Here is a 144,179-nt window from a genome sequence, read left to right on the forward strand (position 1 = left end):
CATTATTTTTAGCTTGAAATTAATTTTTGAAATTATTATGTTAAAAATGACATTTTTCCAGAAAATTACAAGAAGTTGTGACTTCCTATAAATGCTCCATTGTTTAACATGTTGCATAGCGGGTGAACAAATTTGAAGATTGTGGGCATGAAGTAAAATGTACACGGATGGTGGATCACCTATCCACTTTCATTTTGAAGGAAACAAGTGTGCAGTCAATGCTGGTCAAACCCAGCCACTTCAGCAAGATTTCCATATTTTGTGAAGAGAATAATTTCTATTTTGAGAATTTTTGCATAAATGAAGGAACTGATTCAATTTCGACCTTCTTGGATGTAATTAATAGAATTCTGTTATAATATGGAGGAGGAATAACTTCTTTTGTTATAGGATTCATGATAAATAACCTATGGAAGAAGACTATGTTTTAGAGCTAGATGGTGAACATATGAAAGTACAGTTTGTGCATTTCTAATCTCTAGATTTAATACAGACTTCATTATCAAGTTTATGCTTCCAGATCCAATAGTCATACTCTCCTGAATCGTTTTTCAATGTGCTTGTGAAGTGTTGAAGGGCCCTCATCACTACGCTGCTACACTCTATTTTCAAGTTTCCTTACTAGTTGCATATTCAAATTTGAAAGATAGAAGTTATTTTATGAGCTGTAGTAAAGGTTGTGTTATTAAAGTTATCAATTGAAAAGGACTTGCATTCGTTGTGAAAAGAACCTTGTAAAAGGATTCAACCAATTATGATCTTGAAAATTGATATATATGCTTGTTGTCATACAATTTCCATATTTGCTTATTGGCTTTGACTTTGAAGATAGTTCTGGTTTGATTTCCAAGTGATTCAAATTGTAATTGTTAAATTCAATTTTCAGTTTGATAAGTGATTCTTGTAAAAAGATTCAACTGTTATTGGTTTGCAACATTACTCATCTTATTCACTGTTTGATTTAGTTAGTTATTGAAATTACTTTGGATTGTTATGATTGGGAAAAGTTCTATTGAGCAATATTCTTGTAAGGGAATGATAGGATTTTAACCAGTCATTAATACTTTGTTTTTGTTATTTAGGCAATTAGAATTTCATAATATTTGTTTTATCTAGATTAATGCTTGAGCGATTGAAAAGACAATGAAGGACCTCATGTAAGAGAGCATTGTTAATTTCATTTCACTAGGCTATCATTAGAACCTTAGATCCTTCTAGATCTATATAATTTAGGTGAGCACCTCTAAGTGTACTTTCCTGGGTTGATAAAGAAATTAAGAGCTTAACTTACCTTAGTAAGTAAAGACCAAACACTACCATTCTTGTATTTAATGTTCAAATGGAATTTTTATGGATATGCATACCATTTCTGATGGCGTGCCTGCATTAAACTGAAGAGGTGGGTGATTTGTGTGGATGATCATCTCCTTCCCCAAAATGTAATGTTTCCATTATCAATAGGCTTGCATAATGGAATACATCTCCTTATCATAGGTGGGGTATTTATAAATAGCATCAAAGAGTATCTCATTGTGATAGGCCACCATATGCCCTTGTTGGGTGAGAACTACACCAATAACATAGTCAGAGGCATCTGTCTCAATCTCAAATGGTTGTTGCGGGTCTGAAAATGCGAGGATTGGTGTAGAGCAAAGGTGATGTTTCAGCTCCATAAATGTCTTTTGTTATGAGCCAGACAAAAAAAAACATTTCTTTTGCTCCACCCTTGGTAACTTGGCTTAAGGACCAAGTGATATGAGAGAAACCCAACATGAATATGCAATATCAATTAGCAAGGCCCAAGAAGTCGTGAAGCTCTGTGAGACTTGTTGGGGCCAACCAATTCTGAATGACTTGGATCTTAGCCAGATCCACATGCATGCTTCCTCATCAATTTTGTAGCCTGAATATTTGACTTGGTCCATGTCAAAGGAGCATTTCTATATTTTGACACAGAGCTTGTGTTGCTGCAGGTTTTAAACGACCTGCCAGAAAGTGCTCTTCCCTAATCTTGTTGAAAATTAGGATATCATCCAGATATAGAACCACAAATTATTTGGTGAAAGGTGGCAAGATGTCATCCATCAACCTCATAAAAGTTGTGGGGGAATTTTTTAACCCAAAGGGAATGACCAACCACTCAAAGAGACCCTTCTTGTACTTGAAGGTGGTCTTCCATACATTTGTGGGTTCTATTGGAACTTGGTGATCACCAGACTTCAAATTAATCTAGTTGAAGTACTTAGCCCCCTTGAGTTGGTTAAGAAGGTCATCAATCCATGGGATTGGGTATTTGTTCCTGATGGTGATTTTGTTTAGTGCTTGATAATCAATGCAGAGTCTCTAGGTCCCATATTTCTTCTGTGCGAGTACGATTGGGCTCGCAAAAGGTGAGGAACTTGGTCAAATGTGCCTGTTCTATAACAACTCTTGGATCTATAGCTTGACTTCCTCATTTTTGAGAAGAGAGTAGCAATATATTGAACAATTAGGTAGAGGTGCTCCGTGAGTCAAACTGATCGAATGCTTGACCTTAGAGTGGAAAGATATGCTTGTGAGTGAGGAGAAGATTTCCGTGTACTCTTCCATCACCTTCTCAACTTACTTATGTTGCATGGAGGAACCCTTTTTGAGGGCCATGAATGTAGCCACGATCTTCACCTTACTTTGAGAGCGAACCAAGAAGAAAACAAATTTTCCGGTCTGGAAGATGATCTTACTACATTGCTTAGAAGAGATCAAAGAAATGGTGGTAGGCAGGGCTACCTCTGGTATCTTATATAGTTTTCTGCCCAAAGTGATAATAACAATACGAGGTTTAGACTCATACACAACATGATGCTTCCACAAGTATGGTTGGCCTAATAAAACATCACAAAGTTCAAGGGGAGAAACATCACAGAGTACCTCATCCGTGAAAGGCTTGATGTTGTAGGGAAGACAACACTGTTGGCTGACACAAAGATCTCACCATGGTGGAGCCACCTCGTGGTGTATGGTTGCAGGTGTGGTGTTGTCGGTAGACCCAACAGCTTAACGATCTCTACTTAGATGAGGTTCTTTTGACTCCCACTATCAACAATGAACTACAACGGAGAACCCTTGAACCACATTTGTGAATGGTGGTAGGCAGGGCTACCTCTGGTATCTTGTATAGTTTTCTGCCCAAAGTGATAATAATAATACGAGGTTTAGACTCATACACAACATGATGCTTCCACAAGTATGGTTGGCCTAATAAAACATCACAAAGTTCAAGGGGAGAAACATCACACAATACCTCATCCGTGAAAGGCTTGATGTTGTAAGGAAGACAACACTATTGGATGACACAAAGATCTCGCCATGGTGGAGCCACCTCACGGTGTATGGTTGTAGGTGTGGTGTTGTTGGTAGACCCAACCGCTTAAGGATCTCTACTTAGATGAGGTTCCTTTGACTCCCACTATCAACAATGAACTACAACAGAGAACCCTTCAACCATATCTGTGAATGGAAGAGGCGCTCAACCTCCTCTAGATCTTCGAGCTCAGTCTTCTTGACCTTGGTGGTGGCAATGATGGCACTAGGTTTTGCATCAATGATGTGTTCGCCTTGTCAGGTTTTTGCTCAGAGTCAGAACATGCATATGACTCTAAAAATTTCAGCTCGACCACTAATGACTGCTCTGCGCGACATTCATTTGTGTTGTGAGTGGGGATCTTATGGAACTCACACCACTTTCTCATGTCTTTCTTCATCTTCCCATTTGTCTTTGATGGTGGATTTAATGGGTTGATAGGAAATGGAGTAGATTAGTAATGTTGTGCTAATTCCCCATTCAGAATAAAACCCAAGATGCTTATCATTTGCTTATCAAGTGCTTAAGGATTCAATACTTTTGCTTAATTAACTGATTCCCATGAGAGTTTCTTATGTAAATGTTATAAACAATTTAACATAAAACATATGTTGAACAACAACAATATAATAACAAATAACATCAAAATACAACGCACAAAAAGCACATGATAAAGGAGTTCACCCCTCCTGGGCTACGTCTCCTTGGTCCAGCTTCCAATGGCTTGGGCCTCTCTATTATGCTCAAAATTACAGAAAAAGTGTGTTTACAATGCTCAGATGTCTCTGAAACATGTCTCAATGAGTTTAGAATACTCAAAAATGGCTATCTAGCCTCTTTTTGCATCCCATTTGGATAAGAACTGAAGAAGTTATGACTTCTCCCAGTTCTCCCACTATTTGTTCCACAAAATGCTCCAAAACCGACAGAAAGCCACATTTTCGCTCCAAAATCTGCTAACCGAGCTAGATTTTTGCCACTCCGTGAGCCATAACCTGTTGACTAGATCGCGAATCGCAATAGGCGATGTCTGCCAGTAATAAACTGCGGGCTTGTTCTTTGTGCGATTACGATATGTGATTGTAGTTTATCGCATCGCAATCCGAGCCGATATCGCATCACAACCTGGGTCGATATCACATCATAATGTCTCGGGGTTGATTCTTATTGCCATTGCGATTGTGATATGCGATCGCATCGCATCGCTACTCCCAACCTTGCCAGGGCCGATTACCTTAACTCCTCCTTGCCTGCGATTGCGATATGTGAGGGACAATGGCGGCCTGCCACTTGGTGCCTCCTCATTCATTGAAGGGTTTTGCCATGTCATCTAATCCTGCCATGTAGACAAGTCAAACTTGAACTTTGACTTGTTCTAACTTCTGCATACGAACTCGGATTTGAGTGTCATTCACACCATTGGATTTAGAATGACGAGCTCTTCGATCTGAAGCTAAACTTATCAAGATTCTGACACTTCTATTTTTGAGCATAATTTTGAGTACATGATCATGGGTTGTCCTAGGTCATTCCACCTTGGCTTTGTCCTTTGTTCTACGTTTTTGAGGTGCCCTTTCCTTGCTTCAAGTTTGCAGATCCAAAGTCTCACTTCTTTTGTTTAAATTTATGCTCAATCTTGACAACATATCGGTATCCCACTCTAAGTGAGGAGATGTCCAGGAACCCCATTTCTTTTTGGATGTATTTGTGGAGACAACCATGTTGATTGAGCACCAAGTGTAACACAAAGTCCTTGATACCCATCTTCATGCGTAGGGTATGAAATATATTCATGAATTCTAGCACTTCTTGGTCCCTTTTTGGTCGTAGTGTGGTCCATTTTATGTTTTTGTCTTCATAGCTCCCAATAGGGTAATATTGTTCCTTAACGACATCTTGGAAAGAGTCCCAAGAGGGTGCGGCTGAAAATAGTGAGGACTCCTCCTCATCCCTCTACTCACAGTGAGTTTCCCACCTATCCTTGACATGGGGGGTGGCCTTAAGGAGTGCAAAAGTAATATTTTCTCTATCGAAAAAATTATGGACTAAAAATATCCTTCTATTGGATTTCAGAGATCTGTGGTTTGTGCTTTTTGAATTTTTAACCGGAGAATCCACAGTATTGGTGTAAAAATTCCAATACTGTGGATTCTCCGGTTAAAAATTCAAAAATATCCTTCTAGTAGATTTAACCATCTATTTAGAGCATATACGTCTATCTTACCTTCAAATATAGGAATATCAAAGTTAACTTGTACCTTAAATGGGTGGCACCTATGAAGTGACTGCTAGATGAAAATGCTTTTCCCACTGACATTCGTCGAAGGATCTAGGAAAAATTATCCATCATCTCGTTCCTTTGTCGCTCGAGGGCTTCTTCGAGCAACAATTTGAAAGGATTTCTTGCTCCCTCGTCTTTATTTTTTTTCACCATGGGAGGTTGTCAAGGTTGGCAATGCTAGTATTGCAAAGACTCAACCAATTCTAGTCCCAACTCCTTACACCCCGACCTATTGGAGAAATGCACAAAATAACAAAGAAAGAGAAGACCACTCTGATACCACTGATCCAGATTTACAAAGGAACGAAATGAAATACAAATGTAAATAAAAACATAGAGATACATCTAAACAGAATTATAATTAATAAATAACAAATGTTCGAAACTGTTTACATGCAGAATGAAAACAAACTAGCTTGGGCAATGGTAGCTTATCTTTGAGAAGATATGTGATTGCTACATGACTTCTGAACTTTGTTACAACGAAGCTCAAAGGTGTTTTTATCATTAAGAAACAATGAAACCCTAAACATCCAAAAACCTAACCCTAGGAGATGAAGCACCAAAAGGTATGGGCCTCGATGGGGTTAGTTGGAACGTCACCTTCCCGAGGTCATAACTTTGGCATACAATCTCCATTTGGTGCGCACAATAGCCCATTTGAAACGTCTATTAGAGGAGAACAAATTTCAACTGCAAATATTGAATTATTTTTTTGTGTTTGTCTGTTTCCCCCAAAAAATGTCGTTTAGGGCCTCAAAACAGTTCCAGAAGTTCAACACCCGAAAAAACTACCAAAAATATAAAACTTCCGAAATAGGAAACTATGCCGGAAATTAGGAAACTAATAGAAAACAATGTTGGGGGTCCAAGTGGAATAGGTGGGTGGCCACCAATATCCACGTGGATCAAATGTCACATCGAGTTTATTTGACTTTATTTTTGAAATTATTATGTCTCATGAATAACTTGAGAGCTCCTGAGGCGTTATTGCTCATGAAATTGAAATTTAGAAGTGAAGAGAAGCCCTTGAAAGGCAATCTCAAAATTGTATTATTCATCGATAGATGTCTTGTGTCAAATCAATCTGGTGCTTCACAAAGAATGAGAGGTAAGTCACCTGTAGTTGACCCTTTGGTTGAAATTAGGAGACAAAATGTAATTTGAGAAAATTTACAAAGAAGCTTAGACAAATCTCATTCTTATTCCGAAATTGAATTAAGTAGCATATCAAGAACACTTAACCATGAAAAGGTCACCATGACTACTTCAGCTAGTAGTAGCACAACCTCTACTTCCCAAGCTTCTTCTCCTGCTTTAATTGCAAACATGTATAATAATTTTAATATCATTCAATAAATTACTAATCCTACCAAAGTAACTAAGAAATATGGTTTGTTTTTATTCAAAGAAGATGCAAATGCCACCCCATGGCACATACCATCTCCTTTTAATTTGACTCCAACAACAAACCCCCTTCCAAAATTTAAAGATCACTTACCCAAATTTTATGGTAATGGAACTATTTTTAGAAATGACCATTTAATGGCTTTTAAAATGCTTGTCATAATACTAAGGAAAATGACAATGATACTTGTATGGGGTTATTTGTAAATTCCTTAGAAGGGAAAGTCATTGCTAAATTTTTTGAGTTACCACCTAAAATTTCCTCAAAGTGAGCCGAATTTTGTTATTAGTTCAAATCAACTTATGGACAACCGCAAAGTCCAATAGATTTGTTAAGAATAATGATCTTGTTTATAACAAGGGTGGAACAATCAAGTCCTTTAATTTATGTTTCACCAAACTATATAATCAAATTCCTGAGGTTATCAACCCTAAAAAATATGTCTTAATGCTTTATTATAATGCATTACCTTCTTCTTCTCTACATAGGTTGGAAGAAAAAATTGCTGACAGTTTAGGTTCAACTCAAAAAACTTGCTAGGAATATGAAGAACAATTTTCAAGCATTGGTCTTCCTATTGAACATTTAAATAGGCAGACTAACATATCCACAATTTTGCAGTTTGTTTAAGGCATTAGTAATAGGATGATAGCATTTGAAAGAAAGGGCATTGTTTCAACCTTTGTACAGACGTCCATGCAAGAACCTTTGAGAAATGAGCCTAGTTGCAAGCGTTTCCAGTGGGGAAAGGGTTAGCAAAGGGCCTTAGAGGAGTTGAAAAAGAAGATCAATCAAACATTAGTTCTGACATTACTGAACTTGCAACAACCCTTTGAAGTGGAGACAAATGCAAGTGGGTATGATATGGGAGTGGTATTGATGTAGGGAGGAAGGCCTGTATGCTGCCATTTTGAAGTATTTGATGGGGAAATTCTTAACTACCCTACCTATGACAAGGAGCTCTATGCCCTGGTACAAGTTGTTAAGAAGTGGAAACACTATTAGGTGGGAAAGGAGACAAAAATACACATTGATCACTGACCACTACTGTACTTTCAAGCCCTAAGTAAGATACAACAAACCAAGCATTACAAGTGGAAGAGGTTTTATAACAACGTCATTCAGTAACTAAGTATAAGAAGGGCAACACAAACAAGTTGGTCAACATTCTTTCAAAGTCACCAACATCAAATATCATTTTATGGAACTCTTATGAAGATGGATCCTTTCACCTGTGATGCTTATAAAGAGGCATATACAAAATATGAGGACTTCTAGGAGGTGTTTTAATAGTTAAAAAGTTAGATTCATGTATACGATGGTGACAACACAAATGTCTACCATCTCCATAATGCTTTACTCAGCATGTTAGATAGGTTATGTGTTCATAAAGGTGAGAATATATAACTTATCAAAGAGGTTCACACCTCCAAGGCTGTAGGGCATTTTGGTGCAGGGAGGACACTGGCCAACTTGCAAAGGTATGTATATTGTCCTAGGATGTAAGAAGAGGTATTTAAGTTCATAAGAAGATACATGCTTTGTTGTACCAAAAAGCATAGTAATAGGAAACAGGGTCTAAAGTATCTCTTACCTATACCCACTCATCCTTGGGAAATAATTTCCATGGACTTTGTGTAGGCTTTCCAACAACCATGAAGGGACATTACTGCCTATTTGTGATAGTTGATAAGTTCAGCATGAAATGTGTTCTAATTCCTAGTAAAAATACCATCAACGGGAAAGAAGTAGGCAACTTGTTCATTATACAAGTTTGGGTTTACCTGAGAATCCCAAGGAGCATCGTTCCAAAGAAAGACATAATATTTCTTAGTACATTTTGGACTACATTGTGGGAGAAGATGGAGACAAATTTGAAGAGGCCTATAGCATTCCATCCACAAACATATGGATAAATAGAAGCAATGAATATGAATTTGGTGTAACTTTTGAGTGATTACAATCAGAAGCATCTGAAGACTTGGAATGAAAATATAGTATATATATATAACACTCTTATAATATAACAATCCACAATTTTACTGCTAAGTCCACATTTAAAATTTGTTTTGGATGTTTTCCACCTCCACCTTTCGTTATTGCTCATATGAGAAAGTTATGTCTCTGAGAAGTTGACTTATTGAAACTGACCATCATGATTCAAGAGCATTCCACATCAATCTTCATTACTCATGGAAAAGGGGTTAGACACATGGTCACTATGAAGAAGACTCTAGAAGTTTTAGTTGTAACTCATATTGGGGGTTGAATGAGTCAAATTTAACCCTATGTTGGCTATCGGGCTATGTTATAACTCGGCTAATAGGAGGAAAATGGGTTCCATTCTGTTTGAGTGCATTTTATTCTATAGACGGGCATAGTAGTTGAGAGTGGATAAAGAGAGAGAGAAAATAGAGATGATTTGTGTTCTATAGCAAACTGCAAGCCACGAGTCTGAATCCTTTCTACGTGCATCATTTTCTAGTCTAGACAGAGAGAGAAAAGTAGCCACACCTTCTACTTGGGTTTTCTCTCAAAAGGGTTTCCCAGGTCATATCTTGTGTTATTGTGGTTTGGGTGATTGTTCTATTTGTTCTATAGTTTCCACATATTTATATTGTGCATACATATGTAGTAAACAATAACTTAATAATTCCAAAATCCAAGAAAAAATCAATCCTCATAGTATTAATTTCAGAGATCATTAAATTTTCTTTATCAAATCTGTTGTGACGAACTATTTAGTGGAATATCCATGATATTTTATGAATCATTAAACTTTGTATTATTGTTGCAATTAGGTAACACACCCCATAGTGATATGCTACATATTATTGGTTAATGTTATTTGTATTGAATATTTTGTTATTATGCACGAGGAATAAGGTTGTCAATGATATGAGCACATAATTCGTCCATGCCCATTTCTAACCACATAATTGATTTGATGGTGATCCAAGTGGAGCATGAGGGAAAATTCCAAGTCTAGTTAGTGCACATATTGGATAGGAAGGTCTAATGAACCAACCATGGTTCTGAAGATGCTATGTATGAGAATAAGGATGCCATGCAAAAGGCGTATTTGTAGCTTTTTGAGGATTTAATTATACATATATATATAAGGCATTACAAACAATGCATAAATATGGGGGAGGGGAACGTAAAACCCCTAGGTTGTACATGTCCTTATGTTTTACATACTAGTGAACGAGTATGGTTTTTGGGTTGGAGTGCCTATGTATTGGGTTTGGAGTCCTTGTGTGATTTTAGGCCATAAATCATGTATGTTAAAAGGATAGTGAGTTTAGCAATGTAAATTATAATCACACTCATATATTTATAAAATACAACATTGTTACAAACAAGCTATACAAGAGAGCATGGGAGGTTAGAAATGAGAGGGAAAGGGGGCTAATAGAGTAAGGGAGGTTCCTCAATTAAGGGGCCTTAAGTCAGATAATATAATATTATATTCCTTGGTCCTTATTCATTATTACCATATTAATTTACCCTAATATCCTATGTGATGGGATGGGTTTGCAAGTGGTTGGGGGTAGTAGTTCATTATGTGCCACTTGTCAAAGAGGAAGACATGAATATTTAAGCTAAGAGCTCAATGGAAAAACCTTCAATTGACATTTCATTCTTACAATTGTGATTGAATACTTTGGTTTCTATGCTAAGTGCGAGTTGAGGAGCCATTGTGATCCTGTTACCTTGTGAATCCTAACTGGATTTGGGTGGACAATTCTTCATGGGTTTATGTGGGGAAGGCTAAGTTCCTAGGGGGAGAATCACTGGGAATATGTTTCCATTGTGTGAGGCATGAATGTTCCTAGAGACTCCATCATAGGTTCTTGAGTTCCTGAAGGCACAAAGCTCTTAGAATTCCTAGACAACTTGTGTTAAAGCCTTGGGAAGGCGAGTGGTATGCATGAGTTACTGTGAAGCAGAGAAGGGGATACACTTTCTTCTATTATTCAGGTTGATGAGGAATGAGAGTTTGTATGTTTGAATTGTTTCTAGAGTTTGATACCTTAGCCATGTTACCATTGTGCTAAATGCGAGACGTAGATAACTTAGATAGCCATTGCCCTAGTTGAGTCATAGCCCCAACTGAGGGGTAACTTGATGTTGAGAGAGCTAGAATAGTAGTGTCTATGGTTGTGTGGAATATCTAAGGTTTGTAGATAGTTGGTGCTTTTATAAAAGATAATTGTTCTTATTATGTGTTTTTGATGTTGTGTAAAATGTGTTATTTATAAGTTCAGTGATGTATGCTTGCATATTACTATTTTGTACATATGTGCTTTTATACATGGAGTTACATATTGCTAGGATTGCATAAGTGTGTCATATACAAGGCATATTATTACCTAGTGGTATCAAGGCTTAGACTGGGTGTTTGGATTGTTATAAAATTATTATCAAATAGTGAAAAATGTTATACTTGATATTAAAGCTCTATTGGACATAATTAGTTATGGTATCAGAGTATTAATGGGAAAGGTTAAAATAATTTTAAAAAATTTCAGTTTCTATAGAGGTTGAAATTCCATTGCATATTCCCAAGAGTGAGTCCAGGGTGTGTTGTAATGGTTATTGAAGTAATCAATTACATAAGCTTTTCGAGGTGGAGATGGACGCTAGTGAATATCCTATGGAAGCAACCTTTATGAATGGAGGTAAGCTATTATGCTATTATTCTGAAATGTGCCATGGTGAAGCACTGAAATACCCTACTATGACAAGGAGATCTATATTATGGTTCAATATTTTAAGAAAAGTAACACCCCAAGCCACCCAGCTAGGGACATGAAATTTGTCAATGAATTTTGGACTACACTAAGGGAGAAGATGTATACAAAGTTGAAGAGGCCTATAACATTCCATCCACAAACATATGGGCAAACATAAGTAATGAATATGACTTTGGTGCAAATTTTGAGGGGTTACAATAAGAAGTATCTGAAGACTTGGGGTGAATATCTAGTATATATACAACTCCCATATAATATAGTATTCCATGCTTCTACTAAGTCCACATTTGAAACTTGTTTCGGATATTTTCCACCTTCACCTTTGGTTATTTCTCGTATGAGAAAGTTATGCCTCGCATAAGTTGACTTATCGAAATTGACCATCATGATTCAAGAGGATTGAACAGATATTCCTCATTACTCATGGGAAAAAGGCTAACGAAGTTGTCACTATGAAGAAGACTCTACAAGTTTGAATTGTAACTCATATTGAGGGTTTAATGGGTCCCTAAGTTGGCTATAGAGTTGTGTTATAAGCAGGCCAGTAGGAGGAAAATGGGTTCCATTCTATTTGAGTGCATTTTATTCCATACATGAACAAAGTAGCTATGAATGGATAAAGAGAGAGAGCAAACAGAGAGTATTTATGTTATGTAGCAACCACATGCCACAAGTTTGAATCCTTTATACTTGCATCCATTTCTAGTCTAGAAAGGGAGAGTAGAGTAGCCTCACCTTCTAGTTGGGTTTTCTCCCAAAAGGGTTTCTCATGTCATATCTTGTTTTGTTGTGGTTTTGTGAGTGATTGTTCTATTCGTTCTCTAGTTCCTACATATTTATATTTTGCATACATACGTAGTAAACAATAAATTAGTCATTCCAAAATCCAAGGAAAAATCAGCCCTCACAGTATATATTTTAGAGTTCATTAGATTTTCTTTATCAAATCTGTTGTGATGAACTGTCGATTGGAATATCCAGGATAGTTTATGAATCATTAAACTTTGTATTAATGTTGCAATTGGGTAACACACCCTATGGTGATATGCTACAGATTATTGGTTACTGTTATGTGTATTTAATGTGTTGTTCTTATGCATGGGGAATAAGGTTGGCAATGATATGATCGTATAATTGATCCATGCCAGTCTCTAACCACATAATCAATATGACAAGTGATCCGAGTGGAGCATGTGGGAAACTTCCAAGTCCAACTAGTGCACATATTGGATAGGAAGGTCCAATGAACCAACCATGGTTTTGAAGATGCTATGTACGAGCACAAGGATTCCATGCAGGAGGAGTATTTGTAGCTTTTTTAGGATTTAATTATACATACATATACAATGCATAAATAAGGGGGAGAGGAATGTAATACTCCTAGGTTGCACATGTCCTTATGTTTTATAGGCTAGTTAGCGAGTGCAGTTTTTGGGTTGGAGTGCTTATGTATTTGGTTTGGAGTGCTTGTGTGATATTGGGCCATAAATCCTATATGCTAAAAGGCTAGCAAGCTCAACATTGTAAATTGTAATCACACTCATATACTAAAAAATTACAACATTGTTAAATATTATCTAGACAAGAGAGTATGGGAGGTTAGGAATGAGAGGGAAAGGAGGCTAAGAGAGTAAGGAACATGCCTCAGTTAAGGGGCCTTAAGCCAAGGAATATAATATTATATTCCGTAGTTCTAAGTCATTATTATCATATGCATTTATCCCAATATCGCAGCTGATGGGATGGGTTTGCAATTGGTCGGGGGTAGTAGTTCTTTATGTGTCACTTATAAAAGAGGAATAAATGGATATTCAAGCTAAGATCTAAATGGAAATATCTTCAATTAACATTTCATTCTTACCATTATGATTGACGACTTTGATTTGTATGCTAAGTGTGAGCTGAGGAGCCACCTGCCTCAATCCAAGTGACCATGGCATCTGCCAGCTTCTGGAAATATGGATCTATTGCCCCAAGTTTGTCCCTTACTTGCTTTGACAACTCAATGTAGCATTGTTGGACAGTGATACATTCCTTTGGAAGTGTGGCAGATTGGAAAAAGGGAATGATGTCTTCTTGCCAGAATATTCCCTTGTACTCTTTCTTCAAGTTAACAAAGGGGTTACTGGCCTTGCTGTGCCAAATATATGGCAGCCCTGTCTTCACTCCCAATCCCAAGTGATCACAGATAACCTTGACACACCATCCTGCCCACATATCATCATAGCGACCAATTGGCTGCCCATCACCCATCAAGCCAAAATACATTGCAGGCCCAATCAAGTCCCGATTGAAGGCCAAATTCATGCCACACATGGGGAAAAGAGTACCCTTTGGAATTGTCAAAACTGCATCAACATACCTGTGGTTGCGCTCCAAAGGCTTGACCAGCTGAGTGGGGGCGTCATAGTCAGGGATATTCATCCAGAGGCCATGAGAAACTGCAGTGGGTGTTCCATGGCGAAGGCTGAAGGGGTACCCACGAACAAAATCTGCGCCCTCTCTGTATGGATCATACAGTGTATTGAAAAAGAATGGAGTTGAGGGGGAAAGCAAATTCGTAATGTGCTGCTGGATATTGGTGGCCACCTGCCAAGTCCACCTGGACCCCCACCATTGTCTTTCTCAGCATTTTCAGTTTCCTTAATTGTAGCACAACTTACTATTTTTAGCAGTTTTTCGGGTCCTGAACTTCCGGAGCCGTTTTGAAGCCCTAAACGACGTTTTTTGGGGAATCTGGGGGCAACACGAGTCCATGGAATGGACTGGTGTTGCCCGTTCCAACAATGATAGTGCTCGGATAGATCTTTCTAATGAGCTATTGTACACGTCAAACGGAGATCATATGCCAAAGTTACGACCCCGGGAAGTTGATGTACCAACTTACCCCCAAACGGGGCCCACAGTTTGGCGTTTCATCTCCTAGGGTTAGGTTTTGGAATGTTAAGGGTTTTCAATTGTTTCTCAACAATAAATAGGCCTTCGAGCCTCATTGTAACACAGTTCAGAGGCATGTAGCCATCACATCTCTTCTCAGAGATAAGCTACCATCGCCCTAGCTAGTTTCTTTCCATTTCTGATTGTAAGCATATTTCAGTATTTCCTATTAATGAAATGAAGTATTATTTCCGCTGCATCTTTGTGTATATGGTTATCTCTGTAATTTGTTGCGTTCCTGTTTAAATCCGGATCAGTGGTATCAGAGCGGTCTGCTTTTTCTCTGTTTTTCTTTTGCATGTCCCCAACAAGGTCGTGATACAAGGAGTTAGGGCTCGAACTGGTTGAACCTTTGCAAGACCAGCCTCGCAAATCCCGATGACCTCCCATGACGGACGAGAAGAAAGACGAGGGGGCAGGAGATCCCATCAAAATCTTGCTCGAAGAAGCGCTCGAGCGACAACGGAACGCGATGATGGACAGCTTTGCGCAGATACTTCAGCGGCTACCCAGAAGCGGCGCATCGGCTTCCAGCAGCTCCTCTGGAAACGCCACACCCTTTAAGGTACAAGTTAATTTTGAAATCCCCATATTCGAGGGTCAGATAGACGCCGATGCCGTAGATAAATGGTTAAATCTGCTAGAGGGTTATTTTTCTGTTCATGAATTTTCGAGTCGGGAAAAGATTGTTTTTGCTCTTCTCAAAGCAACCCCCCACGTCAAGGACTGGTGGGAAACCTACTGCGAGCAGAAGGATGAAAGTACTGGCTCACTATTTTCAGCCGCACCCACCTGGGATTCGTTCCGGGATGCCATCAAGGAGCAGTACTACCATGTCGGGAGCTATGAGGATGAATACATAAAGTGGACCACGCTGCGGCAGGGAAGGGACCAAGACGTGTCAGAGTTCACCAATCTTTTCCATACCCTTCGCACAAAGTTGGGTATCAGAGATTCGGAGCAACATTTGATACTCAAATACCGTGGCTGCCTGCACAAGTACATTCAGGAAGAAATACAGTTCCTAAACATCCCCTCACTCGGCGCAGCATACCGGTATGCCGTCAAGGTCGAGCAGAAGTTTAAACAAAAGAAGCGAGACTTTGGATCTGCGAATCCAAAGCAGGGGAAAGGTGCCCCTAAGCCACAGAACAAAGGACAAAGCCAAGGCGGGACAGCCCAAGACAACCAGCCGAAGCTGCAAGCAAAGAACAGCGCCGCGAAGCCGAGAAAGGACACTGGAAAATGGTGCGAGTTCCATAAGAGCTCCACTCACAACACAAGTGAGTGTCGGGCCAAGCAGTCACTGGTGGCTGAGCTAAAGGTTTCAGAATCAGATGCATGTTCCGACTCTGAGTCAGAACCCGATAAGGGGTATGAAAAAGGGAAGCAGATCATTGATGCGGACCCCAGCGCCACTGTTGCTACCGCAAAGATCCAGACAAATGAACCCGAAGATCCAGAGGAGGAGGAGCGTCTCTTTCACTCCCAGATGTGGGTAAAGGGCTCCCCGATACAGTTCATTGTTGATAGCGGGAGTCAAAAGAACCTCATTTCGGCAGAGGTCGTGAAGCGGTTGGGCTTACCGACCACAGCACATCCACAACCATACACCATTGGGTGGCTTCACCAAGGACGAGATCTTCGCGTGAGCCAGCAGTGTCGCCTTCCGTACAACATCAAGCCCTTCACGGATGAGGTATTGTGTGACATTGCTCCCCTTGAAGTTTGTGATGTATTACTAGGACAACCATACTTGTGGAAGTGACATGCTGTGTATGAATCAAGGCCCCGTGCTGTTATTATCACATTGGGAAATAAGTTGTTCAGGATACCAGAGGTAGCACCACCTGCCGCCATCTCTTTGATTACTGCAAAACAATGCAGTAAGATCATTTCCAAAACCAGGAAATTTGTTTTCCTGATGATACGCCCTCAAGGGAAGAAGAAGACAGTGCCCGCGGCCTCCAAACGGGGTCCCTCTGCACGACAGCTGCAGATGGACAAGATTGTGGAGGAGTACGAAGACATCTTCACCTCCCCGGCAGGGGTTCCTCTGCACTGTCAGGTCAAGCACTCCATCGATCTGACCCCAGGTGCGCCGCTACCCAATGGACCAATTTATCGGCGCTCCGTTCTGGAGAACGATGAAATCAAGAGGCAGATTCAGGAGCTCCTGCAGAAAGGTCACATCCGTCCGAGTTCTTCGCCCTGTGGGAGCCCGATAGTGTTGGTACAGAAGAAGGATGGGACGTGGAGACTCTGTATTGACTATCGGGCGCTGAACAAGATCACTGTCCGTAATAGGTACCCGATCCCGCGGATTGATGACCTCCTAGACCAACTAAAGGGGGCGAAATATTTCAGCAAGATCGATCTGAAGTCAGGATATCACCAGGTACCAATCGAACCCTCAGATGTGTGGAAGACTGCCTTCAAATCCAAGGAGGGCCTCTTCGAATGGTTGGTCATGCCTTTCGGATTGACGAATGCTCCTGCAACCTTTATGAGGCTAATGGATGACATCTTGCGGCCATTCACCAACTCCTTTGTAGTAGTATACTTGGATGACATTCTGATCTTCAGCCAGAGTTGGGAAGAGCACCTCCGCCACATCCGACAGGTTCTCCAAACACTGCGGCAACACAAGCTATGTGCCAATTTGGAGAAATGCACTTTTGGCATGACCGAGGTTCAGTATCTGGGATACATCATTGATGAACAGGGGGTGCATGTCGATCCAGCCAAGGTCCAAGTCATTCGGGATTGGCCCTCTCCAACCACTCTAACAGAGCTCCGCAGCTTTCTAGGTCTTGCCAACTTCTACCGCAGGTTTGTGTTGGGGTTTTCTCATATTTCTTGGCCCTTGAGTCAAGTCACCAAGGGCGGGGCGAAAGCAAAATTCTTTTGGTCTGAATCTCAACAGAAGGCATTCAGGGAGTTGAAGTATCGCCTCTGCACGGCACCAGTGCTCGCGTTACCAGATTTACAACAACCATTTGAGGTCGAGACAGATGCCTCTGACTATGCTATTGGGGCAGTCCTTACTCAACATGGACATCCAGTGGCATATCACAGTGAAACACTTTCAGACACAGTCCGGAAGTACCCCACTTATGATAAAGAGATGTATTCCATTGTACAGGCCTGCCGACAATGGAAGCATTACATTTTGGGGAAGGAAACGGTCACCCACACAGACCACCGACCTCTGCAGTTCATACAGACCCAAGGGAAATTGCAGAATGATCGCCATCAGAAGTGGTCTACATACCTGCAACAGTTTCACTTGAATATCAAGTATAAAAAGGGCAGCACCAATAATGTTGCAGATTGCCTCAGTCGACCACCGATCATGGCGCTAACCACCGTGCTCAACTCTTGCGGGCACGAGACTTCTGATTGGCCACTTCTCTACAAGAGCGACCCAGAATTCGGCCACACATACCAGACACTCTTGGAGGGTCGGCAGGTTGCAGATTTTCACCTCCAGGATGCCCTATTATGCCACCTCGGTCACCTTTGTGTTCCTTCAAGCGAGCGTGCCAAGATGATTTGGGAAGCACACTACAGTCGGGCTGCTGGGCATTTCGGGGTTGAGAAAACAGTGGCAGTACTGCAAAATTATTTCTATTGGCCGAATCTTCGACAGGATGTTGGGAAGTACATCCGATCATGTACTGCCTGTGCCATTGCCAAACCGACCATTAAGAAGCAAGGCCTCTATACCCCGTTGCCTACCCCTAGTCGACCTTGGGAATCCATCTCCATGGATTACATGTCAGGCCTCCCTTCCACTAAGCATGGAAATGACTGTGTTTTTGTGGTCGTCGACAGGTTCTCAAAGATGGCCATTATGATGGCCTGCAAGAAGAATATCACAGCAGAAGCCACTGCTAAACTCTTCTTTGAACGAGTGTGGGTGCACTTTGGGATCCCACAGTCTATCATCTCAGATCGGGACAGTCGGTTTCTCAGCACATTTTGGTCCAGTCTCTGGTCAATGCTGGACACCAAACTCACGAAGTCCACAACCTTCCATCCTCAAACTGATGGCCAGACAGAGGTTGTCAATAGGATGATTGTGCACATTCTGCGCATGTATAATTCAAAGCATCCACGCACATGGGACGAGAGCCTCCCCTATGTTCAGCACAGCTACAACCGAGCTCTTCACAGCTCCACTGGCCATAGCCCTTTTCAGGTGGGTTTGGGATTCCAGCCACTATGTCCCATTGATGTGGCCATGCCACTTGCAGCTACTCACATGAATTCAGCTCATGTCCAGTCCGAAACAGATAAGGCCACCAGCTTCATTGAGCGCATCCAACATATTCGCCAGCAGGTCCATGACATTCTTGAGAAATCAAATGCCAAGTACAAGCAGCGACATGATCAACATCGGGTGCCACACAAGTTTCAGGTGGGCGACAAAGTCTGGTTGCATTTGCAAAAGGAACGCCTTACTGGAGCCTATCGGAAATTGAGACCACTCCGATATGGTCCTTACACCATTACTAAGGCTATGGGAGACAATGCATTTGAGCTCAGCATTCCCCCATTCCTTGGCCTGCACCCAGTGTTCAAAGTGGACCGCCTTCGGCCATACTTTCCACCATTGCTAGACACATCCGACATTGCAGAACAGCTCAAACCCACAGAATTAAATCCAGATTGCATGGAACAAGCTGCAACTGATCGGATCATGGACACACAGATCAAGAACACTCACCAACAGAATATCCAACTGTATCGAGTTGTCAAAGCAGGCCAACTCCTTCAGCAGGGCAAGTGGCTCACCAGGGAACAAGTTCAGCAGAAGTTTCCTCATCTCATGGAGGAGCTCAACGCAATGGGGACCATTGCTTCCTAAGGGGGGAGGAATGATCTAGGTGGATATTGGTGGCCACCTGCCAAGTCCACCTGGACCCCCACCATTGTCTTTCTCAGCATTTTCAGTTTCCTTAATTGTAGCACAACTTACTATTTTTAGCAGTTTTTCGGGTCCTGAACTTCCGGAGCCGTTTTGAGGCCCTAAACGACGTTTTTTGGGGAATCTGGGGGCAACACGAGTCCATGGAATGGACTGGTGTTGCCCGTTCCAACAATGATAGTGCTCGGATAGATCTTTCTAATGAGCTATTGTACGCGTCAAACGGAGATCATATGCCAAAGTTACGACCCCGGGAAGTTGATTTACCAACTTACCCCCAAACGGGGCCCACAGTTTGGCGTTTCATCTCCTAGGGTTAGGTTTTGGAATGTTAAGGGTTTTCAATTGTTTCTCAACAATAAATAGGCCTTCGAGCCTCATTGTAACACAGTTCAGAGGCATGTAGCCATCACATCTCTTCTCAGAGATAAGCTACCATCGCCCTAGCTAGTTTCTTTCCATTTCTGATTGTAAGCATATTTCAGTATTTCCTATTAATGAAATGAAGTATTATTTCCGCTGCATCTTTGTGTATATGGTTATCTCTGTAATTTGTTGCGTTCCTGTTTAAATCCGGATCACAGAGAGTATTTATGTTATGTAGCAACCACATGCCACAAGTTTGAATCCCTTATACTTGCATCCATTTCTAGTCTAGAAAGGGAGAGTAGAGTAGCCTCACCTTCTAGTTGGGTTTTCTCCCAAAAGGGTTTCTCATGTCATATCTTGTTTTGTTGTGGTTTTGTGAGTGATTGTTCTATTCGTTCTCTAGTTCCTACATATTTATATTTTGCATACATACGTAGTAAACAATAAATTAGTCATTCCAAAATCCAAGGAAAAATCAGCCCTCACAGTATATATTTTAGAGTTCATTAGATTTTCTTTATCAAATCTGTTGTGATGAACTATCGATTGGAATATCCAGGATAGTTTATGAATCATTAAACTTTGTATTATTGTTGCAATTGGGTAACACACCCTATGGTGATATGCTACAGATTATTGGTTACTGTTATGTGTATTTAATGTGTTGTTCTTATGCATGGGGAATAAGGTTGGCAATGATATGATCGTATAATTGATCCATGCCAGTCTCTAACCACATAATCAATATGACAAGTGATCCGAGTGGAGCATGTGGGAAACTTCCAAGTCCAACTAGTGCACATATTGGATAGGAAGGTCCAATGAACCAACCATGGTTTTGAAGATGCTATGTACGAGCACAAGGATTCCATGCAGGAGGAGTATTTGTAGCTTTTTTAGGATTTAATTATACATACATATACAATGCATAAATAAGGGGGAGAGGAATGTAATACTCCTAGGTTGCACATGTCCTTATGTTTTATAGGCTAGTTAGCGAGTGCAGTTTTTGGGTTGGAGTGCTTATGTATTTGGTTTGGAGTGCTTGTGTGATATTGGGCCATAAATCCTATATGCTAAAAGACTAGCAAGCTCAACATTGTAAATTGTAATCACACTCATATACTAAAAAATTACAACATTGTTAAATATTATCTAGACAAGAGAGTATGGGAGGTTAGGAATGAGAGGGAAAGGAGGCTAAGAGAGTAAGGAACATGCCTCAGTTAAGGGGCCTTAAGCCAAGGAATATAATATTATATTCCGTAGTTCTAAGTCATTATTATCATATGCATTTATCCCAATATCGTAGCTGATGGGATGGGTTTGCAATTGGTCGGGGGTAGTAGTTCTTTATGTGTCACTTATAAAAGAGGAATAAATGGATATTCAAGCTAAGATCTAAATGGAAATATCTTCAATTAACATTTCATTCTTACCATTATGATTGACGACTTTGATTTGTATGCTAAGTGTGAGCTGAGGAGCCATTGTAACCTTGTTACCCTGTGAACCTTAAGTGGATTTGGATGGACAATTATCTATGGGTTTCCATGGGGAAGGTTAATTCCCTAGGGGGAGAATCATTGGGAATATGTTTCAATTGTGTGAGACTTGAATGTTCCTAAAGACCCCATCATACGATCTTAAGATCTTAGACCCACAAAGCTCTTAGATTTCCTAGATAACCTATGCTAGAGCCCTAGAAGGGGAGTGGTATAGCTTGAGTTACTGTGAAGCAGAGAAGGGAATACACTTTCTTCTATTATTCAGGCGGATGAGGAATGAGAGGTTTTACTTTGGAATTATTGCTAGATTTTGGCGCCTTAGCCTCGTTATCATTGTGTTGAGTGGTAGACCTAGTTAGCTTAGGTAACCATTGCCCTAGTTGAGTCATAACCCCAGCTCAGGGGTAACCTGATGTTGAGAGATTCAGAATAGAAGTGTCTATGTGTTACAAGTCATTTTCTCACCATTAGGAAAATGACTACAAATCTAGATCTCTCACTATCCAATGAACCGTTTTTTTATAATCCCCTTCAAAGTTAGAAGAAAAAGCATTATGAGAATTATAAGAATCACGGATTACTTATGAAAAAACCCCAATTTCAGTCATTGTCGCAAGTTTCTCATTAACAAACTGCGATAACACATGTTGAATCATTTCAAACTATGAGCATTGTCGCATTTTTCTGCATTAAAAGGTGTGACACCCTTTCTACATGGGTAAAAATAAAAAGTAAATTCTAGAAGCCTTATTGAGGAATCTTATCCCAATAACATGGACTCAAGCCCCTACCTATATAGGCCTCATCCCAGGATTGATGGATCCAATCCCACTCATTATGGAACCTATTCCCTAATTTTGTGGATCTCATCCCATGGAAAATCAATCTCCAACCTCCTCTCCTCTCCTATAAATTCAACGCAAATTAAAGGGAAAGGGGGTAGATTTTGAAGCACTTGGTTTATGCCCTTATGTTGTCCAATTGTGGTTGAAGGCTTGTCTACAAAGGAAGGATTGGGGATCTTTGAGTGGAGGCTTATGACATTATGCTTTGATCCTTTTGTATGTCTCTATTGTTACTAGTTCTAGTCTTTGGAGATTGAAGTGGAGCAGGAAATCAAGCAGGAATAGGATTTAAGTGAAGACCTATTTTGTTAAACAAGTAAGTATTGTTCAAACTTTACTAGAGAAAGATAGTATGCATTGTCTTGTTTGTTCTAGTTTTGATTTATAAAGGGAGATATGTCCTATGCGCAGGACGAGATTTATCCGCCAAACAAAATTGGCAAGTCCACTTGGGAACGTTTAGTTCTTAAGTGGATTTCTTTGCCTTTTGTTGCCTTCCATTAACTCTCGAGACTATATTTTGATTCTTAAAACCTATTTTTTGGACCTTTTGACCATTTTTTAATTTTTTTCTTTGCGTATTCACAGTTGTCGCACTTTGATTTCGAAAACTGTGCAACAATATATAGTTGTCACACTTTTATTTTGACAAAAACTACGATAATTCACAGTTGTCGCATTTGGCTTTTGAGAATAGTTCAAAAATTGATAATTGCTTTTGAGAATAGAGCCACACTTGCTGCATCTTGTTTGTGTTAAAATTGTTACACCACACTAGTGTGAATAATCTACCTGTGACAACCTTAGAAAATTGAAAATATTTTGGTCTTTTTTCTTATTGGTCTAAAATTGTTTGCTCGCAACAATGTATTGAATCAGTGTTCTTCAAGAAAAATTCAACCTTACCTTGAATTGTTGTGTTTAATTGTCTTTTTGTGTAAATTGTTTATCTTTACATATTTAGGCTGTTGGAATTGATTAGTTTCGATGATATATCAAAAGATAGTATCTTACTTCTGGAAATTGGTTGTATGAATTTGTCTTCTTAAGTGATCTAATCAAAATATTCATTGTGTCTATGGTAGAGAATTTTAGATTATTTTCACAAAAAGATAGATTAATTTGAGCTTGTTTGTTTGTTTGCCTTGTCGTGGAAAATCTTTTTGTTTGTGAAAAGTTTCCATTTACATTCCTTTGATGTAATTAGTTTCCACTTGTTGGTTGAAGTACTTTTAGTCTTCTTCTGCATTGGAATTGCTTTGTCAAAGATCTATTTGTTGGAGTGTTTTTTGGAAAAGTTCTTATTCGTTTCCATTGAATATCTGCTTTCGAAAAAGAATGAAAAAATTTGTATTGAGTTCATTGGTGAAGCATTTTTTAGCTTTAAGGAAAATAAGTTGCATTTTTAAAAAGAATCTCGTATTCTGCATTTTCTTTGATTCACATTAAGATAAAATGGTCCATGTTTCTTGCTTTCAATTTTAGACTTGTTTCTTTGCTTGAAACCTCTTTCTCCTTACTCTAGTTAATATTCATTGAATGAAAGAGTTTGGATGATCATATTTGTTGCATTAGCATTTGCGTCATCAAAATATCATTAGTTTCATCTTCATCACCCTTTGGATTAAAACCAACCTAAAAACAATGCTAATAAAATAAGTTAGTTTTTTTTTTTTTTTTTTTTTTTAAGGCTTATTACACCTACATTAGATCATATTGTACAGCTTTGTAATAGGAGTGCAAGTTAACTTTCCAAAGTTGCAAACAAACATTAATATCTTGCGGTAGGGAGTAAATCCATGTATTATAGTTTGGCTATGGGAACCTCCTCTAACAAGGGAGGTCATATCGAACCTAGTGAAGTATTTGACCCTTATTCATTGGTTATGGTAGCATGATTTGCCCATATTACAAACAATGTTGAAAGACACTTGGGGATCACTTGGGAGGAAACTACTGAGGGGATTACGAGCCTTGGGGTTTCCTACCCTTGCTTGTACGTTTGATTTTTGACCGTCCCCCTGGTCAAGTTGTTGTAAGTGGTAACTTTAGTGACCATAATCTTAGGGCTTTTAGCTAGGGTGACGGTGAGGGGGCAGTCCATGTGGTACCTGGAATAGGCATTAACTAGACTCACATGGGCCTTATTGGATGTTACTTCACACGATATGGTATATGTGAAGTTACTTGCACCAAGTCATGACCATCAAGTAGGTTGTCAGTGTAATTAGTTCCACCTGCTCTATTTATAACTACTTTTCACATTGATCTTAGTGACATTGGGTTTCATCTCCAACTAGTGACTTCTCTGTGAAAAGGTTGTTTGCATGGTTTTGACTCCTTAGATTTGTTAGCATGTGTTATATTGTTTGTTTTTAATTTTTAGTGAGACCTTAGGTGTAAATTGTGAATTTGATTAATTTATCTTGTTAAAAGTCTTAATTAAAATTCACTATCTAGTAGACCTTGGGTTGAATCTAATGGCGACAGTTCCAAAATTTTCCAATCAAAGAACCCTTTTTAACAGGGATCCTAATCCTTTTCCTTAGTTTCGAAATGTTGGTCCTCCTTACATGGCTATGTTTTGTCTTCCTGGATTTGCGATAGGTTTACTAGTATGGTTGTTTTCAACCTCATTGGTCCAAAATACCCAAGTTGCTTCACCTCAACTAGATACTTCACCTCAACAACACCAACCTCATGTTGATCCTTTACCTTCTTTTCCCATCATGTCTTCTTCCCTTTCTTCTTCTTCGCTTGGTGAAAGTATTAATTCTAGTAACAAGGAGGCTAAGAAGAAGCAGAAAAGGAAGAAGAAGAAGGAAGATAAGAAAGGAGCCAACCAACCAACAATTATTGTGACTATTGATAATGTTGAGGAACCCTCCAACATACATTGCAAGCCCAAATACCCTTGCAAACTTTGTAAGGGTGACCACCTTCTTATCAATTATCTTGGTATTCCTAGAGTATTAGAAGTGTGGTCTAAATATTCTCATCAAATTACTGTTGGTCCTTCAACTAGTTATTATAAAGTTCATGGGAAAAAGGGTAAATTTAGGTTTCTGTGTAGGTTATGTGAAGGGAGTCATCAAACTCACCGTTTCCTTCATATGGTTAAAGCCTTAAAATTGTTGGAAAACCTTATTGTTTCTTAACAATAACCTCCAACTGGTTACCATAAGCTTTCTTGTAACCTACTGTGATACAGATTCTCTTATCTACCAAAATTAACCAATATCTTTTACTTTTGTGATGTTAGCAGAATTGCATGTGACTTGGATCAAACTATCTAAACAGTGTACGACTTGTCAATCATGATGAGACCAGAACCAATCCTTCCCAGGGTTCGTTAAAAATACTTCGGAGGAGTTATCTGAAGGATAAGCTTATACTACAATCATATGTTATCCTCCTCAAGCTTGTGTAAAAATAAAGAAGTACTTCCAAAAATGGCGGGGAAAATAGGGAAAATAGTGTACAAAGTTAGTTTTTTGCAGTAAGTCACTCTTGAACATGACACTCCTTCACTTTTGTGCCTGATTGGGTTGGAAAATCCACGTACCTATCTATTGATCACACCTCCTTGAAAGTATTCATATTGGTTTTTGATCCCATATTCAATCAACGTTGCCAACTCCATATAGCGTCACTAATATGTTTAAGAGAAGTTCAATCTCAGTTAAAACCTTTTGCAGTATTTATAGCCCTCTTTCGTGTCGACGATCCCTTAGTCAATCCTGAATTACGTTGTTTCTCCTATTCAAAATCTTAATACCTATTTCATGTCATGGTTGCGGGATGCATCAAGGCTCTCATGTGATGGATCACTTCCTATTGACTTAAACACATTATCTAGGAAGTTTTCTTAGAAACTCCCTTTAGTGCATTAGAACTTGCATACCTCAATGGTAGGTCTCTCACTTTCGATGACAAGTTCACATCATTGGCCTTCGATCGAAAGATTCTATGTGTGTTCAACTTCAGATCATTCATTCACACTTCATATATTGTGCTAGTGTACCTTAAGGGCCATTGACATTATTGGTGGTTCCACTCATATCTATTAACGATCCTCATTATTGATTGGTAATTAGACGGTGTTTGCCATGTTCAACTTTGACACATTCATTCACATGGTTAGACTTATACCATAGAGTGGTAGTGACAAAGACCTTGAATCTAGTTCCATCCATCCAGGCTGCGTGGAGTTTTCATGACTAATGTATAGATCCACACTATATGATGATGGCAATGTTCATATTAAGTCTATCCGAGAATGGATCCAAATTGTATGTCTAGTGGCCATGGCTTTTATTTGTTCACATGGATTTTTGCACATTTCCATACTTAGTTCTAGATTTGTTGATATGTTATACTAGGTATGGGAATGCCTACCTCGGAGATGATTTCATGATTATATTGTAGTGTAACCCTTAATTGTTTATTTTCGGGTCTCCAGCCAATTGATCTCTAATCCAAACTTTCACATGATAAATCACTTCAGTCGTCAAAGATAATTTCTAACTTTACACTTCAGGGGGCAATATGTTACACGTCATTTTTTCACCATCAGGAAAATGACAACAAATCTAGATCTCTCGCTATCCGATGAATTCCTTTTTGAAAACCCCCTACAAAGCCAGAAGAAAAACCATTATGAGAATTACAAGAATCCTTGATTACATTATGAAAAAACATTAATTTCAGTCATTGTTAGTTTCTCATTAGCAAACTGTGACAACGCATGTTGAATCATTACAAACTATGAGCATTGTCACACTTTTCTGCATTAAAAGGCGTGACACCCTTTATACATGGGTAAAAATAAAAAGTAAATTCTAGAAGCCTTGTTGAGGAATCTTATCCCAAAAACATGGACTCGAGCCCCTACCTATCTGGGCCTCATCCCAAGATTGATGGATCCAATCCCACTCATTATGGAACCTATTCCCCATTTTTGTGGATCTCATCCCATGGAAAATGGATCTCCAACCTCCTCTCCTCTCCTATAAATACAATGCAGATCAAAGGGGAAGGGGTTGGCTTTTGAAGTACTTGGTTTATGCCCTTATGTTGTCAAATTGAGGTTGAAGGCTTGTTTGCAAAGGAAGGATTGGAGATCTTTGAGTGGAGGCTTATGACATCAAGGTCTGGGTTGTAATCTCTCCCTCTTATTTGTTAATACAATATATATTGTTTTTCTCACATGATTTGCTTATTATTTGCATTCATTGTATCAGAGCTCCTTGATCTTTTGATTAGTATTTGTTTGAACTTATTCATCCATAACATGCTTTGTTCCTTTTGTCTGTCTTTGTTGCTACAAGTTCCATTCTTTAGAGATTGAGCTAGAGCAAGAAATCAAGTAGGAAGAGGATTTAAGTGAAGACCTACTTCGTTAAATAAGTAAGTCTCGTTCAAAATTTACTAGAGAAAGAGAGTATGAATTGTCATGTTTGTTCTAGATTTGACTTGTAAATCTAGGGAGATATGTCCGATTTGCGAGACGAGATTTGTTGGCCAAACACTATGGTTGTGTGGAACATTTGAGGTTGTAGATAGTTGGTGCTTTTGTAAAAGATAATTGTTCTTATTGCGTGCTTTTGATGTTGTGTGAAACATGTTATTTATAAGTTCACTTATATATGCTTGCATATTATTATTTTGTACATATATGTTGTTATGCATTAAATTACATATTGCTAGGATTGCATAAGTGTGTTGTATGCAAGGCATATTATTACCTAGTGGTATCAAAGCTTAAACTATGTGTTTGGGTGGTTAGAAAATTAGTATAGTAAAAAATGTTATAGTCGATATTAGAGCTCTATTGGACATAATTAGTTATTAATCTGTAAATTGTTGTAGATATTCCATTGGATAATGTTTCACAACAATTATGATAATATTATACTTAATATATGAAATTCTACACTATTACAGTTTTATTAAATTTCTAGATCTTTATATTTTACTATAAATAGTTCATGCATGTGAATTAAAATCATGTAGAAAATAGAGAACAAGAAAATAAAATCTCACACACATGTAAGACACAAGATATGCTTTGGGAAACACTTTCGGGAGAAAACCTAGCTGGAAGGTGAGGTCGCTCCACTCTCTTTCTCTGTCTGGTAATATGGATGTAGGTACAAAAAGTATGGCCTGTGGCTCGTGGGCTGCTACAATGCACAACTCCTCTCTGTGTGCTCTACCTCCTATCCCTCTTGCCTATTTTTGCTTAGCTATGGAACAAATGCACTCGAAAAAATGGAATGCCTCTTTCTCCTAGTGGCCCATTTATAACACAGTCTGATTACATACTAGTGGTTAAGTTTGAGTACCTCAAATCTTAACTAGAGTTACAATATAGACTCTTCTAGAGTCTTTTACATAATAATCACATGGATAACCCCTTTTCCATGAATAATGGGGGCTGATTTGACATCCTCTCGAATTATGGGTGTGAAAAAAAGAAGGTCAACTTTTGAGTGGCATAACTTTCGCCTACAGACTTCGATTGAAGCGCTTCTTGCACCGTTGGAAAGATATATGTGTGTAGAATAACATGAAAATGTGTGGAACTGAAGCACCAATTTTTTACCCAAAAAAATGTCATTCGATGCCTCAAAATGATCTTGGAAGATTTCAGACCCCATTTTGCCAAAATGGGTCCCATCAGTAAATACAGTCTCATTAGTTGATTCCTCCACTTTTTCCACTCTGAATGCATTGAGATGGATGAGAAACAATACACTTATCCAATCTTAATCAATTATGGTATTAGAGTATTATCAGGAAAGGTTAAAAGAACTTTTAAAGATTCAGTTTCTATAGAGGTTGAAGTTCCTTGACATATGCCCAAGAGTGAGTCTAGGGTGTGTTATAATGGTTCTTGCATTAATCGATTTGCATAAGCGTTTCAAAGTGGACATGCATGCCATTGAATATCCTATGGGAGTAACCTTTATGAATGGAGGTAACCTAATATGCTATCATTCTAAAATGTTCCATGTTGAAGTATTGAAATACCTTACTATGACAAGGGACTTTATATTATGGTTCAATATTTTAAGAAATTTAACACCCCAAGTCACCTAGCTAGGGAAATGACACCAAATTATAATTTTGTTGCCACTCTAGAATAACAATGTGAATATAACATGACCAAAACTTGCATTGATAAACCATAAAAAATATCAAATATACAACAATGTAATATGTTAGAACACTTATCTACTAGAAATCATCGACTGGTTGTAGACCTCGAATGTTCCACCTAGGCATAGAATGTGTTGCTCCTAATCTCTTAGTACGAGGTCATCTTTGAGTCAGGGCCACATCTCTCTAGGGATAATGCCTTACCTACAGTTAGGTACATAACTAGTATTGACCATTATTAAGGCCAAAGTACCAAACCTTAGTAACCTCTAAATAATAGTCTCATATCCCCCATCAGCCCAAACAATCCAAGGTAGTGCAACCCCTTCTCTACACCCACATTTCATCGGGTTATGGCACTACCCTTCTAGGTTTTTCTACTCAATTCGATCAAGGATGTATTAGTACCTTCTGGCTTCCAAGGTTTCTAGCTAACCTCTAGGGTCTCTAGGTACCCTCAAGGCCCATATAGGGAAACACGCCCCTACACTTCTCCCTCGAGGGCTCCACCTCCCACAAGGAAACCTAAGGAGAAGTGAAATAGTACCCAAACTCACCAAGGGTCCTCAAGGTACAGTAGTAAGGGATCTTTTTGTTCTTCTTAGAACCTGAACCATAGTCACCTCTTGATATTCTTTGATGGAAAGGAAGGTTAAATAATAATTCCCCTCTCTTTACCTTTTACTTATACCTCTCTCTCTCTCTCTAATTTTGTTTGGCCTAGGAAGCATGCCTTGGTCCTACTTCATCACCTTTCCCTCTTACAGTATCTGAGCACCTCATGCTCTTTCCATCTCATGGTCTACGACCCTGGTGTCATTTATTAATATTTAAACATTTATAGGTTACATCTACTAGGCTTGCTAGCCTTTTGGATAATAGGCCCTTTAGCCTAACCATACAATCGCTCCAGTCTCACAACATATCTATACCCTAGCCCACAAGTCCAATACACTTATACACACAAGCATGTAGGCCCAAATAGAACCTGGCTCACCAACCTAATTAACATGTATCAAATTTTTATATGGGATTTATGATTACAGATAAAAGTGTCTCCCCTAGGTCGGTGGTTAACCTAGAACAACATCGATATAAGGAACACAATTCTTTTCCTTAAAGTAAATAAATGATTGAGTGAGTCTTAACTGGAATCCTCTGTACACTTTTCTCCTTCCTTAGCTTGGAAGCTCCAAACCCAACTCTCGTCGCCAAAATTAGAAACTGCACAGTCAGATAACACAAGCCTAGAAACTATGAGATCTATGTAGTATCACCTAAGTACTTCATTCAATATATCAACATGGTATTGAAACAAGTGAAATAACAACATCACATAAAGGAAAACAATGAATTATTTGCATTACTATAAATGGAAGGATATTACAACCATAAGTAGTAGTTGATCTTGTAGAAGAGATCCTCCAAGTTGTTGACTTGTCCTTTCCTTGTCACAATATGCACCTCCAATCACCCTAAATGCATGAGAAGATGACCACTCACTACAACAACATAAGGGTAGAATCACTCACCAAAAGCCAACCCCAAACCACATAGAAGGTTGGGAATATATAGAGAATTATGGTAAGTTGGGAGTTATTATCCAATTACCAATCTAGGGTAAGAGATACACCTTTCCTGGAGGGATAGGATCAAAGGATAAGTGGTGAAAACTCCAATGTAGGGAAGGATAAGATCATAATGTTTTATCCAAGGTAAGTAGTTGTAACAACTTTTGGAAACTCCTATAAGGGGAAGCTTATGGAATCCCGATCATTCTCCTGGATTTCTGGAACCAATGCAAGTGCAAAGGGGAGAAACCTGTTGGTGACCAACACAGGCCACAGTGGACCAACTTGTTGGTGAACGCACTCCAGTAGGCCTACATGGAGCGTTGGTCCTCAAACTGGCTCAGATGAAGCTGTTCAAGGCTAAAACTATAGGAAATGAAAGGTACATGCATAGGGATTTGTGCGAGATGGTGACAAAGGGGAATAGGATGTTAATTGATCCCATTAGGAGGCTCACTGAACAAATGTGATAAAATGGCCTATAACATTATGTCCCCTAAAGCACAAAGTCAGAGATGATGATTGATGACTGAAGTGATTTACCTTGCGACAAGTAGGGATCAAGGAAAACCAACGAGCTTCATCTATGACAATACATTTACAACATGACATATTTGTTTGCTGAGGGAGGCATACCCATACTCAACTCATAAGCTAACATAACATGTACAATGATCAAAAGACATGTCCACAGATGCAACTGGTGGACCCATAACTGGATGACTATCAATATGATCATGACCATCATACGTTGTGATCTTTCTATAATTCCTGAAACCTCAACTCGGATGGATGAAACTAGATCCGATGTCTTCTATCACGTTCACATGACCAACCAATTGTACAAGTCCAACCATGTGAATCAATGAGCTAGAGTCGAACATGGTAGACACCGTTTGATTATCGACCAATGATGTAAGATGTTATCAGACGCGACAGAAACCATCGATGATGTTAATGGCTCTTAAGGTACTATAGTAGAATCTGTATGGTGTGAGTGAATGAGTTGATTTCGAACACCAAACAGAATCTTTCGGTCAAAGGCCATTAATGTAAACCTATTGCCGATAGCGATGAAACTTATCATTGGTGTATGCAAGCACCAAGGTACCAAGGGGTGTTCTGAAGTCAACTTCTTGGATGATGTGCTGATGTCGATAGGAAGAAACCCATTGCAGGAGGGTCTTGATGTACCCCCCATCAACGATACGAAACGAGTATGATGATTGAGACAAAATGATCATAATGATGTTGACATGGAACTAGATCAGGAAAGGAAAACATGAAATGAAGGCTTAAGAGTATTGTAGCAGAGATCAACTAAATGAATTCTCTTGAACACACCGACGACACTGAATGGAGTTGGTAGCATTGACCCAAAACTGAAATGGAGGCTCTGAAAATGGTATGATAACCAAAAGACAAGCATATTACCCAACCCAACAACCACAGAGATGAAGTGGAAGAGTGTCATGTTCAAGAGCGACTCACTACCATTAGCAAAATGGAATCCCTTGTTTTCCCAATTTCCCCAACCATATTGGTCAGTACCTCTTTATTTTTTAACAAGCTTGAGGAGGATAACATATTCTTGATCTGTAAGTTCATCCTTCGGATGAATCCCTTTGAGTATATTTAATGACCTCCGGGGAGTGGTTCAGCCCTGTCATGATCGACAAGTCCATCGTTGTTTGATGTTCTTACGAGTCCAATGAAGTTAAAAATCAACATCTTTTTCATGTTTAGAGACTTTGAAAAAGAGGTGAAAAAGAAAACTCTAGATGTCCCTTTTCGTTGGTAGTCCCTTAGGTTCGAAAAAGTAGAAAAAAATACCCAAGAGAACCTCTTAGCCATGTTTGACTAAGGTATCTCTTTTTTGTAGTTAGTCTATCTTAGTTTGGAAAAGGGTTAAACTTATTTTGAGTAGACGTCTCTTCATTTACTTTTACGAGTTCGAAATGGAAAGTGCTCAACAATATTTTCATATTTCGAGAGTTTGAAAAGAGTTGAAAGAGGACTCCGGGGAGGTTGCTCTTTCATTGGTTTAAAGGGCTTGAAAATGAGATAAAAGTATACTCTGTGGTCAAAGTAACCTGTTCAAAACATAATGAAAACTTGTTAACAGTTGTCGACCTGCTCAAAACACCACAAGAAGGATTAAACATACCTGTTTCATAGTAAAAATGAAGCATATCTAGGTCAAAACACTAAAAATGAATAAAATAATGAGAAAATGACCATAAATATTCAAAATGACTTGTCATTTTTACCATTTCACATTTTACCTTCAACAGTGAGTATTTGGAGCCCCTTTTCCCTTGATCTTCTACAGTTCATTGCGACCAATCCAGGGAACCATTTCAAGTGTTTTCATTTCCAGGTACGAATTGAATCATTTCTTTATCTTTCTACAATCCATTTTTGTGCTTTCATGCAATTTTTTTAAGGTTTTGATGCCCCTAGGGTTCATAGAAAAACACCTTGGGACCAATGCACCCCCCTGTGTCGAAAATTGTGTTTTACCTAGGTAGGGGTACATTGCAGGAAGAGGTGCAATGCTTTGGTGTTGGTGTGCTTTGGGCGCATTTTCCTAAGTTATTTCTCAGTTTTACCTCAAATTTTGTCAAAGTTTTTTGCATGGGAAAGAGCCCAATGGATCCCTTTTTGATGTTTCAGGTACCCATCAACACAAAATGTCATTCATCTGGTGAGTAAGAGAACATGAGGAACAATATTTGAATGCAGCAAACAACCCTACTACCATCGAGGTGCTCAAAAATTGTGGGTTATTGAAATTCTTTTGGCTTCCTGGTATGAGGCAACAAATGGAGTTGTTGAAATACCTTGTTTGTTCATGGGATATTCAGGTACAGTGATTCAGGTTTGGGGAGAACCTTCTCAAGATACAGGTAGAGGACATTTACTTTCTGATAGGATTGTCAAAGTGAGGTGCCCCCATCTCTCTTCTAGGTGGTAGAAGTGGCGGTGAGGCAGTGAAATACTATATCACTACCTATTGCAGACCTCGAGCCCTTCCTACTATGGATGGGAAAACCAACATAAAGGATTTAACACAATTACCTCTAAGAACGATCTTGTTCATTAACACGAGATTGGTAGGCAGCTCGACACTACATGTAGCAATCAAAACATACATGCAGTATGGGATAGAGTGTGTAGAGCTGACAATATTTAACTGGAGTGAGGGTGTCTTGGTAATTTGAAGTAACAAATTACTAAATAAAAGGAGGGGAAGTTAAATGACTTCGACTATGGAGTGATCTTAGTCTCTTTTTATCTAGAGCAGGTGCCACTATTGCAGCCTCAACAGATTGTAATTGAGCCCATCGATCCAAGGACCCCATAGATAAGGAGGTGGATAGACCATATGAGCCAACCGCTGGCCCATCAGGGATCAACTTTTCACCAGAATTATTTGGGTGGCTACACAGACAATTCATCATCATTGATGATTATTCTTACACAGGGATGGATTTTCATGGTGATCATGAGCTCTTGTTTCTTGAGGGTGAGAAATGGGATGCTTCAGGTAAGATACTTTGACCATCAAGTTTCGAAAGTTAGGACGGGATGCGCTACGAGATGCAAATGTAGCAGAGATCCTATCAGAGGTGGAGCGCTACATGGAAGGATTGACACATGGGATTGATGAGACCATGGTCGATCAACTTCAATTGGACTTCAACGACAGACAATCAAAGTGCCTAGTCCTATTGGTCGATTACTGCGCAAGATAACTCGTGTAGTTTCATTTTATCGTGAGCACCATTGATTTGTCTACTTACATGTTTTGCATGTATTTTTTATATGGATGGTGTAGCCATATGTGTCTCGGGGCACACATTTTGTAAAACCAAACTTAATATCTATATATATATATATATATATATATATATATATATATACATACATATATATATATATATATACATACATATATATATATATATACATACATACATATATATATATATATATACATACATATATATATATATATACATACATATATATATATATATATATATACATACATATATATATATACATACATATATATATATATATACATACATATATATATATATATATATATATATATATATATATATATATATATATATATATATATATATATATACAATGTTTCCTAGTTCCTATTCTACTTTCAATATGATGTGATGTGAATTGAAAGTTATTTACATTCTTTGGAAATGTTGATCTAAAAGAAAATTAGCTAGGGCATCTATTAATGTGTTCAAATTTCTAGAAAATATGTTCATATCGTATGAAATCACAATGCCTTTCGAAAAATGGCACTCTCAAAACCGTGCAAAGGATGGCAGGATTTCTCACTGAATAGATGTTTGCGAGTTGTAGTACTGTGAGGTCTGAGTCAATCCTGATGACTATACAGGGGATACCATGTGAAATAACATCAGAAAGTAGCTCAACTACTGCACTATACTTAGCGATGCTATTATTCGAGCGACCAACACAAATCCTTGCATACTCACTAGCTCGCCATTCGGAGCAAAGATAGCCCATGCTGCAGAGGAAAGGTTTTGAGTACTACGGATAGCACTGACATAACCAAGAATTTATTACTTGTCCCGCACCGGGCAAGGAGAGGGGCTCGACTGATAAGGAGAGGAACTTGAAGAACCACCGGGCCGCCATCGCCTTTCAGGACCTATTAATAATGAAGTGCAACAACGGAGAATGCACCTAAAGTATTTGACTGTTCCGGCCGTCACGTAATAAGTCTTAACCTCATGCCCTGTGCCGTCCAACCAATATTGAGTACTTCACGCACGTCGGGAAAGGAAGCGCTTGGGATAACGGTTTGAGAGAGGTTGACATCTGCAATCCAAAAGTAAACATAATCAACATAAACCATGGGAAACTCTGAAAAAAACACTGCAAACACACTCAACACACTTATAGACAATATGTAAAAAGTGTACCATGCATGGGATCAACCATAGTATTTTTTGAGGTACAACCCATTTTTAGGTTGCGCCAATGGAACTCCATCGAGATCTATTAACTGATAATCCACTTTTGCAACGCCTCGCTTGACAATATATGGGCCTAGCCACCTGGGATGGAACTTTCCTCGACCTAACTTGTCAGCCTCCTGGTCATACAAGAGAACCAGATCTCCTTCCGAGAAGATTCTAGGCTTGACACTTTTTTCATATTGTGTTTTGATGTATACTTTATGGGCTTCATTGGCTAACGCAACATCACATCAAATTTCATCAAAATGAGTTAGATGTAAAAGATGCTCCTCCTTTGTGAAATTAGCAGGAAGAAGTTCGATATCTAGTTTCAGCGATGGAAATTCGCATTCAATGGGGAGGATTGCTTCCAGACCATATACCAACTAGAAGGGTGTGAATCTAGTAGTAGTCCTAACTACGGTTTTATATGCCCACAAGGCAGAAAAGAGAAGCAAGTGCCAGTTTGATTTGTGGACCCCTATCATATGTTGAAGCATAGTCTTAAGAACTTTGTTAATCGCCTCAACTTGTCCGTTAGCTTGAGGATAATAGGGAGTGGAATTTTCATGTGAAAGTCCCAATTTGGCAGCTAATTCGATCATCATATGATTCTGAAAGTGCTTCCTGTGATCCGTTATTATTGCTTGCGGAACACCGAAGCTGGAAATCACATGGTTGAAGAAAAAATATGCAGCCGTTTTTCCGGTATTATTGAATGTAGGCATCGCTTCGGCTCACTTAGTAAAGTAGTCACATCGACAATGATTTAGCCATTCCCCCCGACCGAGTGAGGGTTACATGTCATAAAATCGATGCCCCATTTTACAAAGAGACCAACGAAAATAATGAGATGCAAAGGAGTAGGCGGAGCGTGGAATTTTCGATAATAGATTTGGCATGCATGACATTTATGGACTGCGAGGATACAGTTGCGGAAAATGGTGGGCCAAAAGTAATCGACGCGTAATATTTTTTGTGCAATAGCATAACTAGATAAATGTCCATCACATGCCCCCGAGTGGCATTCATTGAAGACTTTCTCAGCTTCCTCAAGAGTGAGGCACCTCCACAAAATTGTATCAATAACACGACAGTAAAGGGTGTTGCCGATAATCACATAGTATTAGGATTGGTACCAGATACGTCATTGCTCTGAGCAAGAGGTATTAGGACAGAAATTCTAGATCTGGAGATAGATGAGAAAATCTCCATACCATGGATCATATAACGAGATCCAGAACAATGACTCGTCTAGGATGGAATCTTCATATGTAGATTCAACATCAAGGGAAGGGAGATCTCACATTAGCTCGAAAAAACTTAGGATTTCTTCGACTTGGATTCAATGAATTCTAGGTTGAACTCTTGGAGAATAATGATCCACCTAGAATATTTTCCCCTTAGCAATTGACGTGACAATATGTATGTTATAGGGTTGTAATCCGAAATGACCATAGTTTTGTGAAGCAAGATGTAATGGCGAAATCTCGGGACAACTTGTACAACCGCCAAATCTAACTTTTCCACATGAGTATACTAGATCTCAATGTCGTTGAGGTTCCAACTTAAATAATAAATGTGATGTTTAGTCCCCATATCGCCTTCTTGGACCAACACCATAGATATAGTAGAGATGGCGACAACAAGGTACAAGAAATAATCGCGCTAATAGTCGAGAGGATATAAAAGAGATGCCCTAAACAATACATCTTTCAAGGCATCAAATGCTTTTTGCATAACGTCATTCCAATTGAAGGGAATCCTTTTTTTCATTAAGCGAGTAAATCCTTTGGTCAATTCAACGTAGTTAAGGAAGAACCTCCTAAGGAAGTTGGCTTTCCGTTGAATTCTTTGTAATTGAACAAGAGTGGAAGGCACAGGCAAGTCAATGGTTGCCTGGACTTTTATTGGATCAATACAAATTCCTTGTTTCGGAACTACGAAACCGAGGAGTCGACCAAAACCGACACAAAACACACATTTGTGCGGGTTAAGTTGAACGTTATAATGTCTAGAACAGAGGAAGTTGGCCCGTAAATGCATGGGGTGATCAACTCGATGCTTAGAGTGAGAAGGGAGATCATCCAAATAGGGTTGCACGATGTGCTTGATATCATGGAAAGTGTAGTCCATCGCATGTTGAAATGTGGTCCCTCCATTCTTTAAACTGAAAGGGAGCTTTTTATAAGCAAAAGTACCTCAGGGAAAAATAAATATGGTTTTAGGTTGGTCCGTCAGGAGAATGTTGATTTGGTTATAGCCCGAGAATCCATCCATGAATGAATAAATCTAGCAGCCAACACTGTTATCAACAATTTGGTCAATAAATGGGGTCGGGTAGTTGTCCTTTGGACAAGCTCAATTTATGTCCCGATAATCGACACATACTTGGATCGTGCCTTGTCTCTTCATGATAGGGACAACGTTCGATACCCAATTATTTAAAGGAATGGGGTATATGAAACCAACCTGAAGAAGCTTTTCGATTTCATCTTTTATGCCAACAACCTTCTTGGGATGGACCAGACAGAGGTGCTGTAGGACGAGTTTGCCATCAGGATATGTCTTGATTTCGTGCACTATGATATTTGGATCTATACCTGGCATTTCCTCATATGTCCAAGCAAAGACATATGTGAAATCACGAAAAAGGGGCTCAATAAATATCAAATTCATATGAAGTGAAAGATGCTCCGATGTATAAAAAATTTACTATTCCTAGTTTAATCGAAATATCGAGAAGGATGGTTTCTTCGATATTTGAAAGGTTCTTTTCAGAGTCAATCTCATGACTGGAAACAAAATTCATAAAGGGTTCAATAACATTAGGTAGGTACACACTACTGAGATTATCTTCAATGGTATCTCGGAAGGAGGAACAATGTTTGTCCCTTGGCTATAGAGAGTGTACGTGAGAAAGGATCAGAGGGCATTCCATAATGCAATGATCGATCTACCCAATTGATTGAAGAAAAAATATGGGTTGCATAAGCTGAGAATATGGATTCGTAATATTTCTCAACGGGGCTAAGCGACATCCGATCGCCAAAACTTTTGATGCTAGTTTCATCAGGAACAATCCATGGATCAACCAGGATCATAGATGATGGGCCTCTAAATTAGACATAAATTAAGGCCCATGCCTCTAAATTAAACATAAATTAAGGCCTATGACCATCCTTGAGCACATTAAACATATATTTTTGTATTAGATAATGTATTTTTAACTTTAATATATTCATTGGGAAAATTTATGAATAATTGCATATTTGTGCCTAATATTATTTATTTTTGTGGAATATTATGAGAATATTGGATAAATTATGAAGATTTGGAGGAGGGGATAATTTAGGGACTTTCTCCCTACTATAGGAGGATCAATACTAAATCATAAATCAACAAGATATTATGGAATTATGACACAGATTGTCGAACTCCAATGATTGAGAAAATCTAGGAATGTGTTCTGTGTCATTTAATGCAGATTCCTAGTATTGGGAATCATATCCACTAATCAAGGGATTTTGGTGGGGAAAACTTCCTCCTTTCATGGGGAATGATTCATAATCATTTTGTATAAGTACCAAGTCGAATTTTCCTCTAGGGAGAGATATATATTAGTCTTCTTGTGGAGAGAACTCATATTTTTGCAACTCCATTGTATTTTCTTGCAAGGATGTAATTGTATTGATGAAAATAATGAAGATTGGTGTCATGTTCAACTTCTAAATCTTGTTCTCCTCCATAGAACAATGTAAACTTTAAACAGGAATTGATACTGTTACCCATTTTATAGAGATAGCAAAAAAGTGACCTGATTTTGAAAATGGGTGATGCAGAACACACATGTCTTTTTTAGAGCATAGTTTTTGGCACTTTGAATTTTTTTATGTACAATACTTTTTAGAATGGTAGTGATTTTCATGCCGGTTTAAAAAAATGGTAATTATGCATCAGGCCATTTTTTTAAAAGACCTATTTTTTGACTTTAAATTTTCTAATATATGAAATGTAAATAATTATTTTCTAAATTTAATCATTTTTGAAGTGGTCTTCTTCTTCATTTTTGTTTTTTTTTTTTTGTAGTGAGGTTTTTATTGTTTTGTATATTTAAAGAAGAAGGTCGATATTTTGAATTTTTGATATTCTACATATTTATACGTAGTTAATTAATATTTCAATCCAAATGAAATAATTATCTCTAAAAAACAATAATTTTTAACAATTGAAAAAAAAAAAAACCATTTTTAACATAAATATAACTAAAAAACTACAAGTTTTGATAATTTTTTGCTAGAGATGACATGTCAAAATCACAATTTTTATAGGAAAATTTTAACTAAAAATGGTTAAATAATATTTTTTATTTATGAATTTCATGTCAAAACATAATAATAATCACTGTTTTTTTCAAAAAATAATGATTAACATAAAAATGAATGCGAAAATTACATAATACAAATGTTGAACACATAACAACCTTAATGTTCCATGTAAATTAATATTATTCAAATAAAAAACATAATACAGAAAGAAAAACCAGCAACGTAAAAGTGAGACGAAATTCTTAGTTGGGTAATTCCATCTGACGAATTTGAAGTAAGAGGGCGATTGTGAGAATCGCCCTCGCCTCGTTTTTCTTGCTGATATGATGATAGAATCCAAGAGGTGGCGGGGCAAGGGCGATTCTTAGAATCACCCTATTACTTCTTCCTCAATGATGGATACCATTAGAAGCGCTTCCTCAGTGATGGATACCATTATTGGTTGACCATGGTCTGCTTCCTTTCTCTCTGTGCCAACTTCCATGAAAAATAGAGGATGTGAGAGCAATGTTCAAGTGCTACAATTAGAATTTTGAATGAGAGCGTGAGAATGCATTACACAATGCAAGGGTGTTGTTTATTCGGGAAATTTTAAGGTATTTTTTTTTTCAAGAAATTTAATTTCGAGAGCTTTTGAATAAATTTTTTTGTGGAAATGGATTTCTCAAAATTGATTATTGTAATTTAAATTTCCAAAAATTTCCAACATTTTTCAATATCTTAAAATTTTTTTCTACTATTTCCAAACAAAATTGTAACCCCATACTATGGTAGTACAATTTGCATTCTAATTCCCTATGGACGTCAGCTGTGGAAGTGAGGTCACCTTCAAAACCATAATGACGTCTGAGTTGCTTGCTGTAGGATGTAGTTATCAGAATAAGCAATCAACGATGATCGACAAGGATCCAATCCACAGAAAGCGATAGCCGACAAAGGTGCAAATAACGTTCCTTCCCTTCACTATCATTAATAATGAAAAACTGATAACATTTCTTATTTGCACCACAGAAAAAGATACATAAAAATGGGTTGAGGTTGAAGCAACTGCTCTTCTATCTATTTTTAAAATCAGACAATGGGCTTTGACAAGCAGGGTTTGGATCTCAGCATGGTCTATGTAGACCTTATTTTGTTGAGCGGCTATACGATACATGGCTTCTGTACAAGATATATATTCTCCTAAAACAAAACAATAAATGCCGACATTATTATAATTATGAGATGTGAAAGTAATATTCTCTCGGAACAAAACAATAAATATTTCCCTTTTTTAAATAAATAAGTTTTCTTTCTTATTACTTATTTTAGTGATATAATTGATTATTTTGAAATGCCAAAATGTAATATTTCCTGTTACATATCTCCCATCTCCGAAAAGCAATTGAGCAGGGAGTAATAAGTGGCATAAAATGTTAAAGCCAACTAGTGTTTACATATAAAGATAAACAATAGTACAGATACAAGCATCTCATTGTACTTCGCTAAACCCAAAATCACATGTCAATATGTCTTAGAAAATAAATTATGTGTATAGTGAAATTAACGTCTGGTCTAGATAGAAAAGACAAGTGCTTTGAAACAAAACATTTGACATTATTAGAATAATTGATTAGATGTGAAAGTATATTTATATATTCCCAAACAATAAATGCACTCATTTTCGTGTCACAATTTTTTAAATAAATGAATATTTGTCATCCTAACGATATTACTTGAACGAGGTTTTGTCTACCGCGTCCGTAGAAGTGATAGGAGTTAGAGACCTAATTTTGGAGTCGCGCTAAAAACAAAATTCTTAGGAGGGCAATTCTGAGAATCGCCCTCGCCTCGTTTTATGATAGAATCCAAGAGGTGGCGGGGCGAGGGCGACTCTCAGATCTGTCATGCGGTAACTTGAATGTTACGTAATCATTAATGTTTCTCCATAAATTTGAGTGGAAGTGATTACATTATTATTCATAATATTTAGAATTTTATTAGTTATCATCAAAACTCGTTGATTAAGCTTATTTCTCGTAGAGTCAAATGAATGATAAAAATATCCAAGTTCTGTTGTTTGGTATCTAGCTTGTTCGACTTTAAGAAAAATCGTGATGTTCCTTAGCTCTGTTGGATAATCCAACTATTGTTATGAAACTATTCGAAAGAAAATCATGTTTTAGTATTGAACTCGATTATAAATTAGGTGTGAATCTTGTTATCGTAAAAAAAGTTCTAAAATGAATTTAACTTTGTCCTTCCTGCTTTAGAAATAGTCAACTCTCTGTTTTCTCTTAATGTCATATCCTATAGGACACTCATACATATATTAAGAAAATTTATCAATCGAACATTATTTCCACTCATACATATATTAAGAAAATTTATCAATCGAACATTATTTCCATGGAAGTTCATTACCTGGCATATTTGTTGGTCTTCTGGTGGAATTGAAGTACATGGACCAAAGGGAAAACTGATAGTAAATCACACGGTAGCTAGGTTGGGCAGTAAACTTGGTTGCATTAAATGCCAGCCATTCAGAAAGCGTAAACAACATTCAAACTGACAACATAAAAATGAAATCAAGCCGGAGGATGGATAACATCCATTTAAGTAAAGACTTCAACGAATTGCGAGTAGGTGGCTACGTAATTAATATGAGTCTTAGGGCGGCTATAGATTCGTGCATCTTGGCCGGATCCAGAGGGGGTTCACCATTAATGGCAACTACTACTTCTACCTCATCCTCCTTACTAATGTCAGCGGAGACGGCGCGGTGGCAAACGTGAAGGTGAAGGGGTCGAATATGAGACGAAATTCTTAGGAGGGCGATTCTGAGAATCGCCCTCGCCCCGCCACCACCTCTTGGATATTTTCATAAAATGAGGCGAGGGTGATTCTCAGAATCGCCCTCATACATATATAAAAAAAAATCACAGATTAAACTTATGCACAATAGGAAATATTAAAAAACCTCGAGTTAAAATAACACATGAAATTCTTAGGAGGGTGATTCTGAGAATCGCCCTCGCCCTCGCCTCGGAACTTCCTAGCAGCCGCTCTGGAGTATCCCCTGCCGAAGAGAAGGTCGTGGGTGCAAGTCTAAGAGCTCCCACAACGATGACACTGGCCAAACACACGACTATGGGAAGAAAGATGTCACACCCCTACACCTGCGGTAGTCTTTCAACCGCTTATAGCAAGGTGCGGCACTACCAATCGTTTTCTTTTCACCAATACTTACGATTGTAGACTACGCCTAACATTCCACTTCTCCTACTTAGTTTGTGTTTCGCAATCAAGTATTATTAATGTGTTCCTTTATACAAGTGAAAGCCCATAACATTCACATAAACAACATTATACAAGAGAAATGCACAATAGTATAAAGGGAGGGGCAACTCCCTGCAATATGAGTATGCCCGAATCAATATATTATACAATCTTCACTTTTACAAAGTACAAGTTAAATCTTGGGAAACCCCAAATTTACACTTAGCCAAATTTCCAACTTTGGCAAACTCGGTTGCCCAGCTCGTCGGCGCCTCTGCACGGTCGCCGCACGACTCACCAACCCTTCGTTCATCTCGTCACACGATCGTGTTGTTGGCCCAACTTGGGCGCGACTTGTCATAACCAAGTCGCCACACACGGGCGCCTTCGCACGAGTCACACCTCCATTCACAATCTCAACACTTCATCGTTTCCACCGTGCACACCTTCCGCGTTTGCCTCTGCACGATGGGTGGGCACTCACCCGAGCTGTCCAAGAACCCGTGCACAACCACCCAATTGCACAACTGGGCGTTCATGCCTTCACCCGTGTGCCTTCGCACAACCGGGTGCCCTCGCCTTCACCCGTGCACGCCTTGCAGGACCGGGCGCCCACGCCTTCACTGTGCACGCCTGTTGAGTCTTCAAAATGTCATTCATTTCCATTACACTTTCACTATTATGTCCATTATATCACCTCCATTTCACCTCCATTTTACTACTATGTCACCACATTCATCCCACTTTCATTATCATTGGGCCACCTTTATGTTTTTCCAATCTTTATTATTTCTAAGCATTTTAAGTGAATTTGTGGTTAAACATTAGAAAATAATGTGCATATGCTTATACCTAACAAATGGGCTGAGATTGTTGACATGTGTAGGTTGAAAGGAGGCTTCTAGAAGTCCCTTATGTGGCACCCCAAGGCCAAATTCGAATTTGAGTGGAAAGAATCATGGGATCATGAGGATATGTGTCACATCTCCTAATTGTATTGTAACTCTAAAAAGACATGTGTCTTATCAGTTCCTATTTTGATTAGGACTCTAGAGGAAGAGGGAGAGATTCATGGACTATCATTAATGAGATGGCTCTCATCTTTTTGTATAAATAGGAGATCTCTCTCCTTCATTTGTTAGTCTTTTTAGTCCCTAGTTCTTAAGTTTGTAGTTCTTCCTTGATGGCTTTTGAAAGCTTTGGAGAACTTTGTTGTACTTTGTACTTTTGAAGAAATTGAATAAAGCTTTGATGTTCTCAACATGGAAGGAGATGTGAAGTAGATGTCATGGAGCATATTAGGATGTAAGGTAGAGTAGATTTCATTTTGTAAATATTTCTTTGTAGAATGTAAGGTAGAGTAGATTTCATTTTGTAAATATTGCTTTGATTTCATGATGTTATTTGATTGCTTTCAAGTTTGATAGATTAGATTTTTAATTCATGCAACTTTAATTCATGCAAGTGTGTTTAATTTTTCTTTGATTTCATAGGTGGTAGAGGGCCCCTGCCTTGTATAGTTGTCACTTTAATTTCTTGCATTTCTTTTTCTTATTTCATGTATATTAATGTACAGATGTCTTTTTAAATTGCTGCATTTTATTTTTTTTAAAAACATGTATATTAGTGTACATAAATTGCTTTCAAGTTGATTGTAGATTAGTGATGCACATAGCCTTTTAATGAACTAATGACGTGATAGAATCGTCTTGTCCTTTTGCTGAAGCAGCAAGGATACTGGGTCACATAGTCATTCTCTCATTATTTGATTATTGCATTTTATTTTGATTGAACTAGTTGTATATTTACACTTTTGTTTAAATACTAACTCCATCAATAATATGTTTTAAGTTCTTTTGAAGTGCTAAGTTTTGGAAGTTACCATTAAGGACATAGGCCTTGTCTTGAAATCTTTATCCATACTTGTCCTTTAAAAGTATTCTTAAGACCTTAGAATAGGACTTCCATTTGCATTAAACACTTTAGAAAACCAACAAGAACAAAACCCCAAAAACAACATAAACTATAAAACAATGAAGTAAGAGAAAGGTTAACTAAGCACATATAGTGCACCACACTTCATCAGTTTACGATACCCGGATTGATAATTTATGTAGAGCAATTTAAGACATTAAATTGACTAGACATTTTGGCGCCGTTGCCGGGGAAGTGTAATTAGGAGACCTTATTTCTTACATCTAAAAAAAAAATTAACAATTCTCTAATATGCTCTCCTCCTGCACTTTGTGTGATCTGGAGGATCAGAAAAAAGGATTGTTATGTAAAAAAGAAAAAAGAAAAAAAAGGAGACAAAATAAACTTAAACATTTCAATTGATTCAATAAAAAAAAAATGAAAAAAAAAATGATAAAAAAATGAAACTCAACTGCTTTGATAGGTTCAAATTGTCCAAAATTGTCTGGTTATGCTCTGTAGTGGTCTTCAAAACACTGTATCCTGTTTTAATAAAGTTTTGCAACTTAGCTGCGGAAACTGCCCTGATTCTGCAGCTAGCTGAGAATTCCGCAGCTGTTTCAAGGTTTAGCAGGTTACAGGCATCTAATGAAAAAACCAACCACATGGGCATCTCCAGAATTGTCTCGACATGGATCCTATCCTAGTCACCCAGCACAGATCGATGAAAAACCAGCCTAGGACCTCAGTCAAAGTCTTGTTTTTAGCATGTTTTTCTTGAAGTATTTGCTGCCTGAAATTGAAAATCATTAATCCTTTTTATAAAATTTTTACAATTTCAGAGAAGAAAAAAAGAAGAGAAAAGCAATCTATGGCTATCTCCATTCCTAGTTTTTCATTGTGGCTTCAATAAAAAAAAATCTGCCTCCTTGATCAAGCTTTGGCCTGAAATAAACATGCAACATAAAAAATGCACTGTATATATGAGAAAAAAAAGAGTACCGAATTGTGCATTTTTGGAGGTTGGTTCCTGTAGGAGGCATTCAACATTTAGTAGCATATTTTTGAGTTGATTTCACCCTTGGATAGCTACATTATCAGTCAGAAACAGAGAGTTGCTTACATCCCTGCGCTTGTCCTTCAGCCATGGCCAGTTTTCTAGCTCGGAGTAGCTTTGATGTTCCTGAAACCACAACCATCTGAACCTCTTCATGAAAATAGAATTTCAATAATGGAACAAGCTCATCAAAATTCATATGCTGTGAGTACGTCTCAAAACAATTTTTTTTCTTGGAAATCAATTTCACAGCCGAAAAGCAGCAACTCAGGAAAAATGTAAAACACAGAAAAAACGTCAAACTTAAAACGTTCGATTTGCCCAAATGGAGACGAATTTTAAAAAACTAAAACATGGGTTTTTTTGCCAGGTGGGTTAATTAGATAACCCAGAAACCGTTTGAGGAAATTCGTGGTGGTCTGGGAGAAATCTTTGGTTCTTTGGAGCCTCTTTTTTGCCGCCGCGTGAATAAATACGGAAATTAAGTTAATTAACAGATAGTTTGAATGTGTAATTCAATTCCGCGTGCCTGAGGAGGAGAAATCCAAATAGGAATCATCTATGTGCTGTTATTCAAGCCTAATTATAGTCTTATGCTTATTCCGACTGACTGCACTTCCACATATTCGTTGTACTCTTGAGACGTGACCGTAATATCCGCAACCGTTTGTTGAGATGTGTACACAGTCATCCGATCCGAAAGGTTCCCGCCGTTACTCTACTCATACCATACACCTCACATGCTTTTGCTGAAAAAGTTAATTCGTCAAACTCAAGTGATTTATTTGAAGCGAAAGTCAAATCAGTTAATTGCAGCTCAAACGTGTAAATTGCATAGTTCAACAACGTCTATCGATGAAGGCAGCCAATCACCATCCAATGGCATGGTACAAGATCATTACTACAAGCGAAAGAAGAACCAACTTGTTCGCAGTAGCTTGTCGATGGATGCCAAACCACTAAGGCCTCAGAAGTTCCTGGTACAAGCTGTTTATCGGGTAAAAAGGAGTTGAAGGTTCCAAGATTGAAGACTCAACAAAACATGGCAGTTTTCCAAACAAAGCTTGGCAGAGCTGAACCGTGAATTGCACTAGTTAAGTTAGTTGTCTTGAGGGGGCACTTACACTGTTTCAAAAGATTAGCAGTCAGTAGCATTAATCATGGGAATAGTTTTCCATCTACCATTGTAGTCTCCAACAATACATAATTGTGTAAATTTCCATCATTTGCAATTGTGTTCTTGCTACAATAGTCTTTTACTGCAATGAGTTTTGAAGCAGAAGAAACATTGCATTTTACAATCTTCACATGTATGGACTTTGAGTCAAGCACAACATCCTTCAGGTTCACCACTTCTGCAATAAAAAAGGGTGGTTCCTTTGCTATTTCCATGGAAAAGGCTATCATATGGAAGATCAGTTCGTTTACACCTTAACTTTCTTGCAAAAGAGTAAGTACCTTGGTTTGGTCCATATGCCACTATAATTCACAGAGTTCCTACTTGCAGACAAAAAAAAAATAAAAAATTCAAAACTGATGGTTGACTGTTTCAGTTAGCTCAACTTTCCGCAGCTAGCACAACTTTCCGCAGCTAGCCCAACTTTCCGCAGCTGTTTTGTTAAACTCTAGGTTGCAGGTGTCATCAAGCAAAACAAGTCACATGGGTAGCTGGGGAAATGTTGGTACATGGATGGTGTCCTATTCATTTGGTCAAATTTGATGAAAAAGACCCCGGTCAAAAGGAAGTCAAGTTGAGTGTTATCACAAAGTCGCCACACTAAGTCGCTACATGTAAAAAAAAATAATAATTTTGAATCAATGAAATGAATAAGTTATTTGCTCACTTTTCTGAAGGTATTGATTAATTTTGGATTGATGATGAAAGATGAATGGCTAACTTTGTATTCAATATTTTTAGCTACAGAACTGTGCACATTCCGCAGCTAAAGTCCAATTCCGCAGCTGTTCTCCAATTCCGCAGCCAGAAAAAACCTCATTGTTCAAATCAGCCTAACTTTTTCATACAAAATCAGATTTTGATGATTTAAGTACCATTGGAAAGATCTCAACAAGATCTACACAATGAGAAATCCATCATTTGAGTTTGAAATGGCAAATAATGAAATAAATTGCTGAAAAGAAGCAACATCAACTTGAGGCACTAATTCCAAATCAGGTATAAATTCTTTTGATTTTTCCTTTGAGAACTTGTTTCACTAATACAAATTCTTAGTTTTTTGTGTAAATATCATAACTAGAGAGATTGGCCATCTCTCTCCTTTGATAATCTTACATTCCATTGCAGAAGAAGTATTAGTTTTTTTGCAGGTTCCAGGAGGAAGGACAAATGACTACAAGAGAATGGTGTCTCTCTAAGAGACCAATTTGTTTCATAAGAGGATGATCAACAACAAAGAGGAATATGCTGATGCAAAATCAGATCCAAACACTTGAAAAACTTTCAGATACTATTGTCTCCATCACATCCATCCATCACATCCATACTTCATAATAAACCATTCACCTCATTCCACTCCATACTTTCCACTTACATTCACATACACTTTCCATCTCTTTTTGTCTATTCATAACCCACAAATAAAAGAAAGAGGCTCATTCATATGCTTATTGCCCATTTCCATTTCTGCTCTCCATTGCCATTTTCCATTTTCATCTTCCATTCCTTGTCATTTTCATTCCGCAAATAAGCCCTGCTTCAATGCAAACTATTGAGTCCATAGTCCTTTGAGTCTAAGTTCTTTGTAAAAACACCTTGAGGCTTGCATGCCTTAATGGCAAGTTCTCAAGCTGACAAACAATGGGAATACATTAATGTCCCTTGTTCGTCAGATCTTCTAGGTGACTCGACTTCAGCAAATTCATTCGTACCTAGCAAGGTGTGTTTGGGCATCTTGACTCTCATTGTCATCAATGGTGAGAGTTCTCGTGTTGACTAGTGGCATCCATTAATGGCCACTAAGCCAACAATTTCCTACTATGTTCGACATCAGAACATCTTTTCACATAGTAGGAATTGTGCCAATGAGTTTTGAAGACATGAAGACTATTATTTTCAGCATTTTGGAGCAGATTCAGCAAGTTTTAGTAGAAGCAATAAAAAGTCACCTTATCTCTCTATCCGTGACTCCTCTTGTTCAGCCACTTGAAGAAGAATATGATCAGAAATTTTCAGCCACCACACATACAACTCATCCATTCCAAAGGGTAAGTAAAGGTACGTCATTTTCTAACTTTTGACCATAGAATTCCATAAAAAGCTAGAATGATAATTGTTGGAAAAACATTTCTCTTCCTCATTTCATAAAATTGCCAATACCATCAGTTGGGGGGGGGGGAATACATTCATATTCATATCTTGCCATGTCCATATCATATTCAGGAGCTCACATACTTCCAACATATATTAATTATTACATTGCTATTATGAGCATACAATGGCTTTTGAAAAAGTGCTTAAAGGATAAATTGGATACAAACAAAATCATGGTTGTTACACAAGAACCAACCATCATGCAATCCAATAAAGATATACTTTGCAACAATAATCAAAATATCATTATGCAAAGTTCAAAGATCAAAATAGAAGGCAACAAAAAAAATAAAAATGGTTGTAACACAAGAACCAACCATGTTGCAATGCAAGTGAAACACTTTGCAGAAATATGAAGTTATCAAATGATATCATGCAAAGTTAAGCCAAAGCTCAAGGATCAAAAGAGTTAATATAATATACATTGCATGAGGACATGTGTCACGCGGAATCAGTCAATAGTGCGGACACAACCAACCTCCCTAGGAGCCTAAGACTCTCTAGTGACAAACAAGACAAATAAGATCTATCCTTCTCTAAACATGCATTATGATATAAGATATCAAGTGTTTTGTTCTTACCTTTGTCCAAACGCTGTTGTAGAAGTCCAAGCTTTGTTGATCTGGATGAGCTCCTCCTTTTCTCCAAAACCTGCAATCACCAACAGTCAAACCATTAAATAGCACCTGATTATAACATAAAACAAAGCATATTCAGCATGTAGACCAAGGAGTACATGAAATAACTCATAAACAACAAGTTATTGAGAAGAATGGACTCATTTGCATTAATAGGTAACAAAAAGAACAAATACAACCTGAGCCTTGGTGTTGTGCAAGTCCTTCCCAGGGTCCATCAAGAGTTCTCCTTTACTTTGACAAAGCACACCCACTTCCAAATAGAACAAGCAAAGATGGCAATCTCTCCTCACAAGCTTCTAAATGGGAGTCCTAATTCCTGCAGCATTTACCCTTAGAAAATGTATAGCTTCAACCTCTCTTCCTTCTGGCCCAATGCCTGTATTTATAGTGCTCAAGAGGAGGTTCATCAGGTCCACCATCAATGGGATAATCCCCTCTTTGGGTGGGATAGCTCCCTTATTGATGGGATAAGTTCCTCTTTGATAGGAGTGCATGAACCATCTGGAGGCGCTCAATACACGACGAACAACCTTCTAGAATGCTCTAGAAATGACCACAAGTAACTTTTTAAAGATGAAACTTGCGCATTCTAACCTTTACAGGGGGACGCACCTGCCCCTTTACATACAGAGCGTCCAAAGACGCAGTTTTTGTGAACATTGGGAGCGTCCCCGCAGGTAAGGTTGAGAGAACCTGCGTCCCCAGAGATAAATACATTTATACAAGACTTTCTCTCTTTTTGGAGTTTGACATGGAGAGCAGAGGTATAAGACTTGCCTAAGAGGGTAGCATGACTGTTGATTGAGCCATACTAATTGTAAATAGTCATGGTGACATTTTTTAGTGTAACAACATGCAATAGCTTCAGTTGGGGGGTATGTTGAGTCTTGAAAATGTCATTCATTTCCATTACACTTTCACTATTATGTCCATTATATCACCTCCATTTCACCTCCATTTTACTACTATGTCACCACATTCATCCCACTTTCATTATCATTGGGCCACCTTTATGTTTTTCCAATCTTTATTACTTCTAAGCCTTTTAAGTGAATTTGTGGTTAAACATTAGAAAATAATGTGCATATGCTTATACCTAACAAATGGGCTGAGATTGTTGACATGTGTAGGTTGAAAGGAGGCTTCTAGAAGTCCCTTATGTGGCACCCCAAGGCCAAATTCGAATTTGAGTGGAAAGAATCATGGGATCATGAGGATATGTGTCACATCTCCTAATTGTATTGTAACTCTAAAAAGACATGTGTCTTATCAGTTCCTATTTTGATTAGGACTCTAGAGGTAGAGGGAGAGATTCATGGACTATCATTAATGAGATGACTCTCATCTTTTTGTATAAATAGGAGATCTCTCTCCTTCATTTGTTAGTCTTTTTAGTCCCTAGTTCTTAAGTTTGTAGTTCTTCCTTGATGGCTTTTGAAAGCTTTGGAGAACTTTGTTGTACTTTGTACTTTTGAAGAAATTGAATAAAGCTTTGATGTTCTCAACATGGAAGGAGATGTGAAGTAGATGTCATGGAGCATATTAGGATGTAAGGTAGAGTAGATTTCATTTTGTAAATATTGCTTTGATTTCATGATGTTATTTGATTGCTTTCAAGTTTGATAGATTAGATTTTTAATTCATGCAATTTTAATTCATGCAAGTGTGTTTAATTTTGCTTTGATTTCATAGGTGGTAGAGGGCCCCTGCCTTGTATAGTTGTCACTTTAATTTCTTGCATTTCTTTTTCTTATTTCATGTATATTAATGTACAAATGTCTTTTTAAATTGCTGCATTTTATTTTTTTTAAAAACATGTATATTAGTGTACATAAATTACTTTCAAGTTGATTGTAGATTAGTGATGCACATAGCCTTTTAATGAACTAATAACGTGATAGAATCGTCTTGTCCTTTTGCTGAAGCAGCAAGGATACTGGGTCACATAGTCATTCTCTCATTATTTGATTATTGCATTTTATTTTGATTGAACTAGTTGTATATTTACACTTTTGTTTAAATACTAACTCCATCAATAATATGTTTTAAGTTCTTTTGAAGTGCTAAGTTTTGGAAGTTACCATTAAGGACATAGGCCTTGTCTTGAAATCTTTATCCATACTTGTCCTTTAAAAGTATTCTTAAGACCTTAGAATAGGACTTCCATTTGCATTAAACACTTTAGAAAACCAACAAGAACAAAACACCAAAACAAACATAAACTATAAAACAACGAAGTAAGAGAAAGGTTAACTAAGCACATATAGTGCACCACACTTCATCAGTTTACGATACCCAGATTGATAATTTATGTAGAGAAATTTAAGACATTAAATTGACTAGACAACGCCTTACTTCGACTGGCCTTCGTTTAGACTTGTGCGTTCAAGAGACCTGCCCAAGACTTGGGCGCATATCCATTTGCGCCTTCCTCTTTTCTGCGCCCTCTTCTCCACGCACTTCTCCTTGAAGACTTACTTGTCGAATGATCGAACTTTGCTCCAACAACTCGTCGCATATATAAGGATGGCTGGGTGAGTTGGCTTGCCCAAGCTACTCATCCACCATGTAACAACGCACCCCTACACTTCGCAAACACCATCAAACATATGTTGGCTTGCTCCAAATCGTAGGTCGGCTGTGGGTAATCATCCATGCTTCCCATGCATATAAAAACCATCGCTCTGCCCATCTACGCATATTAACTCATGTCTCCTTGCGTGCTGGTCATAGAGCTGCCATAAGTCGCTCGTTCAGGTTGTACTTCATCCGGCGGGCGTGCCAAGGACCGCAGGTCCTTACATCCTCCTCCACCTGAAGTCATTGTCGTCCTCGACAACATACCATCCTAGTAGCCATCCACCAAGATCATCAATATCTATCTCATCCAAGATGCCAACTCCTCCACATACTGCAAACATCTCTACATCATATGTAGAACCACTGTCTCCATCATGTCTCGTCCCGGCAACCATTTGTCACCAAGATCACCATACCAAGGTATACACCACATCGGTATGTCATATATCGGAAATCATCTCAATCCATTACCATCAACCATCTCGTCGCAATCTCCACATGCTGCTCCCCGTCATGGAAGGCTCGACTCTCCATCTCAAGCTACAAGCTTCCTTCAACGTCTCGTGTCGATCTCATCATGTGTCGTCCTCATGTGAACTGATACCATGATACTCCAACACAATGCTAACACATCTCTGTACATGTCGGCCCCCATGTCTGAACTAGTTGGGTAGCTAATCCAACTGTCATGCTCAAACCATGAGAATGCACATCCTCATGCCACCATCAGTTGTTTCTCAAAACATCCCGTCACATCCTCAACTCGATCAAGAATCCATCTCCATACAAGTGTAAGCCATGCTCAGGTCCATGAAGTAGTCCTCATCTCATCTGCAACATGTTGTCCATGATGTCTGGTACTAATGTGCTGCATGAAATCAACCACATCTACCCCAACATCATCATCCACATGTGTATCTCCTCAATATGAAGATACCATCTCATCAACCTCCAACTCTCGATGTGCCACATTCAGGTCCATGAAGCAACCTCCATCATATCTGTAATGTGCCATCCCTCAAGTCTGCCATAGAAACAAGTACACACCCATCTCATGTATCCATGTGCTGCCCATGATCATAGATCAATCAGATCCCGTGTGTCAAAAGTGTTTAAGTCTCGGCTCAACCCATGCCCAAGTGTTGTCACCAATGCATCGTCGTCGTCGTAACTCCATCACTCCAAAGTGTCTCGTATCGATCCTCCACATCAAGTCACTCTTCCAAGCCATACCCATACATGTACTCGGAAGTATGCATCCCATTCCGCATCAAAGTATCTAACCTCAGCTCCTCAATGCATTAGATCCTCTAAGTCCACCATATATGAAGTCCCTAAAAGTCACAACCTCATGTCATCATGAGCTCCATGAGTCATCTCCAACCAACATCTCAGCAAGCATGCAAGTCTCGGCCCAAAGGTTTCTGCAAGATGCCTCAGCTCTCCATGTAGTAGGAATGCTCCACTGTCTACTCACAATTTCATCCAAGTCCATGGCCTTGTTGTACAAGAGTGCACAACCTCTCCATCGGCTCATAAATAATAAGTCTCCATGTCACATCAGCGAATCTACTTGCACAACATCCCTACCTTGGCACTTCTCATTGGATGCCCATAAGTGACACCTCTACAAGTGCTCCTGCCTAATGTCCCTGCATAAGACCGCCATGCTCCATGTCTCCAACCTGATGTCCATGACTAAGTTGCCCATGTATTCCAACCAAGTAGACCCATCACAACAATCGGTCATCCTCATCCAAGTCTGCAATCTTTGGTCTAGTGAACTCGGTCACCCAACCATATCATCATCATCACGAGTCCCTTCCATCATAACTCCCCCACTAAAGGTTCCACCAAGACTATCTCTTGGTCTCAGCCATGAGAAGTCCACCCAAGCATCATCATACCCAAGTGTGTGCCCTTCAACCTGTCCATGAGTCATGCCGGGCACTTAGCCAATTCTCCATGTGGCTAAGCATGACCCAATCCTCTGCAATGATCATCATGTTCCTCCCTTGTCACAGGCCTTTGTACCTTCTGCCATAAGGTCACAAACAACCCTGACAAGTCCTGCAACAATCAACAATCCTTGCTTCTCCATACAAGGTCTCATCATAGTCATCCATGGTAAGATCCTCCCTAGCATCGGCAAACTGACTTTGCCATTCCTTGCATACGATTCATTTACCAAATGCTCAACTTAAACACAAGTATCAATAATACTTACATCATAGTCATCATCATCATGAGGCTCCTCCATGCGAGTCTCCCCATCCATCCATGTCTGCAAACTGCACGATCCTGGTCCAACTTGATCAATCTCAAGTTCATCCTCCATCATTGTCACATCTGCAACATCTTCAATCATCACGGCTTCCTCTTCCTTGTCAACACAATCTGCAACTTCATCCTGCTCCATTGTCCAATCAAGTTGAAGAAGTTCGTCTTCAACATTCTTTTCCAAGACTTCAAGCTTATCTCGAATCTGGGGATTCTCTTCTTTCATCCACTTCAACCTGTATAAGGTAAGCGAGAGCTTCCCTTCGCATTCTTCCAAACCTGCCATGCCTTGTCGTTCACCTTGGCCCAAGCACAAAGCTTCACCCCTGCCAAACTTGTTTCACCATTCACCAAATTTACCAAGTTCCCTGCAACCATGAACCAGCCTTTGTTCCACTTGTATGTGAAACCAGCTTCCTTCACCTGCAAGTCCCTGCTTCCACTGTCATCAACTGTCAAGTGCATCCACACCTGCACTTTGTCACGAGCAACCTTGCTCTGATACCACCTGTCACGAAGTGTAGGTGTGTATCAGATTCAATGCTTCAACACCAACACCAACTCCCCGGCACTAGCTCTGATACCACCTGTCACGCCCCTACACCTGTGGTAGTCTTTCAACTGCTTATAGCGAGGTGCGGCACTACCAATCATTTTCTTTTCACCAATACTTATGATTGTAGACTACGCCTAACATTCCACTTATCCTACTTAGTTTGTGTTTCGCAACCAAGTATTATTAATGTGTTCCTTTATACAAGTGAAAGCCCATAACATTCACATAAACAACATTATACAAGAGAAATGCACAATAGTATAAAGGGAGGGGCAACTCCCTGCAATATGAGTCTGCCCGAATCAATATATTATACAATCTTCACTTTTACAAAGTACAAGTTAAATCTTGGGAAACCCCAAATTTACACTTAGCCAAATTTCCAACTTCAACAAACTCGGTTTCCCAGCTCGTCGGCGCCTCCGCACAGTCACTGCACGACTCACCAACCCTTCGTTCACCTCGTCGCACGATCATGTTGTTTTCCCAACTTGGGCGCGGCTTGTCATAACCAAGTCGCCACACATGAGTGCCTCCGCACGAGTCACACCTCCGTTCACAATCTCAACACTTCATCATTTCCACCGTGCACACCTTTCGCGTTTGCCTCTGCACGACGGGCGGGCGCTCACCCGAGCTGTCCAAGAACCCGTGCACAACCACCCAACCGCATAACCGCACACAACCGGGCGTTCACGCCTTCACCCATGCGCCTTCGCACAACCGGGCCCCCTTGCCTTCACCCGTGACGCCTTTCACAATCGGGCGCCCACGCCTTCACCGTGCACGCCTTACTTCGATCGGCCTTTGTTTAGAATTGTGCATTCAAGAGACCTGCCCAAGACTTGGGTGCATATCCATCTACGCCTTCCTCTTTTTTGTGCCCTCTTCTCCATGCACTTCTCCTTGAAGACTTGCTTGTCGAATGATCGAACTTTTCTCCAACAACTCGTCGCATATATAAGGATGGCTGGGTGAGTTGGCTTGCCCAAGCCGACTCGTCCACCATGTAACAACGCACCCCTATGCTTCGCAAACACCATCAAACACATGTCGGCTTGCTCCAAATCGTAGGTCAGCCGTGTGTAATCATCCATGCTTCCCACTCATATAAAAACCATCGCTCTGCCCATTTACGCATATTAACTCATGTCTCCTCGCGTGCTGGTCGTAGAGCTGCCATAAGTCGCTCGTTCAGGTCGCACTTCATTCGGCGGGCGTGCTAAGAACCACAGGTCCTTACTAAAGTGATCGTTGACGGAATTTTTAAATTCCGGTGTGGATGTAGATGATCAGGCGTCCTGCGTCGAAGGTGTAATTTCGCGCAATTCGGATGAGTGTGGCCACTCAATCCCGAGTCTTGACATTGAAGATCTCTGCAAGTCCGGCTCAGAGGGAGGCGGGAGTGCTCATTCTGAGTTTAGGGATTCCAATTACACAGAATTTATGAGAGCGGCAGATTCAAGATCGAAACCAAGGAAAACAAGGTTTCTGCTCATCAGGAAGCTTCTTATATGCAGAAGCAGGAACAATCATGTTGCGGAATAAACCAGAAATCGACTCATTAATACATTAATACATTACTGACTGCTGGAATTCATTGATTTGATTAGGGCTCGAAGAGATCAATAAGGAAGAAGAGATATTGATGGATCAATTATATCTCGACATCTCCCCAACCAATAATTCATTTAGTTTTGTATGGAATTGTAAATAATACTCCACTCATTTATTTTCAGTTGGAATCATTTGTAATATGATAAATATATATATTTTTTATTTGTTTCTAATGTCATAGATGTTTTTTGGTTTTGGGGTTAATTTAACGGTTTGTAGTTAATATTTGAATAATGAAAATTACATTTCATTCACATTTTGATAGATATTTTTATTCATTTAATTATACATAAAATGCGATAGATATTTTTATTCATTTAATTATACATATAAAAGAAATATTTTCAATAATCACGGATCAGAATCGCCCTCATACATATATAAAAAAAATCACGGATTAAACTTATGCAAAATAGGAAATATTAAAAAACCTCGGGTTAAAATAACACATGAAATTCTTAGGAGAATCGCCCTCGCCCCACCACCTCTTGGATATTGTCATAAAATGAGGTGAGGGCGATTCTCATAATTTCGTGTGTTATTTTAACCCGAGGTTTTTTAATATTTCCTATTGTGCATAAGTTTAATCCGTGATTTTTTTTATATATGTATGAGGGCGATTCTGAGAATAATAGCATCCCATTAACTTGAGACTTATTATATCATAAAAAAAAAAAATTAGAGGGTGTCACAAAATTTTGAAAAATCGAACATTTTTTAAATATCAAAGTTGTTATCAAATGTGCAACCATCCCAATATTGTAGCATCCGCTTCTCAAAGTTAACGTATTCAAATCTTTGTCGATTCAAGCATCCCAATGCCCAAGCAAGTGCTGCTAATGGTTAACGTATTCAACCTTTCACGATTCATGTGGTCCATTGACATTATGCGTACTGCCTACGGACTTTATGCACTACTCCAAATGCAGTACATTCTACTCATTGTTACGATCCAGAGCTGGATGCTTCTAGTTTAGGTCATTCCATGACCTTATATAGTACATACAATTAATCATTCTGGGCAACAATCATTTGAAGCTGAGCATCCATCTTAGATAATCTTAGTATGCTTTTGATATGGAGAGAATGGCCGGAAGCGATTGCTGCAAGCCTATGACAGCCCAGGCAACCATATTACTAAGTGCAGCGTTGACGATAATCAAAATTCCCAACAAAATAGATATCTATCTATGTGGAATGCTATGTATATCGTTAACTCTGCACTCTATAATTTGTCTGCCAATGGCTCCATATATATATATATACCTCTTGCTCTTTTGGCCTCTACTACGGGATTGTATTTTGAACACATTAGAGATTTGCTTCTGCGTCAGAAGTTTTCGCAACGTTTTTAATGTTTTTCTCGTACTTTAGCCATCAAGTTTTGATGGGTATTTTAAAGGGATGGTGTTCCTTGGACAAGTGCTGGATCTACGCCATGATTGTGTTTTCTGCACATTTGTCTCATAATATATATTGCTTAATCTGATGATATGTAATGTTCTGGTCTTGGTTTTCATAAATTGTGCCAGTAAAACCATTATTGGTTATGTATTGTTTGCGTGTTAGTTTTCTGAAATTGTATCAGTGAACCGTTTCGTGGTTAGTTCGCAATGGAATTGAAAAAATCAGATTCGAAGAAGCGGGTATACATGCTGTCACTGACATCATTTCCATGAGTGACGAATTAATTCTCCGGATGTGTTAACATTCAATTTTGTTTCCATTTTCTAGTGATTTTTTTATATATGTATGAGGGCGATTCTGAGAATATTTAATCGCCACCTCTTGGATTCTGGGATGCTATTATTCTCAGAAACGCCACCTCTTGGATATTATTGAAAATATTTTTTATATCAATAATATCCAAGAGGTGGCGAGGCGAGAATCGCTCTCATACATATATAAAAAATCAAGGATTAAATTTATGCACAATAGGAAATATTAAAAAACCTCGGGTTAAAATAACACACGAATTTGTTAGGAGGGCGATTCTGAGAATCGTCATCGCCTCTGTTATGACAATAGCCAAGAGGTGGCGGGGCGAGGGCGATTCTCCTAAGAATTTCGTGTGTTATTTTACCCCGAGGTTTTTTAATATTTCCTCTTTTGCATAAGTTTAATCCATGATTTTTTTTTTTTTTATATATGTATGAGGGCGATTCTTATCCGTGATTATTGAAAATATTTCTTTTATATGTATAATTAAATAAATAAAAATATCTATCAAATTGGGAATGAAATGTAATTTTCATTATTCAAATATTAACTACAAACCGTTAAATTAACCCCAAAAACATAAAACATTATCACATTAGAAACGAATAAAAAATATATATATTTATCATATTACAAACGATTCCAACTGAAAATAAATGAGTGGAGTATTATTTACAATTCCATACAAAACTAAATGAATTATTGGTTGGGGAGATATTGGGATATAATTGATCCATCAATATCTCTTCTCCCTTATTGATCTCTTCGAGCCCTAATCAAATCAATGAATTCTAGTAGTCAGTAATGTATTAATATAATATATATATATATATATATATATATATATATATTTATCATATTACAAACGATTCCAACTGAAAATAAATGAGTGGAGTATTATTTACAATTTCGTACAAAACTAAATGAATTATTGGTTGGGGAGATATTGGGATATAATTGATCCATCAATATCTCTTCTCTCTTATTGATGTCTTTGAGCCCTAATCAAATCAATGAATTCCAGCAGTCAGTAATGTATTAATGAGTCGATTTCTGGATTATTCCGCAACATGATTGTTCCTGTTTCTGCATATAAGAAGCTTCGTGATGAGCAAAAACCTTGTTTTCCTTGGTTTCGATCTTAAATCTGCCACTCTCATAAATTTTGTGTAATTGGAATCCCTATACTCAGAATGAGCACTCCCGCCTCCCTCTGAGCCGGACTTGCATAGATCTTCAATGTCAAGACTCGGGATTGAGCGGCCACACTCATCCGAATTGCGCTAAATTGCACCTTCGACGCATGACGCCTGATCATCTATGTCACGGCCCCAATTCTTTTTTCGTTAAATTGGCCGGGTGCGGCACCACCTAAGTAATTAACATCTTCCATTGTTACTTACTTTACGAACTACGCCTTAACATTCATCTTAAACATGAATAACATATTAATGTGCGGAATCCATTAATATTAAAACATCAGCAATATAGAATGGCAAGAGAACAACATCACATGTAAAATCAATCTTTTATTATATGAGAGGATTTTTGTACAATGACCGGGAGTATAACTCAATCGGCGTTACACCCAAGTTGGGCGCCCACCCATGCAAGACCGCACGGTGGTCTCACCACAACTCCATCATATACATAACACAAGTCTTCTTTGTCAAAGTGGGAGGGCGCACCCGTGCACGACCCTCTCCCACAATACAACCCAAAACCTGTTCACAAGACTTGGCGGGCGGGCGCCTTAGAACGCCCTCCACCCGCGCCTTCAACCGCTCTACAATTCTCGTGCAGCCCGTGTACACCGCCCGGCGAGCGAGCGCATGACCTGCGCCTTCGCTGCGGTCTTTCCACCTCTTCGCACTTCTATTTTGCTGATTGAAGTTCGATGGTTCGATGCCAAAATGACATCCTTTGCTCGCACATATATATGCTTTCGTGTGTGTGGAGGTCGCGCCCTTGGCCGACCCTCCAATCTTCTCCCCAACCGCGCGCTCCATGTAATGTTGGCACCTTTGTGTGGTCGGCCCACCCATGGCGCAGGACCGCCCACCATCCTTGCCCGTTTTACATCGCACCTTGGTCGGTTCGCATGAAGAGCTCCCCAACTTGCCCTATAATCGTGGAACGCCAATCTTTGTCCGCATATAAGTGTAATGCCTCAACCTTTGGTCGCCCCATCGCATGTTTTATGCCTTAGTCGATTTCGCACGGTGGTGGAGTGCGCGCCCGGTCGCCTATCAACCGCAGGGCATTACATCCTCCCCCACTTGAAATCATTATCGCCCTCGACAATCCTGACTGCCTCAGTATCTTCCGTTCATACTTCACAATCTTCTTTTTCCATCTCCAAAGTGAGTTCTCCGATTCCCAGCTTTCTTCCTCTAGTGCATTCTTCGATCTGACAAGATACTCTCGTTTCATGTGGCAACCAATCCCTGTAGTTTTGTAGCTCAAAATCTTATCCAACTCCAGTCATGGCTTGTCCACAATCCCGGCTGGTCCTCTCGGCAGTTCAGCTCTCTCTGGATGATCAGCATCAAGTATGCATCTCTTCAACTGACTCATGTGGAAAAATGGATGCTTCATATGCATATGGTGTGGAAGCTCCAGCTCGTAATCAATTTCCCCCACTCTCTTCTTCACTCGAAATGGTCCCTCATACTTCCGTGTCAATTTACTTGCAGTCCCTTTGGCTGGCTGAAACTGCTCCCCAGTTGTAAGGACCTGCAGTCCTTGAACGCGCTCCCGGCTTGAAGTGCGATGACAAATGAAGAAGTGCGAGCTCAAAACTACAACGCGACGGAGTTATGTTATAATGCGAAGTGTGTAGGAGGAGAGTGAGCTGTTTTATAACGTGGGGAGCATGAATGCTCAACCCACGGCCGACCAACAAATGTAGCAAGGCCGACTTGACTTGTGGGTGTTTGGATGATGGCTGACGAGATGTTTAGAAGTGTTTGCGATGAAGTTTGAGGGCGTGGGCAGGTCGGCTGGGTAGCCACAACCTTGCCTTGCCACTCGTATATATTGGTGATGCGTAGAGCTCATTTGGACATCGCATCATCGCTCAACGAACTCGCTCATGAAGAAGAAGGCGCAGATCTAGTGCGTGGACGCAATAAGAGGTAAAGGCGCAGAACTTGGGTGATGTGCCCATTCTTGGGCAAGGCCGCATGGAGGTAGCGCGTATCTTGGTGTTGGGTGAGGGCGCGGGTAGAGGTCGCCCGCCGGTTGGAGAAGGGCGTGCACAGGTGTGGCGCCCGGTTGTGCGAAGGAGCGCCCGATGGTTGAACAAAGGCGTGGGTGCCCGGTTTGTGCGACGACTTGGCACAGGTTCTTGGGTGACTTGGGCGAGTGCCCGCCCATTGTGCAAGTGCGCACGGTAAGACATTTGGTGAAGCCGGTTGTGCGAAGAGGGTGTCTTGGTGACTTGGTGGAGTCACCCACCCGTAGTGCACAAAGACAAGGTTCGGTTGTGAAGTGCAGAAGGCAGATCGTGTGAGGGCACGCCCGCCCGCCTTGGGCAAGGAAATATTTGTTGCAACAAGATTGTAAAATTGGCTAAGTATGAAAGTTGGTGTTTCCAAGTATACTTGTAAAGCTTTGTAATATTGAAAGACTGTATAATATATTATTGGGCAGACTCATTGTTCAGGGAGTTGCCCCTCCCTTTATACTGTGCAATTGCGTTCTTCATTTATAATTGCTGATGATAATGAATGTGTATGGGTGTTCATTGGTATAAAGGAAACATTAATAATACTTGGTTGCGAAACACAAACTAAGTAGGACATATGGTTAGGCGTAGTCCACGAACATAAGTATTGGTGAAAAGAAAGTGTTCGGTGGTGCTGCACCTCACCTAGCACGGTTGAAAGACTACCAAGGCTCCGACGTCGTGACAGGTGGTATCAGAGCAACTGGTTCAGGCATTGAAGGTTGAAGCTGCTACACACCTCCACTGAAGTGAAGGTGGTATCAGAGCTAGTTTGAAGACTTGGAGGAGTCTTGCAGGAAGTTGGGTGAAGCAGGTGTACATACACTTGACATTTGGTAACAGTGAAGCAGGTACTTGTAGGTGAAGGAAGCTGTTTCACATATAAGTGGAACAAGGGCTGGTTCAGGTTGCAGGCATCTTGGTGAAGCTGTTGGATGATCGAAACTAGATCGCAAAGAAGAAGGAAACTGTTAGCAATGGAAGCTGAATCTCAGGCTGGGTCTAGTCACGGTGCGAAGGATGCTACTATGGCATTCATTGAAAAGTGTTGGAGAAGATGGAGGACTTAGAAGCTTTCTAGACTAAGAAGATGGACTTGATCGAGAGAGATCAAGAGGCCAATTCGAAGATGAAGGAAGAGCTCGATGAACTCCGGACTTAATACGAGTACACTGATCTTATGTGTACACAAATTGAAGGGTCAAGGAGGTTGAAGAGGCAAGAGACCGAGGTCTTGCAGAGATCGTGGATTTGCGAAAATCTCTTGACGAAGCCAGAGATGAGATCGCGGTGTTGAAGAAGGCCGTGAGGCATAACTCAGGTGGAGGAGTGCCTCATGTGAAAGTCAAGGAACTAGAATCTTACGATGGTACAATGAGTGCAAAAAATCTTGGAAACTTTCTATGGGACATGGAGCAATACTTGGAACGCTTGGGTCTATTTGATGATGAGACGAAGGTGAAGGTAGCTACTCAGTTTTTGACAAAGGATGCTAAGTTGTGGTGGCGAAGGAGGATGGATCAAATTGCCAATGGCAGTGCTGGTGACATTACCTCGTGGGATGAGATGAAAAAAGCTTTGCAGACCCATTTCAATCCTCAGGATGAAACGTGGGAAGCAAGGATGAAGATTAAGTTCATAAAGCAGACAGGGAACCTTCAGACATATCAGCGGGAGTTTGCAAGTGCGGTTTTGGAACTTCCTGACATGACGGAGAGGGACAAGGTGTTCAATTTCGTTATTGGGTTGAAGCCTTGGGCACACAATGAAGTGAAGAGGCAGAAGATTAAAACACTTGAGGAAGCTTTTGCTGCTGTGGATAGGTTGGTGGAGCATTATGATGAGACTTCTGATGATAGAAAGAAGAAGTCCGATAAGCCGAAAGAGAAGAAGAAGGATGATGCTTCGAAATCAGATGATAAGTCAAAGACGAAGAAAGCCTTGAAGTGTTGGATATGTGTTGAACCACATACGGTGAAGAATTGTCCTTCTAGACCGAAAGTGGCTGCTATTGCACAGTCTAATGCGAAGAATGAAGAAGCTTCTGTGGGGATGATGCAGATACTTGGAGCTGCTGCTGCTACAGAGGTGATCTCTCGGAGGGATCCTGAGAGGAACAGTTTGGAGTATGTTTGGATGAAGGTTGGGGGTGCTAATATACTCACTATGGTGGATAGTGGGGCTACTCACAACTTCATGAGTGAAGATACTGCGAGAAGGATTGGGCTGAAATTTGTATCGGTGAAGGCACAGATGAAGACAGTCAATTCTCCTCCTGATAGTGTTCTTGGTGTAGCTGAAAAGGTGGACACAACACTAGGTCAGTGGACAGGGAAGGTCGAATTAACTATAGTATGAATTGATGACTATGAAGTTGTGCTAGGAATGGAATTCTTGAAACAATTCAATGCTATGATTGTTCCACATTTGAAGAAGCTGTACATTTACGATGTAAGGGAGGATGTACCCATTGGTGTTCCAACCATTGGAGTGACAAGACCTGATTGTAAGTTGGCAGTGATGCAAATGGAGGATGAGAAGCAAATGGAAGACATGAGTAAGTGGTTGTCTATAGTTGAGACAAAGTTTACCGAACAGTCATTGATGGTCAGGACACTTTCTGATAGTATCTTGGATTTTTCAAGAAGGCTAGAAGTGGTCAAGGATGATGATGATGAAGCAGATGTGAGGCCAAATGTCCGGGAGGAGGATCGGGTCACTTATCTACAGAGGATGGAGATAGAAAATCCTGACAGATGGATTGAGATGATTAGTGAGGGTGAGCCTTCAGGCTCTACTCCCCCCACATCTTCTTAGATGGAAACGAAGATGGGGCTCATTGTTAGCTGCTCATGGCAGTGAGTCCTTGAAACAGGTTGAGCAGGTATCATAGATGGTGCAGGGATGGTTTGGCATCAAGCATCATGACATGTTGTAGATGGGATGAGGTTTCCATGGACCTGAGCATGGGTGAGATTGTTGGTGAGTCCGGGATGTGGCAGAATTCGAGATACACTGGTGAAGGCATAAGGATGGGCATTCTTATGATTTGAGAATGACAGTTGGACTGATCACCTGACTAGTTCAAGTCATGAGGGCTAGCAGTGTACCAGAGAGATGCTGGCATTAGGCAGACAAGGAGGACAGTTCACGGGTTGGGACGACACATGATGGAGATGGTAGTTATACATATGTTGCATGGATGTTTTCGGTGTGTGAAGGAGTTAACATCATGGACCAAGGATGAGACAGATATTGATGTTGATCTTGGTGGATAGGATGGTATGTTGTTGAGGACGACAATGACTTCAGGTGGAGGAGGATGTAAGGACCTGCAGTCCTTGAACGTGCTCCCGGCTTGAAGTGCGATGACAAACGAAGAAGTGCGAGCTCAGAACTACAACGCGACGGAGTTATGTTATAATGCGAAGTGCGTAGGAGGAGAGCGAGCTGTTTTATAGCGTGGGGAGCATGAACACTCAACCCACGACCGACCAACAAATGTAGCAAGGCCGACTTGACTTGTGGGCATTTGGATGATGGCCGACGAGATGTTTAGAAGTGTTTGCGATGAAGTTTGAGGGCGTGGGCAGGTCGGCTGGGTAGCCACGACCTTGCCTTGCCACTTGTATATATTGGTGATGCGCAAAGCTCATTTGGACATCGCATCATCGCTCAACGAACTTGCTCATGAAGAAGAAGGCGCAGATCTAGTGCGTGGATGCAGCAAGAGGTAAAGGCGCAGAACTTGGGTGATGCGCCCGTTCTTGGGCAAGGCCGCATGGAGGTAGTGCGTATCTTGGTGTTGGGTGAGGGCGCGGGTAGAGGTCCCCCGTCGATTGGAGAAGGGCGTGCACGGGTGTGGCGCCCGGTTGTGCGAAGGAGTGCCTGATGGTTGAACAAGGCATGGGAACCTGCTTTGTGCAACGACTTGGCACGGGTTCTTGGGTGACTCGGGTGAGCGCCCGCTCGTCATGCAAGTGCGCACGGTAAGACATTTGGTGAAGCCGGTTGTGCGAAGAGGGTGTCTTGGTGACTTGGTGGAGTCACCAGCCCGTCGTGCACGAAGACAAGGTTCAGTTGTGAAGTGCGGAAGACAGCTCATGTGAGGGTGCACCCGCCCGCCTTGGGCAAGGAAATCTTAGTTGCAACAAGATTTTAAAATTGGCTAAGTATGGAACTTGGTGTTTCCAAGTATACTTGTAAAGCTTTGTAATATTGAAAGACTATATAATATATTATTAGGCAGACTCATTGTTCAGGGAGCTGCCCCTCCCTTTATACTGTGCAATTGCATTCTTCATTTATAATTGCTGATGATAATGAATGTGTATGGGTGTTCATTGGCATAAAGGAAACATTAATAATACTTGGTTGTGAAACACAAACTAAGTAGGACAGATGGTTAGGCGTAGTCCACGAACATAAGTATTGGTGAAAAGAAAGTGTTCGGTGGTGCCGCACCTTGCCCAGCATGGTTGAAAGACTACTGAGGCTCCGGCATCGTGACACCGATAATCCTGAGAAACACCATATCTCCCACACTGAAGTGCACATCCCGTCTTCCTCGATCATCCCATTTCTTCATTCTCCTTGCAGCTTCGTGCAAGCACAACCGTGCCAACTCCAAGGTCTCATCCCAAGCCTTCATGAACTTCTTCGCATGAGGACTCCTCAAAAAACCTCCTGTCACTACGGTATGCAGTGCAATCGGAATCTGTCCATTCACCAACTCAAATGGACTATACCCCGTTGCAGAACTCTTTTGAATATTTTAGCTGAACTGAGCAATATCCAAGAGTTCAGGCCAATTCTTCTGATCAGTCATCACATAATGTCTCAAGTAGTCCTCCAGTAATGCGTTGATCCTCTCGGTCCGCCCATCTATCTGCAGATGGTAACTCGAACTCATCAACAACTCTGTCCCGACTAACTTGAACAATGTGGTCCAAAATCTGCCTGTAAATCGCAGATCTCTATACGACACGATGCTTAATGGCATCCCCCAATACTTCACTACGATCTTAAAGAACAACTCCGCAGTCCTCTCGACTCCATAAGGTATCTTTGTTGGAACAAAGACAACATACTTGGAAAAACGATCAACCATGACCATGATCCCATTATACTCCTGAACCTGTGGCAACTGAGTGATGAAGTTCATCGAGACACTCATCCATGGTCTCTCAGGAATCGGTAAAGGCTGCAACAGACCTCCTTGCCTCTGATTATCCAATTTGTCGTGCTGACAAATGATGCATGTATGTACATACTCCTCTACATCCTCCCGCATCTTCTCCCAAAAGAATCCTCTCTCCAACAATGCCAAAGAATGACGCATCCCTGGGTGGTCAACCCATGGCAAGTTGTGGCACTCCTTCAAAAGGTGCCTCCTGAGCCCAGATGACTTGGAACATAGAGTTGGTTTCCAAAGAACAAGAACCCGTCTCGTAGAAAGAACTTTCGTGTCTTCCCCTCCTTTATCTGCTTCACTATACTCTGCGGCAAAGTATCGGTCTCAACACTTTCCTTGAGCTTATTCTGCATCTCTTCTGACATCTGAACTCGACTCCTACTCCTAGCTACCCGATCTTCTCCTTCCTCCAATGCTACAAGTTGTCCCTTCCTACTAAGGGCATCTGCTACCGCATTGTGTCTTCCCGGTCTATACTCGATAGTCATGTCGAACTCTGCCAAGAAGTCCTGCCAACGAGCTTGCTTTGCAGAAAGCTTTGGTTGTGATGCAAAATAACTTGCTGCAACATTGTCTGTCTTGACAACAAATGGCTTCCCAATCAGGTAATGCCTCCACACATGAAGATAGTGAATGATTGCAGTCATCTCCTTCTCATGAACCAGATACCTCCGTTCTCTATCCTGCAACTTCCGACTCTCGTATGCCACCGGATGCCCATCCTGCATAAGAACCCCTCCTATGGAAAAATATCAAGCATCTGTGTGTACCTCAAATGGTCACTCGAAGTCTGGCAACTTCAGTATCGGGGCTATAACCATCCTCCTCTTCAAGTCATCAAATGCTGCTTGACATTTTTCCATCCAACTCCATCTCTTGTCTTTCTTCAAGAGGTCTGTTAGTGATGATGTTACCTTGGAGTACCCCTCTACAAACTTCTGTTGGTAGTTGGTCATGCCCAAAAACACCCTCATCTCATGGACATTCTTCGGTTCAACCCAGTCCTCGATCGCCTTCACTCTGCTCGGCGCCATCCGTATGTACCCCTGACCAACAATATGCCTAAGGAACGGAATCTCGGTCTGAGTGAACACACACTTAGACTTCTTCAAGAACAACTAATTTGCCCTTAGTTCCTCGAATACCATTGCTAAGTGCTTCTTATGATCCTCCATGTTGTCACTGTACACAACTATATCGTCCAAGTACACTACTAAGAACGAATCCAAGTATGGTCGTAGGACATCATTCATCAAAGTGCAAAACATAGTAGGAGCATTGCACAACCCGAATGGCATAACAAGGAACTCAAAGCTACCATACCTTGTTACTATCGCGGTCTTCTTCTCGTCTCCTTTAGCGATCCGCATCTAATAATATCCATGCCTCACATCCAGCTTGGAAAACACTCAGGCTTTCGCAAGCTTGTCAAAGAAATCAGCAGCCAATGGCAAAGGATACCTGTTCCTTACCGTCTGCTTGTTCAATGCACGGTAATCACAACACATCCATAGCTCATTCGAATCCTTCTTCCGATGGAACAATATCGGAGCTCCATAACGGTACCTTGAAGGTCTGATGAAACCTACATCATCTAACTCCTTTCGCTGTCGTTTCAATTCCTCCAACTCAGGTCCTGACAACCAATAAGGTGCTTTAGCCGGGGGTTGCTTTCCTGGCTCAAGCTCAATGCTATGGTCCACTGTACGCCTTGGTGGAAGCTTCTTTGGTAGCTTATCAGGCATCAAATCTGCACATTTGGTCAGCACCTCAGAAATCTCGGTTGGAATAGGCGTCCCCACTCCATCACCTTCGACATCCTTGAACATCACCGCATATGTCTCCATATTTGACTCCTTCATAGCCTTCTCCAAACTCAGTGCCGAAACATGCTGCACCTTGACTTCCCTCCTTTGCCTATGAGTGGGCAAAGTCCAAGTTTGTGACTGTCCAACCAGCACCACCTCATCACAAAAGGGGACAACAATAGCCCTGTTTCCCTTCAAGAAATCTTGTTCGAGTATCATATCAAAGTCGTTCATCTCCATCACTGTGAAGTCCAACTGACCCTTCTAGTCTTTTATCTGCATAGGCACTTCGTGTGCCAAACCCGCCACTTTAGCTCTAGAGTTCACTGCCTTGACTTACACATTCGATGGGAAGATCATCAGTCCAACCTCTTTTGCCAATCGTGTCGTCATGAAGTTATGAGTGGCGCCCGTGTCCACCAGAGCTTGAATGGTCTTGCCATGAACCATCAAGTCCACGAAACCCAGACTGTTTATCCACGATTTCTCCATAACTTTTCCCTGCATACATGTCTGTTCTCTACGTTCATCAAGCAATGAATTCACTCCCTGTGAACCTGCTCTGATACCACCTATCGCGCCCCCAATTATTTTTTCGTTAAATTGGCTGGGTGCGGCACCGCCTAAGTAATTAACATCTTCCATTGTTACTTACTTTACGAACTACGCCTTAACATTCATCTTAAACATAAAAAAACATATTAATGTGTAGAATCCATTAATATTAAAACATTAGCAATATAGAATGGCAAGAGAACAACATCACATGTAAAATCAATCTTTTATTATATGAGAGGATTTTTGTATAATGACCGGGAGTATAACTCAACCGGCGTTACACCCGAGTTGGGCACCCACCTGTGCAAGACCGCACGGTGGTCTCACCACAACTCCATCATATACATAACACAAGTCTTCTTTGTCAAAGTGGGAGGGCGCGCCCGTGCACAACCCTCGCCCACAATATAAACTAAAACCTGTTCACAAGACTTTGTGGGCGGGCGCCTTAGAATGCCCTCCACCCGCGCCTTCAACCGCTCTACAATTCTCGTGCAGCCTGTGTACACCGCTCGGTGAGCGGGCGCATGACCTGCGCCTTCGCTGCGGTCTTTCCACCTCTTCGTACTTCTGTTTTGCTTATTGAAGTTCGATGGTTCGATGCCAAAATGACATCCTTTGCTCGCACATACATATGCTTTCGTGTGTGTGGAGGTCACGCCCTTGGCCGACCCTCCAATATTCTCCCCAACCGCGCGCTCCATGTAATGTTGGCACCTTTGTGTGGTCAGCCCGCCCATGGCACGGGACCGCCCACCATCCTCACCCGTTTTACATCGCACCTTGGTCGGTTCGCACGACGAGCTCCCCAACTCACCCTATAATCATGGAATGCCAATCTTTGTCTGCATATAAGTGTAATGCCTCAACCTTTGGTCGTCCCATCGCATGTTTTATGCTTTAGTCGATTTCACACGGTGGTGGAGCGCGCGACTGGTCACCTATCAACCGCAGGGCATTACAATCTACATCCGAATTGCGCGAAATTGCACCTTCGACGCAGGACGCCTGATCATCTACATCTACACCGGAATTTAAAAATTCCATCAACGATCTCTTTCTTCCCATAGTCGTGTGTTTGGCCAGCGTCATCACTGCGGGAGCTCTTGGACTTGAACCCATGACCTTCTCTTCAGCAGGGGATACTCCAGAGGGGCTGCTGGGAAGTTCTGAGGTGAGGAGAATCGCCCTCCTAAGAATTTCGTGTGTTATTTTAACCCGAGGTTTTTTAATATTTCCTATTATGCATAAGTTTAATCCGCGATTTTTTTATATATGTATCAGGGCGATTCTAAGAATCGCCCTCTCCTCGTTTTATGACAATATCCAAGAGGTGGTGGCGGGGCGAGGGCGATTCTTAGAATCACCCTCCCAAGAATTTCGTCTCATATTCGACCCCTTCACCTTCATGTTTGCCACCGTGCCGTCTCCACTGACATTAGTAAGGAGGATGAGGTAGAAGTAGTAGTTGCCATTAATGGTGAACCCCCTCTGGATCCGGCCAAGATGCACGATTCTATAGCCGCCCTAAGACTCATATTAATTACATAGCCACCTACTCGCAATTCGTTGAAGTATTTACTTAAATGGACGTTATCCATCCTCCGACAAGATTTCATTTTTATGTTGTCAGTTTGAATGCTGTTTACGCTTTCTGAATGGCTGGCATTTAATGCAACCAAGTTCACTGCCCAACCTAGCTACCATGTGATTTACTATCAATTTTCCCTTTGGTCCATGTACTTCAATTCCACCAGAAGACCAACAAATATGCCGGGTAATGAACTTCCATGGAAATAATGTTCGATTGATAAATTTTCTTTATATATGTATGAGTGGAAATAATGTTCAATTGATAAATTTTCTTAATATATGTATGAGTGTCCTATAGGGTATGACATTAAGAGAAAACAGAGAGTTGACTATTTCTAAAGCAGGAAGGACAAAGTTAAATTCATTTTAGAACTTTTTTTACGATAACAAGATTCACACCTAATTTATAATCGAGTTCAATACTAAAACATGATTTTCTTTCGAATAGTTTCATAACAATAGTTGGATTATCCAACAGAGCTAAGGAACATGACGATTTTTCTTAAAGTCAAACAAGCCAGATACCAAACAACAGAACTTGAATATTTTTATCATTCATTTGACTCTACGAGAAATAAGCTTAATCAACGAGTTTCGATGATAACTAATAAAATTCTGAATATTATGAATAATCACGTAATCACTTCCACTCAAATTTATGGAGAAACATTAATGATTACATAACATTCGAGTTACCACATGACAGATCTGAGAATCGCCCTCGCCCCGCCACCTCTTGGATTCTGTCATAAAACGAGGCAAGGGCGATTCTCAGAATCGCCCTCCTAAGAATTTCGTTTTTAGCGCGACTCCAAAATTAGGTCTCTAACTCCTATCACTTCTACGGATGCGGTAGACAAAACCTCGTTCAAGTAATATCGTTAGGATGACAAATATTCATTTATTTAAAAAATTGTGACATGAAAATGAGTGCATTTATTGTTTGGGAATATATAAATATACTTTCACATCTAATCAATTATTCTAATAATGTCAAATGTTTTGTTTCAAAGCACTTGTCTTTTCTATCTAGACCAGATGTTAATTTCACTATACACATAATTTATTTTCTAAGACATATTGACATGTGATTTGGGTTTAGCGAAGTACAATGAGATGCTTGTATCTGTACTATTGTTTATCTTTATATGTAAACACTAGTTGGCTTTAACATTTTATACCACTTATTACTCCCTGCTCAATTACTTTTCGAAGATGGGAGATATGTAACATGAAATATTACATTTTGGAATTTTAAAATAATAAATTATATCACTAAAATAAGTAATAAGAAAGAAAACTTATTTATTTAAAAAAAGGGAAATATTTATTGTTTTGTTCCGAGAGAATATTACTTTCACATCTCATAATTATAATAATGTTGACATTTATTGTTTTGTTTTAGGAGAATATATATCTTGTATAGAAGCCATGTATCGTATAACCGCTCAACAAAATAAGGTCTACATAGACCTTGCTGAGATCCAAACCCTGCTTGTCAAAGCCCATTGTCTGATTTTAAAAATAGATAGAAGAGCAGTTGCTTCAACCTCAACCCATTTTTATGTATCTTTCTTTGTGGTGCAAATAAGAAATGTTATCAGTTTTTCATTATTAATGATAGTGAAGGGAAGGAACATTATTTGCACCTTTGCCGGCTATCACTTTCTGTGGATTGGATCCTTGCTGATCACCATTGATTGCTTATTCCAATAGCTACATCCTATGGCAAGCAACTCAGACATCGTTATGGTTTTGAAGGTGACCTCGCTTCCACAGCCGACATCCATAGGGAATTAGAATGAAAATTGTACTACCATAGTATGGGGTTACAATTTTGTTTGGAAAATAGTAGGATATTTTTTTTAAGATATTGAAAAATGTTGGAAATTTTTGGAAATTTAAATTACAATAATCAATTTTAAGAAATCCATTTCCACAAAATTTTTTGTTCAAAAGCTCTTAGAATTAAATTTCTTGAAAAAATTTTACCTTAAAATTTCCCAAATAAACAACACCCTTGCATTGTGTAATGCATTCTCACGCTCTCATTCAAAATTCTAATAGTGGCACTTCAGCATTGCTCTCGCATCCTTTGTTTTTCATGGAAGTTGGCACAAACAGAAAGGAAGCAGACCATGGTCAACCAATAATGGTATCCATCATTGAGGAAGCGCTTCTAATGGTATCCATCACTGAGGAAGAAGTAATAGGGCGATTCTGAGAATCGCCCTCGCCCGCCACCTCTTGGATTCTGTCATCATATCAGCAAGAAAAAAGAGGCGAGGGCGATTCTCACAATCACCCTCTTACTTCAAATTCGTCAGATGGAATTACCCAACTAAGAATTTCGTCTCACTTTTACGTTGCTGGTTTTTCTTTCTGTATTATGTTTTTTATTTGATTAATATTAATTTACATGGAACATTTTAGTAATATATTACATGTAAATTAATATTTCAAAGAAATGAAATATTAATTTACATGTAATATATTTCTTTGAAAGATGTTTAAAATGTCTTTAGTCTGCTGGACTGAGAGGTTGTTGCAAGTGAATATGTAATGTATGAAAATACAAATATTTCATTATGAATCCGCTTTTATTATTCATAAAGCGAAAAAAAATGAAGCTTTCTACCCGCGTGCCATTCTCCTATACATGTTATATGTTTTTAGTTAACTCTTTTAATTGGACACTTAGGAAAGAAAAATGTTATTCTACCAAAAACATTAGTGTGTTTTTTTCCTCATCAACAACTGTTTTTTCGCACATAAAAATTCAGTTTTACTAACATTTTTTAAAAATGTTGAAAATTGACCTTAAAAAAAAATCATCGTTCTAGTATCAACACTTTTTCGTTTTCAAGGTTTTTTTTGCACGAAAATTTCATTTTCACTGCCATTTTTAAAACATGTTCAAAATTGACCCTAAAAAAAAACCATAATTCCAGTATACACACTTTTCGTTTTTAGCACTGTTTTTAATGCTTTTTCGAGGTTTTTTGGCGAGAGTTCCGGTTTTGAGTTTATAGTTCCCGTTTCAAAGTTTACATTGTTATAGGTCTCTGAGTTTCCTTGGGCTTGGCCATCCCAGGAGCCTTAAAGCTCTTTTGTATCATTTGTTTTTCTTCTTGTCACTTCTTATTCACATGCATCTCTTGTTTTTGTTTCTTTCTATTTCTGCATTTAGTATTAATGATTTTTTGTTGTAGGATTGGGTTAAATGGTTGATGTAAGTTCCTTTGCAGGTTCACAAGCATCATTTAATACTTGGAAAAGATTTGGAAGATCATAGTAATCATTGAGCTACTTGGATTAGTCTTCTTATTCCCAAATCTAGATTTCTGGAACTCCTTTGTAGCAAAGAACAATAAATTTCTGCTATTTTTTAGAGCATGCTAACGAGCTCCAATCAAGTTGGTTCCACTTGCATTAGATCGCAAAAACATTCTATTTAATAACAAAATTTACCCCATTGCATTTTCACTTGATTAGGCTAGGCATTTGAGAGATTTACTAGCTCACTAGTTCTCGAATTTATGATTTTTTAGTAATTTAATAAATCTTTCCCATGTATAGATGAATTTGAGGAAAGATGCAGACAATAATGTGTGTTGTTGTAAGAGCTTATAAATTGCAGGGAGATCTCATCTCATTCGCCTCATCCAAGCCTCACCCACCCATGTTGCCAAAATCCACTAAAGTCTCAATATGAATTCTTGTTTTATAAGCAAAAATTGTCATTTCCATTGAGCAAATATACCCATCTTGAATCCCTTGCTTGAGTTCTGGGTAGTGTCCACCACCTCCATGCCTTATTCTTCCATTATCAACCTTTCCCAAGCTCCATTCCACCTTCTAGACCACTTCCTAAGCTGTCGGCCTGCTTCTTGTAATAAAACAGGGGATCCTGTAGACATCCTGTAGGAACTATTACTTCCTGTAGACATCCTGTAGGAAAAATTGTAGTGGCCTGTTTTGAGCCTAAATTGAGAAAAATAATCACTAGAAGCCAAGATTAGGCCCCTACTTTCCCTCCAAACCACCTGAATCATTTTACTCCTTTTCCTCCACACCTGTCTCCCCTGCCAAAGAACCAAGCAAGATTAGCATTTGCATTTTTCAAGCAAAAAGATAAAAAGGAAACAATTATTTTATATTTATTCATGCACACATCAGTTAGAACTCTCTAGATCAGATTCCATGCTCAGTTAGTTGAAATCATCACATGTGATAAATAGGGTTAAGTTAGGTTTCTTTTACACTTAGTTCCTGATCTCTATGCAATTAGAATATGTTTCTTTCCTTATACTTTATTTCTTGCAATAGATTAGGGTTTCCATTTCAATTCATTTTTTGCAATTAGTTTAGGGTTTGATTTCAGTACATGCATTCCATTACATCATGAAATCAAAGGAAGGCCACATTGTATGCTGCACATATAGTGCCGATACCTCTTAAGTTTGTACGAACTCCAGGTTGATAATTAAAAGTTGGTAGCCTTGGGAGTTGCAGCATTCTTGCTGCAATACTGAGCCTCATCACTTTTGGCGTTGTTGTTGGGGAGGTGTCAAAGTATGCATTGTTTTCTTCCTTAGTTGACTCATTTATTTTCACTTTTTGCAAAAACAAAAAAAATGCATTAGGCATATTTCATTTCAAAAATAGAAAAGTGCATTGCATTAGTGTTTTCATTCAATCATAAAAAAAAAAATTCTCCAACACCGACCCACCTCCCCATTTGATCATGTGGTGCAGTAAGAGACATATCACCATCCACTTTTGCAGGTAGAAGAAGAAGAGATGGCAAAGAATGTAGAAGAAATGGATGGAGAAGATAACAATGAGGAAGATCCTCTCAGATTCCCCATTCAAGGTACTGATGTTAGTGTGCACATGAAGAACATCCCTCCATCTTTTCTTCCAAAAATTCATGGTGTAAGGTCAGAGGATCCGAAAACCTTTCTTTTTGAATTTGAAATCCTTTGTAGATCATATGGTTACTTATTGAACTCTCAAAAATTGAGTTTGTTTTCAGAAACATTGAAGGATAGAGCTCGTAAATCGTTCATGAGTTTAGGGACTAATTCAATAAGATCATGGAGTGAGATACAAAAGATATTTATAGAAAAATATAAAGATCGTGATCTTAAAGAAGAAATCTTTAGAATGAATCAAAAGGAAGATGAGAGCCTAGAGGATCTAATAGAGAGGTTCATGTATAATGTTAATAGGGAAAAACTACATCATTTAGGATCCAACACACTAAAACCCTCTTACTTAGAACAATTAGGGATGAATGGATTAATCTCCTTGATCTCATGAGTAGAGGTGATGTATACCAATTATCATTTGAAGAAATTTGTGAAACATGCAAACACATATCAAGAGGAAGGGAAAGAGTAAGTAAATTAGCATCAAGATCGGTAAGTCAAGCTAAACTTGGAAATTTGTTTGAGATTTTAAAACAAAAATTCTTAGCGATCTAACCAAACAACTAGAAATGTTAAGAATGGAAAATGAATAAAAAGAAGATGTTGATATTTGTGTTGTCCATGCAGAATCACATGATGTTAAACATTGTCCATCATTACCAAAGTTGAAGGAAGTTTACCAAGAGGATAATGGAGCAATTCAATCACCAAAGCAACTATGTTATGTAGCTCCAAGAGAACCATGGAAACCTAGTCAACCTAGTATGATGCAAGGACCTAATTCACAATTTCAAGCTTATGCGCATCCATCTCAAAGTAATTGGAACACACCCTTTCCTTGGCAACATTGGCCATCTCAACCCCAAAACCAATCTTGGCAACAAGGTTGGCAAGGAAATTATGGGAGCCATCCACAATATCCTCAATATTTTCCTCAATATCCTCCATACCCAACTCCATGTTATCCCTACCATCCACCTCCACCACAACCACAACCCCAACCACATCCATCTCAAATATCCACTCCCACTCAACTACCTGTACCACCATTTCCAAACCCACACATTGAAGTAGCTTAGCCCACTTACAATGTTGAGGTACAACACTTCCAAACATATATTCTTGATCTAAATGGTATTCACCATAGCTCAGGAAGAGTATTGCAAAAAAAATATTCCCTTGATATCATTGAAGGACTACATCTAGAAGAAGAAGATTCAAATGAGAATACCAAATGATCACGTGCTGCATTTGATGAAGAGCAGACAACAAAATCAGAGATCGAGAAAGCTCCCTCATGGTTACCATCAAATCCTCCCTGTATTTAAGAGAAAAAACAACAAAAAGGGGAATATTTGAATTTCATGGAAGAAGAAGACATCCAATATGATCCAGATCAACAAGCAAACCAAGGGCATCAAAGTTATATTGAGGTTTGGTTCCAGAAAATCAATGAGTTGCAACAATACTCTCTTCTTCAATCATGCTTGATATCATCAAAGTCAAAGCATTTGATCACTCAAATTCAGGTACATTTCAAAGCATACATTTCAAGCCTACACTTTAGTTTTTCCATCATCTTGATGTGCACGTTGTTGAAGTTTCTAAGTTTGCTTAGTTAGAAACCCTTCATGCACTTTTTCTAATTTATTCCTACTTACTTGTTATTTTTTATTTAACAAGTTATTTAAAAAGTAAATACTGAAAATAAACACCATTGCATGCTCAACATATTATAGATAAACAACTAAAGAAACAAGAACAAACACACCACATGACACCCTTATTTTTGGACAAATGTCCCCAGAAATACCCAATGCGGGAAAACCGGTGCAACTATCTGAAGGTTTTCTTATTAAGCAAAATCAGAGTACAATCCGGGTGCCGAAACTGGCCTACCCAACAGAGAATTTTCTTAGCATCTATACCTCATAGTTTGAGAGAAATCTCCTGGCTAAAACCCTGGAAAATCCTCCCGTCAGCTCCTCAGCACAACACTGCTCTACAACCCCAGCGTCTCCCCAAACTAGACTGCGTCAGCCTCTCTCTCTATCACTCTGGCCCAGCGTAAGTGTTTCTAGGCTAGCGTCAGCCCCAGGAGGCCATGCGTCAGATTTGGTGCTCTGTGCGACACTTGGCTGCCTTTGCGTGGCCCTGCGTGAACCCTTATTGGCTCTGCGTCATTCTTCTTGGCTGCTACGTTGTTCTCCGGACACAATCTATGCCTTCTTTGTTTCTTTGTACTCAATGCCCCTCAGATTCTCTCCCGATCACTGATTCTATCTCTCTTAGCAAACCCCGCTCTAGAGAATAGAATGAGTGATCATCTCGTGTACTCTCCAAGTGACCCTCAAGCCTCCTCTTATACTTTTCCTGTTGAAATTTCAACGACCGAGATTAAGTCCCTAATCAATGGCTAAGATTAGATCTGGCTTGATCCATGTCTTTTGGACCACTCTAACATAGATTCATATTAATACACATTAATATTTTATTTTCCCTAAGTTTAGACTTAGGGACTCCATTAAAAATATTAATTATTTTAATATCTCCTGATCTGTTTAGAATCTGCCCAAACACTTTATGGGTATTGGAGCTCTCATGTGCCCCAACCTCTCCACCAAATTTCATGGCTAGAGCACATCCGATGCTACCCAAAATAAACACTCCCTCTTAGCGAGGACTGTGCTCTAGCAATACTCCTCATTGAGTATTACTCTGATCATCCAGCATCGGTACCTGTGCTGATGCTAGGCCTTCCTATCTAACATATTTTGCACTGCTACCTCCTGTATGGCTGCCCATGGTTCTACCACTGCCACTGCTGCATCTGTACGATAGCTCCCTATGCATCCGTGTTGCTGTTGGTCCTTTCTCCCAGCACTGCACCTCCTCTCATCATGTTGCATTGTGCTGCCCACTGCTGCACTACAACTCAGTTACTGAGAAGTAAGTAACTGATCTCCCAACTGGCCTCCCTGTTAGGCTAGAAACACCCATTGATGCTAAAGCTCCCTCTTTCGCTGACAAGTGCTCCCTCTCTCTAACCTCTGTGTTGCTGCAATAACTCCCTGCATCTCGCACCATTGCACACCTCAATGTGCCTTCCTGCACTGGTGCAACACTCTTGTGCCTCTCACACTGCTATAGCCTGCTGGCTCTGTGCTGTCTCAGGACTCCTGCACTGTAGCTCTCTCTGCCGCTCCATCCACATCCATCTCTACCCACTCTTCCAGTCCTGCTACTCCTTGTCTGGGCTCCCGTAGCAAGGTCTAATCCAAGAGGCTGGGTACCTCAAGGATCCTGCCCCTTATCGCTTGTAGTCCACCTGACTACAACTTGATGTCTCCCCACTTCCGCTCAAGTGGCGTGTGTGCACTCATGGCACAATCATCGTTTGTCAAAACTTCCTTCTTTGCCCGTGCTGGCACTGCCTTAGTCTCAGAAGACTCTCCCTTACTCTTCTTCCTTGGGAACTAGGTCGCATAGTGACCCATCTCCCCACAGTGGAGGCATTTGATCTTGGAGAGATCTTTCTTCTTCCATTTCTCCTGCTTTCCCTCAGATGCTAGGGCACATCCTCCTCCTCTTGATTGACCTTGATCCCTTTGCTGCTGCTACCTGTCTTTGACTGCCGTCTGATCTCTTCCTGGCGAAGAGCTACCCATATCTCGTCCCAAGGTAGGAGAGTTCCTTTGCCCAAGATGTTGTGGAAAAACACTTCCCACTCTTCTGAGACAACATTCAGGTTTGTCCTCACCATAAGCTCCTGATCTGGTGTCGCTCCTATAGCAGTCAACTGATCTCAGATCTCATTCAGTCCTCTGAGGAAGGAGTTAATCGTTTGACCCTTCTTCATCTGATATGACCTCATCTGGTTCTTGAGCAGCATTCTTCTCTTCACAGAAGTATGTTGGTATAGGTTTTTGAGAGCCTCCCACATCTCAACTGCTGTTTCCTTCTCGGTTATATGTGGTACCACATGATCCTTGACCCCGTTAAGGGTAATTCACTTGGCCCTCGCCATCACCTCCTCGTACTTGTCATTATCATTTGGGTCGACTGGGATAGCTATAACCTTCAAGGCGAAGTTCTTGACACGATTCTTATCAAGCACTGATAAGATTATCGCCTTCTAGACTGCGAAGTTCGATGCTCCATCCAGTCTATGATGGTCTCTTACCCTGTGAAGTGCCATGACGCTCCTATACTTCCCTCCTAGAAATTCTTTGTTCAACTCCTCTGAGTCTCTACTTCCCGTCTAGAAGTTCTCTTCTGGACTCCCTCTGAGTCCTGATTTCCCTCCTGGAAATCCTTCTGCCACTTGTTGAGATGTCCCATACTCTGATCGTCTTGTGCAACTGCACTAATGATCCAGGTTCCTCGGCTAGAAACCCTCGGTAACAACCCCTCTGGCCCTACTCTATCAGGTACTGTTCTAACTACAGTACCTTAGCATCTCCACTCTGCAATATTTTTGTAGCCTTCTAGACTCCAGAAACTGCCTCTCTGTGAACTGTGTTAGCCCCTCTCTACCTCACGTTGGCTCTGCGTCACCCCAGATGGGTTTGCGTCAGCACTGGGATGCCCTTCGTCATCCCTTTGGGCCTCTGTGTCAGCAACGCTGGCCTCTCTAAGGCTCTGCGCAACTCTCGACTTCTTCTGCGTGGCTTTGGCTGGCTCTACGTCACAATTCTTGGCCTTTGCGCTGCTAGAAACAACTTCTGTCACCTCGAGACTGCTGTTTTTTGCTGCTATTGCTCCGCTTGGCTGATGTCTCTTAGTCCTCCTGTGATCTGCAATCACGCTCTGATACCATGTTGAAGTTTCTAAGTTTGCTTAGTTAGCACCCTTCATGCACTTTTTTTGATTTATTCCTACCTACTTGTTATTTTTTCTTTAACAAGTTATTTACAAAGTAAATACTAAAAATAAACACCAGTGCATGCTCAACATACTATAGATCAACAACTAAAAGAAACAAGAATAAACACACCACATGACACCATTCTTTTTGGACCAATGTTCCCGAAAAACCCAATGTGGGAAAATCGATGCAACTATCTGAGGGTTTTCTTATTAAGCAATATCAGAGTACAATCCGGGTGCCGAAACTGGCCTACCCAATAGAGAATTTCCTTAGCAGCTATACCTCACAGTTTGAGAGAAATATCCTGGCTGAAACCTCGGAAAATCCTTCCGATAGCTCCTTAGCACAAAACTGCTCTATAACCCCAACATTTGCCCAAACTGGACTACGTCAACCCCTCTCTGTCTCACACTAGCCCTATGTCAGTGTTTCTAGGCTCGCATTAGCCCCAGGAGGCCCTACGTCAGACACACTGGCCTCTTTGGTGCTCTGTGCAACATTTGGCTGCATCTGCGTGGCCCTACGTGAGCCCTTGTTGGCTCTGCGTCACTCTTCTTGGCTGCTGCACTGCTCTCCCGACACAATCTCTGCCTTCTATATTTCTCTATACTTATTGCCCCTCAGCTGCTCTCTTGATCACTGATTCTATCTCTCTGAGCAAACCCCGCTCTAGAGAATAGAATGAGTGATCATCTCGTGTAATCTTCAAGTGACCCTCAAGCCTCCTTTTATACTTTTCCTGTTGACATTTCAACGACCTAGATTAAGTCCCTAATCAATGGCTGAGATTAGATCTGGCTTGATCCATGTCTTTTGGACCACTATAACACAAATTCATATTAATACACATTAATATTTTATTTTCCCTAAGTTTAGACTTAGGGACTCCATTAAAAATATTAATTACTTTAATATCTCCTGATCTACTTAGAATCTGCCTAAACGCTTTCTGGGTATTGGAGATCTCACGTGCCCCAACCTCTCCACCAAATTTCGTGGCTAGAGCACATCCGATGCTACCCCAAATCAACACACATGGCTCCATTGGAAGTCTTCTTATACTTGAAAGTGATTTTGTTTTTCAAGTAGGGTAGGGTAAAAAAAATTAAAAAAATGTAGGTGAAAACCTCCTTTGAGGCGCCTCAGATTGGCTCATTGATTGAAAAATTCCATGAGGCATTCAATGGATTGGGAAAAAAGAAAAAAGAGAAAAAGGAAAAGATCATAGGTGAAAACCTCATTTGAGGCGCATAGGCAAACCTACTAGTTGAAAACTTCATTGAGGCTGCTAGTAAGCCTAGTAAAAAAAATAATTTGAAAAATATTTGTTCCATGTATCTCTCTGATGAATGCATGTACTCTCCAACATCTGCAAGCAACAAAAACAAGTTGGCACTAAAAAAAGAAAAAGTAGGTCAAACCTAGTCAAAAGAAGTCAAATTTTGACTTTCTCCTCCTTTTCTCAAATGCTCCAATAAGACCAAGGCTATGCCAATCCATCACCCTCATCTATTTCCACCATCCACTCATCATTCCCAAGATTCTACCACTCATTTTCTTTGTTGTCCCAAAATACTACAGGAAAGATCTGTTTTACTATAGGAAACAAAAATACATAGCGCAGAATTTTATTTTTACCATAACTTGAAAACTATGCATCCATTTGCCAAGTTGTTTCATGGGGAGATTCATATGGATGATGGTAACATGCTCAAGCAATTTCAACAAATTCCAGTACATGGTTTCCAAGAAATCGACCTCCATCACCTACATCCATTTTTGAATTTTCTCGATATCCGTGCATCCATTTAAAAATTTGTTTCATGGGGAGATGCATATGGATGATGCTAACACGCCCAAGCAATTTCAGTAAATTCTAGTGCACAGTTTCCAAGAAATCAACCTCCATCACCTTTAGCCATTTTTAGTTTTTTTCTCGAGATTCGTGCATCCATTGGCCAATATTTTTTTTATGGGGAGGTGCATAATGATGATGGCAACATGCTCAGAAAATTTCAGGTCAATCCATTCTACCATTTAGGAGATATGGACAAAACAAGTTTGCTACAAGAGGTTGTCCTGAATTACTACAGGATCTCTACATGAAGTTCTGAATTACTACAAGATCTCTACAGGAAGGCTGAGAAGAAGCTACAAGAGGTAATATGATGGAGAAATGGGTCAAAAGGTCATGTATTCTTTAGGGAAGGTTGATATAGGTCCCCCAACACCTGCACATCAACAAGAAGACAACCCATCAACAAAATGAGATCAACAAAAAAGAAAAAGGCAATCAAGAAGATGTACCTGAGTCATTAGCAGCACAACAACATCAACTCAACAACAGCATGCATGTCTCTCCAACAACCATCAGGTAGGTACAGGTATGCAATATTCTTGACATCTTCTCTTGGGCATCTTATGGTTAGAAATTTGTTGTCAATGCATGAGAGATGAGGTTTTATAAGCTAAGGATGGGTTGGCAGTCTCAACCGCCTTCAACTAGTTAATTGCAACTCACTCCTTCACTCGTGCAATGTTGAAAATTCAAATTATAAAGGGTGATGATTTCAAGGAATGAGGATAGCAGTTAAAAGAATAAATTTTTGCAAAGTCCAAGTCACCACAACACTCCAAGCCCTCCATCCACTTCATATTCACTATCTATCCATCATTCATCCATCCCATTTCATAATTTCAAGAGCAAACCCTACACTCTGTCTCACCCTAAAAATTTATTGAAAAAAACAAAGAGAGCATCCTCTCCATTTTCACAAACCTACACTACTCCCTTTGAGCCCTAGCATCATCCTCCAAAGCCTCTACATCATTTTTCATCACTACCATATAGTTAAAATACTCTAAAAGAGAAGGAATCGCAGCTACATGAAGACAAAATGTTGCTACAAGAAGGAATAAAGGAACAAATGGTGCTAAAACAAAAAAAGATAGTTCCGAAGACAAACCTAATCAAAATAGAAAACTCTAAGGCCATTAGGCAATCATCTAGGCCACAAAAGAGAAGAAGAAGGCAACAAAAGGAAATGAGGCATTTACCATCAAAACAGAACTCAAACTGCAGTGATAAAAAGAGGATTTCCAATAGGTCTCTATTCGCTTTCTAGCTTTTGTCCAAGGCCTAAAAGATGTTATAAAAATGGGGGAAAGGTATGGAAGTCAAGTTAAGGGTCTGCCCTAACCCGAGACTATCATTTATGCTCAAAACGGGTTTCCTGTAGTTTTAATGGGGTTTCCTATAGGTTTCCTGTAATTTTGACAAGAATTACTACAGGATGTCCTAGTTCTCATCTAAAGGCATTTTGAAGGTTTTAGAGGTGTCCAAATGGTGGAACAAGGTAGTAGAAGGTTGATAAGGATGTGGAAGACCTTGCCAAACTGAAAAATATTCAAGAACCCATCTTGAATAAGGGGAAGAAAGCAAGCTAATGGTCTCAAGAAATAATGATTTTTCTATGCACAAATAGATTTTTGGGCTTGTCCTTGTAGAACTTACAACCAAGATTCTTAAGAGAAAGGACTGAGGGGTGCACAAGAGAGAGGCCACTAGGGCCATGAATGAGGCACAATGAGGTCACTAAGTTGCTCAGAGGATGAGCAACACTTTCAAGAGGGGGGTATGGTGGGCTTCTAAATTAGACATAGATTAAGGCCCATGCCTCTAAATTAAACATAAATTAAGGCTTATGACCATCGTTCAACACATTAAACCTCTATTTTTGCATTATATAATGTATTATTAACTTTAATATATTCATTAGGAAGGGTTATGAATAATTAATATTTGTGCCTAATATTATTTATTTTTGTGGAATATTATGAGACTATTGGGCAAATTATGAAGATTTAGAGGAGGAGATAATTTAGGGACATACTCCCTAATATAGGAGGATATATACTAAATAATAAATCAAGAAGATATTATGGAATTATGGCATAGATTGTGGAACTCTAACGACTGAGAAAATCTAAGAATGTGTTCCATTTAATACAGATTCCTAGTATTGGGAATCATATCCACTAATCAAGGGATTTTGGTGGGGAAAACTTCTTCCTTTCATGGGGAACGATTCATAATAATTTTATATAAGTACCAAGTCGAATTTTTCTCTAGGGAGAGATTTTTATTAGTCTTCTTGTGGAGAGAACTCGTATTTTTGCAGCTCCATTGTATTTTCTTGCAGGGCGGTAATTGTATTGATGAAAATAGAGAAGATTGGTGTCATGTTCAACTTCTAAAACTTGTTCTCTTCCATAGATCTCTGAGTTTCCTTGGGCTTGGCCATCCCAGGAGCCTCGGATCCCTTTTGTATCATTTGTTTTTCTCCTTGTCACTTCTTATTCACATGCATCTCTTGTTTTTGTTTCTTTCTATTTCTGCATTTAGTATTAATGATATCTTGTTGTAGGATTGGGTTAAATGGTTGATGTAAGTTTTTTTGCAGAATGAAAAGCATCATTTCATCCTTGTAAAGGATTTGAAAGGTCATAATAATCATTGAGCTACTTGAATTAGTCTTCTTATTCCCAAATCTAGATTTCTGGAACTCCTTTGTAGCAAAGAACAATAAATTTCTGCTATTTTTTATAGCATGCTAACAAGCTCTAATCGAATTGGTTCCACTTGCATTAGATCACAAAAACATTCTGTTTAATAACAAAATTTACCCTATTGATTTTTCACTTGATTATGTTAGGCATTTGAGAGATTTACTAGCTCACTAGTTCTCGAATTTCTGATTTTTTAGTAATTTAATAAATCTTTCCCATGTATAGATGAATTTGAGGATGGATGCAAACAATAATGTGTGTTGTTTCAGGAGCTTCTACATTGTAGGGAGACCTCATCTCATTCGCCTGATCCAAGCCTCATCCACCCATGTCACCAAAATCCACTAAAGTCTCAATCCGAATTCTTGTTTTATAAGCAAAAATACTCATTTCCATTGAGCAAGTCTACCCATCCACCTCCATGCCTTATTATTCCATTATCCACCTTTCCCAAGCTCCATTCCACCTTCTAGACGACTTCTTAAGCTTTTAGCCTGCTTTTTGTAATAAAACAGGGGATCCTTTAGACATCTTGTAGGAACTAGTACTTCCTGTAGACATCCTGTAGGAAAACCCATAGTGGCCTGTTTTGAGCCCAAATTGAGAAAAATCATCACTAGAAGCCAGGATTAGGCCCCTACTTTCCCTCCAAACCATCCGAACCATTTTACTCCTTTCCCCCACACCTATTTCCCCTGCCAAAGAACCAAGCAAGATTAGCATTTGCATTTTTCAAGCAAAAAGATAAAAAGGAAAAAGTTATTTTATATTTATTCATGCACACAACAGTTAGAACTCTCTAGATCAGATTCCATGCTTAGTTAGTTTAAATCATCACATGTGATAAATAGGGTTAAGTTAGGTTTCTTTTACATTTAGTTCATGATCTTTATGCAATTAGAATATGTTTCTTTCCTTGTACTTTATTTCTTGTAATAGGTTAGGGTTTCCATTTCAGTTCATTTTCTGCAATTAGTTTAGGGTTTGATTTTAGTACATGCACTCCATTACATCATGACAACAAAGGAATGACACATTGTATGCTACACATATAGTGCCGATACCTATTAATTTTATACGAACCCCGGGTTGATAATTAAAAGTTAGTAGCCTTGGGAGTTGCAACATTCTTGCTGCAATACTGAGGCTCATCAGTAGATGATGATGTCATGTTAATATAAGCAACCGAAGTGGAGGAGTTGGGAAGGGGAGGGGGAGGGAGCAAAAAAGTTCCCATAAGTGATGAATCCTTTAATAAACCAACCCCAACATGCTGATAGGAATGTAGGGATTCCCCTTCAAGAGGGACACTTCCCGTAACATTGGAATCAAAGGCGAAAAATGTGAGTTGATTTAAGTCCACAATCCTGCCTTTATGAGGAAAGGCGATCATGAAAAAGTGAGTTTAAATGATGATAGCCATAGCATAAACCCATGTAAGTCTGAGTAGAAGATCATAATCCAAAGGTCTTCCAGTAACTTTTACTTCAACGGAGATGACTTTGCCCCCTAATTCCACTTGGAGGGAGTTTAGAATCCCACATGGTTTGTATGTCCTTCCATCAAAGGATTTTAATGTGGTGGTCGATTTACTTAGTTGGGGTGAATTGATCGCCTTCCAGCAAGACAAAGACATGATGTAGCTTGAGGCTCCCTTGTCCACAATAGAATGATGAATATTCTTACCATGGACAACGACCTGGATCATAAAAGGTAACTGAGCCGAAATTCGAGGGTATAGTTTTCATGAGAGAAAACCACTAGGATGGAATCTGATGGATCGACACATCTGATAGCTGAAAATAAGGCCTTCTTTTCAGTGCGGCAGTTTTGCAATACCTCAAGAGTCGACATAGTCGAAGGGGACTTAGCGAGGTCTTCAACTACGTTATAATTTTGAGCAGCTCTAGAATGAGGGTTGAAATTAGACTTATGGATAACACCCTTCAAAGGCTTGACTGTTAATTCGTAGGAACTGAAGGCAGAACATGATCATATGAGGGTGGTGCCGATCTGGCAGGTTGATTAGTAGCTTGAAATTCGGTGGATTCACATTACCATAGTCCTTATTGTGAGTGGCCACCATGACATCAAATTTCATATTTGAGGAGGAAAGCATAAAAAATGTGTTAGAGGAAGAGGCATCTCAGACAACCATATGGGTCTCTTGATTGGGAAACGGGTCTGTTAGCACAACGAGAGAAGTGGATGATCTAAGGAACTGATTCACTTCAGCGCGGTGCAGAGAATCACGTGTAAAGTGATCCTCCTTACGAATCAAACATGGGTAACGAGGCTTTTGTTTCTCATCGGAAGACAAATTTGTTTGTTTATCCTGTGGCGAGGAATCTTTGTTTTTCTTACCTTTAACTTTCTTCTTGCTTCCAGGTTTCTCTTGAGACTTTCCTTTATCAGATGAGACGATATTTATCTCAGAAGTAGAAGTCGTAGGAGAATTGATAGAGGGTTTTGTGCAGGAGCAGAAAGAGCAATACCAGATGGTTTACTCACCGATTGCGAACTAACAGAACCTATAATGTCGTCAGAAACATGAGATTCTTTACCGGGTGGAGGAGGAACAATATTCGAAGGTCTCATAGCGTTTGGTATCTTATCATAGAAAGTGCCAGATTGGGTATAAACTAGATATAAATATTGAGCATGAGCAATAACTTGCTCTTCGGTCATGAATCCACCTTTGGCCACATCTTTTGTTATTGGAGGTAATAGAGATTTGACAAACCATTCCACTAACAACTGATCGGGAACATAAGTCTTGACCAACTGGCGATGACATCTCCACTAATGAATGTGATCCAAAATGTGAGAGTAGTATAATTGTTTAAAGTTAGTTAATAGTTCCATTCCAGTTTCGTATCTAATGGGAAACTATAAATGTGTGAGGAAGGTAGTGGCTAAAGTGTTGAAGTCATGAAACGACACTCTAGGTAATTCAATATACTATTTTGCTGCGATACCCGTAAGCATTCGTTGGAAAAGATGGATTCGAATGGAATCAACATTAAGTGATTGAATGAATACAATAGAAGATACATCATAACATGCGTCGATGGGTGATCTCCATGATTCCCATTGAATTTTTGGATATCAAAAGGAAACTTAGTGGGAATACTCGACCACCATGGCGAATGAGCAATGGGATCGTTAGTAAGCCGAGTTAGATCTAGTAACTCAAGAGTAGCTACAAAAGGAAATTGTCTGTTAAAGGTTGGAGGCAGATGACCTCGATATGAAAGGATAGCCTGGGCACCAGGCACCTACATTCTTGGATAAGGAGGGTTATGATAATAAGGAACCTAGTTACTAGAATATAGAGGGTTCTGATAACCAACATACAAGTGGATTTGTTGCCCAGTCCCAAGATGGCGATAAATTTGTTGGAATGGTTGGGTTTGGATTTGATGGCCTTGAAAAGGCACTTGATGTGATCCATACTATTGCCTGATCGGGGTTTTCATTGCCCTTGGTACGGGTTCGATTGATATTGTGCCAAATTTTGAATAATTTGGCCTACCGAAACTTGAGGAGTACCTTGTGCAAGCGATTGAGAAGGTGAGGAACCTTGTACAAGTTGACTAATCGGTATCTAAGGAGAACCTAACATCATTGGAATGGGCTATAAAGGTTGGCTCACATGTATTTGAGCTTGTTGAGGTGCTGATGAATAGGTAGGAATTTGCGATGAAGATGGTACAGTTTGAGGATTCAACAATCGATCCCAATATGAACCAGGTTGTACGGGTAAAGTAGGTTTCCAAACACTGGAAGCCATTCTAGGATGAGGAGGACTATAAGTAGGTGGATTAACATATTGAGGTATATTAACAACAGTTTGCCCCCCAACCATGGGAGGAGGGGATGATGGAGGCAATTGCCATCTAGATGGAGGGTACCCAACATAAAGAGGGTTCGACTATTGAGGGTAGATTTTCCCACTGATATAACAGCCATAATGCTACTCTATTGTAGGTGTGGATGGAGGAATAAGAGTAGACTGTGTGGCATTCATAAGAGAAGAACCATACATTATTCCCAAATTAGATGTCATGGGAGAGGTCCAAGGACTGGAAGCCACACCATAAAAGGTACCGGATAATGACTGATAGCCAAGCGAGACAGACGGGCCACCATATAAATGAGCTTTTGGTGATGTTACAAACATAGATGAAGATGTGACGCTTGATGTCTCAAGCATAGTGGTGGACACAGGCTGGGGGTTTGAATCAGTTCCAGTCATGGTTAATAATCCCAATGAAGAATGTCGCGAGAAATCTGCGGGTTAGCCCAAAGAATAAAGTAAAGGAGATTGTGTCTGAGGTTGAGGAGATGGAAGACTATCAACTTGATAAAAATGAAGTCCTTCCCAATGAATAGGAGTAGAAGGATGAAGCTCTTCTTGAGGGAGCTCTTCAATGCTCAAAAGTTCATATGGAAGAGTTTTACTGTCAGGCCCAAGATATATTGGTTTTGTTTGAGACAAAGGAAGAGAGGAAGAAGGTCCCAAGGACTCATGTAAAGATGGTTGAGGCTCCTCAAGTTCAGTAACCTCATGAAACAATTTTTCTGACTTAGGGAGATCATATTTAATGACCTTAAGTAACAAAATTTCAAGGACTTCTGTTTCAATTGTGTTAGTGTCACCAATAGGAATAGATGTAATCTCGGGTTCAGAAATCAAAGAGACAGATGATTCTTGCTGATCAATATCAAGAGGAGGGCCAGAAGTAGTTCCCAATTCGGTAGTTTGTTATGTCTAGGACAACAGTTAGGAGTAGAATATGGAGGAAGTGGAGGTTTATTTTGCATTCTACGTGAACGACGGGGAGGGGGATTTTTTTCTTCCACGTTGGGCAATAAATTTTATTAACACAAAAAGAAATAAATAAAAAAGAGGGTAATCTAGGCATAAAGGATTAGCAAGCAACCGAGAATTGCAATATACACCTTGGCAAACAAGGACTTAACATACGACAACCAATCTCACTAAATGTTGTGTTCAATGTATCACGGTATACAAGGCAGCAGACTTGGTTACCTATGGATGGATAGCAACCTATTGGGGACTCCAAAAATATACGTGACGGTACATGGGAGTGCAGTGCGTAGTAGTGTTGTTTAATGCGTAACCTTCCGATCAGAGCGTTCCCATATAATTTACGTGCGTGGAGCGCACCAATATACTCGAAGGTACATGGAGTACAAACCTATACACTCACATACGTGGAACGAGATTTCAAGCCCGGGATGCAACGTTGGTAAACAACGATAGCTCCTATGTTTAACAATGCCAAAACATGTCTCTAGCCTAAACTTCTAAATGTTTGCTTTAATGTTACAAATACTCCTTAGGTTGATTCAATAAATTTCACTGTTTATCTTTGATTATGTTTCAGTTTTAGGGCTTAACACAAATGTCAATTGAATATCCTAAAATGCAAATCTAGCATGAGAAAATAGAAATCCTTTCTCTTTCAATGAAAATCTAGCTAAGGAAGGGAAGCAACAATCAAGATGTAACACATAATATGCAACAAACAGGATGCATGATGCAATTTCCTTTCCAATGCAACTATTCCTATTCTAATATACATGCAAAACCCTAAATGCCGATGTAAAATTTTTCTTTTCACCACAATTAATATTCAAAATGGAGAAAACTAAGATGGAAATGTTCAATTACACTTTTCAAAATGAGGACTAGGACAACAATTCATCTAAGCGATCAACAATCAAACACAATCCGTTTGCAAACGACAACAAAGAAAAATTAAAACCAATTCTTACCAAAGGAAAACAACACAAATGCAAACCAAATAGAGGCTTTAGAGACATCACAAGACATTGAAGGCTCAAGGAGGTTTAGATGGAAGTAGGCTGACCAAAAATAGGCTCAAGAACGAAGGAAAAAGTCATGCAAAAATAGGGGCCAATGCTAGTGCAGAAGAGGCCCCAATGCGTTGCAACATTGGTGCAGAGTTGGCCAGGGTGAGGTGCAACGCCCTGTCAAAGGCATAGGGATTGCGTTAGGCCTGGGAAAGAGGTTTCCGACATAAAAATTGCAAAAAATGTTCAATGAAATCACTTCCTAGTTCTGTTCTTGGTTGGATGATTCAACAAAGGTTTGTCAAGGAGGTAATCAAACAAAATGGACAAGGATACCACCAAGGGAATATTCTATTCCCCAGTGTAGTAGTCAATTTGTTATACGAGATTTATGATTGTGGACAAAAGTATCTCCCCTAGGTCGGCGGCTAACCTAGAACAACAACGAGATAAGGAATACAATGCTTTTCCTGAAAATAAATAGATGATGGAGTGAGGCCTACCTAGAATCATTTGTAAACTTCGCTCCATATTTAGCTTGGAAGCTCCAATCCCAGCTCCGATTGCCGAAATTAGAACCTGCACAGTCAGATAACACAAGCCTAGAAACCGTGAGATCTATGTAGTATCACCTAAGTACTTCATTCAATAGATCAACATGGTATTGAAATAACTGAAATAACAACATCACATATAGGAAAATAATGAATTATTTTCAATATTATAAATGGAAGGAGATTGCAACCATAAGTAGTAGTTGATCTTGTAGAAGAGCTCCTCCAATTTCTTGACTTGTCCTTTCCTTGTCACAATATGCACCTCCAATCACCCTAAATGCATGAGAAGGTGACTACTCACTACAACATCATAAGGGCATAATCACTCTCCAAAAGCCAACCCCCAAGCACATAGAAGGCTGGGAATATATAGAGAAGTATGGTCAGTTGGGAGGGATAGGATCAAAGGATAAGTGGTGAAAACTCCAATGTACAGAAGGATAGGATCTAAATGTTTTATCCAAGTTAAGTAGTTGTAACAACTTCTGGAATCTCCTAGAATGGGAAGCTTTCAGAATCCCGATCATTCTCTCGGATTTCTAGAACCAACGCAGGTGTAAAGGAAGGTGGAGGAAAATTTTCCTATCCCCATTATTGAAGCTTTAGGAGATCAAAAGCATCCTGACATGGGGATGTACGATCTATATTGGATAATTATATTATTTGTTATCCATATTGACATTTCGAAGTGGAAAAACTGGAGGAATCAACTCATAGGACCATTTTTATTGGCAGGATCTAGTTTGACTAATTGGGGTACAAAACCTTCTGATAATAGTTTGAGGCATCAAATAGTGTTTTTTCGGATAAAACCTTGCCGCTAAAGAGGAGAAACCCAAACACTTATTCTACACATAAATACCTTTTCAAGTTGCAACAATCGCCTCAATATGAGTCCATTTGCAAATGTTATGTCACCTAGAAGTTAAAATTTTTAATTTTATCACCATGATTCGAGAAGATGCCATGTCGACCCCCATTATTCATGGAAAAAGGGCTAGCCATGTGATAATGAGAAAGAAGACTCTAGAAGATTCCATATTCTAATTCTAGTTAAGAGTTTAAGGATTTAAACTCAACCACTAGTGCACTATTAGCTTGTGTTATAAGTAGACCACTAGGAGGAAAAGGGGTTCCATTCTATTGGAGTGGATTTTGTTCAATAGATGAGAAGAGTAGCTAAGAGTGGATAGAAAGAGAGAAAATAAAATATTTCTTCACTCTAGTAGCCCATGGGCCACAGGTCTAACTTCTTTATACTTGCATCCATTTTCATTTAAAGATAGAGAGAACAAAGCAACTTCACCTTCCAGTTGGGTTCCCCCAAAAGTGTTTCCTAGGACATACCTTATGTTATTATGGTTGTGAGTGATTGTGTTTGTGTATATTCTCAATTTGTTTATATTTCATATATTTCATGCACAAGCATAATGCAATAATCAACAAATCCATAATTATAAGGAACACTTAACCCTCATAGTGTAGGCTTTGAAGTTTCACATATATTTTAGTAGACTTGTGATGAACTATCCAGTGGAATATCCATGAAAGTTTACAAATCAATTTGACAGGGTTGTTTGGAGAGACACATAAATTACATGTGTGCTGTCTCTAGAACCACCTAATGCTTCTCTAGATACTTATAGAAGTGAAATAGGAGCATGCAACAATAGTTTATGTAGTTCTTTGTGAAATTTAATTATACTTAGATCTAAATGCATAAAGGATAGTGAATGAATAAGGTGGGGGGGTGTAATACCCCTAACTTAACCCTTGAATTGTAAATGAACATGTACATATGATACTTAGGTTGGTGATCCTATACATGTTAATTATGTTGGTGATTTTGTTATAGGCCATTTTGTCACATCTGATCAATGAGCCTCCTAATTGGATCAATCAACATCCTATACCCCTTGTCACCATCTTGCACAAAGCCCTATCCATGTACCTTTCATTTCCCAGAGTTTCAGCCCTGAACTGCTTCATCTGAGCCAGCTTGAGAACCAACACTCCTTGTAGGCCTACTGGGGTGCGTTCACTAGCAGGTTGCTCCATTGTGGCCTATGTTGGTCACTAACATGTTGCTCCACTGTGGCATGTGTTGGTCACCAGTAGCTTGCCCAAGTTTACCATTTAGCCTTTCTTGGAAGTTGTCCTTTTCAACCCAAAATGCTAAAGGCCATGTTTCCCCTATCTTCTAGTTCAAGACCTCTACTACAGGCTATAGCCCTTATCAACTATGCTTGAGCATCTGGTACCAAATCATCTGTAAAAGGGAGGACATGTTCCTCCTCTTGATCCCACATGGAAGGCTCATAGAGTTTCATATTCTCTACATTCACCACTGAGTAAATGCACATGTATGGGGATAGACTAAGTCCATAGGTGTTATCTCCCAGTTTCTCTAGCATCTTAAGGGGACCATATCGTAGATCCTCAATTTTCTTACTAAGACCCTGTAGCCTCTCTTTGTTCAATTGTAACTATACTTTACCTTCCACCTTGAATGGCTTTTCTATTTTATGTTGGTCATGCTTTGCCTTGTATTTTTTCCTATGACTATCGTAGTGTCTTCAGTACTTGTAAACACATTTGCCTAATCTTCTTAATATATTTTTCTGGCCTTGAGGCATCCCCTATAAGATCCACCCTCGCTCCTCCTTGTTGCCCATATGCAATATCCAAAGTTGAAGGTGGAAAATATCCAAAACAAGTTTCGAATGGGGACTTACTAGTAGAAGTGTGGAATGCCCTATTATAAGCATGTTGTATATATACCAGATTTTTATCCCAAGCATTCAGATGTTGTTGATTGTAACCCCTCAAAAGTGTTCCCAAAGTGTTATTGATTACTTATGTTTTTCCGTCTATGTTTGGATGGTATGATGTAGACATTTTCAACTTCGCATCCATCTTCTCCCATAATGTAGTCCAAAATGCACTGTGAAATATTGTGTCCCTATATGTAACAATGCCCCTTGGTATCCAAAAGAACACCCATAACTGTCTAGAGAACAAGTTCACTACTTCTTACCCACTATTGGTCTTTTTACGGGGCATTAGAACACACATCTTGCTAAACCTATAAACTACCAAGAATAGGTGGTCATGTCCCTTCCTAGTTGTTAGTATACCTCCCACTAAGTCCATAGAAATTCTTTCCTAAGGATGAATGGGTATAGGTAAGCAATGATAAATACATTTTTTCCTGATATGAGGCTTTCTGGTACAATAAAGCATGTATCCTCTTATAAACATTTCTACCTATTGTTACATCCTAGGCCAATACACATAGCTATGTAAGTTGGCCACTATCTTCCCTACACAAAAATGTCCGACAACCTTGAAGGTGTGGGCCTCTCTGATTAATTATAGTCTCTCACATTTAGGAACACAAAACTTAGCTAACTTGTAGAGTAACCCATTTTGGAGAAGGTAGTTAATTTTGTTGTCACCATCGTGCATGTGACTCTAGATTTATAACTACTAAAACACCTCCTTCAAGTCGTCATCCTCTATGCATGCCTCTTTGTATGCGCAATGGGTAAAAGGCTCCATGTGAATAAGTGTTCCCAAAGCTGTTATCTTTGATGTGGGTGGCATTGAAAGCATGTCAGTCAAATTGTTTATGCAACCCTTCTTGTACTTGATCACTATATGAAACTGTTGTAGAAACCCCATCCACCTGTAATGCCTTATTTACTATAGCTTACTTTAGGCCTGCAGGTACTGAAGTGGTTTGTGATATGTGTGGATTACCCTCACCTTTCCCATCAGATAGTATTTACACTTCTTCACAACTTTCACTAGGTCATAAAGCTCCTTGTTGTAAGTAGGGAAGTTGAGAAACACCCCATGAAATACTTCATAATGGTATCCACTGGCATATGCTTCCATGTCTAAGGGTTATTGCAAGTTCAGAAATGCTAGAACCGATGCTCGATTGATATTCTTATTTAAATCCTCAAAGACCCTCTGCTGACCTTTCGTCATTGGAAACTTTTGTCACTCACCGTTGTGGTGTGGAGTGGTGTATTTATTTCTAAAAATGAGGCTATGAATTTCCTTAGGTACTATCTTGCCATAACAATACTCCTGACCTCAAAAACATTAGTAGGCATTGGCCACTTTGTGATGGCCTCCATCTTGGAAGGATTTATCTACAACTTTGTCCATCCTATCACATATCCCATATACCAAAAAATGTTGTGAAAACTCACACGTGTTGAGATTTGCTAGCAGCTAGTGCTACTTTAATGATTGTAGCACCTGCATTAAATGTGAAATGTGATCCTCTCGGGCTGCAATGTATACCAATATATCATCCAGATAAATGATAACAGATGAATCTATAGAAGGGAACAATATATCATTCATTAACCTGATAAATGTAGCCATTGTGTTGCATAGGAAAAACAACATGACTAACCACTCATATAAACTTTTCCTAGTTTTAAAGGTGGTGTTTTGAGTATCTTCTTCTATAAGCCAAACCTAGTGATATACTGACTTTAAGTATAGAATGATGAAGTATTTGGATTGCTCCAATTGATCTAGCAGATCATCTATCTTGGGTAGGATGTACCTGTTTTTGAGTGTAATTTTGTTTAATGCCCCATAATCAATACTCATCCACCAAGTCTCGTCCTTCTTTGGCACAATGATGATGGGTGACCCACACATTGAGGTACTTGGTTGAATGACACCTTGTTCTAGTGGTTGCTGCAACTACTCCTTCACCTTGTTTGCCTCTATAACAGACTGCCTGTACATGCCAATATTTGGCAACATAGAGTCTAAAGAAAATTTGATCTCGTACTTCACTTGTCTCCTGGGTGGTATCCCTTTAGGATATTGGAACACACCCCTATATGCCTATACCAAATCTTCCAATTGTTTCTTCTATTCCCTAGTACACCCCTCTAGTGATGAATTATCTCCCATGGACTCTTTTACAGCCTGACTTTCTCTTAATTATAACAAAACATATTTCTTACTAGAATTGATTAATTTTTTGGCATGGTTTGCAATTACAAGTGAGATCTTAAACTTTCACTTGTGCATGTTGATGATGAAGGATTATTCATCCTTGATGAGGTGGTAACATTTAGCTCAATGCATGAAGATTTCATCCTACATGTACATATAGGGACTACCAAACATAACACCACATTCATTTAGTGGAACTATATCCAATTATACTTCATTAAAAAAGTTAACACTCAGAGCAAATTTGATTTTTCACTCCTTGGTTACCTTTAGTTCTACTTCCCTTTTAACTAATCCTAATGGATATGGGCTAGGATGGTTATTAGTCTCCAGTCCCAGTTTCTTGACCAAACCTATTGATATGAGATTCACCTATGATCTTAAGTCAAATGGAGAATCAATTTTCATCTTCTTGACTTGAATATTTATATGGAAGAGTTTGGTCATTTCGTTCTCTTCCTATCGTCAAAGGCTACTTAGATTCAACCCCTTTTACATCGATGTACAAACAATATTCTCATCCACATCCTCGTTTCTTTCCATTTGATTACTCGAATTTGTGGCCATGCAATTTTTCTACTTAACATCTTTCTTTTGGTTATTTTGGTTGAGTTGTGGATGCAACTTCCATCACTTCTCCTATGTGTGACGATTAATGTTACAGTGGTTGCATTGGTTGCTAGGATCTTTGCACTAGAGTGCTAAGTCTGATGTCTTTATGTATTTCCCCCCTTTCCACTTCCAATCCAGAATGATCTTCACAATCAATAATTTAAGTCGATCTTAATTTTTACCAAATTGTTTGCACAATGAAGAGCTTGCAGAGAGCTTTATAACATAGTTTGAATGAGTTCAAGAGGACTTCATATGTGAAAGATATGGCTTGTTTAATTTTTTAGCGAAAATGGAAAAAATGATAAAATGGAATGATTAATACTTATTTTGAGCTTAGGTGCTAATGCATTATGTATTTTTCATCTTTTTTGTAATAGGAAACAAATACAAATGTGATAATTATGTAGCATTAGTGCAAAATCTACATAACACTGTAATTTCCCAGTCTCAAGGTAGAGTTGAGATATTCGTGGATTTTGTTTCCTAGTCTCAAGGGAGAGTTGAGATATTCATGGGGAGTTGAGATCTTCATGGGCATGGTTGAGATACTCAAACCAATCCCTAGAATGGTGCTAGATCCGAGTTTGTGGGATCTTGAGACTTATTTTCTCCTTGATATGATGAAGTTTCTCAGATACAAAACTATTTAAACCCTCTTTGGAGAGGGAAGACTAAGGCTTGAACTCATTAAGCTATTCTAAGGCTTGGAATCATGAAGCCATGATTCATTAACCCCCTTTATTGGGAAAGTTTTTGTAAGCCCCTTATGGGAGAATGAGCCACTTGATGTGAGAAGGTTAACCCTTTGTGAAGGAGAACCAACCTCGTATTAGGAGAAGATTTTAGGCCTTTGTAATGGAGAATCAACCACTTATTAGGAATATAATGCAATCCTCTTTTGTAAAAGGAGAATCCCTCTATGGAGGATAAATAATGAAGCGGTCCTTGGTTTGAAGTGGACCTGAAAATGATCAACTCGGTTTTCATATGGTCTCATTATGTGTTTCTTTATTGTTCTTAAATATTGTTTATGCAAATACAAGAAAATAAGAAAATTTTAAAATGCATCTGAATTAGTAGATTTTAAGTTGAAGCACCAATTTCAGATCAAGTTGGTATCAGAGTTACAAAATCAAAAGCAAAATTTGAAAACTGGATGCAAGAGTTGTAAGATTGTTTCTCACTACTGGTTTTGTGTTTGCGACACATTCTTTATATAATAGAAGAGGAGTGAAAAGTATCTTATCGTTGAGTAAGGACAAAAATTATTATCTTCTAATAGTTCCAATCTTGTTGTTCTCATTGTGGGTCATGTACTCTCTCCAACCATAAATTTGTGGCATCCAAGAAAGTGTCTTTGTGATCACTGTAACTCAATAAATTTGCTGGCACTACAAGCTTGGTGCAACAGAGAAATTAGGTCATTTTTCTATTTGAACAAATCTTGCAGTTATTTGTGGTCTTGCAAGGCATTTGATTTGTTTAACCCTTTAGGCAACAATTTGGTTAGTTGAAGATGGGTTTAGAGATTCCGTATCAACACCAAAGACTATGCAACCATCCCATGTGTTAACGAAACTACAAAATCGACTCAATTAAGTAGAATTTGAAGATCAAGGGAAAATTTAGGCCCAAAAGCCATGATTCAACGACTCACAAAATCGATGTTCTATTCGTTCTTTTCCATTTGAATGTAGACACGGTACGATTCAATTCCATTGAAAAAGAATTCAATTAGTCATTTTACACGCAAATTTTTTTTGAAAAAATCCTTGACCTCTATAAAGCGTTTTATTGATCAAGTAATAGCTCATTTCAAATGATTTTATGTTATCCCAAATGGGTATTTTGCATAATTTCATTTCATTCTCTGGTTTGTGAGATATAATCCATGACGGGACAAAGGTTAGCAAAAAATACACTCGTGCACTCTTATTTTTTCAGGAAGCATTTTTTCCCTCCACAAGCTACAACATATCAACTTGGTATCAAAGCCACAAGATTAGAGGCAAATTTTCTAAACTGTATGCAAGAGCCACAATATTAGTTTTCACCATTGGGTTTGTGTTTGCATGGAATTATTTCTACAATAGAAGAGGAGTGAAAAGTATCTTGTAGTTGAGTAAGAAAAAAAATATTATCTTCTAATTGGGTCATGTACTATCTTCGACAACAAATTTGTGGGATCCCAAAAAATTCTTTTGCAATCACTACAACTCAATAAATTTGATGCCCACTACAGGCTTAGGGAAATAGATAAATTGGGTCACTTTATTATTTGAATAAATCTTAAAACCATTCGTGCTCTCACAAGGCATTTTATTTGTTTAACCCTTCAACCAAAAATTTGGTTAATTGAAAACAAGTGAAAACATTTTCCGACGACACCAAAGACTGTGCAACCATCCCATGGATTAACCAAACTATCAAATTGACTTGGTCGATTGGGGTTTGAATATCAAGGGCATAGTTAGGCCCCAAACCGATATTTAACCACTCGAAAACCAACAAAACTCATGCCAATGACAACAAATGAACCAAATACACACATGCATATACCATGCATGCCAAAACCAACTAGGAAACCATACATGCAACCTGTTACTTGCAAGTATTCTCGTTGAAGCTGCTTGATCCAAAATTTCCTTACTTGATCCTTGTTTTCCTTGTCCTTCCTTTGCTTTCTTTATTTCCTTCTCCTCTTAGTGTTCTTCTCCATCTGAGGCTAATTCCACAACAAAACTGACAAAAGGCCCCAAACTGATGCTTTGATGTCTTTTTATTATTTATGCCTCTAATTTCTTCATTTTTCCTCTATTTTCCTTCAATTTCCTTCTCACATGCAACCTATGACCTTAAACCTCCCTTTTCTCGTATTTCCTTTATTTCCATAAATAAAATACCAATAATGCTTTTTTTCCTTTTCAAAGCCTTTTCCATTGCTCTTTCCAATTTCCCTTTAGCCATAATACACAACAAGTGATGCCCACTAGGATATTTGGCCCAACATTCATCTTGGAATACGTGTCCCATGACCTTGGTCTTATTTTGCCTTTATTAACTTCATTACATGAACTTTTAACCTGGGGTTGTTGCAGACCCCTCCCCTTTAGGGGAACATTGTCCTCAGTGTTCTATGACACCTACAACCAGAAAAACTGTTGAAACCAAAAGCATACTGCCTATGGAGCTCTATAACTTAGCTCTTTGTAGTATTTACAATGAAAAGCTTGCTCAAAAGCAAAACCATCATGAAAATCATGACAACACGTCAACCATACCGCTTATTGGAGATTTATAGGACACCTCATTACAGTATTTACAATAGAAACCACACATAAATATGTACAAATACCAAAAAATCATTTGTCTCCATTGGCAAACAATGATGGATACATAACTTGCATGTGATTAACCATATCGAGTGTAGCTTCATTGGGCCCAAAGTGATTCCACTGCACTTTAAATTGCTCGATTGCTCTGTTCTTAAGCATGAGATGTTTCCACTGCAATATGCATTGTGGTTCCGACTGGAATTCTCCTTTTGGTTCCACCTGCAATACAAACAAATCAATAAGATGATCAACATCCTTTACAAATCTTTTAAGCAATGAAACATGGAAAACATCATGGACTTTCACTGTCGGAGGCAGTGCAAGTCTATAGGCCATTGGTCCAATCCTCTCAGGGATCTCGAAAAGCCTGCAATACAGTGGTTTTACCTTGGAACATGATCCAATCCTCAAGGATCTCTTCTTGTGCTTGATGCGTAAATACACATGCTCCCCAACCTGAAACTCCTTAAATTCCATATGCTTGTCTACATAACTCTTCTTCCTACCCTGTGTTGGCTTAATATTCTTCTTTATAACCTGTATTTCCTATTCCATTCTTGTCAACATATCCGGTCCAATAAGTACCCTATTCACTAGATCACTTCAACTGATGGGAGTATTAAAACTCCGCCCATATAGTGCCTCAAACAAACTCATCCTCAATGAATCCTGATAACCATTGTAGTAAGAAAACTCAACCAATGGAAGGTACTCATCCCATCTCCTCTGCTGGTTCACGACATACATGCCAACATATCCTCCAAAATCCTATTGACCCTCTTTGTCTTCCCATCTGTTTGTGGATGATAAGTTGTACTGAAGGCCAAGTTTGTCCCCAAACCTGCAAACAACTCCTTCCAAAACATGGAAGTGAACTTATAATCCCTAATTGACACAACCTTCTTCGAAACACCATGCAATCTCACAACCCCTGCGATGAAGACCTGTGCCATCTCCCTAGTTGAATAAGTCACTAGAATGAAGTGAGCTACCTTTATCAACCAATCAACCACAACCATGCTAGAATCATGTTGCCTCGATGTCCTTGAAAGACCTGTAATGAAATCCATGGAAATTATCTCCTATTTCCATTCTGGGATAAGAATAGGCTGAAGCAACCCACCTGGATGCTTACACTTTGCTTTCACCTATTAACAGTCCAAACATCTAGCCACAAACTCTTCCACTCCCTTCTTCAGATTCGGCCAATAATAAAACTTCTTACTATTGTCAACGTCTTCTAATATCCTGGGTGATCTGAATATGGCTTGACTTGAAACTCCCTCAAGATAAGCCTCTTGAGCCCACTGTCATCTGACATATAGATCCCATCTTTGAATCTCACCAAACCATCTACCTCGATATGATAGTCCACATCTTGATCACTTGTACCCTGTTGTAACTTGTACCTAAGCTCCTTGTGTTGGTCATCCTATTTTCCTACCTATAAGATCTGATCCTGTAAATCTGTCCCATATGAGCTCACCGCTGCAACATGGTTCAACTACACTCTCCTAGTGAGAGCATCTGCAACCCTATTCTCCTTGCCCTTAATAAACCTGATCTCACAGTCAAACTCACTTATTATGGCCAACCACCTAGCCTTCCTGGCATTCAGATTCAATTGGTCAAAAATATATCTCAACCCACTGTGATCACTCATCAATACAAACCTCAAGCCAAGAAGATAATGCCTCCACATCTTCAAGGCATGAATAATAGATGCCAACTCAAGATCATGATTCACACAGTTATGCTCGTGCTCATTCAATTTCCTAGACTTATAGCACACCATTTGTCCCTCCTATGTCAGGACTCCACCAAGTCCTCTTTTGCAAGCATCTTTACACACCATGAACTCTTTATCTAAACCTACAATCTTAGGAACTAGAGTATTTGTCAACAAATGCTTCAATTGCTAAAAAATGGCTGCACATTCCTCTGTCCATTCAAATTTCTTACCTTTTCTTTGCAATCATGTAATAGGATATGCAATGCATGAGAAGTTCCTGGTGAACCTCCTATAGTAACCTATTAACCCCATGAATGATCTGACTTCATCCACATTTCTAGGAGCTCCCAACTCCATGATAGCTCTAACCTTTTCTGGGTCCACTATAATTCCTTCCTTGGAGACAACATGTCCCAAGAATGTACCTTTGTTTGAAAGAAGTTGCACTTGCTAAGCTTAGCATACAACCGATGCTCTCTTAGCAATCTCAACACTGCTTCTAAGTGTTCTACATGCTCTTCCTCATTCTTAGAATATATCAATATATCATCGATGAATTCAATCACAAACTTGTCCAGACAAGGATGCAATAGACTATTCATCAAGCACATAAAATTAGTTGGGGCATTAGTCAAACCAAAAGTGTTATCAGGAAATCTAGTGTCTATGCAGAGCTGCTAGTCCCACTAAGGCTGGTAGCTACCTTAGAAACAAACAAACTAAAACCACTTTCATTTTCCTTTATGAGAAGTAGATAAGAGGGGAAAGAAGGAGACCAACCTCTGTCTTGCGCTTGGTTCCTTGCTTGATTCCTCTCCCTTCTGATAGATCTTTGCCACTCGCTTCCTCGTCTACCCAGCTTCAAAGAGCACCTATAGAATCAAAGCAGCATAACACTATCCAAGAACATAGATATACTATCATAAACAATATAGGACCAGATATATATTGACCACACAAATGCATATATCATCAATCATACAAGAATGTGGAGGAAAACTTGAATAGATTTATTAATAATCAAGAATAGCAAAGAGGATTACAACCAATTGTTCTGACCCAACATCATCCTCTCAGCAAGAAATCCCTTCTTCACCTCATGAAAAGCTTAGATCACCCAACATTATGATGTTACACCAAGAAATCAACAGCACTTCCTTACAAGATACAAAATTCCAGCCTCTGGATCTCTGGGATGAGGGATCCATATATAGATGTTTGCAAGGGGGGTGAGTCAGCTTTTGAGATTTGATTAGTGTCCTCTGTTTGATAGTTCTTGATTCCACTTGGAGATTTATGATCTCTTACTCATCCCTGGGCGAATGCAAAGAGGCAAGTGTCACAGGAGAAGTTTCTAGAAGATTCCATGATCCTCCACCTTGCAGTTTGACCCTACCATTTGTCCACTCTCGCCCATCGCACCCCATAGAAGGGCTTTTTAGTATGCAACGCACCTCTCGTGTGTATTTAGGTGGGATGCAACGCACTTTGACCATGGAGCAGGTGAGATGGTCTAGTTTTGACTAGTTCTGAGTAGTTTTTCATGGAGAACTTCTGGGAGAAGATGTAATCAGTTGACCTTGTTCTTATACAGGTTGGAACAACACTTTTAGGGACTTAAGAGCCCTTGGTTTATGGATATTTATGATTGGGGTTGCAGTGCCCAAAAATGTCTATTACAGTTGCCCCCTAAATCATGAGGTCGTTAATTTGTTGATGTCGGGTGAAATGCTTTATCATGAGGATCTGAAGTTTTTTCGAGTTGGAAGGCGACCTGTAATAAGATACAATACAATACATTATCTTCATAATATTTTCATGATCTAGCTAAGGCGGGCATTCCCATGCTCAGCTTTATAAATTCATTTTCATGTACATAAGATAGACAATCGTCTGAGTGCAGACTGATGATTCTGGTAGAGCCATCATCCTTTGGATTGGATGATTATCTGTGCAGTAATGATGTACATTTGATGTCTTTATTTTCCTGAATATATATCGCAACCCGGATGGATGAAACTAGATCCGGGGTCTTCAATCTCGTTTGATCTTCACTCAAAGTACAAGTCGATCCATGTGAGAGATGTTATGGAGTCGAACATGGAAATACATCGCCTGATTACCAGCCAATGATGTAAGCTGTTAACAGGCGCGAGAGGAATCATCGATAATGATGATGACCCTCAAGGTACTACAATACAATTTACGTGGTGTGAATAAGGGACTTAGCGTCGAACACCACGCAAAATATTTCGGTCGAAGGCCATTGATGTAAACCTGTCGCCAGAAGTGAGAAACTTGCCATTGAGGCATGCAAGCTTCAAAGTACTGAAAGGGTTGTTCCTAGATCGACTTCCTGGATAATGAGCTGATGTCGACAAGAAGCGATCCATCATAGGAGGGACTTAGTGAATCCCACATCAATGACATGGAATGGAGCAAATGATTTTAATGGAGGTAAAAACGATCTGATGATATAAGGTTCAGGGTGGCGGTCATGAAAGGATGGATTGTAAATGTATTGCAGTGGATGAGACATAGGTGAATTCTCTGAGTGACTTCTCTTGAACATATCGGCGACACTGACATGATGGATTGGTAGCGTTAATCCCAAATATGGATGGTGTGATGGACCCATGGTGATATGACCAGTGAACGGAACAACCCAACCCGAATCGGATGCGGAGTGAAAGTGTCATGTTCAAGAGCGACTTGCTACCAATAAAGTTTCTTCAAGTTTTCTTCCCAATTTTTCCCAGTCATTGCTGACCAGTACCTCTTTATTTTTGTCAAGCTTGAGGAGGATAACATATGCTTGTTCTATAATTTTCCCTTTGGGCAAACCCATCGCTATATTTTAACGAGCCTAGCGATAGTGAAACTCGTTCTTGTCTGTATGGACAATTTTGTCGCTATTGAGTTTTAATGAGTTTAACGACAAAGATAACTCGGTCCTTTTCAATTTTAGAGAGTATGAAAAAGGGACGTAAAGAAAACTCCAATAATCCTTTTTCGTCATATAATCCCTTGAGTACGAAAAAGTATAAAACAATACAAAAGGGATGAATTTTCGGTACTTTTAAAGAGCCGAACAAAACAAGCGCTCGATCTTTTTGTGTAATAATCCCTCAACTCCAAAAATATTAAAATCTAAAGGAGGGATAGCACTTCCAGTCACTTTAACGAGTTGGCGAGGCCAATTGCTCGGCAATCTTTTCATATTTTACAAGTCAGTTGAAAAGAGCTTAAAGGAGACTCGTTTTTTGAGGAACGAGTGATAAATTTGGGTAGCAACTAATTCCAGGTAAGGTTTGGAATTTTCCAATCACGGCAGAATCACAAGGATGGCTAACAGGATCACTCTTTGCAGCTGTTCCTCAAAAGGGTAAACAATCAAATGGAGGTGAATGATCGGCCAATACAGAGTGGAGGTGATGATGAGAACACGACCAAGGCTTCAAAGGCTGATGATAATACATTCACGATGGTTATTTACCGGAAATTGGTTCATTTTTTAATGAGCTTAAACTCTGGGGAAACATTTTCTCATTGCTTATGTTTATTTTTTAACGAGCTTGAATTCCGCGTTAAAACTGCTCGATCCAGTCGTATAATAAGGATGTCTCATTTAAAAATGGCATTTTTTCAAAGCTTTGCCCCGCATCCTTTCTTTATGCAAGTTAGGAAACGACCAATCCTACGAGTTTAAAGGGTTATAGGACCTACAAATTTAAAAAATAAATGGTCGCTCTTTGCTTGCATGCCAAAAGGTTTGCATGCCCCCAGGTATAGTGAAGTAGAGTTTCCAGGTTACCCCTTAATTTGCAGACAAAACATTTGTTTTATCGAGAAAGGCTTACCTTTTAACAGAGGTATCTTATTCCGGTCTAACCCCATTTTCCTAAATGGTCGGGTGTGTCAACCAGTCATATATCCTTCGTTGAAACCCACTCTATGCCCAAGGTTTTCCTGCCGAAACAGACCAGGGTGCATGCCCCCTGGGTTTCAGTCATGTCCTCATGAATCACTTTCGCTCTTCAGGTGGACAGACTGGGGATTGATGAGACATTCCTTGCATGAAAAGACCATTCAGGGATGGTATTTGACTATTTGCGATGTGTGAACCGGGGAATGAAAGCTAGTCTACGAGCTTGACCACTCTTCCTTCATGCGGAAAACACATTACTCTAAAGAGTGAGGAGACAATGGCTCCCATGCAATAAATATAGTCACGTCCAAGGAGTAGATTATAATCTAGGGGTCCTTGGACTACCATTACGTTCATGTGAACGGCTTTCTTTCTCAATGTTATCGGCACACTGGGAATGATCCCTAACAGTCGAATGGTTCATTTGTCAAAGCCTGTTAGATTTCTCATTTCAGGCAAAAGCGATGGCGAACCAAGCGCTTTCCAAGCAGTTGAGGAAAGGATACTCACAAAAGCCCCTTCATCTATGATGGTACCGGCCATGACCATTCTATATATTTGAGCAATGATTTGAAATGGCACACTAGCCGGTAAGCGGGGTCTGCCTAGTAGATTCCAATCGAAGGAAACAACTAGGTTGCTTGGAGGTGGGACCGAATAGACGGCCGGATACGACTCTGACAAACTTCCTTCCTCCAGTAAAGGAATGGGTAGACTGCCCCCATTTTCATCGGAGTCTATGCTTACGAAGAGAATTTGGACGGTGTCATTCTTGTTCTCTCCGGTGACTATATCATCTGAAGATGGATCCTCTGAAGGCAAGACCGGGTCAACTGCCACCTCGACCTTTTTACTTTCGTCTGGTGTGGATTCAGATGGTTTATCTTCAATGATAGACGCTTCAGCTGACCAAAATGGCGTGTCAGCCAAATTTTCAACTAGTGACGGACTCGGCAAGAGCTTCTTATATCCAGGAGGAAGCCGTAACGGTGAAACCGGACGGTCGTCCAAAACCCTTTTAGCCTCGTCTAAGAAGGACAATGGTGGATGGAGTGATCGCCTTCACATAGTTTACAAGGAAATTTACATTTTCCTTTTTGTCCAAGGGCTTCACTTTCACTAGTCGACGATGTATTTTCAACATGATCATCAGAGGTTGATGACACCGGATTGTGCAAACGAGGAGACTAGTCCCTTAAGATCCGAGGGATGCAAGGACAATCTCAATGATAGTGGTCTCCTTTGCAAATGACACATGGCGATTTAGGCCTGGACGGTGCAGTGTGTGGATTTTCGCTAGACGATGCCTGGTTGCCCCTTTTCGCCTTTGGCTCCTTCTTCTTCTTCTCTTTCTTCTTCTTCTCCTTCTTCTTCTCAGTTACTTGATTTTTGGCTTTACCAGCTTGATCAAGCGAAGAGGAAGGAGGAGAGGGAGAATTGGACGAAGTAGAAGGTTGGGGGGTAACTTTGGTATCGTTTAGTTGCTGACTTGATTGTTCAGGAATCACGGTGTTCTGAACGACGGAGGTCGAGAAGAGCCATACGGGCAAGCCGATTGTCAATCCTGGAAGCGATAATGTGGCCATGTGGGGTGCACCAACATCTCCCCAAGAGGAGAAAGGACTAGGATTTCCTCCAAGGGGAAATCCTTGGTTGGTGGACTCCATTTTTCTCAACCTAAGACCAACGTAGGAAAGGTGATGTTTATTCCGATTAAAATAAATTTTAGACGCTTTGACACAACTTGTTTTTTTCAATTTTTAAGAGTCGAGAAAAAACAAAAGATGACTCTTGTCGCCTTTGATTTTTAATGAGCCTGAAGTGACAAGTGCTCAGATGGACCTTTTCCTTTAAGGAGTTTGAAAAGGAACGAAAGAGACTACTCTGGAAATCTAGATAGAGGGATTACCAAACCAATCGTAAAACTGTAGAATAATTTTTACGGTACGGCAGTCAATCTTCCCGAATGCTGTGTTCAGTGCATTGCGATCTATAGGGCGTAGATACGACTTCCTATGGATAAAGGATAAAGCCTATTGTGGTCTCCCAATATATACTCGACGGTACGTGGGAGCACAAGTCCATACTGGCACTTATCGTCTCAAAGTGGAGGAATCACCCAACCAACAATGGAAACAACAGTTACCAGGATTTACGACGCCGGAATATGTCTCTAGCCTAGACTTCTAAATGTTGTGCGTTAGGTTCCAAAGCGTTTTTAGATTCATTAAATTTATTTTACAGTTGATCTTGCTTAAGAAATTTTCCTTTCAGGTTCACTGCGTGATGTAGATGTACAATTCCTAAAATGCAATCTAAGATGATAAACAATCATTTAATCTTCTTTTTGCAATGAAAATCCTAGCTACTAAGGAAAGAGATATGATATTCTTTCAACATAGAGCAGAGAGCACACACTATATGCACTGTCCTAAATCAAACCAACAAACAGTCTAAATGCAAATGCACATGCATGTATTTGTTTTCAGCCTTAATGTGTGAATGATAAAAAGAAAGCTAAGCGCAAATCTGAATTATTTTTCAAAGCGACATTACTAACAAGTTTCTTTTCAAGACAAAATGAAGACAATGACGACACTTTGCGATTCGGAATTGAAAACTTGCTTTCGACACTTGAAAAACTACTAATTCAAATCAAATACAAGAGTAACAATGTAATCAACTATCAAGAACAATCAGATTCTCTTCTATGACTGAAAACGACACTTTCAAATCAAGAAACAATAGTTCAATTACGCTACTTCTTTGTAAAAGAGAACTGAAAATGGCTCAAAAATACATAAATTTTTTTACAGTTCTTTGCACAATGGAGGCGGAATAATGGGAAGGAAGGGGGTTTCAATAGAGGTATACTGACTACAGACAGCAAAACTCCTGAATAGAGCTGAAAAGAGTGAACACAGAAACCAAAATCTAGGCGCAGAAGAGGTCTTGTTTGGTCAGCGCACCTGTAACATAGGGAAAGTGAGATGCAGCGCACCTACTACACACGAGAAGTGCGATGCATCCAGATTCCAAAGAAGAGACAGTGTGATGGTCCAGGGACGAGACTTCAACTGGGTTCTGGGTCACAGTTTGCAGCTCAGTTCAGGGATTTAGGCTGAGAAAGTGGTAATCAATAAATAAATCACAGGGGTAGATCTAAGGAGGTTACTAGAGCCACCACAAGGGCAATTAGAGAGCTTGTAAATCGATTGTTCAATTTATAAACAAAACCCGGAGATAGACTGAAGCAACATTGATCTACTTTGCACTTGCATAGCAAATGCAGTTCGAAGGCTAGCTGGCTTGACTTCAAGCTCCGTCTGTAAGTTTATAAAGCAAACAAATATAGGCAAACAAACAATCTATTCGCTCCCCAGTGGAGTTGCCATTTTGTTATCGGGAAATCTAGTGTCTATGCAGAGCTGCTAGTCCCACTAAGGCTGGTAGCTACCTTAGAAACAAACAAACTAAAACCACTTTCGTTTTCCTTTATGAGAAGTAGATAAGAGGGGAAAGAAGGAGACCAACCTCTGTCTTGCGCTTGGTTCCTTGCTTGATTCCTCTCCCTTCTGATAGATCTTTGCCACTCGCTTCCTCGTCTACCCAGCTTCAAAGAGCACCTGTAGAATCAAAGCAACATAACACTATCCAAGAACATAGATCTACTATCATAAAAAATATAGGACCAGATATATATTGACCACACAAATGCATATATCATCAATCATACAAGAATGTGGAGGAAAACTTGAATAGCTTTATTAATAATCAAGAATAGCAAAGAGGATTACAACCAATTGTTCTGACCCAACATCATCCTCTCAGCAAGAAAGCCCTTCTTCACCTCATGAAAAGCTTAGATCACCCAACACTATGATGTTACACCAAGAAACCAACAGCACTTCCTTACAAGATACAAAATTCCAGCCTCTGGATCTCTGGGATGAGGGATCCATATATAGATGTTTGCAAGGGGGGTGAGTCAGCTTTTGAGATTTGATTAGTGTCCTCTCTCTGATAGTTCTTGATTCCACTTGGAGATTGATGATCTCTTACTCATCCCTGGGCGAATGCAGAGAGGCAAGTGTCACAGGAGAAGTTTCTGGAAGATTCCATGATCCTCCACCTTGCAGATTGACCCTGCCATTTATCCACTCTCGCCCATCGCACCCCATAGAAGGGCTTTTTAGTATGCATCACACCTCCCATGTGTATTTAGGTGGGATGCAGTGCACTTTGACCATGGAGCAGGTGAGATGGTCCAGTTTTGACTAGTTCTGAGTAGTTTTTCATGGAGAACTTCTGGGAGAAGATGTAATCAGTTGACCTTGTTCTTTTAGAGGTTGGAACAACACTTTTAGGGACTTAAGAGCCCTTGGTTTATGGACATTTATGATTGGGGTTGCAGTGCCCAAAAATGTCTATAACAAAAAGGAACCACAACAAATTTGTAATGCCCATACCTAGTCCTGAAAGCAGTGTTGTAGATTTCATCTTCATTGATGTGTACCTGATGATATCCTGATCTCATATCAATCTTCGAGAACATTGTTTCGCCTTTCAACTGATCAAACAAGTCATCGATCCTCGACAACAGATATTTTTTCTTGATCATCACCTTGTTTAGCTGCTTGTAATCAATGCACAACTTGATAGTACCATTATTCTTCTTCATAAACATTACTGATGCACTCCAAGATGATACACTTGGCCTAATATATGCATTACCAAGCATTTCCTTCAGTTGCAACTTCAACTTTTCTCACTCTGGTGTGATCATCCTGTAAAGTGTCTTTGATGTTGGTGCTACTCCTGGTACCAACTTAATAGAAAAGTCCACTTCCCTGTGGGGAGGCAACTCTGAAATCTCTGCTGGAAACACATCCTGAAACTGATGTAATACAGGGTACCTCTTGAATATTTATGCATCCTCAACATCCTTACCCTTGTCACTGGAAATATGAACTGTAAACATTACACACCGTTTCCTGCAACTGTTCTTAGCATGCATAGCTGTGACCATCCTCACTGATGTAGGATTCTTCTTTCCCTGCAAGATTCTTTTTTCCCCATTATCATCCAGGCACTCAATGGCCTTGTCGTAAAAATCTACTTTGGTCTTGTGAAGATACAACCCATCCATGCCGAAAAGCATACTATATGATCCCAAAGGGATTACATTCAGGTGTGCTGCTATAGGTATATGATTTAGTTCAATTACACAAGCTCTTACCAAGTTATGATCTCTCTTGTTAGTACCTGTAGCCAATTGCACCAACCAAGACTCTGCATGCACTTATTTTCTCAAGCCACACTTATCCACCAGGTCAGGATTAACATAACTATAATTAGAATCAGGATCAATCAAAATAGAAACAACTCGACCGCAAACATGACCTTCCATCTCAATAATGGATAACTGGTAATTTACCTGCTTGTTGTCCACAACTGGATAAACCGAAGGAATGTTATGACCAACATCCCCAATTGTTTAGGCCTCCTGAGCACTATATATCTAAGGCCTATCACCCCAGTACAATGGACAATCCTTCTTGCGATGATCTTTGCCACATATTCAACATTTCAACGACCCCCTACCATCACCTCTATTCTACTGCTCTCCAGGGTGTGACCCATGTCCCTTATCAATTTCATTAAACTTATACTTATTGTAAGGAACAAAATTTTCTTTCTCACTTGAATCTTGAGGTTTTCCATACTTTGATGGCCACTTCCATTTAACTTTCTCATTTCCCTTCAAATCGCGCTTAGGCTCAACTTTTCACTTTGACTACTCATAACAATGCTTCAACTTCTAGATGGCCTCCTCCAATGATCTAGGCTCATCAAACTCAATTTGGTCTTTATATGTTGTTGGCAACCCACTGATGAATTTATGAATCTTAGCCTTCTCATCCTTGAGGTAAGGCACTGTTATGAAACCAACTCAAGAAAAGATAGAAAAGATAGATCAATGCCTTAGAATTCAGCCTCTTCGAGGAGGCAACCTCCTTTACATTACATAAATGAACAATTCTTGGATGATTCAAATGACAAAACCTCCTTTCTATATATAGGAGTCTAAGGAGTCATAATATAACCTAGCCGACCTAACAATAATAATATAAAACCACAAAAATAACAATAGAGGGATTCTATGGGGCACAGTGATAAAAATATGGGGACAATAGGGGCACAACAATATTAATAAGGGATACAACTACAATAGTAATGGGGTAATCACTAGTATTATAGGGACCCAACATGCCCCTCTCCTTCAAAAAAGTGTTGTCCTCAACGCTTGAGTAGTTCTGGATGCTTCTGTATAAAATTCTCATCCTCCCATGTGGAATCTTCAGTGGATAAGTTCTTCCACTTGATAAGATACTCCGAAATTGATCGATTTCGTAGCTGTCGAGTTCTTGTTTCTGTGACTGCTTTTGGTTCCAATATAATTTTTCCTTCCTCTTCAAGTTCTGGCAATATTGTTTGAACTGGGAGCTTGTCACCTATAACCTTCTTTAAACATGAAACATGGAAAATTGGGTGCAATCGAGAAGCTGCAGGAAGCTCCAATTTGTATGCCATAGTACCAATCTTTTGCAACACCTTGTACGGACCATAATACTTTGGTGATAATTTATTATCCTTCTTAGCTTGCTTGAGGGACATTTGCTTATATGGTTGTAGCTGTAGGAATACCCAATCACCTACATCAAAACTTCTTTCACTGCGATGTTGATTTGCCTGTTGTTTCATTCTATTCTGTGCCAACACGAGGTTATCCTTTAAGAGTTGGAGGACTTGTTGTTGATGTTCGATGTGATGTTCCACTGCTTGAACCTTAGAATTTTCTCTTAAATATGATGTGATGGATGGTGGTTGATATCCATAAAGTGCCATAAATGGGGTCATTTTTTTGTTGTATGGAAGGAAGTGTTATACCACCATTCAGCCAGAGGCAACCATTTGACCCATTGTGTTTGTTTATCAGATACAAAGCAACGAAGATATCCTTCCAAACATTTGTTTACTATCTCAGTTTGCCCATCAGATTGAGGATGATAAGATGAGCTATGAGCTAACTGAGTACCAAGACAAGAAAATAATTATGTCCAAAAATTTCCAGTGAAAATGGGATCTCTGTCACTTACAATAATCTTTGGGTTTCCATGTAGCTTTTGAATTGTTTCCATAAATGCAGTAGAAACTGTACTGGCTTTAAATGGATGTGATAATGCACAAAAGTGTGCATACTTGGTAAGTCTGTCAACTACCACCATGATGACACTCTTTCCCTCAGACTTGGGTAAACCTGTGATAAAATCCATTGAAACCTCCTCCCAACGTTGGCTTGGAATGGATAAAGGTTGTAATAGACCCGGTGTCTTAATTGTTTCAACTTTATTTTGTTGGCAAACCAAACATTCCACCACAAACTTTTGAATATCTGATTTAAGGCCATCCCAAAAAAATTCCTTCTTAACCCTGTGGTAAGTTTTTAAAAATCCTGAGTGCCCTCCTAAGGGAGAAGTGTGCAATTCCATAAGAATCTTTTGTTTTAGCTGGGAATTCTTACAGAGGTATAAGCGATCTTTGTACCATAACGAATCATTTTTCCAGCTAAATGTATCAGACATACTGGAATCTTGTTGTAACTTTCGAATAAGTGCCCACACTTCTTCGTCATTCTTCCATTCCTCCCTTGCTTCGTTTATCCAATCTGGTTGGATAATAGAAATGGCGCACAACAATGCTTCCACATCCTCATCCTTTCTTGAGAGTGCATCTGCCACCACATTTTGCTTCCCTTTTTTGTAGATGATTTCAAAGTCATAACCCAACATCTTTGTGACCCACTTTTGTTGCTCTTCAGAGGATAATCTTTGTTCTAAAAAGTATTTAAGGCTATCATGATCCGTTTTTACCTTGAAGTGTCTTCCCATTAGGTAGGGTCGCCATTTCTTAAGTGCATGGAGTATTGCCAACATTTCCTTCTCATAAATAGCTTTGTGTAAAAACTTTCCCTTGATTGGACGACTTTCAAAAGCAATGGGTCTTTCATCTTGCATTAAAACAACACCAATTCCATTTCCTGAAGCATCACATTCCACAATAAAGGTTTTTGTGAAGTCCGGTGTAGCTAAGACCGGTGCTTGGCACATTGCCTCTTTAAGATGTTCGAAGGCCTTTGTTGCTTCTGGAGTCCATGAAAATGCATCTTTCTTCAATAATGTTGTTAGAGGTGCTGCTATTCTCCCATAATTCTTAACAAACTTGCGATAATACCCTGTCAACCCGAGAAATCCTCGCAGATGCTTTATGGATGTGGGGATTTTCCATTCCTTAATGGCTTTAATTTTGCTAGGGTCTACCTTAACTCCTTCATGAGATACAATATGACCCAGATATTCCACCTCTTGTACTCCAAAGAAACATTTGGATCTTTTTGCATATAATTGTTTCTCCTCCAATAGTTGTAGCACCCTGTCAACATGTTCAACATGATCCTTCCAAGACTTGCTGTAGATTAGTATATCATCAAAAAATACTAACACAAATTTTCTAAGGAATGGTTTGAAAATGGAATTCATCAAACCTTGAAATGTTGAAGGTGCATTGGTAAGGCCAAAAGGCATGACCAAAAATTCATAATGACCCTCATGAGTTCTAAATGCTGTTTTCGGAATGTCTTCAGTCTTCATTCTGATTTGATGATATCCTGAACGAAGATCCAACTTGGTGAAGTAAATTGATCCATGCAATTCATCCAGTAATTCATCAATGACAGGAATGGGAAACTTATCTTTAATAGTGAGCTTGTTGAGCTCCCTATAATCCGGACACATGCGCCATGATCCATCCTTCTTGTGCACCAATACTACTGGAGCAGAGAAAGAACTTTGACTCGGTTGAATTATACCAGCCTCTAGCATTTCTGCAACCATACGTTCAATTTCACTCTTTTGGGCATAGGGATATCTGTACGGCCTGATGTTTGGAGGAACACTTCCTGGAATCAGATGAATAGCATGATCATGATCACGAATAGGTGGGAGACCTTTGGGAGTCTCAAATACCTTGGAATGATTGTCCAAGACTTTTTGGAGATCTGGAGAAATAGATGATTCCAATGTGGAAACATCTAGCGAACATAATTGTGCAATTACACCTCTTTGTTCCTTTTTTAGAAGCTTTGTCATACCATTAGAGCTGATTATCTTTCCTGGTTTCCCTGCAATACCCCTTAATTCAACTTCCTTTCCTTCCACAGAAAATTTCATGAAAAGTTCTTGAAAATTAAAAGCTATTGTACCCAAGGATTGTAGCCATTGGACTCCTAGTACAACATCAGCACCTCCCATTGGAATGGAAAGCATTGGGCTAGTCAATACATATTCTCCCATGGATAGCTTGATATTATGGCACTTTCCAGAGCAATTTATTGTTCCTCCATTTGCAACCATCACTTGACACTCTGGTGCTGGATATAGGAAGCAATTCAATTCTTTTGCTACCTTACAATGAATAAAATTGTGGGTACTTCCTGAATCAATCAACACTATTACCTTTTTCTTCTTGATTTGTCCTTCTATCTTGATGGTTTGAGGAGTGGTAATTCCCGCCAATGCATTACAAGATATGGTCGGATTCATTTCTTCTTTATCTAGGCTTTGTTCCTGGAGTATATCCTCTTCTTTTGACCTTTCTTGCTCCTTTTCTTCTTCCTCTTCACAATCTATGTAGAATAATTTCTTCTCAGCACACTTATGACCTTTAGTGTATTTGCTATCACAACTGTAACAAAGCCCTTTTGCTCTTTTTTCTTCCAATTGTTGTGGTGTCAACCTTATAGGTTGTGGAAGACTAGGGGCAACAACACTTCCATCTTTATAGTTGTGAGTGGTATGCTTCCTGGTTGCCATAATTTTGCTTTCCATTTTTCTTGCTAACCTGAATGCCTTCTCTAATGAATCAGGTTCCCAAAGGCGAACATCATGTTGGATATTATCCTTTAAAGACCCTATGAACACATCAATCCTATGCTCCTCTGGAATATTTTTTACCCTTATGTTCAATTTTTGGAACTCCTCAATGTGCTCCATTATTGAACCCTTTTGTTTGAGACTTATCAATTGGCTAAAAAAAGTGTTGCTTTTTGTATCCTCATAATGTGCTTTCAATTCTTCCGTAAAAATTGCCCAAGTGATAATTTTTTTACGAGAGCAAAGCCATTGATACCATACAAATTGATTTGGTTCCAAATATAAAGTTGCAATACGTACCTTTTGTGTGTTTTGCACATTATTGAGATCGAAAAATTGCTCCATCTGTAATATCCATGTTGCGGGATCCTTGCCATCAAACTTCCTCATATCGATTTTTGGAATATGGTGGGTCTTTGATCCAACATTAGAGTCTATGGAATCATGATTAACATTTCTTTTGTTCTCATCATGAGTTTCCTTTACTACCCTTTCACCATTAGTGACCATTTCTTGTAGCAACTTATTCATATTTATCTTCAATTCTTCCATCTTATCATCCATGCCATCAATTTTAGCATCCATGCCATTCATCTTAGCTTCCATGCCATCCATCTTAGCTTCTATGCCTCTCTTTAAACAATCCATCTTAGCTTCTACACCTTTCTTTAAACCATCCATCTTAGCTTCTACATCTTTCTTTAAACCATCCATCTTAGATTCTGTTGCTTTTTGTGCAAGTGACACTTGTTGCACTTGGTCTTGTAATTTTGATATATCATGTTGCATTTCTTCCTCTTCTTCATGAGTCATGCTAGAGATTTCAGGTTGCTTACTAGGTGTTTTCATTTTTTTCCTCAGGGCATCAATTACCGATTCAAACTAATTTTTCAAACCAAGCTTATGCAAAAATTTAAAGAAACTACACACCTTTTTTCACTTTGTAGAAGCTTGATATTGAATCTGATGTATCTCTGCAATTTCGTATCATCCAGTTCTGAAATTGTGACCTGTAGTAGCCCTCTATGTCCTCTTTCCAATGCCACCAGTCTGATCCAAATTGGATTCTCCAAGGAAGAGTTATGCACAATCTCCCAAGATGACCTGATTATAGACTAGTTCAGTAGAGCGAACTTGTACGACGTGCCACGAGTCATTGTTTCGACCTTTGGCTCTAAAAAATATACACAAGAAACTACAGTCTGTCCTCTTTCTACACCTTCTTACTAAATTTCAATCCGATGCTCAGAGAGAAAGTTATGACGATTTTCCCCAAGTCACCTGTTTGGAATGTAATTCAGGAGTCTGCAAAAAGACCAACTTCCTCAGATCATATCTCCGCAAATATAGCGCAAAAAGCTCTGAAATTCGAACCTGAGATTCAGCGCAATTTCTTCTCAAATGGGTTTTTTTTAGCTTCTGAAACATCGCAGAAAAAAAGTTATAGCGAAAATGCCACGATGACCTGTTTGGAGCAGCGAAACCCTAGAATCCAAAGCTCTGATACCAAATGTTATGAAACCAGCTCAAGAAAAGATAGAAAAGATAGATCAACGCCTTAGAATTCAGCCTCTTCGAGGGGGCAACCTCCTTTACATTACATAAATGAAAAATTCTTGGATGATTCAAATGAAAAAACCTCCTTTCTATATATAAGAGTCTAAGGAGTCACAATATAACCCAGCCGACCTAACAATAATAATATAAAGCCACAAAATAACAATAGAGGGATTCTATGGGGCATAGTGATAAAAATATGGGTACAATAGGGGCACAACAATATTAATAAGGGATACAACTACAATAGTAATGGGGTAATCACTAGTACTATAGGGACCCGACAGGCACATACCTCAACAACTCTAAGAACCTGCTAGTATACTCATCATATGTCATAGAACCCATCTGCAGCTCATAAAATTCCTTAGCTCTAACATCATAGTTCCTTTCCGATAGGTACTTCTTCTTGAAGAGTCTCTCAAACTCATCCCAAATCAACTCTTCTTCCTGAATACCCTTGACATTCTTCACATCTTCCCACCAAATGTTTTCTTTCCCTTTAAGAATGAAGGTAGCTATTTTGGCTTTCATGTTCTCTGAATAGTTATGCAATTTGAAGAATTTCTTTATCCCAATCAACCATGCCTCTGCATCTTCTGACTTCTTCATCTCTCCATCGAATGTAGGAGGCTTGAATTTCTTGAACTCCTCATGGAAGTACTCATTGCTGTTATAAGGATGATGACGGTGATAATGTATCCTGAATGAGGAACTTGAATGATACCCATATGATGAGCCCCAATTTTTGGTATAATTTGGGCTCATTTGGCCTACTTGCTTTGCTCAAACCATTCACTTTTTACTGCTTATGCATGCATTTCTTAGTTTATTCGTGTTGTTTGTAGGAAGAAGGGTAGACATTTTATCTACGTGACTAATGCATGATGCTTTCAGGTTTTTGGCATTAAAAGGGAGAAAAAGACAACGAAAAAGGAGACAAGGAGACAATGAGGTGGCACTGCTGGTTTTTAGGAGAGGATGTCCACAGTCTTGGGACCCTCCTCGTGATTCCCACCATAGCTCCGAGCTCCAATCCATCTCCCCACCGAGCTTAGAAGCAGCCAGCTGTTCTACAGGAACAACAGTTATAACTGTTCTACAGGAACAACAATTATGATTGTCCTACAGGATCAGCAGTTTAAACTTCAGTGGGACAGCCGAGCTCCTAAAATCAAGGACACCTGTTGGATGATCGTTTTTGCATAAGTATGGAGGCCGTAGCCTTTGATAGGTTGTTGAAACTTTCGCATTACTATTGTAATTTTTGAGCACAGCTCGGTGTAGTTCTTTTTGTAAGCCAAGTTTGGCATGACATCAGATTATGAATAAAGAAGGCAGATTTTGATCTAGTTCTGAGTTTTCTCAAGGAGCTATAGCTCTCAGGTTAGGGCCCAACCTGAGAGCAATAGATCTCCTCAGTGTTGTAATGTGTTTGCATTTCGTTCCAGCACTTTGAGTTTGTTTATTTTCACATGCAGTTCGAATTCACAGTTTGGTAATTTAGTCGTTTTCATGAGCATAGATAGGACTAGTTTATGGTGATTTGCTTTTAGTTGCTTAAGTTTGATAGGAGGATAGATATAATCTCTTGGAGCTCCAGCAAAAAAGGTTGAGGAAGTCTCCACTGCCATCTCTGTTTGGAGATTGGAGTGCAGCCTACACCAACCACAAAAATACGCAGTTCTTCACTTTATACATGCTGCAACATAGTCTCCTTTATGATAGATCTTTCCACGCACTTCACTCTTGCACCATACACCTTCATCACCGCTTCATGCACATTCCTCTACACGCTTTATATTGCTGTTCATTGAGTTCAGGTAGCTTAGGTTAATGAATTTTCATCTTGGTGACAGTCATAAGCCATTTGTTTTATTTACACTGCTTTTCATCGTTCTATTACCTCCTTCTTCGTCTTGATCACGCATACAACCACATCCTTGACCTCTGCTCCGCTCTGTTATCTCCCAAACTCCTCCACTCCTCACGTAACTTCATTCTTTAGACATTTCGTTGTTATAACCTTCCATCCATCAACCCACTTCATACACTCGTTCTCCATCCTACTTCTCCACTCCTGAGCCATCACCAGCTTTATTCCTACCTTGCACATCTCCCCCTACCATTCCATCACTCCACCATCACTTCAAACACCCACGGTAGGTCATCCTGTAGCATTTTGTAGACTTCCTGTAGAAACCCCTGCGTTTCCTGTAGAATCCCCTGCAGACATCCTGTAGGAGGCCACTCACTCGGTTGCTGAGCCTCTGAACGTGAGGAACCTCTGTGGACTGATGCTAAGGATCTCTGGGGACCTCTCCTAGCCTCCCCAACCTTTCCCAAGCTTTCCTTCCTTCCGCATCACATCTGCACAACCAAACCCTAATAAGCACAAAATCACAATCACTCCATCCACTTAAATAAAAAGTACAAAAACATGTCTTTTAAGATGCAAGTAGATTAGATCCATGCATTTTCACTTATTAGAAGTAATGGCACCATTGGTAGAAGTTTCCTTCACATTCTTGCATCATAGAGGTTAGACTAGTTAAATTAGGGTTTCCTAGGGTTTCCATGTTTTGATTTGCTTTCAGTTCGTTTTTGCCAAGTAGATTAGTCTTCTTTGAGCTAGCTTTCGTCCATCATTTAACAAGCTTCTTCTGAGAGCCTATAGAAGTTGGCTTGAGCCCTAGCGGACTTGTGCCAGCTGACCAAGTGACAGCTGCGACAAGAGCTAGTACTTGTGCATACAGCACCGTCGCTTCCAAGTTTGTACGAACTACCGGGTTGATAAAATTAAGAGACAGGAAGCCCCAGGAGTTGTAGCATTATTGCTACAATACTGGAGCTCACCATCTTTTTGGCGCCGTTGCCAGGGAAGCGTCAGAGTATTAGTAATTGTTGCTTTTCTTCTACTTTCTTACTCTTGCCTTCTGCTAGTAGTTTACTTCATTTCCATTCTGCAAAAGTAGCATAGACATTTCCTGCTTTCATAGCTTAGCATTTCCTGCTTTCATAGCTTAGCATTTCCTGCTTTCATAGATTAGCATTTCCTGCTTTCATAGACTAGCATTTCCTTTCTGCAATTTCATTTGAGCAAAGTAGATTAGTTCTTTCCTGCTTTCAGTTAATTTTGCATCTTTCATAGTTAGTTGTAGATCAATCTGTCTCAGTTTTGCAGGTACCAAAAGAAAAGCAAAGCAAAAGCAAGCAAAAAGAAAAAGAAAGTCTTTTCCATTTCATGCCTCGTAGGAACCGAGATAGATCAGGCAAATTCCTACCAAACACCCCCACCACATCACTGAGTCACCCTTCTCTCTTCTTTGGTGACAGTGACCCAGAGGAACCTATAGGTGAACAACCTGAGATATCCAAAGACCCTATAGTAGAAGAAGAGTTAGAGACCAATCCATCTGAAGCTATGGCTGACAATAGAAGAGAAGATGAGAGAATAGAAGGTGCCTTCCCCATCCGAGAGACCAATGGAGAGATGAAAATGAAAAACATTAGCCCCTTCGCCTTACCTCACTTCCATGGGTTGACCACTGAAGATCCAGATACCTTCCTGTTTGAGTTTGCTGTCCTTTGTAGAACCTATGACTATACTGAAGATGAGCAAAAGTTGAAACTTTTCCCTTCCACCCTTAAGGATGCAGCACTACGCTGGTTCATGGGCTTACCTGGGAATAGTATCACCACTTGGGCTCAAATGCAGCAAGCTTTCAACACCAAGTACCGGGATTACTGTAGGTCCAAGGAAACAAAGGGGGAAATCTTTCGGATGTCCATGGGAAATGATGAGTCCTTAGAGGATTATGAGGAGAGGTTCCAACTAAGCTATAAGCGGGCCAGGTGCACACTTGACCCTGAATCCCTCAAGTTGGTCCTACTCCGAGGAGTCCCTGAAGACCTCTTAGATACCCTTCACATGTTAGCTGGGGGGGACATTTACCAACTGCCTTATGAGGACATCAAGACTGTATTTAGAAACCACTCCAGGGCAGCTCGGAAACGAGGTAGAGGAAACCACCTCTCAACTAGTGTCCCTTTCTCCAAACATGAGCTTGCAAACCAATTAGAAGATCTTAAGAGTGAGGTGAGACAAACCATTGCCATGCAGCTTGATACATTCAGGATTCAGCAAAAGAAAGAAGAGGCTGAGAGAGCCTTGGCTGTCTTCTGTCCTAGGTGCACAAGGAGGCACCCTAAGAACGAATGTCCATTGCATTCGGTTGAAGTGTGTTTCGTTTGTGAGGAGGACCATCCCACAAATCAGTGTCCAACCTTACCATGGTTTAAAGCCATGTACCAAGGGACCGAAGCTCCCACAGAGCCTCTCTATTACCTCAACCAAAGGAGGCCACAAGGATATAGACCTTATCAGCAGGGGATGCAAGGGGCATCTCAAGCTTATTACAACCCCAACCAGTCAACTCTTATGCCTTCCTGGGGTCCCCTTGCTCATCCTTCATGGTCCATGCCTCCTCCATGGTCTTATCCACCTCAGTACCCCACTCAACCTACTTCTCATCCATATCACTCACATACCCAGCCACAGCCTCAATGGAATGCACCTCAGTCGGGGTGGAGGCCCCAATACAACACTCCTCCTGCCATTTTGCCTCCACCACCAGTTCAACCTCAACCATTACCTCCTGCTCCTCCAAGGCAACCTCAAATGCCTGCTCAACCGAACCCGAACCCCAACAATAGACAGGCCCAGCAGGTATACACTGGGGAAACCTCATGCCCTACCTATGCTGTGGAGATCCAGGAGATCAACCTTCGATCTGGAAAGACTTTACCAGATCGCCAACCTCCTCCCCCAGAGGATGAGGAAGATAAACAGGAAAGTGAACCAAAGGCTATTCCACCCTTTCCTGAGAGACTAACAGCCACCACACAACATAACCCAGAAGAAGATGAGCTTTTGGGTGAGCTCAAGCAGTTGTGTGTAAAAATCCCACTTCTCCAAGCCATCAAGGATGTGCCAATATATAACAAGCTGGTTAAGGAGAAGTGTTTCAAACACCCAGGCAGACGGAAGAAAGATGCCTCAACTATCAATGTCATAGGACAACTGTCTGACCTTATGCTAGGACAAGTCATCTGCCCAAAGTACCTAGATCCTGGAAGTCCTGTAGTAGATGTTCACATCAATGGCACCATTATCCCCCACACCTTGATTGATCTGGGGGCGGCCATCAATGTGATGACCAGGGATACCATGCTTAAACTCAATCTACAGGGTTCCTTGAGGAAGACCTCGACAGTACTGCAATTAGCAGATCGCTCCACCGTGACTCCCGAAGGGATTGTGGAGGATGTCATGGTCTCCATTGATTCTTGGGAATACCCTGCAGACTTCCTAGTTCTGCAACCAAAGGCCAAGCTTACTGGATATCCTCTCATTTTGGGAAGGCCTTGGTTAGCTACTGCAGATGCTTACATAAGTTGTCGGGCAGGAAACATGACCATCAAAAATGGTCCCATGTCCAAGCAGCTAGTCCTATACCCTCCTGCCCAACCTTCTTTAGAGCATGATTTACCACTCTGGTTGGAAGAAGGAGAAGAAGACGAGGTGTACTCAGCACCTCTGTGCACCTTAGATACCACTAGAAAAGACCCCCCAACCGAGGATGACTTGATCGAGGCCTTGATCCAGAATCCACCTTCTAGTGCACTACCCTTAGAGGAATTGGTGGAGGATGCCCAAGCTAGCACCTTAGTGGATCTCTGTACAACCAACCCTGTTACTCCCAGAGTCAAGAATGTGGAGTTCGGCCCTGGGAAAGCATTGAAGATCAGCTCCTCCCTATCTCCTTCCCAGGAAAAGGAGCTGTGTAGTCTGTTGGCCAACCACCTAGATGCTTTTGCTTGGAGCTATAAGGAGATGAAAGGAGTCCATCCTTCGGTCTGTACTCATCACATATATATCAAAGAGGACTGTAAACCGGTTAGGCAACCGCAGAGGAGAATGAATCCTGCCCTTAAGGACATTGTCAAGGAAGAATTGCAAAAACTGTTGGATGCCGGATTCATCTACCCCATCTCAGATAGTGAATGGGTGTCCCCTCTAGTGTTGGTTCCCAAGAAAAATGGGAAATGGAGGATTTGTGTGGACTACCGAGAACTGAACAAAGCTACCAAGAAGGACCATTTCCCTCTACCTTTCATAGATCAAGTGTTGGATGGACTGGCAGGAAAGAAGTTCTTCTCTTTCCTGGATGGGTTTAGTGGGTACAATCAAATCCAAATAAGCCCGGAAGACCAAGATAAGACCACCTTCACTTGTCCTTGGGGTACCTTTGCCTACCGAGTCCTTCCCTTTGGGCTATGCAATGCTCCTGCTACTTTCCAGAGAGCTGTCTTAAGCATCTTCTCGGAGCTGGTCCATGATGCAGTGGAAATATACATGGATGACTTTACTCCTTATGGGGCCAACTTCCAGGAAGCATTGTCCAATCTGGGAAAAGTCCTAGCCAAATGCATTGAGATGAACCTGTCCCTCAGTCCTGAAAAATGTGAATTCCTGATGACTGAAGGGACCGTGCTAGGCCATACCATTTCTTCCCAAGGATTGCAGGTGGATCCTAACAAAATTGCTCTCATCAAGAGGGTTCCACCTCCTCAAAAGGTAAGGGATGTCCGACGTTTCTTGGGATTAGCAGGATATTACCAGAGATTCATTAAAGATTTCAGCAAGCTAGCCTCGCCATTGTTTGGTCTGTTGGCAAAAGATGTGGAGTTTAAATGGACTGACGATTGTCAGAGGGCTTTAAATGAATTGAAGGACAAGTTGGTGTCAGCACCAATCTTGAGAGGTCCAAACTGGGCCCTACCTTTCCACATCCACACTGATGCCTCGAACAAAGCCATAGGTGCAGCTTTAGGACAAATTGAGCAAAAACTTCCATATGCCATTTACCTTGTCAGCAAGAACTTGACCAAAGCTGAACTGAATTACACTGTAACCGAGAAAGAGTTCTTAGCTGTAGTCCATGCACTAAACAAGTTCCGTCATTATATCACTGGATATCAAACATTTGTACATACTGACCATGCTGCAATTAGATATTTAATGAATAAACCAGATGCGAATACTCGTATCATTAGATGGTTACTTTTATTGCAGCAGTTTGATTTAACCATTGTTGATAAACCAGGTAGAGAAAATGTTGTTGCTGATTTTTTGTCTAGATTGGATTTGTCTGCAGATGAAGATGGGACGGTGGATGACCAGATGCCTGATGAGCATCTGTTTGCTATCTCAGTACTCTCTCCATGGTTTGTTGATATAGCAAACTACCTTGTTTCAGCTCAGTTCCCTCCGCACCTCTCTTCAAAAGAGAAGAGCAGAATCATCAGAAAAAGTGCCTCATTTACTTGGATCGGGGGCAACCTGTTCAAGCTTGGCCCCGATCAGATCTTAAGGCGTTGTGTAAGGGAGGAGGAAGTATTTGATATCCTCCTCGCCTGTCATGATGGGCCTTGTGGAGGACACTTTGCAGCAAAGAGAACGACCTTCAAGATCCTGCAGGCAGGTTACTATTGGCCTACACTTCATCAAGATGTCAGAAGATATATCAGCCAATGTGACCAATGCCAAAGAATGGGGAAACCGACTCAAAGGGATGAGATGCCTCTCCAACCTCAAGTGACTCTTGAGCCATTTGAGAAGTGGGGCATGTACTTTGTGGGCCCAATCAACCCCTCTTCGAGGCAAAGGACTTACATCATTATGTGTACTGACTATTTGACAAAGTGGACAGAGAGCAAAGCAATCAAAGCAGCAACAGAAGAAAAGGTGGCTGAGTTCCTAAGAGAGAACATCTTCTACAAGTTTGGCTACCCAAGAGAGCTGGTGACCGATCAAGGGAGCCAGTTCACATCCAACTTGGTTGAAGACTTACTGGCTCATCACAAGATCAAGCATAGGACTTCCACTCCCTATCATCCTCAAGCAAATGGGCAGGTGGAAGTCACCAATAGAGCATTAGAAGGGATCTTGACCAAAGTGGTGAGCAGCAGCAGAAAAGATTGGGCAGATCGCCTGGTTGAGGCCACATGGGCTTACAACACCACTTGGAAGACCACCACCGGCTTCACACCTTATGAGCTGGTCTATGGGAAGAAAGATTTGCTGTCCATTGAGTTTGAGTATAACACTTTGAGGATGGCAGCTCAGCTGGACCTAGATCTCAGCCATGCACAGCGAGAAAGGTTATTGCAGCTGAATGGACTGGATGAGCACCGAATGCAGGCCCTCCTTCACTCGGAGGTGGTTCAACTTCAGAGAAAGGTGTGGCATGACCAACATCTCCATGACAAGCAATTTCAGCCGGGAGATTGGGCTTTGTTGTATGATTCCAGATACAAAGATTTCAAGGGGAAGTTGAGAACCAGATGGCTAGGACCATATACAGTGGAGAAATGCCATGACAATGGATCTGTCCTCATTCGAACCATTGATGAGGAAGCCATTCCCATGCTTGTCAATGGGCATCGATTGAAGATCTACAGGAGACCTCTCTCAAGACAAGAGTTTATCAAAACTATGGAGAAATCTGTATTGGTCATAGAGAAGGGTTCTACCTCTGCCTCTGGCACACCCTGAAAGAATATCTGAAAAAAAAAAAAAAAAAAAAAAAAAAAGAAAAAGAAATAAAGATCCTTGGGTGAAAACCTCTCTGAGGCGCCCAAGGCAGGTAGTAGGGGTGAAAACCTCATTGAGGCGCTCCTATTGCTTTTCAAAAAAAAAAAAAAAAAAAAAAAAAAAAGAGAAAAAAAAGAGAAAAGGTTGAAAAAGATCCTTGAGTGAAAACCTCTCTGAGGCGCTCAGGGCAGATGGCACGGGTGAAAACCTCCTTGAGGCGCCCCTGTTATCTTTCAAAAAAAAAAAAGAAGGAAAAAAAAAAGAAAAAACACAATAAGCAAAATATGGTAAAAATTGCAGGTTGCAGATGCTCTATGGAGAAGAGGAAGCCCTTCAACTCACAGCCAAGGGTCCTCATCATGCTGTCAAGGAACCTCATCAGTACCTCCTCCAAGAGCACCCATGTTTTTCAAGGTATGTGCAATTTTATCATGGTTTGAATCTTCTACAGGAAGATGCAGCTTTTCTACAGGGAAATGCAGTCTTTCTACAGGAAGACGCGAATTTTCTACAGGAAAGTGCAAAGATTTCTACAGGAAGCTCTGTGTTCTACAGGAAACTTCCTGTAGAAGTTTGGGACGGCCAAAAATTTGTTTCAAACGGAGATCTAGCGGCTAAGGAATGGGTTGGATGGATGCATGCCACTGTTGGCACCCCTGAACATTGCTGTTACCTTGCTCCACCATCCTCGTCGCCATGCAACCAAGATCCCTGCACCAGCAAACCAGATCCATGAGTTCTCGTGGTAAAGCCATTTTTCAAAGAAAAAAACAAGCACCGAGAGCTCATACCACATCCATGTCGAGCATCAGAAGCTCCGAGAGCGTGATCAGAAGATTCTATCCATCGTCGTGCAACATGCACCCAAGGAGGCGAGACTGTTACAAGGCACCCCGCGGGAATCCTGTAACAGTCAAACCTGCATGAGTGGATACCATGCACAGCACCGCCCTCTGCTAACAACACACGGGCGCAGGCAACCAGAGCATCCACTCCATCGCCAGCATCCTGTAACCATGAGCCTCCGGGACTGTGTAAGTCGCATGCAGCAGGTAGATCCGCTCCCCGTCGTCCAAAAACCGAAAAATTGTGTGCAGCCGCGCGCAGGTAAGTGTCTCAACCCTTCCTTCCACCAAATCGCATGAGTATTACTTTGATTTGTTTGCATGGCGTAGAAATGAATGGTTGAGCGGCCGTATGGCCAGTTGACTGGCCACGTCGGCTAGTTATGGTATAGTCGGATGCTTGGGTGGCAGCCACGACAAAGAAAATACGCAGCACGCACGTGAGGATAGTCCCGTCAACCGAGAAACGAGTTTAACCGAAAAAGGCGGCGGCGGATCTGTGGGAATGAATGCGGCAGCGAGTGAATATGCAGGCGAATGATGGGTGACGTCGCCCAACGGTCCGGCGGGGACAGCTCACCCCCCGCGCCACGAGCTGCGCCGATTCAAAATCTAATCGGCTAGATTATGCGCATGTATTCATCAACCTCCACTTCAAAACTCGAGTGGCTCTTCTGATTTCCTCTGCATGTTGATACGCCGAGCTTTCGGCTACCAGAACGCCGGTGAAGCACATCTCGACCGCTGGCCAACTACAGTCCTCCCCGAAGTTTGCACACTGCTCCTACAGGAAGCAGTCTCTACAGGAACGCAGTTCTACAGGAAGGTGAATTCCTCACGTAAGAAAAGGTGGCAGAAAAAAAGGTAACCCTGAAACTCCTTCCGCAATTGGCTTTCAAAGGTGGCAAGATCATTATTCACAGTCTGGTCATAAAAATATCGGATTGCTGTGCCTATACTATCGCTTCTACAGGATAGCAGTATAATTAGACTGTGTTTTGTGAATTGTATGCATGCTCTGCCTAAAATAGACCGAATCTCCTTTGCATTTGTCACCTTTAGTCAAAACCCCCGTGTTCATCATGCCGGGTGGGTTTATCAGGCGGGAACCCACAGATTCCACCAAATTAAGAGAAAATCAGGAGGTGGTAGAACTATTCACAAGGGTTCAATGGATGTCTTTTTGTGATAAGTTGCAGGGTTACGATGATGAAGTAGCTGGAGAATTTCTGCAGGCTTTAAGGCCGAAATCTAAGACACTAGCTACAGTAACCTTCAGGGGCCTAAGCCTTAAGATTACCCCACAGTACATCAGTCGGATTACAGAACTCCCTATGGGTTTGCCGTGGGACAAGGAAGAACGAAAGCAGAGCCAGCAAGCAAAGAAAGAATTCTTTCCACCTGAGGAAGAATTCTCGGAGGATAAGAATGGAGTACGAAGGACCAGTTTGTTACCACCTTGGAACGAAGTCAGCCTCCAGATAATGAAATATATAACCTGTGAGGGCCGCTATAGCATCGTCTACGGGTATCATTTCCGGTTGCTTACCGAATTGAGGCACCAGAGTGAGCTTCCTGTAGAAAAGAAATTAAGCATTCCTTATCTCCTGTTGCAATCCTTAATGGAGTGTGCTACAAAGCTGAAAGATGGCATCCCAGATCAGGTGGCACACCATGGGCTGATCAAATTGCTTGTGGAGGATGCACTGCACTCATATAAAGTTCCCCTCTCCTGGGAGTCATTTAGGAATCTAACACGAGATGGGGACATAAAAATGCTAGTCGAAGATAGTGGCTCCTCCAGCAGTGAAGACAAGGAAGCAGTGGCTGAGGAAAAGAAGGACAAAGAAAAGGGTGGCACACCTATCCTGTCAGCAAGGGAAAAGAGGATGAAGAGCAGAATGGACAAAGCAGAGGTGGCCCACGTCAGCCCAAGTACCTCAACAGCACCTGCACCCAAAGCAAAAAGCAAAACTCAAGCAGGCAAGCAAGCGGAAGTGGAGACACCTGTCTCTACAGGAAAGCAAAAGCAGGCTTCTATAGGAAGCCTGAAAACACAAACTCAGGCTTCTACAGGAAGCCCGAAGATCAGTGAGAAACAGGCTTCTACAGGAAGCCCAAAGGCAAAGACCAAGGCTTCCACAGGAAGCCCGAAATCTGAAAAGGAGGGGCCCTCTACAAGGAGCTCTGAGAGAGCAAAACGCAAGAAAGAGAAGGCTGGCATTCTCGAAAAGGAGGCAGCAGTGGCACTGGCTGCCCTCAGTACACCTCCAAAACTGAAGGAGAAAAGGGAGAGGGAGACCCCTCTACCATCTGAAGCCAGGAGAAGCAAGAGGATGACCACGGGCAAGCCACAGCCTCCACCCAGCAGCCAAACCACTTCAGGGGACGTCCCTACTTCACCCAGTGCAAGAACCCCCTCTAAAACATCAGCCACCCACGAAAAGGGGAGCCCAAAAATAACTTCCTGGACACGAAAAATAGGCTAGTCGCCTTCCGAAGCCCGGCTCAAGGAAATAGGAAAGGGGAAGGAAGCATTACCTTCGTCACCACCAGGGGCAGCAAAGGCAGGGTCGCCAAAAACGGGAAAGGAAGAAGCGCCACCCTCGGCAGAAAAGGCAGAACCACCAAAATCAGGGGAGGAAAAGCATGCTCTGGGCTCTAGTTCTCGGCCAAAGACGAGGAGCCAGGGCAAAGTTGCTCAAGGATGAGCAAATAGTTTAGCTGGGGGGTGATGATGAGCCCCAATTTTTGGTATAATTTGGGCTCATTTGGCCTACTTGCTTTGCTCAAACCATTCACTTTTTACTGCTTATGCATGCATTTCTTAGTTTATTCGTGTTGTTTATAGGAAGAAGGGTAGACATTTTATCTACGTTACTAATGCATGATGCTTTCAGGTTTTTGGCATTAAAAGGGAGAAAAAGACAACGAAAAAGGAGACAAGGAGACAATGAGGTGGCACTGCTGGTTTTTAGGAGAGGATGTCCACAGTCTTGGGACCCTCCTCGTGATTCCCACCATATCTCCGAGCTCCAATCCATCTCCCCACCGAGCTTAGAAGCAGCCAGCTGTTCTACAGGAACAGCAGTTATAACTGTTCTACAGGAACATCAATTATGACTGTCCTACAGGATCAGCAGTTTAAACTTCAGTGGGACAGCCGAGCTCCTAAAATCAAGGACACCTGTTAGATGATCATTTTTGCATAAGTATGGAGGCCGTAGCCTTTGATAGGTTGTTGAAACTTTCGCATTACTATTGTAATTTTTGAGCACAGCTCGGTGTAGTTCTTTTTGTAAGCCAAGTTTGGCATGACATCAGATTATGAATAAAGAAGGCAGATTTTGATCTAGTTCTGAGTTTTCTCAAGGAGCTATAGCTCTTAGGTTAGGGCCCAACCTGAGAGCAATAGATCTCCTCAGTGTTGTAATGTGTTTGCATTTCGTTCCAGCACTTTGAGTTTGTTTATTTTCACATGCAGTTTGAATTCACAGTTTGGTAATTTAGTCGTTTTCATGAGCATAGATAGGACTAGTTTATGGTGATTTGCTTTCAGTTGCTTAAGTTTGATAGGAGGATAGATATAATCTCTTGGAGCTCCAGCAAAAAAGGTTGAGGAAGTCTCCACTGCCATCTCTGTTTGGAGATTGGAGTGCAGCCTACACCAACCACAAAAATACGCAGTTCTTCACTTTATACATGCTGCAACATAGTCTCGTTTATGATAGATCTTTCCACGCACTTCACTCTTGCACCATACACCTTCATCACCGCTTCATGCACATTCCTCTACATGCTTTATATTGCTGTTCATTGAGTTCATAGTTCAGGTAGCTTAGGTTAATGAATTTTCATCTTGGTGACAGTCATAAGCCATTTGTTTTATTTACACTGCTTTTCATCGTTCTATTACCTCCTTCTTCGTCTTGATCATGCATACAACCACATCCTTGATCACTGCTCCGCTCTGTTATCTCCCAAACTCCTCCACTCCTCACGTAACTTCATTCTTTAGACATTTCGTTGTTATAACCTTCCATCCATCAACCCACTTCATACACTCGTTCTCCATCCTACTTCTCCACTCCTGAGCCATCACCAGCTTTATTCCTACCTTGCACATCTCCCCCTACCATTCCATCACTCCACCATCACTTCAAACACCCACGGTAGGTCATCCTATAGCAATTTGTAGACTTCCTGTAGAAACCCCTGCGTTTCCTGTAGAATCCCCTGTAGACATCCTGTAGGAGGCCACTCACTCGGTTGCTGAGCCTCTGAACGTGAGGAACCTCTGTGGACTGATGCTAAGGATCTCTGGGGACCTCTCCTAGCCTCCCCAACCTTTCCCAAGCTTTCCTTCCTTCCGCATCACATCTGCACAACCAAACCCTAATAAGCACAAAATCACAATCACTCCATCCACTTAAAGAAAAAGTACAAAAACATGTCTTTTAAGATGCAAGTAGATTAGATCCATGCATTTTCACTTATTAGAAGTAATGGCACCATTGGTAGAAGTTTCCTTCACATTCTTGCATCATAGAGGTTAGACTAGTTAAATTAGGGTTTCCTAGGGTTTCCATGTTTTGATTTGCTTTCAGTTCGTTTTTGCCAAGTAGATTAGTCTTCTTTGAGCTAGCTTTCGTCCATCATTTAACAAGCTTCTTCTGAGAGCCTATAGAAGTTGGCTTGAGCCCTAGCGGACTTGTGCCAGCTGACCAAGTGACAGCTGCGACAAGAGCTAGTACTTGTGCATACAGCACCGTCGCTTCCAAGTTTGTACGAACTACCGGGTTGATAAAATTAAGAGACAGGAAGCCCCAAGAGTTGTAGCATTATTGCTACAATACTGGAGCTCACCACCATACATACTAGTCCTCCTGTCAGGGGTATCCAATGATCTGTCACCTCTGACTGTATCCCTTTATCCAACCTGTATCCAGACCGAGACTCGCTACCCTAGGCTCCATTAGTTTTCTCTTCTTGCTCTTCATTGACCCTCAACTGTCCCTATCTGTGCAAATCTGACAAGCTCTAAAGGATGATTATTGTTGGGATGGGGTCCTTGGGGTCAATTTTTGTCAGTTGAGTTAATTTTTGTAATAGTGTTTTGTTAAAGAATGTAAAGTCTCCGTGAAATGTGGAAGCGGAGAGTGATTCTAAGTGGGCATTAGTCCCTTGTATGGGTAGGTGATAGAGTTGTTTTGAGACCCGCCCATCCATGGACCATGGTATTATAATGAAAAAGGATACATATAGTTGAGTGATAGCGAGTCTAAGGAGATAACTTTTGTTAAGAACCATTGTAAGGGTAAGGTGCTAAGGCAGGAAAGGTCTATTTCCTGTACTTAGGCGAAAGGGGAAGGCTCCTACAGCTTAGTGCACAGAGACCTTGGTAAGTCTGCAGTTGAGTGCGTGGGCCTCTACAGCTGGGTGCGCTGGGATAAGAAGATTGTATCTGAACGATTATACTTAATAAAGTCTGTTTTGAGACGAATCTGTGCATTTGTGCCTTGTTTTTTGTTTCAGTTAAGTTTGTATATCTTTGCGATCTGTTATGAGTTATGTGAATTAATGATTATTTATTACGCGAAAGAAGTGGATCTGTATCTTTTATGCATGTTAATAACATTTTAAGATGTTCGCGAAGAGTTGGAAACTGTTGGAATAGATTTACAGTAGTTGTTAAATCAGAAGAGTTAGGGCTACGTGAAGGTAGATCTAAACCCAAATAAGCTTAGGAAACCATCACACATGCCTATGGATGCAGAAAACTAGTTCTAGCATCCCCTAATACTGCTTCAGGTGAGACTGCACCCTACGCTACGCAGGTTGTTTCCGAAAGGGCCAACAATTAGGGTTTTGTTGGTTGCCGCAGAAAGCTGAACTTGGGCTAGGTCCCCTTATGCCAACAAATTGTTCTGTTGTCGGGACCAAAATCAATCTGAGGAATGTGTGATGTCGAATAAGTAGTTTCCTACTAAGAAATAAATTGAGAAGTGGATCAATCGGAAGGAACACACAATCACAGCCTAGGAGAATAGAAACTCATGGTTGTCCAAAGAACAATGGTTGAATAGATACCTATACTTAGACGAAATCGATTTTTTTTTTTCTTCCCTTGCGAATTGCACGAGTGGATGTCTAGATTAGTGGAAAGTGAGGGTATGTGGAGACTTGATGGCCCTATTGTGTGGACTCCAAAGATGGTAAGGCACTTGGAAGCTTTAGCAAATAACATCGTGTGGGCTATTGATCACTGGATTGATCGTTTTATAGGAGGATTTATCACAGAGCTTGCAATTGATACATCCATCAATTATAGCGAAGTAGAGCGCATACTCTTCAAAGGATTGCGAGGTAAATATTTAAAATCTCTGAAAACTTGTATTAAGATGTTGTTTTGTGAAAAAAGGGTTATGCCATTACCTTGATGTTTGGGACTATGCGAAGCGGAAAACCCTTCAGAAGGAACGAAGAATCAGGCTCTGAATATAGTCCGCTATTGGGGTCCTCTTCAAGCTACGACAAAGGAACTATTCTAAATACATCGTGAAGTACATTGCAGTTGGTAATTCAGGGTATCCCATGGATACCTCATCCATCCACTCCACCTCCACCTCCACCTCCACCATTCAACATGGAAAATGCAATGAAGATGTCGATCTTCAAAGGGGTAGGGAGCGAAGACCTCGAACAATTCTGGTTCATTACAAATGCTGTGTGGACAACGAAACTAATCACTGATGGCAATCTAAATAAAGCACAGTTGGTCACAATGCTGTAGGATAGGGCACTAACTTGGTATATCAAGTACTGTCAGGACAAACCTGGCACGACGTTGGCAGAGACTCAACAAGTGTTGAACATTGAGTTTAAGAAGCCTAAGACTCAGGGACAATCTGTTACAGAGTTTAAGGAGATACAACAAATGTTAAATGAATCCTTGTGGGATTTTGATCAGAGGCTAAAATTCCTGATTTGGAAGGCTAATATGAACATCACAGATGAACAACACAAATATTAGTACATTACTTCGTTGTTGCCTCACCTAAGATTACCATTATCACAACAGAAGATAACAACGCAAGTAGAAGCTATGGAGATCGTGATGAGGTTGGAAGCCTCGCCAGTACAAGATACGAACATTGGAGTACAACAGATTCGCTTTCACCTGCCAAGTCTGCATGTGGAGTTGCAGAGATTGAAGAAGGAAAAGGAAGCCTAGCCTGGAGTTTGGTGCTTGAAATGCAAGGGCCACGGTCATGATGAGGACCATTGTCTGGTTTATCAGAATTATCTTATTGGGGGGGGGGCTTGTCTTCTTGAAGCCATAAAATACCATTGGGCCGAGCACATGAGCAACGTCATGGTGCGATATTTGTTAGGTTACAGGACAACATGTGATAGACAATTGTCATCTACTACAGAAGTTTTTACAGACCCACGAGTAGTTGTTTTGCAATTTCTGCAAATCTGTTAGTCATGATGAGCGCCATTGTCGAAGTTATGAATTAATGATGGATAAAACCCCTACCTATCGAAAGTAGGTAGAAACTCGGCCTCAGGATCAGGGCACGGGTGCTGCATGCGGAGGATTCCAAAGCTGTGGAAGAGGAAGAGGAGGAGGGGTTTCCAGAGGTTGTGGACAAGTTATTTGTTAGAATTGTCTCGAAGCTGGACATTTTGCATGCGACTTTCCAAACCCAACACATACGTCTTGTCAATATTGAAGACAATTCGACCATGTGATAAAAAATTGCCCTATACTTATAGCAAAGTTGCAAGATAAGAAGATGCAAACCCAACAACCTATGCAGAATATCCAGATGATGAGGGCAGAGCCTCGTGAAGAGGATCATAACATCAATATCGTAATGCGGAGTGGTATGGCCACAGGTGAAGATAAGGGAAAGAAGCCCAAAACCGAGGGATGGGTGCGCAAGGCTATTGATGAGCCTCATCATTGGGTAACTATATGGACTTTAATTCACCTCCTAGCGTAGTCAATTAAACTCTTCTCACAATTTATTACATATTTTGATTATATTTTGTTTAATGAGATGAGTCAAAGTGAGATATTATGCCTAGTGGACTAATGTGCATTAAATACAGGTTTGTGAGAGAAAATCAAGGATTTTGGCAAGATTAAAGGCTGAAACTCGAATAGGACAAGGAAGAGAGATTGTAGGAGGTAAATTCTCCTCATTTACTCCTCCCTCATTCGAATAATCCTCCATCAATCACACTAGCTCGGAGTACAAGTAGTCAAGTCATGAAGATCAAAAGTTAGCCAAGCAAGTGACAGTCAAAGAGTTAGTTTATCTCGAGTTTAAGAGCCAAGCCTCCCTAGATTTAATGAAGTCATTGGAGACTTCATTTGTATAAATAAATAGGCCTAGAGCCTCATTAGGATTCTATTTTTTGCTATAAAAACACTAGTTATTTTCGACCTTAAGACTTGTGGAAGACATTGCTATGTAATTTTCTGTTTTGATAATGAGAATGAGCTTTGTCTTGATCTAGCACTGAGTTAACTCAGAGGGCTGAAGCTCTTGGGTTAGGGCCCAACCCTAGTAGCAAAGGCTCCTCTTCTTATATTTGTATGCTTAGATTGATTTCATAGATTCATGATTAAATTGTCCTTAGATGTATTTCATTGCAAGTGGTGTAGATTTGATTAGTTTGCTTCCATTTGTGCTTTACTTCAACAGTAGTTTAGAAGAGATAAAGGAACATCAAAAATATGTCAATAGGTGTTTTGGCCTCACTTCTTCCTTTAGGGATCATGATTTGAGGAAAGGACTCCTATGCAGCCCCAAAAAGACAGAATTCTACTTTCTCATAGAATTTAGATTTTTCTGTACTTAAGCCAGCATTTGATCAGTTTTCAAAAGTAGGATCTAGTTATAATTTATTCCATCTTTAGTCCTACAGTATATCTCATCAATTATTCCATCTTATTCTGCAAGTTCTCCTCATGCATGAAGTAGACAACTATCTCATTAAACTATGTTTTCCTAGCTTATTGAAATTCTCCTTGTTTACATGATTTTTGGGCAAATATCAATGTTTGATGCAGTGCAGGTGTTTCAGAAGTAAATAGAGATCTCATAGCCAACAACCTCCTTCAAACTTCATCCATCCATGATCATTCCTTGCTTTCACTAAGACCCTCACCAATTTCATCATTTTACAAGGAAACTTCTCCAAGCATGTTGAGCAAATCCAACCATCTCCCAACCTTGGTTTTGAGTTCTGAGTGATCCTAGGCATTTTATTGCTTCATTCCATCCACCAACCACCTTCCCTAAGCCTTCCATCACCTTCAACACCCATCATTTTTCTCTCGGCTGTATCCTGTAGAAATACAGGGAATCCTGTAGGTTTTTAGGACATCCTGTAGGTTTTCCTGTAGTGGCCTGTTTTGAGGCCGAATTGAGGGAAAAGCCTCTAGGAAGCCAGAAAAGGTCACCTAAGGGTCTCCCAAACCTTCCAACCATCCACCAGCATTCCTAAGCCACCTACCACATCACCAAAAGAGATTAGCTTTCACACTTTTCCATAAAAAAGGACAAAAGGAAAACATATTTATTTTCAGTCATTTACATGCACAATAGTAGCATGTTTGATGTTTTGAATTTACATGCTTAAGATAGTAGAATTTCATACATGTTAACCTAGAATTCTTTCTGAAGCATAGTCTCTTAGCAGTTAGTTAGAAAATGGTGTGATTTTAGCATTGGATTTCAGTCTTTTTCCTTATTGCAGTAGACAAGCTTTCTCTTAGAGTAGATTTCTCTTTCCCTCATCAGTAATCAAGCTTCTTCTCAATCCATATAAGTCTGGCTTGAAAAACCCTAGTGGTTTCTCGCCAGCTAAATAGTGACAAAGGGCAGAACCATCACTTTTACTTGTGTATAGAACACTGTCACCTCCAAGTTTGTATGAACCTGAGGTTGATAAAGTAAAGTTGGTAGCCCCAAGAGTTGCAGCATTCTTGCTGCAATACTGGTGCTCATCACTTTTTGGCACCGTTGTCGAGGAGGTGTCTGAGTAATATGTGATTACTGCTTTCTTTCTTCCATTTCTTGTTTCTGGTATTCTGCTATCAGTTTCATTTCTGCAAGAGTAATTTAGTTGCTTTCTTTTCCATTTTGCATTCTTTGCTTTCCTTTCCATTTTGCAAGTAAGATTTCATTCAAGTACTTATATTCATTCAGTCAGTTAATTTTCATTCAGTCTACAATTTCAATTCTGTAATCACTTTCAAAGGTTGAAAAAAAAAAACTCAAAAAAAAAATAAAATTCATGCCTTGTAGGAATAGGGATAACTTAGGGAAATTTTTTCCAAATACCCACACTACTTCAAACAACCAACCTTCCCTCTTCTTCGGTGGCTGTGAATTGGAGGAACCCTTAGGTGAACAACCAAAAATATTTGAAGAACCTACAGGGGAAGAAGAAGAAGAAGAACCCATTCCTACTGATCCAATGACTGAAAATAGAAATGACTAAGGGAATAGAGAAAGAGTTGAGGGTGCCTTCCCCATCAGGGAAACCAATGGGGATACTAAGATGAAGAATATAAGCCCCTATGCCCTTCCTCATTTCCATGGCCTGACCTTCGAAGATCCAGACATTTCTTATTTGAATTTGTTTTCATATGCCGAACCTATGACTACAACAATGATGAGCAGAAGTTGAAACTATTCCCATCCACTCTCAAGGATGCAACTTTACGTTGGTTCATGGGTTTACCTGGGGATAACATCACAACTTGGGCTCAGATGCAGCAAGCCTTTAACAACAAGTATTGGGACTATTGTTGTTGGGTGCGGGATCCCCCAAGGGAGGTTTTGGGGCTTAGATCCTAGATTTTGGTCAAAAGTTGTAACCCCGATGTAAAGACTCCGCATTTTGTGGGCGCAGAGCGCGTAGCTCGTAAATGAGTCATAGGGTTGTCCACCCTTAATTTTGTAATGTAATGTCGGTTGTAGAGATCTACCCATGGTCCGCGGACCATGGGATTGTATAAATAGAGCAAGGCTCTAAGTAGTTAATTCAATCGATCAAGGATGAAGAGTTGAGTCGTATATGAAGTGTAAAGTCTAGTTTTGGATCGTAGAGTAGGAGAAGGCTATGTAGCTAAGTGTGCAGAGGCATAGTAGTCCGCAGCTGAGTGCGCAAGGCGAGTTGAGTCTGTAACAATTGGAAGCATTAATAAATAGAAGTTTTATATCATTCCTGTGTATTTATTTCATGTTTTCTGCATTGAATGTATTGGGTATGAATTTCATTTCTACTGTTTATATGATTCACGAACATATGTGACTGTGATAAATAAGTGAATGTGAGATAAAGTATATGTTTACGCGAAGTTAACTAAGATCTTTAAGAAGATAAGTAAGATCCGTGGTGTAATTTGGGGAAATAGCACAGATCGTTGTCATAGTAGCGTGAAAGCACCTCAGCCCCTGGTTAGGGTTGTGCGAAAGCGATTATAACAGATCATGAAGGTCTCACAGGTCAGCACAATGCGTGAAGTGATCTACATGAAGATAGGCACAGTTAGGCTAAATAGGCACCTTAGACATCTCAAGAGTGTGGAAACTTGGTTCCATCATCTCCCCATACTGCTTCGGGTGAGACTTCATTCCGCGCTCTGTGGGCTAATGCCGAAAGGGCCAATAGTGTAGGGATTTGATTGGATAATTAACTCTAAACCTGGGTTAGGCCCTCTCAAGCCAACAAATGGTTCTGTTGCTGGGACCGGAATTTGCATAGAGATGTTTGATGTCGTATCATTGGAATCCAACTAAGAAGGAAATTGAAGGCTGGTTGGACAAAAGAATTTACGAGTTTGCGATGCAGGAGAACAAGAACCCGCGACTATTTAAAGAAGAGTGGTTAGACTGCTACCTGTACACAAAGATCCATGAAATCTTCTTCGCGTCTTTCCCTACTGAGCTGTACGAGTGCATCCGAAGCTAGCAGATAACCAAGGAAGCTAGTGGTTGACACCTTAGTTAGCTATAACGATACAGAGCGATGCTTTCTCAAAGGACTATGAGGTAAGTACGTAAAGTATTTGAACACCTAGATTAAAATGGTATTGTGCGAAAAGAGGGTTATACAGTTACCTTGATGTTCGGGGCTACGTGAAGTGGAAAAGCTTACAGGAACAAAGGAAGTAAGGGACCCAAAACTAGCCCCTCGATTTCACCTGCGCGAGGGAACGAGGAAGAGCTTCTAAAGGTATCGCCGCGAAGTGCGATCCATCTGATAAGGAAAATAATTCCACGAATACCATCCCCACCCACACCACCACCAGCTTCACCACCATCACCTCCATCTTCACCCGTACCACCTCTGGCACCACCGCGAATCAATATGGCAAGCACAGTGAAGTTGCCTGTGTTCAAGGGTTTGGGAAATGAGGATCCAGACAAATTCTGGTTCGTGGTAAGGGCTGTATGGGAAGCACAACGAGTTACAAGTGGTAATATAAAGAAAGCGACACTGGTTAGCGCCTTTCACCACCATGAATCAATATGGCAAGCACAGTGAAGTTGCGTGTGTTCAAGGATTTGGGAAATGAGGATCCAGACCATTTCTGGTTCGTGGTAAGAGCTGTATGGGAAGCACAAGGAGTTACAAGTGGCAATATAAAGAAAGCGACACTGGTTAGCGCCTTTCAGGACCGCACGCTGACCTGGTATATTAAGCACTCCAATGATAATCCAAATGCGGGAATCACGAATATCCAAGCAACGCTAAACAAAGAAGTTAGCATGCCGAAGTCTGAAGCACAGTCGATCATTGTATTTAAAGAGATCACGATGCTAACAGGCGAGACTCCTTGGGAGCTAGATCAAAGACTGAAATGCACGATTCACGAAGCTAATATGAATATGACGGATGGACAACATCGTGAATGGTTTGTAGCATCGCTAATGCCACATCTGAGGAGTGCACTATTGCAGCAGAAATTAACGACTCAGGCAGAGGCCTTAGAGATCGCGATGAGGCTACATGAGACCTCGATGCAGGATCCTAACTTGGGAGTTCAGTAGATCCATGCGTAGCTGAAGAATTTATGCCTAGAGATGCAGAGTCTGAAACAGGACAGGACAACTCGACCAAAAGTGCGCGAAGAGGTGTGGTGCGTAAAATGCAAAGGTCAGGGTCATGACAAGGACCATTGCCTGGTTTTCACAAATTACCTCGCAGGAGGAGGGCCGATGCCCTTAAGACTGGAAGCGCAAGCAGGACCTAGCGCGACACCTGCTTTGTGGTGCGCGATCTGTCAAATAGCAGGAAAACATGCCACGGACAATTGTCACTTGTTACAGAAGTACACGAAAAATTCACAAAAATTGTTCTGCAACTTTTGTAGATCAGTAGGACACGATGAGCGCACTTGTAGAAGCTATGAGTTAATGATGGATAGAACTCCCACCTACAGAGTTCAGGCCAAAACACGGCCCCTTGATCAAAATGCAGGAATGGCGCGAACAGGATTTCAGGGGCGCGGACAAGGCCGAGGCGGAGGAGGACCTAGAAGAGGTCACGGACAGTTGATATGCTACAATTGCGGAGGGCCAGGACATTATGCCCACGATTATACAAATCCAATGCGCCTGTCATGTTTGTATTGCAACTTGTTTGATCACAAGACTGAAGATTGTCCTACACTGATAGCTAGGATACACGACAAAGGAGCGCTACTGCCTCCCCTGACTCAGAACCTGCAGATGATGAGGTCTGAGCCACGTGAGGAAGATTTGAATGTAAACATTGTGCTCCGAAGTGGAATCACGACGAGAGATGACAAAGGAAAACAACCAGAAGATAGTACTTGGGTTCGTAAAGCTCTTGCGAAATAAGCGGAGTTTGATTTGGAGCGCACCCGGGAAAGTTCCATGGAAGTTAAGAAGAGCTTTGCTGAGGCCTCCACTCCAGGAAGCAAAGATAAATCGGAGCCGGATATGGACCCATTTATGCTCACAACGTTCCTTGAGACATGTATGAAGCTATTGCATACCAGTGAGGTGGTAAAAGGGTTACAAGAACTTATTAACAGATGCATTGGCACCGCGCCAAGAGAACCACGCGTAGTTAGGAAGATCGGAAAACATAAAACAAGAACGGGAAGAGAGATGAGACTAACAGCATAGATCAGAGAATATGAGATGGATTAAGCTATCCTAGATTTAGGATTGGATGCCAATGTTTTGTCGAAGTAGACATGGGAGCGAATGGGGAGACCTACACTGTAGTGGTCTCCTATTCAATTGCAAATGGAAAACCAATAGAAAATAATACCCATGGGGCGATTACAGGGCATAACCATGGACGTTGATGGAGCGAGCATGCCAGCAGAATTTGAAGTGATAGAGATTGTTGATGACAGCAATCCCTACCCCGCACTCTTAGGAATTGATTGGGCCACTGACATGAATAGGGCGATTAATCTGAGAAAGCGGAAAATTATTTTTGAAAAGAATTCACTACGCGTAATTATATCCCTGGACCATGCTGAAGGATTGCACTATACGGAGCCGGTGCGTGACTATGAAAGCGATGATGATTTGGATTGCATCTATAAGATAACAATGCAAAACCAGGACTGCTTGAATCCCACCGCTGATGGGCGGATTGCATGGGAGCACGAAAGCTCCTGTACTTCGGATGAGGAGACAGAGCGATGGCAGAATCAGTTACATGAGATAACTACACTGAATTGTAATATTATGACAAGGTCGTTGCGGTGTGTATCGACAGAAGTAAGAGACCTACCCACTTATGATGGCCTCAGTGAGGTAGATACCTTCATGAATAAATTTGAAAGGGAGGTATGGGAAGATCAACACTTTGAGGCCTTGGATAGGGTACTACGTGCTACGCTCATGAGGTGGTGGGGTACGCACAAAGGGAGCTTTCACGAGTGGCGCGAATGTAGGGGAATGATGCGTTTACGATTTGGGAAGCCTAGGGTGCAACTGACATATAAGTGCAATGGGCAGGATGATCCACACACGCATTTGGCCAAATGTACGCAGGCCTATGGGGAGAAGCCACAACCTGAGTGGGTACACCTGTTCTGTCATACCTTGGATGTTATACCAATGAACTGGTATATAGAAACAGAGCTCCGCCACAGGACAGGTGAATGGGGTTTTCTACGTGAAGGGTTCGTGACAACCTTCAGTTTCGAGGATGAGTGGGACAGTATTGATGAAGCACTACAAGAGGTAAAAGCAACCATCTTTAGGATACCACAAGAGCTGGTAGAATTGATTAAGCCTGAATGGGCTACTCAGCTGAGCTGCGCGTTGGAATGTTATAATGTAATTGCTGAAGAAGAAGACGAAGATCCACGAAAAATTAACATTCTAGAGACGGAAGGCCACCACGAGGTTCAAGGACCACAGATTGAGAACCCTGACATAACCGCACCGGTGAAGACTAAGCAGGTGAATATTGGTACGGAGGCAGAACCTAAAATTGCGAAGATTGGAGACTATTGGGACGGCTCGATGGTGGATAAGGTCGCTGAATTACTCCGTGAATATCAAGACTTATTCCTGACCAAGTTTACGGATTTGAAGGGAATAATCGGAGATTTAGGGGTAATGAAGATCACGTTAAAACCCGATGCGAAGCCAGTTAAGCAGAGGCCGTATCGCTTAAATTCAAAATACAAGGAGAAGGTCTGCGTAGAGCTAGACAAGATGCTCATGGCAGGCATCATTGAGCCTATGGAGGAATTTAATTAGGTAAGCCTGATGGTGGTACAAGAGAAGAAGCAGTTGGAAGAAATAAGAATATGCGTGGATCTCAAAAAGTTGAACGACGTGTGTGTACATGATCCATTCCCAACTCCGTTCACAGATGAGGTGTTGGAAAATGTAGGTGGTCAAGAAGCATATTCTTTC

At 40.2% G+C, this 144,179-nt stretch overlaps 1 pseudogene; it reads right to left on the minus strand.

The window, feature by feature from the left end:
- Nucleotides 1–13,679: 13,679 nt before the first annotated feature.
- LOC149227220 (UDP-arabinopyranose mutase 1 pseudogene) lies at nt 13,680–94,635 on the minus strand (annotated as a pseudogene).
- Nucleotides 94,636–144,179: the final 49,544 nt, after the last annotated feature.

The sequence above is a fragment of the Pinus tabuliformis genome, chromosome J, assembly GCF_031772625.1.
Source record: "Pinus tabuliformis cultivar Carrire ecotype Pingquan chromosome J, CPIR1, whole genome shotgun sequence".
Lineage (NCBI taxonomy): Eukaryota > Viridiplantae > Streptophyta > Pinopsida > Pinales > Pinaceae > Pinus > Pinus tabuliformis.